This window comes from Pangasianodon hypophthalmus, chromosome 3, assembly GCF_027358585.1.
Source record: "Pangasianodon hypophthalmus isolate fPanHyp1 chromosome 3, fPanHyp1.pri, whole genome shotgun sequence".
Lineage (NCBI taxonomy): Eukaryota > Metazoa > Chordata > Actinopteri > Siluriformes > Pangasiidae > Pangasianodon > Pangasianodon hypophthalmus.
The window spans coordinates 17,087,196-17,229,657 of record NC_069712.1 but is presented as its reverse complement, the minus strand read 5'-3'; the positions used below and the strand labels follow the sequence as shown (position 1 = coordinate 17,229,657).

Below are 142,462 nucleotides of genomic sequence, written 5' to 3'. Positions count from 1 at the left end.
GTCTGGGCCCAACCCCCCTCCACACGTACACACCCACACTCTCTCACACACAAACACGTGCACACACACAATCCAGTGGCTTCGGGGAATTGCAGTAGCACTGACTAACCTAGCTAGCATCAGCTGGCGGAGCACAAGATACACTGCATCCCTCCCTCAGGCTCTCTCTCACTCTAATTCTGATGATGCATACATTAACGCCTTATAGCCCGTCAATATTGCTAAAGGCAATGGGAAAAATATTTCTGTGAAGCCATCTCTCCCATGCACTCTCAGTAAAGATTGTAAGCAATGGCTGAAGAATATATAAAGTTGATATAAGAATATAGTGTTTATAAAGAAATGTTCAGAATGAGTATATAAGAAATACAAAGATTTACAAATATAGTATATGAGAACTATATAAGATGATATTGTGGTACAATGAAAATGACAACTTTTTTAAATAAATAAATTTGACTTGCATTTGTTGGTGTCGTTTTCCCTGGGTTGGCAATGCAAAAAAAAGTATGTGTATATCTATATATATATATATAAAAAAGAGGTGAACATTCACCAAAAGGGATAAGAGATAAGCACAACGGTCTAGTTAAACATTGTCATTTATTTTAAACTATGATAAGCAATCTTAATTAGGTTTGCTTTTTATCTTCTGTGTAGGTCTAGAAGCATTAACTACACATTACAACTGTATGCTCATTCAAGGCCTATGCTGTTAGCTAAGGTCACATGACCTATTGGCTATTCTGCTATGATAACCAGATGTTCTGAACAAGAGAACACATTCCAGGTATTTCTGCACCAAGGACTTAGTTCAAATAAGCACACACACACACACAAATAAAACAAAAAAAAAAAACAGGACAGATGGTGTTCTGTAATTTCATCCTATTTATTTCAAGAGGCTTGATCAGTTTGTCCTATTTATTATATTTTGTGCATGTGTATTTAACATTCTGAGAGATTATGTAAATGTTTAACATTTAGGCATTTAAGCAACATAAGCCAAAGCTTACTTGTGCTAATATGTTAATATATTTGACAAAGTTACCGTGACACTGCACTTACCCTAAACACACATGCACAGCCTTTACGGGGGCACAAAAACAACAGTTGCGAAAGACTTAGCATAAAGTGCAAAATGTTTCTAAGAACCGTCAACACTAAATATACATTGTTTTTACTTTGGAGTATGGTGATAGTCACTGTGGTTCAGTGTGGTATCTGAAATGCAAATGGTAAGATCTAGATGATGCAGCCACAACGGAAGGTCAGGATGTTGGTGCAGGTTATAAGCAAGGTAGTTTAAAGTTAGGGGTAAAAATTTATGTAAATCACGTTCCTTTGTGGCCATCAGCTAGAAACGAGACAGTATCATATTCAAATAAAGCCTTGTACAAGTCGTGCAAATAATTTTTTGTTCATATTTTATAGAAGCAAAGACATTTTTAAACACTCCCTTATGACAAATGTACCCTTGGACATGAAGGGGGGGTGCTACAGATTTCAATTCTTTATTCAGCTTCAAAGAATCATCTCATCTACCCTGACTCACCAATACAACATAGTAAGTACATATTGTACACTATATTGTTGTCATTTTGAAAAACGGTTTAAGCCTTAAAAACCAATCAAGCTGAACCTGTTAACATCAATTCAGTCACAACTTCGTGGTACTGATTCATCACTTCATAATTATACAAGAAAGTGCTTTTTTAAGTAATGCCATGAAACTCCATGGTGCACCACTACAAGGGGAACAGACTCACTAAATACAGATTTATGTTCTAATCCAGGACGAGTACAAGTGAGACAAACACCACACAAAACTATCTCTCTTGAACAACTACATGACCTTAAAGGATAATTTAGTTTACAGTTTATATTTGATCATATAGCCAGCAAATGACGCTGGAGTGCTGCAGACAGGTGAATAAGGAGAAAATGGGGGTGGGGTGTGAGAGGACATCGCCACATTAATAACGCCCTTTGTTTCACACACAAATGGAAAGATGGCATGAGAAACATGGTTATTGGACCCTGGTGACAGCTTCATGAATGGACTCAGCGACGTAGTCAATATTCTTAGTGGTCAGGCCACACATGTTGATGCGGCCACTGGCCATCAAATAGATGTGCTTCTCCTTCACCAGGTACTGCACTTGTTTGGCTGTGAAATACAAGCAATAATGAATAGTCTGGAACATGTGTAAACATGCGTGTTATCATTTAAATGTTTTCAGTCATATTTTGTCTATTCCACAGAGCTGATACAGCTTTCACGAAAATGTCAGTGCTTAACTGGTTCTAATTCATAAGCCAGGTTTGAATCCCTAAACCTATCCTTGATTTATTTTTAGATTGAACCCTAAAGAGATATTTATATATACACAAGTTTATCACAAGGTTATCTGGTCAACCAAGTTGGTCCTGTATAGTTACAATGCATACAAAATAAAATCCTGTATGCCAGCTTTTTCAAACTCATCCTAGAGACCCTGCTTTGTTTGACAGACTGTGTGCTGTGTAGGGATGATGCTTACGGTTAAGGCCTGTGAAGCTGAACATGCCGATTTGCTCAGTGATGTGCTCCCAGGTGCCTGGGGTGCCGAGAGCCTGCAGTTTGGCCTTCAATTCAGCGCGCATCAGCAAAACCCTGTCAGCCATTGTCTTCACGTTATCCTTCCTATACAAGGCAACAACAGAAAATCAATTCATTAAGATTTTCTTTTCTTTTTTTTTTTTCAAAAAACTTGATAAAATTGATAATGTGAGAGGAGCTTTATGTACATATAGGCACTAGGGCTGCCAAAACAACTTTCCCTGATTAGACAGACAGACAGACAGATATATTTCATTTATGGAATACTGTATCGTCACATTTTTTAATTCAATTTTCCAATCAAACAAAGACAATGTATGTATGTATGTGAAAAGTAAATAGACAGATAAATAAATCTGATGAAAGTATGAGTGCCTTCTTATGAATTTAAAGGTGTAATTATAGGCTCATTAATGTTTGAATGTAACTTTATAGGAACATGATGGTGCTAATACATACCACTCAGCAAAGAGCTCTGGGGTGTTGAGTGTTATCCCAACCACACGAGCTCCCTGTGACGGAGGATTGGACCAGGTGATACGGACGATCATCTCCATTTGAGAGAGAACACGGCTCAGGCTGTCTGCATCTTTAGTAACAACTGTCAGGTTGCCCACCCTTTCATCTGTGTAAAACATTTAGCATTAAACAGGCCTTCATAATTTTAAGATGACATTCTACTGGTACGCTTACTTTGTCACGGTTATTGTGAGTTAATGATTCTGTCTGATTTCAAGGTTTTTAGTTAGCAGCAGAACAAGATGCAGGTTATGTGTCCAAAAGCAGTAAAGACTAACTTACTGTACAGTCCAAAGTTCTTCGAGAAAGACTGGGCACAGAATATTTCAAAACCCTGAGACACGAAATAACGAACTGCCCAAGCATCCTTCTCTAAATTTCCAGAGGCAAAGCCTTGATATGCTGAGTCAAAGAAGGCAAAGAGATTCTTCCTCTGCAAATTGCAAATACAATTTTGTAAACAGAGGTGATATTTGTACAGTAATTAGTCACTGCATGGTGCTCTATTTCTCATGCTGTAGCATGACTGAAGCGAGTTAAACCGAATCTCTCACCTTCATTACTTCAGCAATCTTCTTCCACTCGTCTTGAGTGGGATCTGTGCCTGTGGGGTTATGGGCGCAGGCGTGCAGCACAAAGATAGAGTGTTCAGGTGCACTCTGAAAGACATAACATCACTATTAGATTATCATTAAATGGTCTATTAGGGCATAGTTATGATAAACCCCAGATTTATTTGGCACCCTTCAGGACAACGGGCAAAAATTAATAACACATACACTATAAGATATTTTGAGTTTAACTATACAAGAGAATTTTATCACAAAAGCACATGCTGATGGATGGAGCGGCTCGATGCTGACAGCATGAATGATAAAACATAGTGGTCGAAGTGATTTAAGGTGTAAAACCTTATTTTATACAAATGTATACATAAACCTATACATACTAAAAAAAAAAATTGGCAGCGCACACATCCTACCATGTGCATTTATCAATGAAAGTCCTGTTTGTCTGCACAGAAATGCAAAATACATGTTTTTGCATTCTACCTTTTTGCATACAGTTAACTGACTTCAGTTTTCTCACTTACATCCAGACTTTTTTGGTAGACTAAACTGATCATGTGATCATGCAACCATCAAGCTGCAGTTAGTTAGTTCTGATGGGTATCATACCAGATTTTCCCCTTTGCTATTTACCTTGCTGGTGATATGAAATCAGGCAGACTGGATGGCATGTGATTTTAGAGAGAATGTAAAGGTAACGTCAACTAGCTAGATATTTATTTATTTTTTTTCCCAAATGTGCACCAAGCAACATTAAGAACAGCAAGGCAAAGTCTGATGTGACTGCTACTTAGAATGAGAAGCTCTCCAATTTTTAACTGACCAAAGTGATCACAGTCCCACCCATTCTGTTTGAGTGCTACATTATCAGAGAATGTAGGAAAGCATAATTTTCAGGTGTGTCTCCCTAATTACCTTAGCAACAGGTCAAAAATCATAAAAGCTATGGCTAAACTGTAGACGTTTGCACTTCTGTACATGTACATGCTGTTTAGTTTTAACAATTTTTTTTTCAAATCTTTGTTTTCCAAATCGGTAAGTTAGCAAATAGCATCAATTCATCACTAACAAATTTTACAGTGGGTATCAAGCTCTTGTTCATGTACACAGTCTCCTTTTTTCACTAAACATGCAGAGGGTGTCCATGGAAACAAAGTTTCATTTGGACTCATTCAATTATAAAATGTGATTCCAATTATATTTCCAATGTGGCTTGGTGAAGTTCATGTGTTTTATGTTTATGTTAATAGTTTAAGAGTTTAATAGTCATTAATAAGTAATTTAACAACAGTTAAATAGCAATGTTACATTCATGCATCCTTTTCCTGATTAAAATTTCCAGACATTTGAAACCTTATTATTATGGTAACGATATGTTTCTTTGGTATTAAAAGTTCTTTGATTTTAAACCACAAATGGATTTTAATTATGCAAACTTATATTTATAGCTCATTGTTTTGGGGATGCCAATTTTGCCACAATTGTTTTTCAGAGGAGAAAAAAAGTTTATGTGAGAATAATTCCCTTGAAGGGTGCCAGTAAAAGTGATCAGTGTTTGGTAAGTAAATAAGTTGTTGCAGTCTAGAGTTGAAAGTTTATACAGCATTGCTAGGTTTACACCTCACCTCTAAATCACCCAGGAAACCAGACAGGTTCAGTCCACGCTTCTCTGCATCCCAATATTTGTATGAACGAATATCTTCAAACCCAGCATTAGCAAAAACACCATTGTGGTTCTCTAGAGAGAGAAACAAACAACCACAAAAGAGTGCTTAGTCAATTGAAGATAAAGCCTTATCTTAGAAAGGTTAGGACCAGCACCTCTGGACTTTAATTCATATCACAGGCCCACTAATAAGGTGTACTGAACTATGCTCCCGGAAAGCATAAACTCAGCATTTACTGTTGAAAAATCCTACTCATTTATTTTCACTTTTCAATTAGTATGGTACTAACTCTGAAGCGCGTAGCATTCCTAAGCCCCACAATTTTCTGTCTTACCCCATGTGGGTGAAGAGACATAAACAGGTGTTTTTGTGTTTTTGTTCCCATTGTGAAATCTGCGCAGAAACTCAGCACCAATCTTCAAAGCACCAGTTCCTCCTAGGCACTGAACAGCTCCTACCTGCAAGACATGTGAAGAACATACTGAAACAAAGCATCCCCTCTGACACCTCTGACTGAAATGACCTTCAAAATGAGACCAGAACACTTCTTCAGTATTCGAAATTTTGAATGCAGTGTGCATGATGAATACAGTAATGTGTCGAACTGAAATGTTAGCCACAATGTCTCCCATTACACTGTCACATGCTGTAATGACCAGACTAGTGTTTGATGTGAAAGCTGTGCTTACCCTCTTCTCCAGAACGGCAGGACTGTCCTCACCCAAAGCAATCTTTGATGCACTAGAACGAAACTCAGGTAGACCTAGGATGGGCAGGTACTCATGGTTTAGACTGTCGTCCTCAGCAATCAGCTTCTCCACCTTCCTCACAACAGGCAGCACCCATGGCTGACACTCATCTGTCCTGTATGCTATAAAAGACAAAAAAAAAAAAGCATGAGAAAAAATAAAAACAATAAAAAGACAACAATTCACATGTTCAATTACGTGAAGATGTACAGTATTTAAATTGTCTCTGATGAGTCTATATGAGCTTTGCACTTTTTAATTTTGATATTTTCTTCCATTTATCAATGCAAATTTTCTCCAACTCTGCCAAATTAGATGGAGAATGTTGGTGGATAGCAGATTTTCAGCTCATCCCACATTTTTTCAATGGGGATTTAAGCCTGGGCTTTGACTCGGCCATTCTGAAACACAAACTTTCTTCTTTTCAAGCCATTCCTATGTAGGTTTTGGCCTGTGCTTTGGCTCATAGTCCTGCTGGAACATATATTTTTGCCTTAAATCCAGATGTCTGGCTGACTAGAACAGGTTCTCCTCAACAATTTGTTTATATTTGGCTCCATCCATTTTCCCTGTGATTGCAACAAGCTTTTCAGTTCCTCCTGCTAAACAGCAACCCCAGAGCATCATGCCGCCACCACCACCATGGTGGATCATAGGAATAGGTGTTACCGGGATGTTGGGCTGTATTCGGTTTGCGCCAAACATATGCTTTAAACCAAATAGTTTAACTATAGTCTTATCAGTCCACAAAATCTTTTTCTAAAAGTTCTCAGATTTTCTAACATGGCCTTTCTCAAAAGTGGCTTCTTTCTAGCCACTCTCCCATAGAGGCTGGATGTGAAGAGCTGATGACATTGCTGAGGTGTGGACAGGTTTTCCTATTTCAGCGAGTGAGCCCTGTAACTCCTTCAGTGGCGTAGCTGGCCTCTTGGATACTGCTATGACAACTGCCCTTCTTACCCAAGCATTCAGTCTTGTGCCTTATTTTTTCCTCTTTGTTATAAAGGATTTCACATGTGCTCCTAAGAATTTTGAAAGCTCTGCTGAAGTTTCATGGGCAGTTCCTTGGTCTTCATGAGAGCAGGACTGATCGGATCTGTCGTTTTAGCTATTAGACCTCCCAGAGTCAGTGATTTATTTATTGTGCAGGCTTACAATTGGACACGGTGGATTTAAAATGAACACAGGTGAACCCCGTTAAACTTTTTTAGTGCGAGTGCTCCAAAATTAAATTCTAGTTCTAATTTAGATTGCTAAAAGTAAGGGAGTAAATACTTATCAATTATGCAGTCTTTAGAATTTTTATTTTTTAAATAATTTTAAGAACATCTACATACTTTATTCAATTTTATTTCTGTAGAGAGTCACTTCAAAATGAGCACAAAACATCCCAATTTAATGTAATACATTTGATGGTGCAACACAGCAAAAAGAGAAATGATCACTGGGGGAGTGAATACTTTCTGGAGGCACAGTATGTGCAAATGGTCTTTGGTCTTTTTTTCCTGTATTCTGATGGTTTTCAGACTATACAGAATTGCACCAACATCAGGAAAATGGGAAATGTAACAAACCTCTTCCTATTTTTGCACACTTTAAGGATGTCATGAGAAATACTCTATCGTGATGAGACCAGAGCTATGATCATCATACAGCATAAGGCTGACACACACTACAGCCCAAAAACCACATACTATCATACTAAATAAGACGCCACTGTATGACATGACATACTATTTATTGAGGTGGTATACGATGTGAAGCGTGACCACAGAATTCCAGGGAGGAAATGTTTGCTAGCAAACTGTGACAACATCCATTCGTGCTACAATGCAATAAACAAATTATTTGGTCACACACATCCATGTCCATAGCCAGAGGGTAAAGGTTGTGTTCAACTATTTATCATTTCTCTCAGCATCGAGAACACAGGTCAGTACAACTGCAAATAATTTACTTATCTTGGGGCTTCATGACGTCAGCATGAGACATCAATCAGCATTTTCCTCCTTGGGTTTGGGACCACAACAGGTTACACAGCACTGAACTTACTGAAAATACTGATAAACTCACCATTCCTGCAGCTTTCACAGTTTAATATTTTACACCCCTTCGTACTCATATTCTGCAGCATCAGAATCAGGCTAGCTGTATTTCACAACTTAACTACTGAATAGTAATGAATACTGAGGGTCTGTTTATAAATATTCATAACTCATTGTGGTTCAGTGATAACAGGCTGAGAGTGGGAGATGCAGAAAAAAGCCACTCTACAACAATTCGTTAAAGATTCATAGATTAAACATCACTTGAGGCGTGTTTATTAAACATTCTGGTTAAACACAAAATAATAAGATACAGTGCCTTTAACTAGAAATAAAAAAAGAACTGTGAACTCTGTTTATCAAAGAGGTATGCAAGACTTATCTATGGCCTTTTACCTAGCGTCTCAAATCACCATTTCATCTCTTGAGGTCACTTCACTGCAGCTAAACTGGCTAAAGGCAATATGGCATTCCTAAACAAGGCCCCATAAACAAGACTGCTATCACAAAGACAATGTGAAACACAATCCCACTTCATTTTTCTCATCTTTAAATGCTATACTTTAATTGTCCATGTTTTATTTAAGGGTGTGTGCTTTCTTTGACGGGAACATTGCAGGTTACATCACAATGAAACGATAAAAAGGCAATTACTGTACAAAACAGAAATAAATACCCTCTTGGCCTGCTAGTTTGGAAAATTATATTACGCAAACAAAGCTAAAACTGTCAAGCCCTACATGATTACATGGTCACATTAAACCCCACACAACCTGTGCATTAAAAATATATCTTGATTATGGTGAAACAAACCTGACCAATGGAATTAAGAGGAGTATCAGGAAAACTGCAATCTTATCAAGGAGGAGGGTGCTTACACACCCGACCCAAGCTTGACTGTAGAGTAGGGCTGCATGGTATTGAAGAAAAAATGCGATATACGATAACTTGTTAAATAATGCGATATGCAGTATGATAATGTTACAAGTGTTTAAAATCAACTTAAAATTTATATATATATATATATATATATATATATATATATATATATATATATATATATATATATATATATATATAAACTGAAAATGACATAACCAACATACATTTCATGTTGTTTTGAGGAAAAGAAAGCATTATCTGTGTCACCCTAAAACCTTGACTTTTCCTAACTTTTTGAAGTATTAAAAACATTCAGTTATTGCAAGCCCTTGTTGACATGCATATCATGATATTTACATCTGCAATATTTCAATAATTTCAATATACTGTGCAGCCCTATTGTAGAGTCATTTTACTTAAATTGCGTATCAAACCTCTTTTCTATAAAACAGGGATTTGTGTGATGCAACGTTCTTTGCCTTATTTCTTTCTTTTTTTATCCAACCACAAGTCTCAAGGATTAAGCATTTTCGTCATTACATGTGTCATGTTCATAATTAGTCATGTTCCTGCTTTAGCACCCAAATTTATCTAACCTTTATGTATGCTGTATGGCAAATCCTTTGCTGTAAAAGCCACCAGATAGAATGAAATACTAATCCGGCAGCACAGCAAGGAATATCATTTTAAAATGTCACAATATCCTCAACCCTATTGACATTATAGGATGCCGTGTTCTATTCTCTCTTCATCTATTTTGCATGCACCTGGCTGGCTTCCAGCACTTTGACTTAAAACATGCATGGCTGAACTGGTAGGGTTGGGTTGTGTATCATCATGTCTCCTCTTAACCGTTGCCAACAGGGGCAGAAAATATAGCCTAGCATTCGGCTGAGAAATGTGGCGTAAACTGAAACCTTTTTCAGCTTTATCGGTGAGTGAGCTGACTGTCCTCCTGCAGGTCTGAGAGCAGAATCATTACAGCAAGGACAAAGTGTCGCAGTCACACCTACTCAAAACTCAAAATAACTGCCCTGCAAGCTTGCTTCATTTTTTAATGGTTTGGGTTAACAAGATCTTAAACATGGGATCTTAACTTAACCCATCTTAACAAGATCTTAACATGGGATCTTAACAAACCACCAGTTACTGACAGATCCATAAATGACTTTGTGAAAGATGTCTAAAACTTGCTTTGATTTGAATAACACTCAAGGTCAATGGAGAATCAGGAAGAGTGTTATTAAGCACAGGTGCTATATGATCTCTGATCAGGTCCCTGGTGTGCAGTACACAGAGCAGCAGGCCAGACCTTCTCTGAAAGGGCAGAAAACATGTGATCTATTCCAGTTCAACTCTGCGTGCATGATGTCAGGGCAAAGCTGGCAGCACAGAGCCTAACTGTTAACAGTCACTAAAGGTATCTCTGGTAACTTAGCTCAGCATTCATTCATTCATTCATTAGCTAGCTAGCTAGCAACTTGTGTCCATGGTTCTGAGCTGAATAAAGCCGTAAAGCAGTGTAGACCCAGTGACGCGGCTGCATGTACACAGGGCGTGCTGTGTTCCTGTGTTCAGTGTGAGCGAGCATCATGCACAGCATCTCACCTCCCACTCCGAGGTTCACCTTGTTAGGACTCGGGTCTTCACGAAAATCCGCCGTCAGTTTGAAAACGGCGACGGGAGCGGCTTGAGGAACCTCGCTGAATATCGACGACATGCTGGGCTGAGTAAATGTCCTGGACCTTTTTTTTTTTTTTTAAAGAATCGAGAGCCACTGAGCGCAAAACTGCAGAGCTTGTCGCTTGAGCCGCCGGACAGGAATTTCACCTTCAAGCTAGCTTGAGCAATGGAGAATGGGCGGAGGGAAATGAACCAATAGAAATGCTCGCTCAACTTGCTGACCTCCAAAAAGTAGCCAATCATGTTGCAATGTGAGAAAGGTCGCGAGGTAAAAGGGCGACCGCGACAAATTACCAACCAGTGACCAATTACAAGCGTTATGGAGTGATTGACACAAACGTTTACAAATAGTGATAGGAAGGGGGCGGGATTTGTCTCACTCGGTAGGAAATGGTAGTTCAGCGCACACTCTCAGTAACTTGAGCCAAACCTTTATAGAATTGTATAACCCTTATCTATAAATAAGAATCGACTTTTATTAATTATTCAAAGGAGATCTGTAACTGGGACCTAAATATAATAAATATGCGTATATGAGAAAATATAATAAACATAGTATATATAAATATATTATTATTATTATTATTATTATTATTATCATCTTATTCAAAGAGAAAAGTGCTCCTATGATACCAGAGGCATTCAGCGGCATTCTCTCTGAGTTCTGTTGACCTCCACCAATAATAAATTCACTTGTTATGAGTGCCTTTACCACAAGATGGCGCTGCTGCTCTTTACTGCAGGGCCCCATAACAAGCAGGTCTAAGCTCAAGATTTTCTCACCACGGAGCAATGTCAGTGCAGCGGTCTATATCAGATTTGATTTGCAAGTTACAATAGAGCATGAAGATTTAAACTGTGTGCACTCATTCTTATCATAAATGAACATCGTCCTTCAGTTTCCTATGTCCATGTGTAAACATAAGAGGCCTGGTGGTAGACACTCACTTTACAGGAATGGTACAAGGAGAAATCAGATTAATAGTTTTTCCACTTCCTTCAAATGTAGTTAATCATTTTTTTTGTAAGTCTTCAGTTTTTAACAATAAAACATCACAGACCACAAAGACAAGTCCATCTGAGTTTACCTAAAAAGTGACTTGGGTGTAGGTAGGTTTTTGCCATTTTTAGTAGGTAGAGTGTCTATTTAGGGCAAGTGAAGAATCAGTGAAAATGTTAACCATTTCTGCTGTCTGAGTGATGTTACCTTCTCAACATCATAACGGAATTAGACATTTAACTTCTAAACACTTAGCTTCAGTATTATTTAGCAAGAAAAACAAGTTATTATTTTTTTATTGTGATATATTAACTATTCTCTAGTCTGTGTAAGTTTTACATAAGTACATAAGTCTTTCTTAAAGAACAATCAAAACTTGTTTTTTTGCCCAGAACTCAGGTTTATTAATGAGTTTTCTCCTGAGTAATACCTGGCCACCTATACTGAACTCAATTTTAATAAAACTACAGGGCAAAGTAAAATTAAAGACCTAAACTGGAACTTTACTGACTGTTGAAAGAAAAGTATATTGGCAATTTATCTTATAGTGATTATTACTACCTTCTGATTCTCTCCTTTTTTACTGAAAGATAGTTTACTTTACTGTAGTAGCATTTTACTTATTGTTCTGCACACAAAAAATTAAACAAATACTATAATATGACAGCTTGTCTGGCAAACATGGATCAGTTAGAATATAATTAAATAAATAACCTTGTCTGTGGGAGAAATGTGTTTGAGTCTGTTTTTCTGTTTGGCTGAACATTTGCGTATGCCAATGATAGAGGGCTTTCAGCTGCACTTGTAACATCTCCTCCTTTCTCTCCATCTCCCAGCCTCCTACAGGACATATTTGCATTCCTTCCTAGGCAGTTAGGCTATCTTACCTCTGTGTCACCTGTCAGCTTGGTAATTATGGGATTTTGAAGCGCGGGGGGTGGGGGGGTGGGGGGTTTGGGGGAAGAGAGAGAGACAGAGAGAGAGAGAGAGACAGAGACAGAGAGAGAGACAGAGAGAGAGAGGGGGGGAGTGCAGAGATAGTTTGAATGCAGAAGAAGCTTGACATATGTGCCTTCTGGTCAAATGCTTGCTTCTTCAGTCACACTAGCACACTAGCACTATGAGATCGAAGGAGAATGCACAAACTACTCAACATTGAATAAAAATGAATTGATAAATCAATACAAAATGAAGATGTTATAAAGCACCATATAAACAATTTTTATTTTACACCATTTAACATTCAGATGTTTAGATTTTCTTTCTTTTTTTACTGAATATTTTACCAATAATGTCTACATGTTTACTATAAGATGTCTACTTATTACTCAAATCACCAGAAAACAAATGCTTTTTTTTTTTATTAAGTCCATTTTTGATTCATGCCTCATTCAGATACACCAATATTTACTCTTAGGGTAGAATTTCAGAAGCCTTCTTTGCTTCATGGACCATGAAGGAAGTGAGCCATTCATACCAAACATGAACACAAAACTACATTCCAGACTGGGACCTTCTCGTGTTGTTCACGTGTTACATTAGCCTTTCGTCCACGGGTCACTGAGTCTTAAGGCCTTTTCAAATCCATGTTGGTTTGTTCAGCTTTCCACTGCTTTAGAGACGGAACCGAGCAAAAAACAAGAGTGAAAAGGGTTTGTAACTTATATGGGCATATAACTTCTAGGGCATGTGCCTTGGTGCAATGTCATTAACAAAACCAAATGAGGACAGCTCAGAGCATCGATCAATGTTCCAAAGACTTTTGAGATAATTTATTCTGTTTATGGAAAAAAGATAAGAAAAAAGCCAAAAAAAAATTCATTAAGATGATACTAGAATAATGGACAGCCATGGTAAAACTCTTGGCTCTCACAAATATGAAAGATGAATGTTTAGAAAATGGTATACATTAAGGAAGTAGTGTGTTTTATTAATTAATATGTGCTCAACTTGGAGAAGTGCATTTGAAACAGTATGTCCTTTAATACAAACATTTGCTTAACCATTAGTTAAGTCGGCTGAGGTGTAGTCAGGCTGTTTCTAAAAGAAGGAATAAGGAGAACCATACATTTAGCCCTATTCTATACAAGCTTGATTGATACTGTGTTTGGTTGGACCATGACATCGGAGACCTGCACTACATTTAGATAGGGCCTTTTTAAACAATAGTAGGAAGCGTAGCCTCATGTCTACCAGTCTACTCCTAGCAATTGGTTTATATCTTATTGAAAAGAATAAATAAACAGACAAGAACTTCCACATAAACATTGTATTAATTAGCAAATGTCACAGCATCAACAGAGACAGGGTTAAAATATATCAATATATGTTCTTCTAATTATTTCACCTGATTGAATAAATGTGGTATTGAGCTGTGGTTATATGTCATCAAAATTACACAATGCTCATTAAAATTTGCTTCCATTTTGCATATTATCTATATTATCTACGAGTAATTACCTAGAATATGAATAATTAGATATCAGATCAAAATCTAAGTATGATTGCTGAAATGTCATTGGCATTATCATTGGAAATAATGTAATTAATATTATAAGAGTATTTATTTATTTATATATAGCCATGCATTCAGCTTTGTGTTAATAAAAAAACAACAGGGTTCTTTAGGATTTTTTAAGTTTATTGGATAATTAAGGGTTCTTAGCCTCCTAAAAGGGTTCTACTCAGAACCTCTTCTGATAGGGACAGACTCTGTTGTTAGGTTCTACTGTGGAACCTTTAATGGTTCCCCCAGAGGGACAACTCTAAGGGTTCTAAGTTTTCTAAGAGCGTAGCTACAAAACTGTATAGTCACATATCTTGACGCATTTGTAATATTAGCTTCACAACAGGGTACATCTTTCATACAGCATTTTCTTAGAAAAGGGGTTGTTCGAGGGTTCTTAATTTGCCTCTTTGTAAAGTGAAGTGTTCTAAGCTTTCTAAAAGTGATCTACTTTTAAAACGCTTTCTGATAGGAAAACACTGTTATAGGGTTCTGCATAGAACCTTTAACGGTTCGCCCCAGACGTACAGATGAAGGACCTTAATGGTTGTAGATTTCACTTTGTCTTTTAGGAGTGTGTGATTATAAAGTAGCGCTTAGCACAGTCGTGCCAGTGAAAGAAATTTGTTCGATTCACAGTGCCTGACAAGTTCCTCAGTGGGATATTGCAAGTCCCTACACGCATGCTATGAATACCCTTGAGTGCTCCTATTTTTGTTCGAAACACTGACAAAGTGTTGGTTTAATTCCTTTTTTCTCTTTTCTTTCAGTTTTCTTTTGGTTTTCTTTTCTTTTATTTTCCTTTTCTTTCTGGTCTTAATGAGCAATAAGAAGAGGCCAAACATACAAAATCATTATTTTACAAAAGCAAAATAACCTGATTATATAGAAAAAATAAATATATATAAAAATAAATTTTACTGTCATATTTATAAATGTGCAGCCATTAGAATAAACAGTATACATCTAGTAGTACATAGTCATATTAATCTTTTCAGTTTTCTCCACATTACTAGAAAGTGAATGATTCCCAGGGCTTACTCTGTGCTTTAAGAGGTTGATCGATATTCTGCATTTCCCAAGCTTGCACACGCCTACAGAGAAAGGAGCGAATTGCCCTGCCAAATTCAAATCGCTAAGGAAATGTTCAAGCAGAAATATGGTCACTTTTATTTACAGATATGACGACACATGAATGGGAACTCATGGCTTAAAGAAAACAAATTGTCATTTTGATGGGAGACGCCACACTGGCTGCTTAGAGCAACACAGGCTTGCTGCCCGCAACATGTTTACCCTGTGGGAGGTCATGTGGTGTGTATGCACAAGTGAACACCATATAAATCCAAATGAAATTAATTATATTATTGTTTCAGAGACAAACTTAGTAAACGATGGACATTCCAGTGGTCAGATGAACTCAATACAACCTTTCCTTTTTATTTTTGCAACTTTAGTGAAGCCCAAGGGACATTTTAAATGATACAAGAGGAAATGTAGCCTTTCACTGGCCTACTGGATGAACGGTAGCTACTATTTACACTGGTATATCTTTATCACTCCTCATCCCTGGCAATAGAAAGGATGAGAATATTTAGGTTACATGCTTCCTCTTGTACCACATTCCCTGAGACATAGGTCACACACATTATAGTCTTAACAGTCGCTAATTTGCACTCATATATACAAACACACACCTGCAAGGCTAAGGCCGTCTGGGCAGAAATACAGCCGTCTAATTTATTGGTCCCATGAGGAGGAGCAGGAGGTGGGGATCTAAACTAGCCTAACTTCCGTCAGTGGTCTTTGAGAGCAGACCTCCCCAGCTTGGTGCTGCAGTGTGACAGAAAATGTCTGGTGTTTCAGTAGGGTCCACTCCCAGGCCTTTGGCTCACCTCTTCCTTTCCTCCCAGTCTGAGGCCAAGGCAGGCAAGGCCATCAGTCACCTGACTCAATCAGCGGCACAATGGTGCTGCCGAGGTCTCAAAGCCCAGCCGAAACAAACAGCCTTCCATCTAGCAGCTGATAAGGCTCACCTTCCGGGACCCGGGGGGTCTGCAGCTCTTCAGATATGCATACTGTATATATAGTGGGCTTTGTGCCTGGCCTGGAAACCTGGCTCAGCAACTAGTGTGCCAAGTGGACTGCACAGACACATTTCTGGATCAATGTGCTTTTTAAAGTGAAGAAAAGCTGATGATCTGAGAGGGCTGTGTAGTCTACAGTATTGTTTCCGAAAATTCCAAAAAAATCATTTTATGATAATTGATTTCTGTATAGCTGCTTTGTTAAAGTGTTTATTGTTAAAAGTAATATACAAGTAAAATTGAACTGAAACAAACTGGTAAAAGTGTTTCCTTTTCACATAGAAAGAATATTGAAACTTTATATTCCCTTTCATTAGGTTATGACTGAAAATCCCTAACTTGATTCACATACACTTTATTAGATAAATCAACTGTTATCATTTATAGACGTTCGTATAATAATTGCAGGTAAAGCATTTTTTAAAGTGGTAGAGAAATTTTCACTAAACTTATTCACATATCCTATATGTAGGACATGAAAAAACAAGTTTACTCCCATGCTCCTGATCTTTTCTCTGGGTGTATTTTTGTGTCATTCACAAAATCCCACCACAAAGGCCATGTTTTTTTATAGCCATCTATCTCTTACTCTGGACAGCCCACATGCCAATCTGTACACACCTGGGACTTCTGTGTAACTGTGAAGCCTTGTCATGTTGTGCTTACCTACCTCTGTCTTTTGTCATTGTTTTTTTGCACTTTCGGCTGTTATCTCTTAGGTTTTACTGTATTGTGTAAACCCTAAGAATCATGTCTTCTGGTGCATGACTATCTCTACACTTTTACAATTACTTACTATGGACTTTTGCACTCCAGTTCCCACTTGCACATATTAGACATGACGATGCTTGCATAGATGCTTGTATATTGTACAGTTTATTTATATTGCTCTGTACATAGATCCTGAATAGCCTTGACCTTGTTGTTATTGTCTGTAAGCACAGCCCTGGAACTTTGCTACCAAGCATTTCAATGCAATGAATACATCTCCTTGTATGTGAAAAATAAACCTTGAGACTTCACAATCTTTCCATCACAGCAGTACTGTTTAAAAAATTAACAACTGTAAGCAGTAAGATATTTTAAACTGTTTTAAAAAGGCATGTTTGGTACTATCTCAGAAACCTTTTCTGACTGTGTCTGTTCATCTGCTGAAAATTCTAAAATGCTCTAGGTACAATCAATTTCAGCGTACCACTTCAGCTTGGCACTGTAGACCTATCATTTTTACGGTCCTTGTAGACCCACCTAAAGTGTTTTTGGTATACCAAAAAACCATTAGGTGGGTCTACAAGGACCATCAAGCAGGGGCGTTCGTTTGCAGTACAGCAGGTTCTAAACCCTTGTGTCAACAAATCACAACTAAAGCTATGAAGTCTGGATTCAGTGTGATTTTACTGTGGAATTTACTAAGGTGATTCTGATTGGTTGCATTCCGGGTGTGCGAAGGAAGAAGGCAGTAAATCCCCCCTTGTCATACATCTGCAATTATTCAGTTTACTAAGAAAAAAGTGATTGGATCATGTCTGAACCACACACACCAATCTTCCACAAATTCCACTGCATTGTCTGGGTGATTTATTGACATGAAAATCAAGACATCCTAATTGAGATTAATATGTTGACATGCCTTTGTGAGTGCAAGGGCAAAATATAGTTTTAATTAGTTTTAATACCACAGTTATATAGCAACTATATTATTGTCCTATCCTGGAGTCATTTTTTGGAATTAAATAGCTATATTTGTGAACTACTGTTGTGTTATGTTACACATGGGCCTATTATTGTCTGTGAATATATTATTACTTGCACTCCTATTTCTGCTTAAAGAAATGGTTGCATGCTTTTTTTTTTATTATTATTATTTCTCTTAAAAAATAGTCTAAATAGATGCTTTAAGGGTTTTTCAAGGGTGGTATCTAAAGGGTTCTGTTTAGAAGTTTTAAAAGGCTTTTAATGGTCCCTCCAGACAAATAAACCAAATAAACTATTAGGGTTCTAGATTGTTCTTTTTCTCAGAAAGTCAACCAGCTAGCTCTGAGTCTCTAACCTTCACTTCACACCTCTGCAGTCAAACTTCAGTGCAGGTCCTGATGAAGATGATCTATTGGCCTCTCCCTCCCTCTGCTGACCAGCTCACTGTCATGGCGCTCAGGCCTGGGTTTTGTTAGGTTCAGGAAACAGACTCTTCCTTCACGTAAACATGGATTTAAAGTCTGTTTGTGTCCAGACTGGTACTGGCACGCAAACATTGCTGTCATTTCTCTCAGATTCATTGAGGAAGGAGATGAAGCTGAAGGTAAAGTGATTCACTGGGTATGCGGCATTGTTTGGTTTATTTTATTACAGAGAATTGGCATTTGACATAAAGCTTTGGCAACAAAATCACAGTTGTGAACAATGCCAGGTAAGTGAGACAATTCCCAAAAAGTTTATTTAAGACATGGGATTGTGGTAGTTTATATGGTATAAACATTTACAGCATTTTAGTGGATTAGTGCAGGGCTATAATGAAATATCACAATAAAGAGAGTGCGTGTGGTACAGCTGATATCCGTCCATGTTAAGGACACGGCTGTCAGGGAGGCCCGTTTCCATAAACGCGAATAAATGGTTTTAGCGCTCAGATAAACCACAGGCCATTACATGGGGACTTTTTCCATACTGTAAAAAAAAAAAAATTCATATATATATATATATATATATATATATATATATATATATATATATATATATATATATATGTATACACACACACACACACACACACACACATATATGTATATATATATATATATATATATATATATATATATATACATATACATATATATATATATATATATATATATATATATATATATATATATATATATATATATATAAAACAACTCTGGAAATTATTTAAAGTCACTAGGAATACATTAAGGTAAGACAGAAGATTAGGTGTAAATATTTTTATAATAAAATATACATGTCCTATTAAAGAAATTATGATAGTTTTCTGGAAAAAAAGAAGCAAGAAAAATCTAATTTGAGTGAGTGACATGAGCTACGAGGTAATAAAAGTAAGCTGCTCGTAGTTAAGCAATAATGACGGAGGCGTTTCGCTCTAATGAAAATATACGACGTTTATGTTAAACTCTTAAAACGACTTAAACAAGCGGACAGCGCATGCGCGTCCTACACACAGACCCCCAAAAAAAAGAAAAAAACCCACTGGACTGTATAAAGCTGACAAAACCTAATTGTAGTGATGGGGCTGGGCTCAGGGCTGCTGCGCATCAGTCTTATCTTACTTTACACTTTTATCAGTTTGCACAGACACATGGATGACAGCGAGGAAGTGTTAACATTATACAAGCAGCAATCTGCGTAAAAATATATAGGAGAATATGAGTTATAAATGCGTCTCCTAGATAATATAACAGTTTGTTTCAGCCTAAAACATTTATGTTAGGTGTATTTTTGTTGAGGCAAGATAATGGAAACGATTGTTATGGTGCGTGTGTGTGTGTGTGTGCGTGCGTGCGTGTGTGTGTGTGTGTGTTGGGGGGTGTATTTGGGGGGTGTAGATGAGCATGCGCCCTTCACGCTCAGCTGAATTTCTTGCTTGAGTGGGACGCACGGATCCTAATGGAGCTATTAGTGACCTCTTCGCCAACACACAACACATATTAATACCTCTAATACAAGGCAGAAAGGCAGACAACATCTCTGGTTACTCTGGTTTTATATATATATATATATATATATATATATATATATATATATATATATATGCATGTTACAGCTTCACAAAAGTATGAAAAGCTTTATATATGTGTGTATATGCATGAGGCTGTAATATGCATATATATATATATATATCATATATAAGCATATATATATGCTTCACAAAAGGGTGAAAAGCTTAGGTGAGGGTTAACGACAGTCTAATAGCAGGCAACATCTGATCTATTTACCTCTAGCAAATAATGCCAATTAAGCACATTTCATCCCAAATAGATCCTGTCAGACTCCTCACCACGTTTGTCCCTTTTCCCACTGTGTCAGCACATGTGGATTTATCATGATGGATGGTGGTATTTTATAGAGCCCGTGACTCTTAGACCTGATAAAACGTTCAGAAAAACCCTGAGATAACGCATAGACCTTTTCTAAGGATGCTGTGCAGTCGGATCTCTGCATGAAGCGCTGACAAACAATTGGCCTAAAATTTTCGGCTGCACCTAATAAAATGAAATGCATGTGTGTTACTGGAGTTAATTCAGCATGCTGATGCTGGGCAAGTGTTTAATAAAAACTGCGCCTGTAACTCGGAACCTCTGCAGCGCTAATAGCCTCCATGGGCCATTTTGAGACATTTATCTTGAGACGGGAAGACATCAGGCTAATCTAAACAGCAGTGATGATTGCTAACGGATGAGATTATCTCGTTTTACTCTCCTCTGTCTTTCCTCCACTTTTTAGCAGCGACCAGCTTTTGTCACTGGCGCCGGTGCTGGACTCAGATGACACAGGACAAGAGACAAGAGACAGCAGAGAGCATCACTCAGTGGCCAGAAAGCTTGTCCATCTCCCACCAAGCCGACATACAACACATCTACTACTGATTGATTGAGCAATACTTGTAAGATGTAAGCACTTGTAGCACACGATCCCAACTGCGCGAATAATAATAATAATAATGATAATAATAATAATAATAATAATAATAATAATAATAATAATAATGTAAAAAAAAAAAACGCGTTTTCAGCTTGTACATGAAAATACTAAAATCAGGTCTGTGTTTTAAAATTATGACATATGACGTATTTCCGTGGCTACAAAATTTAATTTTGACTTATTACATAAATTCATTCGTTAGACAAATGGTCCAACATCTTTGCACCAAAGAAAGAAGAATCGTCTTTAAATCCGTCGTGTAATTTAATATCGTTTCATTTTTGCATTACATTTAAAGTAAAGATATGATTTTTTTATACACTGTAGTAATTATGGTTAACGGTACATACAGACATAGAGCAGGTATATCAGAGAAATAAATGTATGCTGTACAAACGTCAGGTCCTTGTGTATGAAAGTGAATAAACGCCAAGATTATTTAACGCACTGTATTTCGATGTTATCATATTTCATCTTTAAGTCTTTCCAGTAATATTAACGCGTAATTAAGTTAGCAAACGACCAGTTCTCGTTTATTTCTCCTGAAATCAATTATGATTATGTAATATGCCTAAATATATTATAGATTTTTCACCATCACATATATCAATATATTGCATTTAGGCATATTCATAATTTCACCATCACATATATCAATATATTGCATATTTCACTATCACACATATCAATATATTGCATTTAGGCATATTCATAATTCTAATTTATTTCAGGAGAAGTGACTGAGAATTGATCGTTTGCTAGCTTATACATATATATATATATATATATATATATATATATATATATATATATATATATATATATATATATATATATATATATATATGTGTGTGTTTTTTTTCACACACACACACACACACACAATTTTACCACTGAAAGTCAGACATCCACGGTTTGGATTAGGCTAAACAAAATGTCTTCTAACCTTCCTCGATATCAGTTTGAATGAGAGTTGATGTTTGTTTTATAAAAGATTTTTTATACACACTATTCAACTGGAAATTGCAAAATAATTTACGCAAAAACTTCTAGTATCTAAACTGTGCGACTGAGTCAGCACTGCGGTTGGTCATCTCTAAAGGTCATGTGTAAGCGTCCACTTCAGCAGCACTGCTCATCTCACGCATCTGATTTGTTTCTGTGGCACAAAATTCAGGCTCTGTACTGATCGCGAGCACTCCTACGTTCAAAATGCCAGGAAACTGAAATCTAGTTTGTCCTTCTGAGAAATGAGCTAGAACTTTGATCAGCTACAGCTCTCGTGCATTGATTCAGCGAAAACAGCTCCAAAATTTGTTTCTGAAGCAATCAGAGAAAAATTATTAATAATTCATTCAAGGGCGTCTGGACAGCGTGTGTGACTTGGCCACATATAAATAGGACTAAAAAACTTTCTGCTCCTACCGTTGTTCATCTGTGTAGAGCCATGAATGTAGGCTACTCAAAAATAATAATAATTAAAAAAAAAAATCTAATCACAGCCAACACTGCACCTTACTTTAGTCTAACATCTGCGGTCAAATAGGAACCCCTTTTACTCAGACAGAGTAAGAAACAGTGAGCTAGTTGGTTTGGTTCTGAGGGCAAGTTGCTCGTCACTCGTTCAGCCTTCATCCCGCCCCGGGAGCATGACATCACCAGCAAGAAGCAATGCCACAACTTCAAGAAACTGCTGCAAAACACACAGCAGCGTCTCGAAGCTCAATGCTTTGACGAGGGGACTGGCCCTGCTCGTCCCTCTGCGCGCGCCTCTGTCGCTCTTCCCCGAAAATGGAAGATTAGTTCACATATCGGGTATGTTTCCATGAAATCTCTGCCTATCTAAAGTAAATATTTTTAGTAAGACTCAGTGCTTCAGGACGCCAGTTCAGCAGAGCTCATATTCTAGATGTCGCTGAACAGAGCCCGATGATGCTTCCCAGCCCAGTAACGTCAACCCCGTTTTCTGTCAAGGACATACTAAAGCTGGAGCAGCAGTCTCACCACCACCACGGCCAGCCTCTGCACGCGCCCTTACCGGATTTACAGCAACAACAGCAGCAGCAGCAGCAGCAGCAGCGCTTTCACACTCCACCATCTTGCCTGCTTGGAGGCGCAGAGAGCCCCGGATTCTCGGACAGCGAGGACAGGATGGCTTTCCTCAACGCCCTCTCCGTACAGGACAACCTGGTGGAAAGCAGCCTTTCTCCGCCCATGTTTGGCCATCCTGCTCTGGGGCACGTCGTAGACGCAAAGTTAGAGGATGACCTCGAAGATCAGGAAACTAGTGAGTGCTTTGCACTTTAAAACTCTGATTTAAATTATTATTATTATTATTATTATTATTATTATTATTATTTAAAAAAGACCACCTAATTAAAGAAAGCTGCTGTACCAACACTGACCTAAATCAAGGGTACAAGTGGGATTGGATCTCTTAAGGATAACAGAGGAAGTTAATCTTTAGATGTCTGTAGTCTAATTTTATTCTAACCACAATCTGATGTACTGGCTGTATTTATCCTTAATGTTTTGGCTTCTAATATGTGAAAATTATCGTCTTTTCTGTTGACTTACTCTATTCATTTCTTTTAAAGATTAGATTAGATTTTTAGATGCAATAAAAACAAATAGGCTGAGATCCACAAATGTAAACATTAGCCTAAATTACAGATAAAAATTAAATGAACTCTTTTGAAAAAATTAAATGAACCTGCGACTATTCACTTTTGTTCCAGGATTTATAGTAAAACTGAATAAAATAATAATAACTATATATATATATATATATATATATATATATATATATATAGTTATTATTATTTTATTCAGTTTATATATATATATGTGTGTGTGTGTGTGTGTGTGTGTGTGTGTGTGTTTTCAGTATATTATGAAAATAAGTAAATTCACTACAGTGGCCTATTATTATTATTATTATTATTATTATTATTATTATTATTATTATTATGCCTAGCTGCCCCTGTGTGTGTGTGTGTGTGTGTGTGTGTGTGTGTGTGCTGCAGAGAGCTGTGGTGCTGCAGTGAGGTCCCCGGACTGTGAGCTGAACTCGGACCCGGACAGAGCTCAGAGGCAGAGAGCCAGGCGGAAGCCGCGCGTGCTCTTCTCCCAGGCGCAGGTTTTCGAGCTGGAGCGGCGCTTCAAGCAGCAGCGCTATCTCTCGGCTCCTGAGCGAGAACATTTGGCGAACACTCTGAAACTCACGTCCACCCAGGTCAAAATCTGGTTTCAGAACCGAAGATACAAATGCAAGCGCCAGCGTCAAGACAAAAGCCTGGAGATGGCTGGCCATCATCACCACCATCCGCCGCCTCCGAGGCGCGTGGCGGTACCGGTTTTAGTCCGGGACGGCAAGCCTTGTCTTTCTGGATCACAGAATTATAACGCTACCTACGCGGTGGGGTCCAACCCGTACGGGTATAATGGTTACTCAACCTATAATAATGCCGCATATACAAACGCCTACAACTGCTCATATCCCAGTCTGCCAACACTCCCAGCAAACACAGGCGCCAACCCGTTAATGTCCATGAGTTTGAATAATCTCGGAGCGCACTCCCAGCCCCAGTCATCACAAGGGACTTCCGTTTCATCGTGCCAAGGACCTCTGCAGGGCATCCGGGCGTGGTAATGCCACAACAACCACATGCCTTCTGTACAGCCTTGAATACGAAGCTTCACGCCAATAGCAATTCATTACATATATTGTATTGTGACTATAGCAGCACGCTCCAGATCAGCAGGGACACTTTACATTTGAGAATGTAGTCTAAAATACGTAATGACGCCAAACCTGTTGATTGCATGTAAATTAAGTTGTTTCTGTGCTGAAAATAATTTTTTGGATTTACATGAAGTATTAGTTTTTAATGGGTTGACATCTCATGGTATTGCAATATTTCTATACCTTGCGTTGGACCAAATGTTAAATAAAAGTTTGGACGCTGGGGGATGCATGCACATGCACATCAAAACAGACAACTTCTTTATCAATCTTTACTGCTAGTAAATAACTTGGAATTACAGTACCGACTGCATTAAACTACACTTATGTGGACATCTAGATGCAATGGCTCGGAGTTTACGACCAGACTTTCACCTAGAAAAGGTGCAGATTTGCTTTTAAATAATTATCCTGTTGATCCTGAGAATAATATTGTATGCAGCTCAATTCTTTTGGGCTCTTTTGTTATTGCCTTAAAGTAGGCAAAGTAAGTGTTAAAATCAGCTCGACGTTATCATCTGATGCTCAGTGAAACATATTTGTGAAAATATCTTTGTGAAAACAGAAGATGGAATAAATGAAGGAACACCAGGCTCCTCACTGGGGTCAATGCATAAAGTTTGCTATAGGCCTGCCTAAGGTTTTCAGTCATTTTAAAAGAAAGAAAGAAAGAAAGAAAGAAAGATGTTTCCTGCCCCGCCTGTGCATGAGAGGAGTTATAAAATAAAGCCAGTCAGTATATTCGCTCCGATTGGTGATTAAATGAAATGCACTTTGTTTCCAAGCTTCCCAGAGCTTCCCACTGATTCATTTGCGTTTTCGCCGATCGAGCATGAAGACAGTTGTTGTATGGGCTATTTATGTTGAGACAGGCCAGGCGCACACGAGGCCTGCTGACGAAAAGCAGAAGCTCGACGGGGAACTTAAACAGACATAAAGAGTGGACATTAATATCAGCGTTTTGGTAATTCAGCTGGACTCGATTGCAGCTTTGCGATGAATGTGACCTAATGTGCAGTCGATTCATTATAGATGGAGCCTACAGAGTGACTCAGTATTAGCATTGTTCAAATAGAATTATTATCTCTAAAAGAATTCTAGAATAATATGCTGTTGTTACAAGCAAAATATTTTGGAGATAGATAGATAAATAGATAGATAGATAGATGCCTGTCTAGTATTTTCCTTTTATTGCAGTTTCACTCCTGACAGTTTGTTTTAACTATAACGACAAACTTTACTTTAACAGCTCAGTTAAAACGAGCTCCAGGAGAAAACGTGCTACTTGCTTGTTGGGCCATTACAGGCGCGCTGCGTTTATCCTGCAGAGGCTAGCCGTTGCCGAAGCTTTTAATGGAGATTAATAGAAATGTAAACAAAGCGTCGAAAAGACCTTGTCTGCGCCGAAAGCAAGGATGACCACTTCTTCTGACTAGTGCACTACCGGTAGGACATACCTGGTGTCAGGATAAGTGGCCTAGGCCCTTGAGTGTAAATAGCGCTGGCGACAGAGCGGCGATGCCTCGGGACGCCAGGGCGCGTTCACACACACACACACACACACACACACACACACTCATGATTTGTATCTATGACCAGATAGGAGCCCTTCCATCAGGCTTAGGCTGCATGGAGTTTCCCTAAACACTGGCTTTCTCAGCAGAGTAGTAAAGTGCCAGATAACATTTGACCACACTGTTTCTAAGCCATGCTAAAACTGGAAGACTCTCATTACATATAACATTTGCCATTAATAGTTCAGCCAAGTAAGATTAAAATAACGAATCCATCCATCCAATGAAGTTTTTCTCTCTCTCTTTTTTTTGACATTTTATGGTTTTGCGGAAAAAAAGAGGATAGGAGTGAAATGATAGACATAGCAGAGTAACAGATTTGTTTCATTTAGCATTTTACGCACATGTTAAAGTCGCTGTTAGCTTATACACCTGATGGCCACACTTCAAGGCCTTGTTTTTTCAATGAGTAAACAGGAGCAGCAGATTGCAACCCCCTATATGGTGATAAGGCTTTACTCGATATAAACATGCACAGATCAGTGTTTATTTAGTAGTCGGTTCTGCTGTAACTGCAAACAGGAGACAAACATCTCCTTGAAATCACAGTGTTTAAACTAAGATGGAGAGATCTTGTAATGGGGCTGGCCTGTGTGGGCCACTTGCTGTTCCCACATGTGAATAATCTCACTAGATAAACTCATAGGAGTGTATTACACAGTCAAGGGCGGCATGTTGCCACCTCACAGGGTCCAGGGTCCGAGCGGGTTCCCTCGCTTTGCCTTGCGATGGACTGGAGTTCCGGCCACTGCCTACGGAGAACAAGAGCATCCACCGCGATCCTGATCAGGAAGTAATGAAGTCCAACTCATGTTCTGGATCTCTCTTTTAATGGACTACCAAAGAGCAAATGAATAGTGCATATGAAGGGGAAATTTTAAGAACATGCACGAGCGTAGAAAATAGAATGAGTGTGCAAAAAAAAAAATAAATAAAATTAAGGGCAGATGTTAACTATAAATGCATAGAAAACTATGCATAGAAAATGCATAGAAAAATTATTTTAATAATAATAATAATAATAATAATAATAATAATAATAATAATATAGGCTATGGAATAAATTGTAAAATTGTTAAACATTTTAAATTGTAAAAATAAAGTGTATGTGTGCATATGTGTTTCAGTACTGTGTGTGTGTGTGTACGCGCGCACTCTAAAACATTATCCTGATGATTAGTAAATAATTTATATATATATATATATATATATATATATATATATATATATATATATATATATATATATATATATATATATATATATACAGTACTGTGCATAAGACTTAGGCACATGCAAAGAAGTGCTGTAGAGTAAAGATGCCTTCAAAAATAATGAAATTAAATGTTTCTACATAAAAAAATACTATAAAGAGCAGTAAACAGTAATAAATTAAACAAAGTCAATATTTGGTGTGACGATCCTTCGCTTTAAAAAAAAATAGTAGTCTCAGGTACAATACGTGCAGTTTTATAAGGAAATGAGCTGTAAGTGTTACTGAGCATCTTGCAGAAGCAGACACAGTTCTTCTGGAGACTTTGACTGTCGCACTCACTTCTTATTTTTGCAGCAAAACCCAGAAGCCTTCATTATGTTTTTTGTCTGAAAATGTCTCTTATGTAATATGCTGCTTTCTTTACTGACATACAAACATTTTTCTGTAACATTTAATTTTGTGCTAATGTTTGGAATCTAAAATGTTTTTGTACTGAATCAATAACGTAGAAGTCATAAAATAAAAATCTATAAGAAAGTTTGTACTAAAAAAATAGGGTGTTCTAAAACTTTTGCACAGTACTATATATGTATAGCCAAATAAATTCCCCATAAAAATCTTGCCTTTATTTGGAAAAGATTTATTTCTGGATGTATTTTTATCCACTTTCAGTGCACGGTTTTCTGGGCGCTTTGCTGCAGCTACATGTTCAGTTGGCTCAACTCAGTATTTACGCAAGTCAAGAAAAAAGAAGAAGAAAATCTCTCTTGTTATATCTGTTCATTAGGCGCTCAATCACGAAGGCAAATTATTCAACGAAGATTTTATTTCCATCAGACCTGCTGACATAAATACACTAACTGGGTTTACATAGTGTTTTATTCTTAGAAGAATATATATATATATATATTAGGCGACAGAAGTATAAACTGGACACACCAAGTCATAGCCATAGTCAGTTTAGTGCAGCTAGTTACAATGCACAAAGATGAACCATACAATGTTTTTTTTTTATTATTTAAAAAAAAAAAAAATTTATAGTAGTTTCTAAAACAATAGACAATACTGAAACCTAAGATAATACATTGCTTGGTCATTCTGGGGAGGAACAGGAGAGTAGTAGCAGCAGCTGTTGAGTGGTGAGGTGGTCACGTGTTTGCCTTCTCGTCAGATGAGGGTTAGAGGATGAGGGTTTAAAAAAATCATGCTGTTAGTACATAGTCTATTTGTGTTCATTTACCAGCAGTCTCGATAAAAATAATGTTATAATGTTTTATTATAAGGACTATACAAAAATGGATAACTTTGTTGTTATCGTTTTGTTTGTTTATTTGTTTGTTTTCAACAGAGAGAAATTAAAGCGCTGTCCTGTTGGCTATTTGTACCTAGCGGCCCACTGAATTCAAGGAGAAGAGAGATGTTGTATGTACAGAGTCTGAGCTAGTTGGGTTGAAAATGTAAAAGTGTGCGCCCTCTAACGACTAAATCTGGCTTCTCCAGAGGCCACGCAACCTTTAAATGCCATTAATAACCACGAGGTGGCGCTATGAGCTTATTTCCTACAAGTCAACACTCAACTGACGTATATTGGTAGCTAGCTTATGTTTTTCCAAATATATTTATAAAAATAAATAAATAAAAATCGACATTTTAAATGAATTGAACGAACGAATGAATGAATGAATGAAGCAATTAATTGATAATAATAATAATAATAATAATAATAATAATAATAATAATAATAATATAATAAAAAGTCACTGAAAAGGCATAAGGAAGGAATCTTAAGAGGAACAGACTCAAAACAGAATCCATCTTCTTCTGGGTGACATCAGATAGAGGGATTAGACAGTTGTATGGAGGAATGTATTGAAGAGGTACAGAATGTTCAGTATAGGAGTCCTGGGATAAGCATGCTATATGATTTACAGAAGGTGCAACACTGTGGTGTTGATGGTGTTGATGGTGGTGGTCCAGTGGGTAACATTGCCACCTCACAGCTCCCGGGTTCCCACCTCAATCCTGAGCTCAGGTTACTGTGTGGAGTTTTTGTGCATGTTCTCCTCGTGTCCATGGGTTTCCCCTGCTTCCCCTGTTTCCTCCCACCTCCAAAAACAGAACACATGCTGGTAGGTGCATTGGCTAAGATAAATAGATAAGACAGTTAAAGTCAGCAAGCAAGACTATGGTATCCAGGTAATATTATCCCACTGAAACAGGAAAGTAGGTCTTAGCCATAAGCTGTTTTTGGGAAGTGCAAATCTTCAGGGTATCCATGTAAGATTATCCAAAGCTACAGGAGATGAGTAACAAGTTGAGAAAGCTCCAGATGCAGAAGCAGGAGAGAGCAAAACCGAAGTAGAGTATCAGGATCAATCAGGCAGGTCCAGAAGGTGAGAGGAGTCACAGCAGGAGAAGTATATCAGGATCTGACACACAGGATCACAGAGGAGTGCACCTACAGCTCCAGACTGAGAGGACAGATTACTAGGATAATATGAGAATAGAGTGGTTGCTAAAAGGTGCAGTCTATCTTGTGATCAGAGTGCAGACAGGGACTCCGGAACGTGTGTGTGTGTGTGTCTTTTAGTTGCTTAGTTTAGTGTTGGATGCCAGTAACTGCAGCTACGCGTAAATAGCTAGTCTATCAAGCTACACATTTGCCCGATTATTCCTTTGAGTGTGCTTTTAGAGTTATACGTTTAGAAAATACAGATGTGAATTGTTGTTTTGACGTATTTCATCGTCGAGAACGGCATCAGAACTGACATATCAGACCTGACAATATGCAATATTACATGTAGCCGAAAGAATCGCGAATTTCTAATCACTATATTATATTCTATATTCTATACTATAGTATGTACACTACACTATATTCCTCATGCAATGAATAAGAAACTATCTCTCCATTTTAACGATTAGATGTCCAAAATAGTCTCCCTCTACGTCATCAAACTGCGTCTCTTGTAAGTCGTGACCCTTTGACTCTTTTGGGTGGGTGGTTTTATTTATTTATTTATTTATTTATTTATTTGGTAGAGACAGGCAATACCATGTAATTTAATCAGTTAAAGTTGACATGGTCCACCGCTACTTCTTGAAGATGTAGACTAGTGCATGAGCAAGTGGTAGTGAAGGCCATCTAGGCTACACAGGGATATTTTCATCATGAATGGGAATTCGTGTTCTTATTGAAGAACTGACACAGCAGGAAAACATGAATGCAGAAATGTTTACTGTGTTTGTCAGTGCACGTCTGAAGTGCTTTACTGATTTTGCAATTATTTTAAAAGATTCTGTATATGCAGTGCAACGTAGGCTGTTATAGCCTATTGTTATTGAAAAAAAAAAAGAGTAAAATGTCAGTGATGTCATCTATAGTTAGGCAAAGAAGAACCATCACTGGTCGAAGTATCGCAAAGCTTGTGCGGGTTTGGAAAAGAAAATGGCAATGAGCCGAGTAGGAGCCGAAAGACTCGGTTCTTCTTGGTGAGCTGAACCAAATGATGTGACTCACTAAAAAGAACCGAAATTCTGATCACCACTATAGAGCACGTGACAGCGTGAATTTGACCAATAGAATACCCTTTCCTGCTCACGGATACGTCACTAGCATAATGTTAATTGTTCTAGCAATTGTTTTCAAGAGGTTCTTCATAAAATAGATTAATCAAAAAAATAAAACAAATTAAAACAGGTAGCCCTATACAAACCAGAAACAATTTCTAAATTGTTCAGTTTATGACACACACCTTAGCTGTGCTTTTGGACAGTAAAAATGAGCGAGATAATAAAGAGAGATGAGGAAATGAGTATAGGGATGAGGAAAGGTGCTGACTGCAGACGGTAGGAGACGCTGATGCTTCTAACATCCAGGATAGGTCAGCTCCTATATACACTATACAGTTCTGTATAACATTATAGTGCTGTATCAAATTATATAACCTACATTATAACGTATACTGTACAATTACACTATACTGCCTTACAAATGTTGTACTTTTCTGTTTCATGATGGTTCTGTATTTGTGAGCTCTTCTACCTAAATCATTAAATAAGGACTGAAATGACGCAGAAATGATTTTTCTCCAGTTGCTGTTGAGTTTAGAGGGTTTGTTTTTAGAAGCAATCACTGAGGACAAAATCCAGTACAGGTCAAGATTCATGGAATTACAGGGCTAATAATTTTTCCTTTTACAGCCTATACACAGATATGAAAATTTTACACTGAATGACAATATTTCTTTATGCTTTCAACTTAAGAGTATGGAAAGAAATTATCTTAGGAACTAATGAATTTTTCAAAGTCTTAGATGTTCGCTGTTTTATTTGTTTATTTCTGTTTGTTACTTTATTTATTTATTTATTTATTTATTTATATTTTTTTCCCCAAGACAACCATGCGTTAAATAAAAAATCTGCCAACGTTCAACATTGATAGCTTTTGCTACACATATGAACTGACAGTTGCCTTCCTGAAAGCCACTCCGTGCTCCAGTGAGTTTGCAGTTTACAGTAAGAGTAAAATTGCATTCTCAAAATGAAGTAGGGTTAAATGGCATTGATCTTTAATTAAGTAGGCCTACTTCTGCACGCTCTCAACGGAAGAGGCTGAGTGGGCGGGGCTACGCGGCCCAGCCTGCGCATTGGCGCACTGTTTCTATAGAAGTGGAGAAAGTGTTGATGCAGGCATGACTTTTTCTGACACATTGCTTGTTGATTGGCCCAGAAGGAGTTTCACCACAATTAAACCAAAGTAAAAGTGGAAGACAGCGTCAATCTTTCCTGTGAAAGCCAGGGTTTTGCGTCTTTGGGGGGGAAAAAAATAAAAAATAAATAAAAATAAAAACAAGTGGACCATCTAGCCCACGCAGCATCTGCGTTTTTGGAGCATTTCTGAGGAACTACACAGCTATTTCTGTCCCGAAGCTTATATAAATGTTGTAAATGGCGAGCGACAACTCTTTCTCAATACACAGCATTTTAAATCGAGGGCTTGATTCTCAGAGAAATACTCGACTCTCCCGGGAATACAGCGACGAGCTTGTGAAGGCAGAGCTTCTCGGAAGGGTAGAAGGAATAAGCTGTCCCGGATCCGCTCAGTGTCGCAGCGGCCATGAGGATGGAAGCAGACAGGAAAGCATCGTGTATGGACACAGCAGGGTCGCTCCCTGTGCGCTCGACCTCGACACATCATCAGACAGACAGTCCTGTGGAGAGGAGTCTACAGGAGAGGAGACAATGCACACAGAAAACAGACAAAGTAAGTCTACAGTTCAGAAAAAAAATCAATCAAAGAAATAAGCGTTTATGTCTCAGTGTGTTGCTGCGTCTTTATCAGTGCGCACGCTGTAGCCTATAAACTCCACTAATCTATCCAGTTTAGTCTTGTTTAACCTTGGCTTCTAGGCTGACATACAGGACATAAGCGTGCTGAGAGATGCGCTTCAGAAAGCGCTAAGCTTTTTCCATTAACAGCACAACAACACAACAAAGTGCTCAGATTTAGCGCGCTTAATCACTTTATCCGTTCTTACACAGATCTTGATGTGCAAGTTCCAGATCTGGAGCGAGAGAAGAGAGAGAGCTGTGCTTTTACTTCGGATCATCACCCGAAAGCCAGTAAGAAGCGGTGCCGAGCCGCTTTCTCGCACGCGCAGGTGTGTGAGCTGGAGCGCCGCTTTAACCTGCAGCGCTACCTGTCCGGCCCGGAGCGCGCGCACTTGGCAGGAGCGCTCAAGCTCACCGAGACGCAGGTGAAGATCTGGTTCCAGAACCGCAGGTACAAAACGAAACGGCGACAGATGGCGGCTGAGCTCGCAGCTACCTCGGCGTCCACGCTGGCCAAGCGAGTGGCAGTGAGAGTGCTAGTGAAGGACGACCAGAGGCAGTACGGAGCGGATGATTTCCTCCCGCCTCACTATCTGCGCCTGTACCAGTCGTATCAGTGCTGCCCTTACATGTACTGCGTTCAGCCCTGGATCTCGAACAGCGCGCTCAATGGAAACCTGTACTGACACCTTCCCATGCTTTCACACACACACACACACACACACTCATACACACACACACACGCACGCACACAGCAAGCGAGACGGGTTTTTATTTTCAGTGATTTAGGACATGGAAGAGCGCGTGCACCGTTCATTTTTCTAAGCTACATGGGTGATAAGACTCCAAAGATATAACGATCTGCTTGAACGATGGCTTTTGATTTTTGTTCTGAGAAATGAAACCATATTATTACTATGTATTTAAGAGATGCAAGTAAGTGCCTAAATTTTTTGTCTGACAGCGAAAATAATTGCTAAAATGTTTTATTATGCCTTCTGTGATTTATTTCTATTCCCCTTGTGAACTAATGAGCCGCTGTCATATAAAAAGTTTACTCTGCACACACTGAATGAACTGAGTTTTCCATCCAGGCTGGTTTATTGGAAGTTTGACATAGTTAACCAATAAATAAACCTAAATCACAGTGGAAGTCTATGTCAAATGTCCCTTTGGCTTGTAGAGAAGCTGAAAAACAAGGCAATGAGTGTTCTTTAAAGAGAAATGAGAGTATGATGAGAGTATAGGAAAATAAACAGTGGACAGTTTCAGTCCTGATATGCTGTTGTGCTTTAGGCAAATATTAAACCTCACTAGCTTACATCTCTCAGCCGTGCTAAAACAAATCAAGGAAGATGATGTTTAAGTCGTGGAGCAATACCGAGTTAGCTCGTGGATTTAGCATATCCACTGAATAAATAAAATGTCATTACAGTAAATATTGCATACACAAGCGCGAGAACGCCACTCATTTGCTTAGACAGCAATAATAAAATGGAGGCTAATTTGCATTTATCATGCACCATAGACAAGAGATCATTTCTGAACTCTGTCTGCATTAAACGCACACTGATAAATCATTTACTCACAGAGATATATTCTTAATTTAACTAAAGAAAATTCACAAATATATTTGTATTTTTATATCTACTTAGATGGGCCAATATGTAGAGTTATTAGACATGCCTGTATATGCCAAAGATGTCAAAAGATGTTAGACTTCTTTAGAAAATGGGGAATGTAACGAACTCACAACACCACAAAATTACAATAACCACCATATTTTAATAATATTCAATAAAATAATAATAAACAAAATATTAAACAGATTTAATAGTTCCCCACAGTTATGAGTTACAGGTCTAATCTCATCGCCTCTTTGATTGGACAACTAATTTAAGAAACGTGTTTCTTTAGAACAATATCCAAATGGTTTTGGTGTATTCAAAAATAAAAAAATACATAATTTCTGTAATAAATTTTCATTAAAAAAATACTCCATATCGGTTTTACAGTTAAAATGTCGACTAGATGCCTTAAAATTAAGTGAAACTCAAAAAGTGTCACTTGATTCAGTTCACATTATCACAAGAGAAACATTCACTGAAAACACAACACGGGCTAATTTCATATGAGCAATTTTTTTTTATTAAAATATGATGATTATGTAAATTAACTTAGTAAAATTACAACAGTAACATCATCATAACAACAACGACAATACTAATACTAATTTTCCTAAATAGATGTATGACAGCAAAGTGGTCACATAGCGTCTTTAAATGACAGTAATAAACCAAACCCTCTTATTATTAAGAGAATTATGTCTTTATACTTATATATACTTATATATATATATATATATATATATATATATATATATATATATATATATATATATATGTGTGTATATATATATATGAGTGTATATATGTAAGTGTGTATACACACACACGTATATATATATGTTATATATACGTATATATGTTATATATACTTATTACTTACTTATATATATATATATATATATATATATATATATATATATATATATATATATATATATATATAAGTAAGTAATAAGTATATATAAGTATATAAGTATAAAGACATAATTCTCTTTTTATATTTCTTGGCATTTGAGGGACAGATATATTCAGTAGTGATTGCTCTCGTGTAGGCCTAGCTGAGGCACAAGCATAGAAAACATTTTAATCTTGATGCTATTCATAGCACGTTTATAAATTATATCGTGTTAAACTGCAAAATCATCTGATCATGTTTTGAATATAATAAGTTTTGAAATATTTCCTGAAATATATCCTAATAGTAATGTTGTCAGCCTGTCTAATAAATAGTTATAAATAATAGTTATTAAGATTTAATAAACAATAGTCACACTTTTATGCATTTGATAAGACAGCTATCTTTTATACAAAAATACAAAAGGATTTTAAAACAAACAAGCAACATATTCATAAAAATAAGTGTGATGTAGTTTTTATTATTATTCGTGTTAAGTATATCCGAATTCATGGAGATGAGCTCAAGAGGCCTTTGCACACAGCTGCATGATTCAGATACCGTCAATAGACCATGGCAGTGTTTCAAAACACAGTTTGGCAGAGTTTGGAGAGAATACATTAATAATGTGCTGTTGAAAGGCCAACACCTCCATAATGAAGTGAGACCAAGGCATGAAATGAAAACTCTGCGTATGTAGTTCAGCAAGACACACAGTGATCAATGCCTTCACATTCAACAAAATATTCTCAGCATTCACCAGCAGTAAGACGCAATTTAAAGATAACAAAAAAAGCATAAATAAAAACTGTTGATTAAAAAAAAAAACTAGTGATTCAGCAGCTCAGTTTACGCATGTATAAAAAGAGAAAAAAAACACACCAAGCTGAGTGTGTGGCTGAACAGGGTTTGGTGAGGTCTGACATTTAAGTTATAAACTGACATTTAGTTATCTGAAAAACTATACAAAATACGACTGCATTTAAATTCGCAAAATCAATAAATCTATAAATAAAATGATGCAATTGCTTTAATTATTTTGTGGAAAAGTTTTGAAGTTTTCTTGTTAACAGTGTGTGTCTTTTCAGTCGTGGAAATCAAAATAACCATCAACATAACCTCATCGTAATCATAAGACTTTCTAATTTTGATTATTAAAATTAAAATGTTTTTCAAAATAGGACCTGCTTTTCCCTTTGAACCGTTTTGTTCAACTCTAACATAGGCTATATATACACACCGATCAGCCATAACATTAAAACCACCGGCCTAATATTGTGTAGTTCCCCCTTGTGCCGCCAAAACAGCTCTGACCCATCGAGGCATGGACCACAAGACCTCTGAAGGTGTGCTGTGGTATCTGGCACCAAGATGTTAGCAGAAAATCCTTTAAGTTCTGTAAGTTGTGAGGTGGGGCCTGTATGGATCGGACTTGTTTGTCCAGCACATCCCGCAGATGCTCGATTGGATTGAGATCTAGAGAGTTTGGAGGCCAAGGCTTGCCTTCTTGCCGTAGTGCATACTGGTGCCATCTCTTCCCCAGGTAAGCGATGCACACACACCTGGCTGTCCACATGATGTAAAAAAAAAACAACATGATTTTTCGGACAAAGCCACCTTCTTCCATTGCTCCATGGTCCAGTTCTGATGCTCAATTGCCCATTGTAGGTGCTTTCGGCAGTGAACAGGGGTCAGCATGGGCACTCTGACTGGTCTGCGGCTGCGCAGCCCCATATACAGCAAGCTGCGTTACACTGTGTGTTCTGTCACCTTTCTATCATAGCCAGACTTAACTTTTTCAGCAATTTGTGCTACAGTAGCTCTTCTGAGGGATAAGATCAGACTTGGCTTGGGACTTGGCTCCCCATGCGGATCAATGAACCTTGGGCACCCATGACCCTGTAGCCAGTTCACCAGTTGTCCTTCCTTGGATCACTTTTGGTAGATACTAACCACTGCATACCAGGAACACCCCACAAGACCTGGCGTTTTGGAGATGGTCTGACCCAGCCGTCTAGCCATCACAATTTGGCCCTTGTCAAAGTCGCTCAGATCTTTACGCTTGCCCATTTTTCCTGCTTCTAATAGATCAACTTTGAGAGCTGACTGTTCACTTGCTGCCTAATTTATCACACCCCTTGAGAACTGCCATTGTAAAGATATAATCAGTGTTATTCACTTCACCTGTCAGTGATTTTAATGTTATGGCTAATCGGTGTATATCATCTGATTATGCTGTAAAGTTTGAATATTTACTTGTAGTGTCCATTATAGCCACAAATATAATATATGTAATCCATACCATAATTGGTTACAGGTCAAAAGTGTTGTAAATTCCTACACCGTTAAACCAACGGTGTAGGAATTAAATACAAGGATGTGTGTGTGTGTGTGCATATACACAGATAAATATATAATGTGTGTGTGTGTGTGTGTATGTGTGTGTGTATGTGTGTGTACATACATATACACATATATGAAATGCCCTATACACATGTCTGCATTTATGCAAAAATGCATAGCAGAGAAGTATGCAAACACTTCATTTCAATGTGAAGGGCATTGCTTTCTGGTTTTGTGTAGACCAGTGTGAGCAAGCCTTAGGCCACCACCCCCTATGCGCACTTCACACGCACATGTACACATGCAAACGCACACAGACACAAATGCACGACTGACAAATTGGAAAAAGTCTAGAGTTGTCTAGATCACTTTTACCTACTTTAAACTTAATCCCTGCAATTATACCACACACAAGAGAGACCATAATCCCTTGGGATTTAAAATAGGTGTGACAAAAAGGCAATGTGAAACGCACAATCCAGGGGTTTGGCTTTCTCAGTCAATTCTGTTTCGGTAGACTGCATCAAAAAGCTTCGTACAGAGGGATTGTTCATCAGTGATAGAGACATTTCACACAAGGTGCAATTAGCTTCATTTCTCATTGTTAATATTGTTGACTAACCTCTTTTTGTAAGGGTTCTTAGATATGAAAAAACAACATTGCCCAAACCTCATTATTTCCGGGGTGTGCCAATGTTCTTCAAAGATTTTCACTGCACAATGAAAGACAGCACAAAAACCAGACTTTTTCACTTAAATGAAATGTCTAGCACATAATGAATATCCATCCACTGAAATAATATTCTTTGGTGTGAGATCTGCTAAGCCACCGAGCTTTCAGGTGAGAACATATGGACTGGAAGAGGAAGCTCACAGCACTTTTCACAGCACCATTGTGGTAAAGGAATTAATGCGGTCACCTAGGCTCAGCAAAGGGCAAGAGAGAGGAAGGAAATGGGCTGCAGTTAATACCTTTGTTTGGAGAGAGTACAGCTTCTCAGTGACCCTGTCTTCTAAGCCACATAAGTTCCTCCATACTGCATACACCCCCACCTCTGTCAAAAATCTATCCCACAGGGCTGTTCAGACCATTCCAGAAACTATTAGCTGATAACATCACCGTATGGTGGAATGTAAACATTTACAGTAGAAACCATAAGAGATGAACTCCCCTCAGCTATACTGAATCCATCACCCATCTGTGGTTTTTTTTTTCTTCTATCAAAAACTGAACTAAGATTCTTCTGTTTAGTTCTACATAATATAAAGTTATATTTTTTAGTGACCAAAATTACAATGCAAGTGGTATTTAAGATTTACATAATATAAATCTTAAGAATTTAGATTTACAAAGTTAATTAATAATGGTATGTAGTTTTTCTCTTTGTTCACAGTTAATCCCCAGCAGCCTTGTAGTGTCATCAGGATTTAATTCCATGGAAAAAGGTGATGAGGATCTGAGCCCTCCTCTTTACCTTCTTGTGGATGTTTCCATAGTATGGGACGCCACTGAAACTGAAAACTGAAAATCTCTTTCACTAATGTTTCCTAAAGCACTGGAGAAGGTCACAGACAAGGTCAGTGAGTGACTGCTTAACAAATTGGCCCACCCAGGACATGCATACTTACTGATGTGTGTACCTCACATTTGCCTAAATGAAACGTAAGCATTCCGAATCACATGCTCAGAAAAGTGGCCTATTAAAAAGAGCAAGTGAATTATATGTCACATTATGGAGGTTAGAATAATATATTGACATAAAAATGACATTGCTTTGCTATGCCTAAAAGGTTCAGGAAAAGAAATTTCCCTCTTTGGCTGTGCAATACGTTTGTGAGTGTGGGAACATGGTGTTTCTTGGCACTGTGCTGTGAATATTTCTTCACTCCGCTGGCCATAGATGGCCTGCCGAGAAGGCTGATATCCTCCAACCTGTTACATTTCCTCAAGATACTTCCCAACAGGCTGATCTTTCACTCCCTGAGCTCTGTGTAAGGAATTTAAATGTTTTAATTACCACAGATAAGAGAAAACAAGGAGTGCATTTAGAAGCATTGACACTAGGCAGCATCTCCTATCAGTGCTCAGATAGGTCATCCACTTAGAAGCTCTTAGAGCTTCTTACCAGCTCAGACCTGGCATGAATCCCTGTGTCCTTGTGCTCTTTATGGAATACTGGCTTTGTGGTTAGCCAGGTAACATGCATGACTGAACTATAGACAAGCCAATTGAAAATTAGCAAGAATTTTCTGAACAAAGACTGTCTGGCCTTGAACTGGTTCTGTCTTTTGGGAGTGTAGATAAAGTTCTCTGAGATAAAGGTCGTTGTTTTTCACACAGACTATGTGTGTGATTATCTATTACTTTGAAATATGTCTTAACTGCATGAGTATTAGCCAATTAAAGCCACAATCCACAACAGGGTGTGTGTTATAGGTGTTATGGGTGTAACTAAAATGTTGTGACATAAAAAAAAGATGTGACATAAAAAGCACAAAACATTCTCTAGCTCCAGTTATTTCATTAGGTGCAAAAAAACACCACCTGCAAGTACATCACTCTCAGGAATTGTGCCAAAATGAAATAATACAAAATATAACCAACCATGACCTTATTTCTTAGAATAACTAGACTATTCATTGGTGTTCAGTTAATATTATTTATAGCCACACAAGTCAATCTAAAGTATGAATAAAATCAGTCTTAAGCATGGATATTAGTGGTATGTTTTTGAAAGCATGCCTTAACCTTTTCCTTAAATTCTGTGAATTAATTATTATTAAATAAAATATTAATGTCCTCAAGGTATAGCATGATATTCATAAAATCAGTTTTGGAGGTTATTTGTTGTAACGATTTTTTTTTTTTTTAGATAAATGATCGCAGTTTGCAGCACTATAAGGTTATATGAAATTGTGACCTCTGTCTTTATATCTGAGAGCCCAGTGGTTTATTATTGCTTTATGGTGATTTGTATAGATGTCAGAACATTCTCCAAGAAAAAACCATCAAGCACAGACATGCGCGCACACACACACACACACACACACTTATAGTATTGTTGTGACAAATGTCTCTAAGAAAGTAAACAGTGATTAAATCTCCAGTTGTGCTGTCAAGTACCTTTAGGGAATCTTTGGGTCATTTCCTCTCCGAAGAAATGGGTAGGATTGAGATTGTGAGGTCTCAACTTGTTTAGCTGTACTTCACAGGTGCAGACCAGACACCGCGCGACAATGGAACGTTCTTTCTGAACTTTGAACCTGACCATCAAAAGACATGCTGTCACCTAGAATTATATGTACTTGTCAGACTGGTTGCTTTTACATATAATCTGGCAAAGGACAAATGTCCTGAATTTCAATTTCCTTCCTTCAATCTATATAGTGCACTTTATTTAAAACACAACTGTGGGGGAAAAAAAACCCCCAAAAATTATACTAGTTTTGCATGAGCTTTAAAATAATAAGTTAGAAAGTAAATAAATAAAATTCTTTTTATATGCATAAAAATCCACATTCTGGATGTCACCCTTGAAATGTGTGATGTAAAGTCTTAAAAATCCTTATAGCCCAAATTCTGCATACTTTTCCCATTATCATATTCCTATAAATCGGCCCCATCATTCTTGCTATATGCAAGTTAACTTTTCAAGCTATGGAAAAAGAGTTGACGGTCGAGTTTATTGTTTGCGCTAACTAATGCATGAAACCTCAGTAAATGTCCAGGTGAATACAGCTTTATGCTCTGTAGGAAGCATAGAAAAGTAAATAAGTGGGACACAAAACAGCTTCTTTGGAACATCCATTTTGTTAGTCTGGTTAACCTCTGCAGGGATCCACCAGCCTGGTGGAAAGAAATATCAACTGGAAGGGCATACATGTTTAAATCTGCAGGTTGCAGATTATTTTATTTGGGTAAATTTGAATTCATTTTTTGCTGTTGTACTAATGTCATTGCTATGCTTTTCCTCAAACAGTCATTCCACACCATATTATTCCCAACCTGATCTACCTTCTATAGCCAGCATATGATCATTTTTAAATCCACAGATAATAGGCTAAAAGGTAACACATACATACCTGATATTTTTCTTGTTGCATATATATACAGCATTTATGAATGAAGCTTAAAAAAAGTGGAACAAGACATACTAAAGGAGGCTTGCCTTACCAAACCATTTCTCCTTTGTGTCCATGCCCAGATGCCAACAGTTTTCCTGCTGCTACAAGACCAGTTATTATGCATTCAATACTGGAGACCATTAACAGTCACAGCACTACAAAAAGCTGAATTTATTAAGGGAAGTGCTCTTTTCATATCAAGCCTTGCATGAGTTTCTTTTATGTAACGCTAAGTGTGGTGTATCCTTTTACCCTTTAATCACTCACACACACACACACACACACACACAATGTTATACTCTTAAAAGAAACAGATCTAAATAGAATAGAACAACATAAGGCTGTCATTGTATGGATCTAGTTTTGGATATATGTGCAAAAGTCTTGTAAAGAACCGTTGCATAGCAAAGATGCCTTCAGAAATAACAAAGTTAAACATTTTCTTAAATAATGAAATTAAAAATAATTTTAAAAAAAAGCTACTATAAAGAGCAGTAAACAGCATTAACTAAACTAAGTCAATATTTGGCATGATGACCATTTGTCTTTTAAAATGCAGTAGCTACAGGTACATTTTATGCAATTTTATAAGGAAATTGGCTGGTAAGCTTTTCTAAGCATCCAAGAATCTGCCACAGTTCTGCTGGAAACTTGCTTCTGTTTTTGCGGGTAATAACTGACAGCCAGCATTAATTTTTTTGTCTAAAAAGTGGTCTGTTACCTAACATGTTACCTTCTTTACTGACAAACAAAATTTGATTTTGGTTAGAAAAGCAATGCTTGAATTTTTTGAACTGACCCAGTAATCCAGAAGTCATAAAACATCTGAGACATAATTAATTAAAAAAAAACAAAAAAAAAAAAACAATAGGGTGCCTAAGACTTTTGCACTATACTGTATAACAGTAAGTTGATATATATATATATATATATATATATATATATATATATATATATATATATATATATATCTGATATAGCATGGCATAATAAATAAGTAATTTGGAAATAAATTAGTAATGAAGCATTATATGTTTCTACTCTGACCTCAGTTCCTAATGCAGGATTTTGAATATTCTAAACACAAGAGTAATAACATGAACATAAATATGTTGATAAAAGAACTAAGAAATACTGCAAGAAATAGAAAAATGAGAAAATATCGGAATCAATGCAAAACGTTACTGCTCTGTGGTCTATAATGCTCAACTGCAATTGAGCATATAGTCAGAATTATGGGGTCATTCTTCAGATTATGCTAATGAGGTTCATTTTTGTTAGGTAATTTATAATCTACAGTGTATTGTAAAAGCAGCCTTACCCTTCATGGCTTCATGCCACATCTTCACACACAAACGTACCAGCTGTTTCCCATCCCTCTGCAGTTCTGCCTCATAGGAACTAGTCTGCGTGTGAACATCATCTTTAGCTTCAGCTGGAAGAAATTCCATAAGCCCACATGGTGCAGGCCCTCTATCCTACCTTACCAAAGCCTCCCCAAACAACCGAACAGTGTTGACATGTGCACTCTCCCCAGTGTAACCCAGTTCTCTGAGACAAAAATACACATTTATCTGCCTAAGCTACACAGAACAGTATTTTTATGTAGTACCTCACACTGAGATATCTCATGGTTCATTTATGTCCCTGCACCACGCAGTGTGAAACTGAGAAGGAAAAAAAAGATCCATCATCTTTTGAGTATAGCAGCAGACCATGACAATGTTTCTTTCATTGCTTGGTGATGAATTTACTTTAAATGAACATTTACAGCTAAGCAAAGTTACAGAACAAGAGATTAATTACAAAGATAGAGAAAGTGTAAAGAGAGAGAGAGAGAGAGACTGTGAATGTCTGCTTGCATCTGTCTGAAAATTCACGGTATCTTTATTCAAGGAAAATATATAATATTATGAGTTTTGTGTAACTTTACATATACTGCTGTATGTTTTGCTGTTTGCATTCTTTGCATAATTTGTAGTAAGAAAGGTATACAATTGAAGATACCATCAGATCCACCCCTAGTTACAGTGCACACAGTAGCAAAAATAAAACAAAACAAAACAAAAAAACCACAAATAGCACTAGTGAGAAAAACAAAATTCAATAAATTAACTTACTAGATTAATGAACATTTTATTGTCTAAACAACTCTTGTGGTCAGTAATGAACAAGCATACACAGACATTATTGTAACACCAGGTACTGCCTCTGACAGCACATTTAACATGTAATGAAGTGATACCAGACTTGTCTAAACGTAACATGAGCTCACTAAGGGGACATATTTAAATATGACGGGTGCATATTTAAAGCAGAGTTCCTGGATTTCTTTGTATTGTTTTCTTTTTATACAATTAAACTCGACTAATCGGTTACTCGGTGGAGAGCGATATATTGTTTCAAAGTGGGTGGAAATGTGAAAGAGACAGAGACAGACAAAGAGAGAGAAAAGTTGATGCATGCTACATAGATCAAGTTGAATCAGTACATCTCACTCCCACATACTTTCCCTGCCCAGCCCTCTTACAAAGAGTGAGAGGGTGATAGCAAAGTCAAGGGCAAAGCGTTCTGTCATGTAAAACAGAGACTCTGAGCCAAGAAAACCAGGCACAGTGGAGAGCAGCCAGCAACAGAAAGACGGCCCTGTTTTTCCCAGACAGGCAATCGGGCAGGTGGGTTAAACACAGATCCTCCATCAACACACATTCCACTCAGCAAACGTGAGATCAACACAGTGAGAAAAAGCATTTCACCTCCAGGCTTTACACATTCACTACCTTCCTTTATTGTGCAACTAATCTAGTTTTATCCCCAAAGGCCTTCAGTCTTTAGGAAGTTTTGTAGAAGGTTTGGTTATTTTTTTCTTCCCTCAACACATATGCTTCTGTTCCATCTTTAATCTTGTGTGTGTAGCAAACTGATGCTGCTGACTGAAGGAAACTGGGCTGCATATTAGCACAGATACTGAAAGGGTAGCAGTCAGAGGCAGTACTTGAACAAAAGGGTTTGTGGAACATTTAGGCAGCACTTTTTCACAATTCTGTTTCACAAATCACCTGGTGGAGAGACCCAGACTCGAGGTTGGGGTTTCCTAAAGACCGACTTCACAGAGCATAAACAAAGTATGTGTGTACGTGTGTGTGGTTTCATTACAAATGGAGGATTCTCACACAGTGTGAAGTAAGGAATAAAACAGCAATTAATTAACTATTACAAATTTTAGTTTATTAATGAATAATACATCATACCTTTAACCAGTTACAGTGACATTTATTGTTATGGAACATCTGCAAGACACGTTACTTCCTGTTATCACCTATGTTATAGCAGCAGTAAACAGTCACTCACTCGCCACCCTCTCTTGTTGACAATTACAGCTTTGAGTCATCTATAGTAAGAAGTAATTAGCTTTCTGCAGCATTGTGGTTCAATTTTAACCCCTTACTCTTGGCAAACTGTCTTCAAGTTTGTGAAAAGTCCAAAAGTATGTGGACACCTGGCCATCACACCCATATGAGGGTCTTCCCCAAACTGTTCCCACAAAGTTGAAAGCACACAATTGTCTAGAATGTCTTTGTATGCTGTAGCATTAAGATTTCTCTTCACTGAAAGTACATGGCCTAGTCCAAGTCTCTTCCAGTATGACAATGCCCCGTGCACAGTGAGATCCATGAAGACATGGTTCGCCAAGGTTGATGTGGTAGAATTCGAGAGGCCTGCACAGAGCCCTTACCTCAACCCCACTGAACACCTGTGGGATGAACTGGAACACCGACTGCACCCCAGGGTTTCTCACCCGACATCAGTGTCAGGCTTCACTAATGCTCTTATGGCTGAATGGGAAAAAAATTCCACAGGCACATTCCAAAATCTAGTGGAAAGCCTACAGTGGAGTCTGTATAATGGTTAGGTGTCCACATACTTTTGTATAGTGTATACTTTTGCCATATAGTGTATATACACACAGCACTGCCAGTCAGCCAATCAGTGTTACTGTATCTAGAGAGCTGAAGGACCTATTTTTGCTCCCTGACTTTTTAATTAAAATTTTCACACAGACTGCACAGACTGTCCACCAAAAACAGTTTGTGTTAATGCACAAACAGAGCAATATTTCAATGAGATATTTGGTAATATGTTTTCCTAAAATTTGAATATCACCAAGAATGATGAATAACATAGACACTTTGGTAAACATTTCGTTGACACATTTTAATGAAATTTTAGGGGAAGCCAGGCTTTTAGCCATTTTGTCTGACAGCAATTGCCTATGCTGTCCACGTATTATAGAACCAGTTGTGACAGGGATGTTTAAGGTCATTGTGATGGCTCTGTAGCTTTTTCCATTTGAGTGTTGTTTAACAGGATTGTCCGTGAGAAATTTAGGAAGCTCCTTCACCTTCACCATGATGCTACTTGTTGTGTGAAATCTTTTCAACCAATGGCAACAATATGCATGAGAATTTATTTATTTATTTAATCATTTATTTATTTATTTATTGCAGCATTTATATCTAGAATTTGATTAATTTATATAAAAATAAATAAAAAATATATTTATTTATAGTGTCTGAACACTTTCTTCCCTAACAATTTAGGGAAGCATAGTTTTATTGCAATTGTTTATGCTTGTGAATACATATTTTTTCTTCATATTTATAAGTACAGTCAAAAGACATTATGTGCATAAATTTGAAGTGCATATATGCACTGGAAGTATATTAAATTATAAAAACAATAGTTTCTGTATACTTATTTCCCCTCACTGTATGTTGTCATGATAGAATTCGAGAGTATTGTGGTATAATTTGTATTAGCATTTAACATAATGCACTCTATAAACTATAATCTGTCAAACACTGATGACTGTAGTGCATACAGAGAGTACTTTACTAGATATCTATAAAAGAGAATGATGGCAAGAGTGTGATAGGACAACTGACAGTTCAGTTCAGCACTTGAAGCTAATTCCTCTGGTGTTGTATGGTCAGATGACAAGACTTTTGCTCCAAATCCATTTTAGGATTATCACACTATTTAGCAAAGTGATGGCAGGTTTTTACAGGGAGCCCCAGTATTTCTGTGCACTTTGGCATTAGGTGACGTTTTGGCTCTTGTTTTGTGTTGAGGCTGAGTTTGTAGTAGATAAGTGAGTCGGGGCGCCTAATGCAGTAAGGGAGCTCACTCAGTCATTGCTTATTTAGACAAGACAGCCCTGGGAGCTTCTCTCCACTCAGACATCGGGATTCCTCAGCACCACAGTGAGGAGCATAGGGCACCCAGATCCACCAAACTCCCTGTTCAGCCTCCTCCCAGCATGGAGAGCTTTGTGTCTGCTTTTAACGTACACACAGGGAACAGGGCGCCATGCTGTCTCCCCTAAGCTGCCTTTCTGAGAGGGCAAGAAGACCTGATCAAATGCCTTGTCAAAGCCCAGACAGTTTCACACACATCATATTCACCATGAGAACCTCAGCATTCCTAACAGTTACTGTAGCCCTGTTACAGTGGATGAGTTAAGAGCCTCACTGACAGTGATGTGTAGTGTTGAGTAGGCATCTATAGAGACACTCCTTCACCTCTACTTTGTGGTGTCTGAGGTATAGTTGTTATTAGTGAGTGCTCTTGACAAATAGATTCTCTGCCAAATGAAATGACACATACAAACTTTCAGCATTCTAAGAGGGAGTATTCTCAATCTCGCCAGGAGCATCGAAAACACACAGTCACTGAACACTTTATTAGGAACACTATACTAATACTGGCTAGGGCCTCCCTTTGCTCTCGAAACAGCCTCAATTCTTCATGGCATGGATTCCACAAGATGTTGGAAACATTCTGTAGAGAATCTGGTCCATGTTGACATGACTGCGTCACGCAATTCCTGCAGATTTCTCAGGTGCAGTTTCATGCACCCTAGGAAGCTCCCATTCTATCACGTCCCAAAAGTGTTCTATTGGATTCAGATCTGGTGACTGGGAAGGCCATTAAAGAACACCGAACTCTGTCATGTTCATGAAACCAGTTTGAGATGACTTTTGCTTTGTGACATGGTGCACTGTCATGCTGAAAGTAGCCATTAGAAGATGGGTAAATTATGGTCATGAAAGGATGCACATGGTCAGCAACAATACTCAAAAAGGCTGTGGGTACAAACGACACACAAACACACACATCTGTTCCTGGCCCCAGAGTTTGTTGAACGTATCTAAACAAACATGACCATGAAGACCAAAGAGCTATCACAATAACTCCAGGACAAAGTGTATCAGTCAGAGTTTGGTTATAAAAAGCATCCTAAACTTTCCAAGTGGTGCAACAGAAAAGTGTTCCCTATAGTTGGAAGATCACGTGTTTGAATCCCAGTGATGCCATCGCCCGAAAAATATCCCGAACCTTGAACATCCTAATGAACATTATTAAATCCATTATTAAAAAATGGAAATGAAATGAAATCCCATGTTGGAGAGTCAGCAAACATGTGGAAAAAGATTCTATGGTCTGAACAAAATAGATCTTTTGGTCCCTGGCACAAACCCAACATAGCACATTAGCCTGAGAATACTATTAACACAGTGAAGCATGATGGTGGTAGAATCATGTTGTGAGGACACATGCAAGGACTTTTTTTTTCATTTTGTGTAAACTCCCAGGAGATCATCAGTTTCTGAAATACTCAGCCCGTCTGGCAGCAACAATCATGCCACGGTCAGAGTCAGATCACATTTTTGCCCCATTCTGATGTTTGATGTGAGCACAATTTTATGCACTGTGCTGCTGCTGCCACATGATTGGCTGACTGGCTAACTAAAATGATGAGCAGGTGTTCCCAAAAAAACAGCTGTAATAAAGCAAAGTAAAGGGTGTGTGTATATACACAAACTATATTTCATCAACTACAAAAAAAAAAAAAAGAAAAGAAAATAAGCAAGTGCTTGGGAGACATCCACTGACATCCTGCCAATTAACTAGAAGAGGTGTCAGAAAGTGAAAGTGGATCTGCTGTGGAAATCTGGGTAAAAACCAGATGTTGGTTTCTATTCAGGGCTGCCTGTTATTTCTGACATACAATAGATTGCAGCTCCTCTGATTAATTGACACTCCATGTACATGTAGAGTGCTGTCATGTCACCAAAGGGGGGAAAAAGAAAAAAGAAAAAAAAAAAAAAAAAAGATTATCGCAGAATTGCCTGCCTGTCATGCCATGATAGACATCATATGTTCTATGATTGTATCAAACATAAGAAAGACTAGCCCTAATGACCTAAAGACTGGTCTTTTCAACATGCTGATAATGAAAATCCTGACATCCTTCACGTAAAATAAATCCCTTGGCTGAAAATGCTGTATGCATTGTTTTAAAATCATGATGCATTTTCCTGCATTAAAAGCTTCCAGTACACCAAGCCCCGTCAGCGTTTCACTACAGCAACAGGGCTGAGAGAATTGCTCAACTAGACTAAATAGTTTAGATTAGCAGAGGCTGTGTGCATTTACTATGAGAAGGAGAATGGGTCATCATAGCACCCAACCTCAGAGTTCATAGTCAAGTGGTCTCCATATCACAACTGGGGACATTAGGGGGTCAGAGATCAGCGGATGAACAAACACAGGCATTAAATGCACAGCAGTAGAGTGGGAAGAGCACAACCCCTCTCTGAAAACACTAAGCCCAGAAGAGTGGAGTCAAACTCTGGTCAAAGCTGTGGTTTGAGGGGATTCGGTTCAGTAAGTTATCAGACAGAAAGTGGTTAGAATGTATTAACATAAAAAAAGGGTTTTTTTGTGTTAGGCTGGAGACTAAAACAAGCAGCTGTCAGTTCAGAATGTATGACTGAGACCTCGTCTACTGCCTCAGGGATGTCTGGCTGGCAGAATGGGCTGTCTCGTGTGAATAAAAAAACCTTTCACCTTCACTTAGTCTTCAATAGTAAAAAAAAATCAAATATTTAAATATATCAATATAGCTGCAATAAAAAATAATCCCTGACTATATTTAAAGACAGTGATAGAAAATCACTGAGTAGGCTCGCTGAGAGACACCCATCCTCTTAAGCAATAAGGGCTCCTTATTAAAGTGAGAAAAAAAAACAAACACAAGGCTGTCTGTCAGCGAATCTATTACTGAACCAACACATAGATATGAACACACCTATATGGACACTTTCACTTTCTCACTTTGTCCCACTTATGGGACTTCAAATTGTTTATGGATCAGGTAATCATGATCAACCCAGACACTAGCTCTGCAAATCAATCAGTTTCCTCATAAAGAATCTAGACACTTTGTAGCTCAGTTACTTAAAAACCCTCCACATAATCCTCTGCAGCCTCTTGTAAGGAAGCTCATCAGCGTGCATTGTGGGCAAGCTCATGCTGGCCAGCCGTGCCATGGATGGGAGGACGGAGATAAACGAATGCTGAGGCAGGGCGGGGCGATACACACCGTCACACACACTCAGACACACAAAGACTGCTCATTAACACTCCCTGTTTGAACAGGTGCCTGACTGACATGAGTGTGTGCATGTGTGTTGGATGGGTGGCAAAATATCATCTCGTGCCTGGAGAAGGGTTTTGAAAAGCAACTAGCTGTTAGACATTTAATCCTGGATGACCACACTGTCTGCTCTGTGTTTGCATTGCACATGGGAAACGGGGGCTACCACATTCAAAAAACATTATAATGACATGACTCAGGGCACTAAATCAAGTGTCAAAGTATTCGTTTGTAACAAAAGAAAATGAAAGGGAACCGAGGCCAACAGGCAACGTTTTTCTTGGTGGGCGGTCTATACTCTCGTCGAAGGTTATTGAGCTGGAGATGTCCTTCAGGATTCGTTTAGAGGACTCTCAGGTGACAAAAAAAGACACTGCAGAGCTTGTGTCGGACTTCTGTGTTTAATGTAGCATTAAGGGATCTGAAGGGTAAAGCCTTGTCCTGATTTCCATGTTAAAATAGTATTCAAATCATCTAAGTGGAAATGAGCATCTGACAACCAGCACCTTCTCATTCTTTTCTGACTCAGGTTATGGCTTGCTTCTCAGACGAAGGGTAAACATACCTCTCAAGTGCAAAGGTGAAGTAAAATCTCCAGACAAACGGTTGACGACCCAAAAGGAGACGGCAGTCTGTCATACCGGCTCACAGTAACGCGGTGATAGCATGCCTGATTTGTTTGCATAATTTCTTGCTCACTGTTAAAACATTTCTTGACAAGGACTAACACCTCCTGCACTCATATGGTCGGGGAAAGACCATGATCCTGCCAGTCAAGTTCACGTTCAGCTGGTCTGAGTTTCGGGTTCCTTCCCATTCCTCATATGTCGTCTCATTTCTCTCCGAGCTTCAGCCCTTCTGGGGGCGATTGCTCAACAGGATTGAGGAGGCAGGTAAAGTGAAAGCTCACACAACCTTGCCTCGAGTCAGGACACATATGGTCAAAGGCCACGTCTGCACCTGTGATTTAACCCAAACATTGGACATACCACCAACAGAGCTCCCTTTCAACTCTCGTGGCTCAGAGTTGCTGCAGCTGAAACGTGCATACCATGAACATGAGAGGTGGAAGCTGTCACAATACCATCACAAACTCAGGCTTCTACTCTTTTGGGGCTTTAAATTATAATTAATCACTGTATCAAATATATGCGAATTTAGCTGCATCAGAGAAATTGCATTATTATAAAATTAATAAGTGGATGTTTTGGACAGAAAAGGCAAAAATTACTCCATGTTATGCAGGCAGTACTTACTGCGCTGCTACTTTATTGAAAGCTGGGAACAGGGTAGAGCATAGACAGATGCCAGCAGGACAGACTCCATAACTTATCAACATTAAGGTGTAGTCAAGCAACACAGAGGGCAATAAAATAGACTTCAGTCAAAAACCAGCTATGATGTTTCACAGAGGCCATTATATCCTTCTGCCTACAACCACTCACGTTACTGTAAAGGCATATTACAGTAACCACAATTACATCTCTTAAATGGCCTTCAGTTTTAATCAGTGCAAGTAAGAACAACTGGAGAAATTAGAACAATATTCCAATTACTAAACACTGTTATTGCTGTCCATGCAGCTTACAGATAATGCAGTAATGTTGTAAAGATCAGAAGGGAATGGCAATTCCTTCAACTGCATTTATTCCCAGCTATGTTTTCTCAAATGCTTGGGAGACTCAAACCACATGATGGTAAATTCCCAGGTCCCAGGATTCTTTCAGAATATAACTTGGATCTAATACAGTGATTTAAACTTAAGTAAGCAAAACCAATTCTTATGAAAAGTCCATCGTGTAATTTTTTTTTCCATCCCTGACCACTATTCATCTTTCATATGTTATTTGGTCTAAACACTTTCACTTTTGTTAAAATTTTGATGTGTTGAATTTTCAAAAATATATTCTCAAATACATTACTATATCTCTGCTTGGAGAAGGCTACATTACACAGTTTCATATTCTATATCACTGAATTTCAAAAACCTTCCTCTCGTAGCAACTTTTTTAATTTATCTTAGCAGAGGCTTCTGATGCCCTCTGGTGGGACCAAGAGTAATCACATTTGGGCTGCCTGAAATGCTAGTGCAATGCAAGTGTGGGTATAAATATTGGTTCTAATGTCCAATCAGTGTGTCCCTGTGCAGTATGGAGCCCTGGTTGGTGGTGGTGTAGTGGTGTAGATTGTGCGAGAGAAAAAGAGACAGAGACAGAGAGGAGTCCAGGGTATCTTCTGAGCGAGAACTGGCCCAGACGAGTGTGCGTATTAGCGGCTACTTCTCTCTGTCTCTCTGCAGCATGCATGTCTCATTGGTGGTGCAGCAAACAGAAGAGACGGTAAGAGAGAGAGAAAGTCAAGGCCAGGGGAGTTGCTGATCAAGGGCAGGGTTAGACAATGAACAAGCGAGCATCTACTTCTCTCCGTCCCTCTGCATCCTCAGGCGCTCGAGCCGATGCTTAGTGATGATGTACTTGAAGAACTCGTAAACAGACCAGCTAATGGCTGTAGAGGGCATCTGGTAGATGACTCGAGCCTGCACACCTTTGAAGTAGGCAGGCAGGCCACCCAGCCTGTACACTGTCCTGAAGGCATGGGCCAGGCCTGAGATGTGTGCGCGGCCGGGGCTCACTGAGTGCAGTGCCAGCGTCTCCTGTGTGTTCAGCAGAGTCTTACACACGTCCAGAGGCGTGGTGGCGGCAGCAGCCACTGCCCCAGCTAGAGCTCCCGAAATCATATGAGATGAGGGGTTGTACAGTCTGTGGGGGTTCAGCATCTCCTGGAGGTACTCGTAGGTGATGAAGTGCAGCGCCTGGAATGGCACGTTCATGGTGAGCTGTGTAGTATAGCTGCGGTAAAACGCCCCAGTGCCTTCATGACGCCAAATGCAGCGGATGCACTCCAGCACACTCCGATACGGCGAGTTATACATTTGCATCCTTTGCTTCACCACTGCAAAGCAGGCGGAGCCACAGGAACAGGCAGAGAGAAACAGAAAAAAAAAAGGAGAGAAAGAGAGAGGTCATTAAGCAGCTAACAAACACCCAGTCAAAATATAAAGGTCATGACTGAAATACAGTATTGCCATCAAAAGAGCAGTGTGTAGACTCATTATACACTGTGGCCTGCTCCATCCGGACATGAGTGGATCAAATAAAGTCGCCTTTTCAGCACAGTCGAGGCCGTTTACTGAGAACGGAAGAGCTAAGCTGCATGTGTGGTTCAAGGAAGCAGAGCAGGTGTGTACTGCCACCTGGATGTGTAAGCCTGAACTAGAGTAATGCCAGCACATGAGCACTGCTGTCAAACTCAGGCCACAGATGAGAGCATTCCGGTGCGGTGCAGCTGTTAATTACAGTGAAGGCTATGTTCTCCCATAGGACATCCCTTTACGAGCCTTTTATGAGCCTACAGACCTCTTTCCTGGTTTACTCATGTTGCCAGTCAGTTAAACAGCTCTTTGATGCCACCTACTGGTAAGAAATGCAAAGTGTAAAGGAACTACTCTAATGATCTTACAGACAAGACAAGGGATCTCCAATCTTAACTGCAAAGAACCTGCATAGCTGTAGGTTTTATATTGCAACCAAGCACTTACAGCTCAACTAGTGTCTCAGGGATGTCTGGATGACAGAATTAAATTGTTATAATACACTTTTTTGAGATTGCTTGGATACTATGATATTTAAAGTTTTGTTTTTTTTAATAATTTGAAACTGACTAGAAACAGCTAATTTTTTTGTTAAAATTTTGTTCTTAGACTTCAAAACTGTATATATTTTTTCCCATTTTGAATATTCTTCATGAACGAAAATTATGTTCTTAAATATATATATATATAAAAAATGTTTTTACACATTGAATCATTATCAATCATTATCAAACAGTTTTCTTAAGCACCACACTGCTGTTTTTCATTGGTAGTTTGTGAGCAAACCATACTGTGGTACATACTGTGTATCACAGAAATGCCTTTAAGAATCCAGCTATGGTATTTTTGTCATATCGCCCATCCTTATCTTGGTGTTCAAACAACTATTACGTGTGGCTCCTGTTTGTCTAGTATTAAAAACCTGCAGCTAGACTGGACTCTTGTGGATAAGAAGAGAGCCCCCTGTAATAGACTGATCAGATGTGAATGTGGGTGCTTGAGAATTAGCATCAAGAGTAAGTACCTTCAGCCGGGTTCATGGCGGCGTCGTGAAGCAGTGTGGCCACGCATCCTGCAGCTCCTGCCAAAATAAACCCTTAACAGTGAGCATCAAGGAGACAGGTAGGAGACAGAGCGGAGAGGAATCGCAGGTACATTTTGCAATCTGATCCCTGCAGACCACTTATAAAGGCAGCCACAAAGAGCCTCAGCTTATTTGGAAGAGATTAAAGATTTGCTGAGTGTTGTATTAGGAATGTGACTGTAACACAGGACAGAATGCACCTTCTGTTCTCTTTTATTCCAATTTACACTCCGTACCAGCTCATAACACAAACTTCCTTTAACCCAGTAACTCATTTACCTGATTTACCTTAATATCATACACATATAAACACTTTTTAAAAAAAAAAATGTAACTGCTTTGAAGAATAACAATAATAATAATAATAATAATAATAATAATAATGGAGCATAAATGAGGAACTGCAATAAGTGCATTTAATGCATATCTTTAAAAAAAATATTTGAGAAACTTCGCAAAAAGGTGGAAATGTGGTAGTAAATAACAGGTTTATCCACACAAAGCAAAGTCGCTCCTTTTGAAATAACCAAAGGTCTTCCCCTTTGATGTTGCAGGGAATTTTAACCTGATGAGCACTCCAGAGGCTACTCACCCACTCTGCCCCTCACCTAGGCATAAAGAGAAACAGAAAAAGAGAAAAGGCAAAGTAACACCAGGCATCAGTGTTGTGTTAACCGACGTTGCTCTAAGAGCTTCGTAGGCCTCTTTGCTGTTACATACAATGTAGATTTCAGATCACTCAGAGGGAAAATAGCAATTGAGGGAAAAAAAAACAGAAAAAAGAGTGAAGGTAAGAGTAGAGGTTGAAGGGCATATAACTGATAGTGTAGAGAGGTATATTTAATAAACACTTCATGGTTTAAGCAGTTGTGGTTTTTCCTCCTCCAGCATCTCATTAGTATGACAAAATCATCTTGTTGCTATAAGAAAACATCTCGTTATTACGAGAAAAGCATGTTGTTACTGCAACAAAACATCTCATAATAATGAAGAAAGCAGTACAAGACATCTCATTATTACTAGAAAACATCACGATGTTATGAGGAAAGCATTTGTTTAGTGTTGTCACTACTGATTATTTTGATAATCGATTAGTTGACTCTTTCTTTTGAATAATAATGCTCAAGTAATTGATATCATATGGCACATTAAAATCTACTTGTACAGATAAATGTACTTATTTGTTTTTTTTCCAGATAAATACTACATCTAAGTGCTATATAAATTTAAATCATTTTATTCTAAAATTCTGACTTATTAATGAAAAATAAATCCCCAACAGTTACTGTATTTTTTTATAATGTATATAAAATTTTTTTTAAAATATAATGCATGGCTTTTCCAAACAAAAATTTCTGTAGCATTACTGTTTCTTACTGACATTGAGACAAGGAAGAAAAATAAAAATAAAATAATTTTTGTTAAATATTTACTAAATAATTTAACTGATTTGTTAGTGCTAAGTTAAAGTCATTCATTAATGAAAACAAAATATAGTTCTTAATGTTGCAATGTTATAAAAAAAAAAAGTTTGCACTTTCATCATAATAACAAGTTCATGTTATTGTCAGGTGGCTAGAGCATCAAATAGTTATCCAAGTAAAACCACAAGTAAAAATGAAAGTTATTATTAAAAGTTATAACCTAAATATCTACTTGACTAAGAAAGTATCCAGTTAAAAAAATTCCTAAAGTGGCTGTTCCTCGCTACACAGGAAGCGTCACATAAAACAGACTGAATGTAAATAAATGTAGATGCATCTGATTTAAATCCTATATTATCCTATACTGATCCTATATTAAGATGAAAATATTAAGATTCTGAGTGAAAGCTTCTGCTTGCTGTGACAGGCCTTTAGCATGGGATCAGGGTGTCAGATCCAATCGCTAGTCATTTAAAAGTAGTTTAAAGCTGGTCAACTGAACATAATTATATATTCGCACAGACACAGTGCTTATCATTTAATCAAAAACAATAACATTTTCATTTTGTTTTATTCACCTTCTGTTATCTTCCGTCGGCTACACACCTGCATGCAGCAGTATTTATAAACATGTGAATATTAAACATGCTGTAATGGAGTAACTGTATATTTCTCTTTACTAATTTACCACGCCTTTTCTTGCTTAGACCTAGCCTTTTGCACATTGTTTCTGCCATGAAGCTGAATGTTCTTCCTTGCTGTTTGTTGTAAAGCCGACTTTGAGTCGCAGTATCGCCAACTTCTGAAGCATCTTTTGGCAAATATTTGATTATGTGAAATTTTCACTGAGGATTTCTGTAAATAATTGAGTATTCTATTATAATTGAGTAGCTGTGACAGCCCTAAACTTGTTATTACACTAAAAGCATTTTTTAACTATTAAAGAGCATCTTGTTTATCTATATCATTTCTGATTCTGTGTTTATTTATTTGGTCTGAAGTGTGGCGAGTGAGGTGTACCGTTCGCCAAATGACTGTTGGCTCCTGGGTAGATGACATCGCCAAGACTCTTTTTTAGCTTCTCGTAGCAGGCAAAGTAGAGTGCATGGGCGGGCCCTGCCCCCACTGCTGTGACATTCAGGCCTCTCATTGGCCTCCAGATGCCCTCAGTCCTCATGATTCGCCACAGAGCATCCATTACATTACGGTAACGGGCAGCTGGATCAGGTTGCAAGCTCTGCATGCGGGTCTGAAGGACAACAGAGTAAACAGTAATATTGCAAATTAGGACAATTCAATTTGCTGAGAATGAAAAGAACATCTGCACCAGAGATTAAGCATGCATTAGCTATGCAAATGTTTTGACTAATAGTACCTAATCCCTGAAATCAGCTTAATTCTCTAACACATCTTTAGCACGAGTAGTTTTCATGGGAGACAAGTAAAGAGCAAAGGGATAGGATCACATCCTTTACCTAAATCATATTTAATTTACAGACATGGGGTGAAAAAAAAATAAATAAAAAAATAGGACATACGGGAAATCGCACTTTTCAATAAAAAGAGCCAATTGCCTTGCTGATAAGTGTCCAGGCCTATCAGATTCTCACAGCCAGTTATCCTCTCCATGCCAACAGGAGCAGGCCAAGCTTTGTGACTCTTAAGACCTGGTGTATACTTCTGCATTCATGTATTTGTGAACATGTGCAGGCAATAGTATAGGTCTCAGCCTGGTAGGATTTTAGAGTGCCCACAGTACACCTCTGCACACCTTATATTTACTACATATTGCTAGTAAATCAAGATGTTGGGTAAATACAAAATGGCTTTCTACTGTCCACATAGTGAAATACATAGAAGCCATTATATTGTACCCATACATGAGATAATCCAGGAACAGCCATATGACCTGATGAACATTTTATTTTATTGAATAAAACTTCCTCCATTATAATTAGTAATAACAGTTAGTTAGTGATTATTAAGTATTACTCACTGTTGAAGATGCGCATATACAATAGCCAGAACAATTGTATTTTGGTATTATTCAAGCCAAAGACCACAAATCGTTCATGATATTTTTGGCAGATTTTAACAGTAATGATACACCTGGTTTTGAAATGTCAGCCTGACTATCAGTTTTTTGATAAATGATACAACTAGGGCCTTAATAAAATGGCCACTAATCAAACAGACATGCCTGTAAGGACTCTGACCATACTTTTCTTGACCTTTTGCTCTTACGTCAATCACGGAAAGAAGACAAATACAAGCAAACATACATGAAACAAATCAAACAAAGCATTCGAGACAAGACACAATGTCCCATTATAACATGGTCCAAAAGTCTGTGCATGTCTGGCGCTGCCCTTCCTCCACTAAGCTTTTTATAAACACATTAAGGTCACACACATGGCAGCAAGACTGAAGCTTGGCCTTGCATTGTATAGGTTCGTCCCATTAAAGGCAGTCTGCAGCTGGGTGTTCAGAGGAATTATCTAACAGCTTCCTTAGCATCCTTTCCCTTGAGCATTTTGTGTCCTGTACATACAACAACAACAATACAGCATGCTTCAGAAAGCAACACCTGCAGCCCAACAATCACTGAGGGGAAAAAAAGGGGGTTGGGGGTTATCTATATAGAAGGAATTAAGGGCTGCTTTTTCAGTTGTCTTGCATTTGATCTAATATTGGTTTTACACTTTGAAATTTTTACAGTATGATAACCTAGCCTAATAATATCACGCTTTCACAGTATTAATCGACCATTTAAAAACACACAAGCCAGTGGTGAAGATTAAAGGAAATATATTACACACATCCTATTGTGTGTGTGTGTGTGTGTGTGTGTGTGTCTTTTTGCAGGACAAGATTTCCAGACATATGTCGGTTATGTAATGTTGAGGGAGGACTGTAATCTGTACTAATTATAATCGATTCACATGGGATGAGTGATCCCTTGCATAAATCACTCATCTCTGTATAGAGTGTGTGAGTGTGTGCTTCACAATGTACACATGGTTGTCACACTAAACATTTCACGCATGTTAACTTTTAACTTATTTTAATACTATATTTGACTGTATTTGCTTGCTGTAGTGCATATGGCCATGCATGTTGCACTTGATCATTATGGTCACAGGACCATAAAATATTATTTAGGCTATACCTGTGCTAGGAATTCAAAAACTTAACTAACATCCCCCCCCTAAAATGCCTGAGATACTCCTGTAATAATTACTGTTAGTTAACTACATTGGTTTCATAAGAACACTAATAAATTTGTTATATGTACATGGCAGGCATGAAGTAAGCTGTTTTACTAACAAGATAGTTCAACTCCGAATGCTGAATACTGCTTTATGCTCAATGAATACCAACGTCATATTATGCCATATTAAATCAAAGCATATCACATACAGCAGTCTTGTGGCAACACTTGGACCTGTAGAGTGCTGTTCTCATCTCAGCCTAGCTCTCGTGCAATAGTCTTGCTGTGGAATGCAGAACCTGTAAGGACACGGCCTCCCTGTATAACGACTAAGGTCTGGGCATGATCTAACAGAATGCACTCTCTGTCTGCAGAAAGAGCTGCACGTGAGACAAACGAGGAAATCAGCAGTCAAACAGGAAGAGATTTATAAGAATCTTCATGATACAAATGAGAAATGCAAATTACCTACATAACTATGGTTGGCATATCATAGGCACTAGGAGTCACTACAAAACACACTGAGCATTCCAAAACACCTCTTTCTACTTCCTCTGCAGTCCTTTGGCTTTGCCTTATTTAATATGAATCATTACTAACATGTGCAAAGAAATGTGCAAGGAAATCAGTGTGATGGTGTTTGCCTGGAAAACCCTGAGCCTGAATGATAACCTCTGATTGGATTGCAAACAAAACCTCTTGCCTGTGTTTGCGTAATCGTCTCTCTGTGACTGTGGTGTCCCAAGCAATACTGAGTAAGGCTTCCCAAATGTGCTCAGCAATGTCTGCCATGGCTCCAGTGCTGACAGATATGCACATGTGGGACTCATCCCAATTTTAAAATAGCAAGAAAGAAGTACCTTGGTGATGGTCCAATGAGTCAACTGAGAAATACAACATTGTAAATAACCATAAATATAAAAAAAGGAAATAGTACAGCATTTGATAGACCATAATGTACATATAAATCCTTAAACAGAACAATGTAATACTAAATGATTCACATTTCAGGTCATATTTACTCCTGGAAAAGGTCTGCTATTCAATGTAGTTATTTTTAATGTTGCAGGTGATACTTTAGTGCTGAACCCAGGTATACTGACGACCGCTGAAATACATTTCTTCCCATAAAAAAACTGCATTATATTTATTAATCCATTTTGTGCAATCAATATGACATAAAATAAACATTACACAGAATATTTAAAATTTTCTACATAAACATTTGGAAAAACTTAAAATAAAAACAATACCCTTATTATACCATAATAATAAAAATACCCTAATAATAATAATAATAATAATAATAATAATAATCTCTCAGTCTCAGGTCAACAAATCTTGTAATAAACAGTTATATATAGTAATAGTACAGTAATACCATTTGTCAGAAATTATGGACATAAATGTTCAAATGTCCGAAATAGCTGAAGGATTGTGCAGGAGGGGAAAAAGCCAAACATCTCAATTTTAGAACTGCACAAGTTAGTTTATTTTTTTGGTTGTCATGTTTCAAAATGGTCATGTGCAAACTCTTTGGAAGTGTTGCAAGAAAGATGCCCTTCCTGTTAGCACTTCAGAAAATACAGCTCCTGAACTTGACCAAGTATTCATCTTTATTGAAAACTAAAAACATGATCCAAAAAAGTCACGATCTTTATATATATAAAAAAAAAAAAAAAAAAAAAAAAAAAAAAAGTGTGTCTGCTGTAGAATTATTGGCGCCCTGGGTAAAGACGCAAGAATCATTAGAAATAAAAGAAATTAGAAATCTAATCTTTAATTGAATTTATCATAAATAAACACTTATCAAAAACAAAAAGTTTAAAAACTACATACGTGTCACAATTATTGATACCCCGGGAAATCCTTATGAACAAGATGTAACTGAAGCATGTTCCTTTTTTATTTTTCTTTAAGATCAGACGTAAAGTGTTCCTTGACGGTTTCACACAGGTATAAATATAAGGTAAGTCAGAGGCCAAATTCCCTTACTTGTTCATCATGATAAGGAAGATTACACAAATGAAATGAGACAATCGGCTATTAAAAAAAAAAATCGAACTAGCTGAAAATGCCCATATCCACTGTAGAGTAATAACTAAGAATTTTAAAACAAGAGCTGTAATGAACCTGTCTGGAGGGGAACACAAGTGTATTTTGCCCACACGCATAGTAAGGGGGATGTCTAGAAAGGCAACGATTTCTCCAAGAATCATAGTTGGAGATTTGCCAGAGTAGTATTTTGCAGTCTCCAATCTCCAAATCTACAATAACATGCCACCAATCTGTTTGGTTGGTCTGGTGTAACAAGAGGTGCTTTTTACACCTCATAATAACCATCAGTTACTGAACACGATGATTGTATTTAATGAGATGTAAAAAGCAGGTTACAGAAAAGAACCTAATCCCCACTGTTAAGTATGGTGGAGGATCTGTGATGATGTGTGTCCTTCCAAAAGCCCTGTGAACCTTGTAAGGATACATGGGGTCATGGACTCCATGAAGTAAAAGGTGATTTTAAATGTAAATCTGGCTGTCTCTACTAAGAAGTGGCAAATGGGTCATGGTTCAATGACGACAGAATCACAATATTGACACAGCCATCCCAGTCCCCTGAACTAAACACCACTTAAACCCTGTGGGGTAAGCTGAAGAAGAGAGTCCACAAGAGAAAACTGTTGCATCGAGGAGTGGTCTGCTATGCATTTTCCAAACTTTACAGGAGTATTATAGGAGAAGACAGAGATGTTATGTTGGGAAACGGGAGGTTGCACATATACATTTTACATACATACATGGCCAGAAGTTTGTGGACACTTGATCATCACACCTATATGTGGGTCTTCCCAAAACCGTTGCGACAAAGTTGGTAGCACACAATAGTATAGGATATCTTTGTATTATGTAGTATTACAATTAGGAACTAAATGGCCCAAACATGTTCCAGCACGACAATGCCCCTGTGCACAAAGCGTGCTCCATGAAGACATGGTTTCCAAGTTTGGTGTGGAAGAACTCGAGCGACCTGCCCAGATCCCTGACCTCAACCCCACTAATGTTCTTGTGGCTGAATGAGCACAAATCCCCACAGCCACACTCCACAATCTAGTGGAAAGCCTTCCCAGAAGAGTGGAGCTTATTATAACAGCAAAGTGGGACTACATCGGGAACCCACTACATGGTCAGGTGTCCACAAACATTTGGCCATATAATTTATTAACTCATCGTGGTTTTTCTTTTCTTAGAATGATTTCACTTCAATTAGGTTCGATTTCACATTTTCAGTGAGAATAATTCAAATAACCACAGTCATTTTTCAAAAGACCTTTTAACAAGGGTGCTAATAATTCTGAAGCTGACTTTAAATAAGCAGTTTTACATGGAGATTAAAAATCTTTCTAAAATACAGTAGAAGGAATGCATAGGTAATAATCTGGATCAGTCAGATGTGTGTAGTGCAGCAGGCGGTGCGATTCGGTACGATTAGTGCATGGGGCATCATGAAGCAATTTAAGTTTAAACAGCTTACACACTTAATAAAAATTTTTGTTTTGCAAAAGTCAATAGGGAGTGGAGTTTTTCTCTTTTTCTTGTTGCTGAACTTACTTGTCTGTCAGGCAACGGCCACTAAAAATTAATATCCTGGACATGAAATCTGCTTAACCACAAGGCACTCAGGCTAGGCGTGTGAGATTGTGTGTCTATCGTGCCCCTTAACTAGCACTGATTGACGATAGTAGCGCCTGTGCCTTAAAGGGGGAAAAGAAGGGGGCGTGGTCAGACATACGTAACATGTGTCGTATACACGTTATGGCATTACTGCAGAAAAAAAATCTGAATCGGCCGTAGCTGTAATTGCTAGCATTATTTTGTAGTCAGTTTTGGATTTATTACTCGTTAATAAGGTCAGGAATCCTGCAAATCTGATGTCTGGGATTGTAAATAAATGTAACTAGTTATTAGTCGTAACTAAGCTCATTATGGAATTTAAATACAATTATATAAACTAGGTTTACACGTGCTCTGTGGGGAACAGCAGTGGAGATACTTAGTGAAGTCACCCTGCTAAACAATACGCTGTTTCATATTCTCAATGAAGACCTCTGCTCGTGTTTTGAGAGCAAAGACATTTGCTGCTTTATCTGTTCGACAGGGCGGACAAGAGCAGCTAAGATGCGTCAGAAAAAGTTTTTCTGTTGCTCTGCTCCGAAGTCGGACAGCAGGATATTAAGCTTCATATAAGGAGGCAAAATAGATGAAAAGAATACAGAACAACTTACTTTTGTTAATCTTAAAAATACCGACACATCATTTTCTGACAGACATTTAAATCGTCCAGCTTGGAATCTATTCTATATGCTAATCTAAATGCCGATTCTCAATACTATAATCAATTGTCCTAAGCCTAGCGGAGTTTCTCTTCTCTCTGGGTGTTTCCAAGATGATGACTTAGATTTGGATGGGGAAAGTCAGAAGTCTCTCTTTTGCGCTGGATTGGCGAAACAAAACACAAGGCATGTGAGAAAGGTTTCGCCACACCACCATCATTATTGTGTGTGTGAATGCAGCAGATTTCTCCATTGAAATGAACAGCATGCAATGAAGCTGCAAGTGGACACATGCTCTTCGCCTTTGTAATCTCTAATATTGGCGCATCAAGTGGTAGGATTTCATTCTGACTAACCTCACAGACAGACAAACAGCAACACAGTGCATAAGGAAATTAACGTACAACTTCAAATAACAGGGCTTACAAGAAAAAAAGCACTCAAGCATTTCAAGTCACCTTGTTAAAACATTTTTTTTTTACTTTTTAAAATAGTGAGCAATTTTGTTGCAGTTCAAAACACAAGTATTTTTGCTCACCACTCATGAACTCATGACGACTCCTCCAAAAGCTACACTTTTACTAAAGAGAAGCTCCACATCTGATAATGACACGAAATGAAAAAGTGCATTGTCTTATAAGACCTCTTCAAGTCATTCTGCCAAGTCCAGACACACTGCTCCTCTCACACACTATTTTTTTTATCCCTCAGGCATAAGGGTTATCAGTTCAATCGTCTACCATGAACAGAAAAGTTTTTATCCGCTCTGATCCACTGACTGGATCTTGTCTGATTCAAATGAATGTATACATATTTTCACTAAGCTGAGCACTGACACAAAAAAAAGAATCACTGCTGTAAATAGTGTTGAAAATTCATTTATATATATGTATGTATGCTTTATATACTGTATACTTTATATTTATATATATATATATATATATATATATATATATATATATATATATATATATATAAATATAAAGTTCAATCAAGTTTTGCCTACATAACAGGGCTGGCTGCAGTTTCATCCGTCTCTGTACACGAATCACTCAAAAGTGTTTGTCTATGTTACCGTGTCCGGTGCTTCAGTAAGTTACTTGTGCTTCGGAGAGAAGCCGATAGGGTTTTTTTTCCCCATCACATAACTTACGTTTTACTGTGATGTTCTTGTATACATATGTGTCAAAAAATTGAAGTAATGGGAATATTTCCATTTAGCAAAACAGCCACTCATTTCTGGTGACTTGAACTTGAGCGACTTCACAGCCACCTGACGCGAACTCACACACTAGCCTACAGCTAACTAATTTAAAGGGGCTGAGTTAAATTAGAAAACAAATCTTATCTTTAGATGATAAATTTAAATAATAAAATTTATTTAAAATAATAAATTTAAATAATAAATTCAATATTGTTTTACACAGGATAGTTGAAAGTCTATACAGTATGTAATGCAAGTACATCATAAGTAACTGCAATTAAATAAAAATGAAGAGTAATCCTGTATTTTACTTACTGGCTGTAATACAGATAAGTTAAACGTACGAGTATATGATCATTATCCTTGTCTAAGTTTCTAATGTATCACATCATATTTATTCCCTCAACAAAAAGGGGCTGGCCAATATTCTGCCTATGAGATTACATGTGAGCATTATTTACTTATAGCAGGAGAGTTATATGACAGCTATGTACTGAACTTTATTTTGCTCAGTTTTGTTAATGTTTCCGCATATCAGCATGTTCCTGATTCTGAAAAGCTCGTCTTAAAAAAAAGAAGAAATGATCATCCTACCATCCACTGTAACGTGCCTCCACTTGTGTGTGGTGCAGCAGTGGCACTGAACTAGTAGCACATGCTATATTTACAGCATCAACATGAGATGCATTCTCGTGAAGTGCATTGCATTTAAACATAACTAAATATAAATGAACATGTTTTGTTTTGCAAGTGAACAAGGAGAAGGGATTTGGGTTTTGTTTTTGGTTTTTTTTGGTCTTTTTCTGATGGTAGACTTTACTTGTCCCAGGTGCCCGGCCTAGAGGTTTGTCGACCCCTGATTAAAGAACAAAGCATCTTGCATTTTATCCATTTAAAGTTACCTTTAATGTTGTGAAAGATCTGTGAAACAAATGAGTTCCTGTTATCACATACATTATAACAGCTATAAACACTCGTTCCCTCATTTCCTCTTTACAGTAAAGAGACAGAGATAGCAGACTGTCATGCTACTGAGAAACTTCAAAGCACAAAGCCCTCCGTCCTGAAAACTTTCCTTTAGTGGAAAACTTCAAGGACAGTTACAAAACACTGCTTTCATTAATGTTAAATAAACATCTCCTTACAAAAAAGCTTCACAAAGATCCTGTGAGTTATCAGAACAAGTGCGTTAATATAACCCTGTGATTTGCCTTACAGACAGCAGTACTCTCAGAGCTGCTGCGAAAACAGAAAATTAAATCAACACCTTCTGGGCAATTTGAGTCTTCAACAGATTTTCCACTCTGCCAGCATGCCAACTTATTTTATAAGTAGTTTTTTCAGTAAATTAAACATATTTTAGTATTGCTGAACATTTTGACGACACTTCAATACCGCAATGTATATGGGATACGTGGTAGCTCAGTGGTTAAGACGGTGGACTACTGATCAGAAGGTCAAGAGTTCAATCCCCAGCACCACCAAGCTGCCACGGCTGGGCCCTAGAGCAAGGCCCTTAAGCCTGGATAAAAGCGTAATGCCATAAATGTAAATGTACATTGTAAAAGAAGACAGCAGATATAGTTATATGAAGTTTTGCTATTATTATTTAGATCATCCAACGCTAATACAGCCAGACCCTCTGGAGGCCATGGAAACAAAAACTGCAAGCTGAATGAAGGTGCAGTGGTGTACTTTATGCTGTGAAGGTGTGTGATGTTGATAGACTTGACCCAGATCTTGCACATGAACACTGTGCACAACTCCATAACACACCTGTGAGCTTCCACATAGAAGTCTACAGAGTAGCACAGCAGCTAATGTCTGAATATATCTCGTTCTCTGAGCTCTGATATCGGTATAATATCGAAAATGGGACATGGTATCGTGTATGCTGTGACCTGTTTGCGCCCAGGATTGTGTGACCTTGTGTGTGTATGTGTGTGTGTGTGTGTGTGAGCGCGAACACTGTGGAGCTGCAAACTAAAGCATAGTTTTACAACATAACAATTACACCTTAAACAACAACAACAAAGGCAACAATTCTCGTATTAGCAAAGTGACACTTTATATTACACGTAATATAGCTATAACTACACAGACACAGCAGCGAGGTGATTAGCCTGCTAGCACAGGAGACGGAGGGAGGCGTGGACTGGAGCAGAAGTTAGTTACTGAGTTAGCTAATGGTGGCTAATTCAGCGCTCAGTGTTAAAGGTTAGTTTGTGTAAGAATTGCAACACCGAGCAAATACAGCCCCAAACTAAGCCTTTAAGTTAAGCCCTGTTTGTGCGTAAGTCAGGCCAAGTGAAACTTTATAACGTTCTCGTGCTGAAAAAGATATCTGTAATAAGCTAAAAATGTTTAGTTCAATTAAGACTAGTGCTAGTCACTTAACTAACAGAATAACTTTGACACATCTAGTTAACTGGAAGAATTTGAACATAGCTGAAATAACTTGACTGACTGGTCGAAGCTAATGGCTAACTCACCTTCACGCAGTCGATGGGGAACATGAGGCAGTGCTCCATGATCCCCGCCACGGCCCCGGCTAACATGTACGTGCTGGTTGAAGCTCCTTGAGGAAGACCTTCGTAGTCTGGTTCCGAAATCTCTGTCACCTCCTGGGACCCATGCAGCTGCACCGTGCTAAGCTCCGACTCGCCTCCTATTCGCGGTGACAGAGTGCCCATTATGCCCTCGGACAGAGCCCAGATCCTGCCTCCGAGCCAGCGCACTTCTGCTCCGGCGGAAGCTCCTGCCACCGCGCCATCTCCACCGGGCGGCTCCGCGCTCATCCGCCTCCTGCGAACCAAACCATCGGCTTCCATTTGCAACCAGACACACAGTCCTCTGGTTAACAAAGTGTTTGCTGCAATTATTCTAAAAACATCCGTCGGCTTTACTCGCTACTGTCCAGGCGTTTACACTCCGGACACCTCCATGACTGGGCTGGAAAGGGCAAACTGTGACCCACGCGTGGGGAAGTGCGCAGCGCGGGATGACAGGACGTGCAGGCCTCAGGCGGAAGTGCCGCTGCCCAGCTATGTTTCTGCTCTGTGATTGGATGAAAACGGTGTCAATCAAAAAACGTCAGCGACAGCAGTGTCCACACATATACGAAACCTAGACATGAAGTTTGCAAAAGAAGACAAGTATTACTCCCAGAATGAATTTATTTTAGGAATGCACACGTTAACCATATAAATTGTAAAAGAGCCTGGCTGTTAACTTTTAAATTTACCTTTTTTAACTTTAACTTTATTATTAACAAGGCCAAAGAAATACATTTTAATCTTCTTCATACTATGTGCCCTGTAAACTCATTACTCAGTAATTACATACTGATGAGATTTTTTTTAATGCAACATTTCTTTCTGTAAACATTTAGCCTGCCATACATTTAATTTTTCATCTACTAATTACTCATTCACCCTTATATTATCTTATGGAAAAAAATGTTGTAACTGTGTTGTGCAAAATATTTTATGCAAAATATCATATTCATAAACAAAAATGTAATAAACCCACCCCTAAGTTGTCATGTTCTTTTATAAAAAATAGATCACATTATTAACTCCTATAAATAATTTATATACCAAAAATAGCGAAAAAAAAAAAGCATCTTAAATAGATATGAAAAGCTATATCTATAAATGATGTTAGGTGGATAATTTTTTTCTATTCATGGACACTCAGTGAGCATTTTATTAGGAACACCTGTACACCTATGCATTTATGCAATTATCTAATCAGCCAATCATGTGGCAGCAGTGCAATGCATAACATAAGGAATAAGGGCCCACAGCTTCGGGTGATGTTCACATCAACCATCAGAATGGGGAAAAAAATGTGATCTCAGTGATTTTGACTGTGGCGTGATCGTGCAGGCAGGCTGGTTTGAGTATTTCTATAACTGCTGATCTCCCTTTCATGCACAACAGTCTCTAGAGTTTACTCAGAATTGTGCAATTAAGAAAAATCATCCAGTGAGTCGCAGTTATGCGGGCGAAAATGCCTTGTTGATGAGAGAGGTCAGTGGAGAATGGCCACTGACAGAAAGGCTACAGTAACTCAGCTGACAGAAAGGCTACAGTAACTCAAATAACCACTCTGTAAAATTGTGGTGAGCAGAAAAGTATCTCAGAATGCAGAGGTGGATGGGCTACTACAGCAGAAGACCACGTCAGGTTCCACTTCTGTCAGCCAAGAAGAAAATCTGAGGCCTCAGTGGGCACAAACTCACCAAAACTGGACAGTTGAAGACTGGAAAAATGTAGCCTGGTCTGATGAATCTCAATTTCTGCTGAGGCACACAGATGGTAGGGTCAGAATTTGGTGCCAACAGCATGAATCCATGGACCCAACCTGCCTTGTGTCAACAGTCCAGGCTGGTGAAGGTGGTGTAATGGTGTGAGGAATGTTTTCTTGGTACACTTTGGGCCCATTAATACCAATCAATCATCTCTTGAATGCCACAGCCTATTTGAGTACTGTTGATGACCATGTGCATCCCTTCATACAATACACCATGTCACAAAGCAAAAGTCTTCTCAAACTGGTTTCCTGAACATTACAATGAGTTCAGTGTTCTTCAATGGCCTTCCCACTCACCGAATCTGAATCCAGTAGAACACCTTTGGGATGTGGTATCATGGGAGATTCGCAGCATGAAAGTGCACCTGAAAAATCTGCAGGAATTGCATGATGCAGTCATGTCAACATGAATCTCGACAGAATGTTTCCAATACATTGTGGAATCCATGCCACGAAAAATTGAGGCTGTTTTGAGAGCAAAGGGAGGCCCTAGCCAGTATTGGTATAGTGTTCCTAATAAAGTGCTATGTGAGTGTATGTAGCGTATAAGTAAAAAAAAGAAAAATCTAGATGCCGCTTTGACTTTGATGAGAACAATGGTGATAAGTGATAATGGTGATGTGAAGAGCGCAACTGAGTCAGGCTTTACACACAGGATTGGCCAAACCTGCTCTCGCAACTCCTGTAATCAGCACCAGTGTTCTCGAAGGGCAGGACAGTCGCTAATGTCTGCTGAGAAAGTCCCTAGATTTGCTGCTTGGTGAGGCACTGCTGGCTTGTGGCCATATTAGATTTCACCTACATTATGTTATTATCAATTTATAATGAGTATGTTGTTGTAAAGGTATTTTTTTAAATGAAGCTTATACTTTATGATTTTATGTAATCCAGTTATTGATTCCAGTTATAATTGGGCTCTCTAGCCTCCTTTATTATTATTAGGCTGTTACTATAGCTGTTTTTATTAAGTGGTAGTAGATTTAAAAATATCATTAGCAGTAAAACACTTGCTCAAGGCATGCAGGTCTTGGTTTTTGATCATTTCTGTCCTACTGTATGTTTACATTAGCCAACATCTCACTGCTTTAAATTTACAGTGCACATAAATTTACATTTACATCATCTGCTATAAACAGCAGACATGTATGACGTCTGTAACAAAGAAAACTGATCCAGTGGACCATAAAGCAGTGGAATCAGTGGACCATAAAGCAAGTTACAGACGATTTTATCACGGTACAGCTGCATCTTTTCATCGACTTGCATTGGTTTATGAGTGACTCTCTCCCCTGCTAATGTGACAGAGGAGTCTATGTATTAAAGAAGTTAACAACAGTGACTAATGTGGAAGCTAGGATTTCTATAGGCTATTGTATAATGCAATGCAGCTGCAGTTGCAAAACATAAATGGTACAAACTTTATTCTGGTATCACCACTGTGCTGGAGGCTTAAATGAAAGCTAAAGAGAATCAGGAAGTGAATCTAGTTCTGTTTTATTGCAAACAGATAACAACAAAAAGAAGTGGTAAAAAAACTAAGATAACCCAGGAAGAAAACCCATTAGAGGAATGTTCCATTTATTATTAATTAATTAATTAATTAAGTTTTTTTTTTACTAATACAAATCCTCATCATCGCCTGTGGCCCCTGCTGGGTCATAGGTCACCGGCAAGTGCTCTCCATGCATCCTGATCCTGGGCCAGTTGCTCCAGCTGTCTCCAGGTGTGGCCTGTTCTCTTCAAATCTGCATCTATGGCATGGCACCAGGTGTTTCTTGGCCAGCCCCTTCTCCTTTTTCCCTGCAGGTTCCAGGTGAGCACTTGCCTTGTAATGCTGTGAGCGGACATCTGGAGAGTGTGGCCGATCCATCTCCAGCATCTCTGGAAGATATTATCTTCTGCAGGCTGCCGTTGGGTTCGCTGCCATAATTCTTGGTTGTTGATTGTGACAGGCCAGCGAATCTGAAAAATCCTTCGGAGAGAGCTGCTGTTAAAAGACTCATACAAATAACCCGGAAAATAGATTCGTGCATTTCTACCCACACAGGCCACTCAGATGCTTGTTCAGTCCTTTGTCATTTTGAGACTGGACTGCTGCAACTCGCTCCTGGCAGGTCTGCCTCTGAGTGCCATTCGACCTCTGCAGCTGATCCCGAATGCAGCTGCACTTCTTTTCTACCTGCCTAAGTTCTCCCACACACTACACTCCCTTCACTGGCATTCTTTAAGCTGCTGCATCAGATTTAAAACACTGATGCTTGCCTACAAAGCCAAAAATGGACAGCGCCCACCTACCTTAAAGCACTTATCACACCCCGCAGTGCACCACATTCCCTCCGTTCCTCTAGAACTGCTCGACTGGTCCCACCATTTCTCAGTGTACAAGGAAAGCCTGCATCAAGACACTTCTCTGTTCTGGCACCTAGGTGGTGGACTGAAATTACCCTAGATGTCCGAACAGCTGAGTCACTGGCAGTCATCAAACAGCGTCTAAAGACTTACCTCTTCCTGAAGTACTTAAATTAGCACTTTACTTAAAAGATGTGTTGCCTGTGTGCTTTTCCTGCTGTATTACCTCCCAACAGGGTTTTTAGACTTAGTCCATGACCTAGTGAACCAGTATCAGGATGTATTTATTGATAGAGACTTCAAAGCACTTCTGTAAGTCACTCTGGATAATGGAGTCTGTCAAATGCCGTAAATGATACATAGAAAATGACAAAAAATAAATACTTAAGCAATATCATCAGCACAAGTGTATTACATGGCTGAGAAAACCAGTTTGGAAAACTGCAGTTTGGTCCAGACTGCTTGTCTGCTTTTACATGGGCCTCCTGTCTATCATTTTAAAGACATGCCACCAACGCCCCTTCACTCCGCTCCCAACTCAGTCTGTTCAGAAGAAAACATGGTCAGATACCTTTACATTGAGCAAAAAACACACTGTGCTTCCAAAAACAAGAAATGTAGTAAAACTAGAATAAACATTGGTAGTACTTTTCCATGATGTAGAAATTAATTACTAGAGAAGGGGATAAAGTTGGAAGCAGAATTAGCAGTTTTGCTCCTGGACAGGTATGTAAATGCATCCGGTTTAAATGGTCAGCTTTACATAACGGATCACAGCAATGGTGTTCAGCTGAAAATTGTCTCAGAACAGATTCTATATAGTTTATAGTGTTATAACATGGTTATTAAACCGTTGAATGGCCTAGGGGCAACAGGTCAGTCTAAAATGCTAACACCACACTCTAAAAAAACAAAAGGTGCTGCTGTATCAAGAAGAGTACTTGAGTACCATGATTAGACTCTAACTTGCTCTGGATAAGGGAAATGTAATGGTATATCATAAATGGCCAAGTTCAATGACTGGACACCTGCTGAGGCGAGAGCAGTACTGCTGATGCTTATTTTTTAGCTTGGTTTCTAAAGGCATGCACAAAAATTACCATCTAACCACAGTTTTCCTGTTAACAGCTTGGCTATACTGTGACAATGCGCCACATAATAACATCACCATATTGGCTTCATACATGCTCTAAGATGCTGAATGGATTTGATCAAACTACCTAGAACACAACAATATTTAAATCAGCATGGGCTAGATATGATTTATTAAGTCCCTATAAATTGCATCAATATAATAAACTCTCAGAGTTTTGAGGTCAGAGTTGGGATGAAAAGTTTTAATTCTGTGGTAGTCGTATGGACATGTCTTTGGTTATAAAAACAGACTAAAAAAATAACAAAAACAAAAAACTAAACATATTATCAATAATTACTATAGCATTGTGTTTAACAAGCAAGTAATTTGAAGAAAAAAAATAACAGATATGCAATATAATGTGTGTGGACATGGTGAAAAATAATGGAACATAAATACTGCATGTGAACATAATGACAAAGGATTTGTACCAAAACTAAAATATAGCCACAGATTAACCACTGGATGAAAAATGTCCCATAATTTTGCATTATAATACTCACACTCATTACCAAGCTCTGGTTACACACTGAACAGGTATTAAGAAGTTCTTATAAGATCACTAGCTGATCGCCAGTAGCCTAAAAATCCATAATTAGTGTTTCTTCTCTGTTGTTTCAGCTGGAAATTATCTGAATTGCTCAGTAATGAGCTACACTAATCTGGTTTGAAGTGGGGTCATTTTCAAATGATGTAAGTTTTGATTTACTCTTGCTGTTAAAGCTGGAGTGTTGAATTTCTGCCGACCAAGGGAATGAAGTGTTAATTTTTGCTTACAAGAAGAAAATTTCCCAGACTTGATCTAATTAATGTTGATTATGTGTTGGCCAGATGCATTCCTTTAAGGAAAGATAAGCCAGGAGGTATGGAGGGTGATCTTTCTTCCATGTCCCTAATTCCCTTATTATGTACACTGATAGAGGTGTTGCGAAACTCAATATGGTTAATTGAGGTCTGCTTCATTCTTCTCCCTGGGAGCATCAGAATCAATAAAAAAAAAAATTGGAGTTGTTTTTCACAGCATAAGCAAAACAAGTGGAAGTTAAAGGATATTGTATTCTGTTTCAGAGCAATTTATATGATGTAGATTAAAGCCAAACTTAATTGATTTACTCCTCTCCACCACCACTTCCAATGTTTGATTATTTTCTGTTACTTGAGCGAAATGCTGCAGACCACTAATATCCTGTTTTAAGGTGCTGCTTCTAAAAGCTGTATACAGTCACATCAGTATGGCTTTGATATATTACCTCTTATCTCATTTAACACAGATGTGGAAGCACTTATGGACTCTTACGGCCGGCTCTTCAGACAAGATGATTTCCGTTGGCAGAGTGGACCCTCTCACAAGCACTCTTCTCATGGAATATATTGAAAGTCATTACAACACTGCTTCACTTTCTACTAATGTAACAAGAAGTTATTAATGTGATTTAGTTTGAAATAATTCAAAATGAAGTATGAGCCATTGTTAATGTTTTAACTAGCTACATCTCAGACATCAGGTCATTAAGATTTGATTTCCAATACTACATCACTCACAACAACAACAACAGCAACAACAACAACAACAACAACAACAATAATAATAATAATAATAATAATAATAATAATAATAATAATAAATAGTTACTATAGCACTTTCTACACATAAAATGTAGTTTGACAGTGTATGTAGATAAATCAAACAGTGTAAACAGTAAACAGAACCATACAGATGCATGGGAAAAAAAGTCAATTTAAGAAAAAACAATACAAATAAAAATAATAAAATATGTAGAATTAAAATACATAAGAACAACAGAGAGTTCCATGTTTTTGTGCATTTTCTGCTGAAATCTTCATTCCTGTGAATATTTAAGCCTTATAATAATGTCCTGAAAATATAGAGCTGCAGTGTGTCCAGAGGTTAAGACCTCTTCTTGTTTATCTCTTTTTTAAACCGCACTGCCACCTAGTGGACACACTGCAGAAGGACACCTTAACGTCCAATAATAATGATTATTGGCTGGACACTTTAAAGCATAAGTTTTTTTTTTTGTTTGTTTGGTTTTTTTTTTGGAATACAATTCTTGTACTATCTTTATAAACACTGTGAATGCAAATTATTTGAGTGTTAATGAAATTAATAATTACAAATGAATGTACTGTACAAATTACTGCACGTTTATTTTTCAGCTTTTTAAAACTTCATATTATGTTCTTTTTTTCTTCTTTGTGTATAGAATTTGTGTATGGATTCTATTCTATTCTGTTCTATTCTGTTCTATTCTATTCTGTTCTATTCTGTTCTATTCTGTTCTATTAAAAAAAAACTCTCTGCAACCCCTTTAAGTGTAAACCCCCTCAGTACAGTTTTATGAACACAATCCCATTATACAAGCATTATTTAAATGTGCCCAATAAGAATTTGGCTATTTATTGGAGCCAAAGAACATTTTATTCCTCAACTTTCCATTTAACAGAACTCATTAAGTAGGTCATTAATTGACATTATTTATAGGCCTTATATTTCCAAATAACATTTATTGCAAGGTTAGGATAATTTAGGAGTAACAGTAAATGTAATTCAGTTTGAAGATTAAGTTGTTTATATATAGTGGTTTCTTTCATCTGACAGGTGTAAGTATCTCAGGGGGCACTGAGTCCAAGGTTGAGGCAGTGGTGAAGATTGAGGAGATATTTCCGGGAGGAGCTGCCTCCACCAGTGACATGCTGAAGAGCCTGTGCCTAATTGATTTAATGCCCATTTCTCAGTTTAATATATATAGCTATTTGAGTTATTGAGGTTTGGATTTAACCTATTGGATTCATGTGATCAGTCAAACAGGCTAATGACTAGAGGCGGACTTAGCACTAAGCAAAGGTAGGCCCCCAGAAGCCAAGAGCCCCAGAAAAATTCAAATTATATACATTTTAACTATTACTGCTAAATAATGTATGCTAAAAGTATAAATATCGATATTAAAACATGGACTAGGGCCCCATACTTTCATACTTTTCCCCCAGGGCCTCCAAATCACTAAATTCACCCCTGCTAATGACTATAAGAGCTCAGTAATAAATATACCCAATCCCTTTGGTCATGGCGAGTTGTGATTTCCCAACGACTTTGACTACTACTGCTATAAAACTCCTTTAGGTGCCAGTATGCTTGGACAGCTGCTGTGCTCTCTCTCTCTCTCTCTCTCTCTCTCTCTATATATATATATATATATATATATATATACATGTACTCTCTCTCTCTCTCTATACATATACATACATACATATATATATATATATATATATATATATATATATATATATAACTTACATGGTATATTTTTAAAGCTTTAGAACGCTACTACAACAAATTATTACAAATTACAGCTTATTCTTATCATACATGTACATTATTAGCTCTAAATGATTTTGTAGTGGGTTAATACTGAGTTCTCTCCCTGCGTGGGGGTGGAGTCAGTGCAGTAAGTGTGCAGCTGAAGGTCAGTTTGAGAGATCTCTGGTTACGGCGATGGCTGTAGCTCTGCGAGCTTGTCACTTTCGGACAGCAGCGTTTAACACTGTGGGAACGGGGTGGAGGTCCAGCCACAGCACCGCGCTCAAGTCCCAGTACGACGCGCTTATAATCGGTGGAGGTAGGCAGTGTACTCCAGTGTAGCGCCTGGCTGCGGGTGCGAGCTCCATGCACTGAGCTCCATGCACTGAGCTCCATGCACTGATCATTGCATTTGTTTGGAAGAGCTGTAGGGGAAAGAAGGGCATATGTTAACTCTGAGTAGTGTCCCATTAACTGATGTATTCTGTGGGTGTGTTAATGGTTGATATTCCTGTTTCTCATTCTGAGGATCATGGGTTCGAGCCAGCGCTTAGGTAACTAGGTGGAGTTTAATTTTATTCCAGGGTTTTGCTGAATACACAGAACCACAACATGTTGGTTAACAAACCCAAACTGTGTTAATACAAATCAGTTCATTCGGGTGGAACCTGTGGACATATTTGAATTAAATAAATGTAATGATTTTTTTTTCAGTGTACAATACAATCAATAAATGGAGTACAAAAGCTAAGTTAAAAAAAGTTCAATGATTCAAATGTGTATAGCGCTTCATGAAATGTTACTGCAACATAAATTAATCTTTTTCGCTTTTATTCACTTTTTGGATTCATGTGAATTAATTTTCACGAACACAGTTTTAAATGGCGTTTGCTTCATTTGTTTTAGTAAAATGAGCTGAGGCTCGAACCTGAAACGCAAATACTGTAAAAATGCCGGACCATAGTATTAAACCACTACACCACGAAAACTGCTCACGCGCATGGGTTGTAACTGGCGCTTTTTAAAGAGTAATCAGTGCCAACAACGTATCGTACTATTGAATAACGAATACATCAGGTTACTCATTGTACATTAGTTACGAAGGGTTAGTAGTATTTATTTTTAAAATATTAATATATTATTTACTACGAATGAGATCATGAAGTACTTAGCATTTTGGGAAACCCACCCCTGAAAGCACAGCAAATGAATAAGCTGCTGATCAGAGGACTCATGCTGTCTCTAATCTGGTCTAATGCACTATCCCTAACTTTCTGTTCTTTACTTAGGGCACAATGGACTGATTGCTGTAAGTAGCTGTTGGTGAAAATGTAACTTATAAAACATGAGCTTTGCCTGCACTGTGGAGAAACATGACCCTTGTTCTACAGTCTGCATATTTGCAGAAGGGAGGCTTAAAAACAGCAGTTCTAGAGCGCAGAAGTGTACTTGGTGGAGCTGCAGTGACTGAAGAGATCATTCCAGGTGGGTACAAAGTTTCTGCAGTTTGTGAAAAGTCCAACAAAAATACCACTTCTTTTAACTATATGAAATGTAAGAGCACAAAATACAAAGCATATGGCACAAATCACACAAAATTACTGAACCTCTCCACTGACAATAACTATGTAAATATTCTATATTCTAACTGAGAATTTATTTTTATAGGCATTTATTGTTGCTTTTTAAAGTTTTGTGCTTCCCAATTCCTCCTACCAGACTTTTGTTAATGATGGTAAGAAAACTGTTGTGCATGCACTCTTCTGTACACACTCTGCAAGTACATTTTACATGTTTCTATACTAAATGCAGACTTAACAGTGGTTAAATGGTCAAAAAAGTTAAGCCTAAAATCCATTCTGCATACACCCTATCAGTTCTGCTGTACCCTCCCCATAGTTTCAATACTACTGCCCAGCAGTTTGGCCAAAGATAAAATACATACAATTTTCCCCTTACCCCAAATGTTGCTGATCACCTCCTAACCTCCAAAGAAGTTTACTTCTTTAGGTTTGCACTGGAGCTGCAAGTCTAATATTACTAACAAATAAGGGAAGTTTATTGCTACCAGTTTCACATCATGCAAGCTATGTCTAAATGACCACACACTCACCTCAACAGACATAATTTGTGTCAGTAATACCATCAGTACATGTACAGTGTTTGCTAAAAATAGCAAAATAAGTCAGTTTACAAAAATAGTATAACCTGAATTCTTTTTAATTTACAATTCCACCTTCAGACTTTGGGCCAGCCCTTCTTTATATACTGGCTTGCTACTCTGATTAATGTTGGTGGAAGGCCTCCTCTAGACAGAGCTGCGGTTGTGCCATATTCTTTCCATTTCCAGAGCTGTGTCCCACACTTGTTTTGACAGCTTCTTGGTTTTCCTGATGCTGTTTGTTTAGGTATGTTTTCTAACAAACTCTGTGGCATTGATGCTTATGAATCCACAGCTTCATGGGGCTTTTTAGCTTGCTGTGGTATACATACTTCCACCACTTTCATCTTTCACATAATTAGAGAATAACCTAGCATACCACTACACATAATTCACTACTTGTATGACAACATTTCAAGATGGATTAAAGTTGTTCTGAAGCCAGAGGGTGACTTTGTTTCTTATTTGGTATTTAATAGGGTGTGATATTAGCATACTGTTATGTTGTAACAGTTCACTGGGTAGGGAAAGTTCTTTCTACATGGCAGCCCAAAGTTTTATGTTTTGTAGATGGCCAGTAGCACAAAAAGAGGAATATGTATTTTGGACTTTTGTTTAGACATGTCACGATCAGCATTCGCAATACCTCAACGCATAGATTGTAAATTCTTTCTAAATTCATACATGAAGTGTTGCTCTACACTGATATTTATATTTTCTCAACACTTCCTAGGTTTCCATTTTTCCCGGGCCTCCTATCTCCTCAGTTTACTGCGTCCTCACATATATCAGGATCTGGAGCTGAAGGTGTAGTATTTGCTTAATATTTAATTTCAGATGTCTGACAGCCTCACTTTTTTAAAATTATCTATATAGTTCTGAAAACTGCAAGTTCCACTGTACTGTAATATGTTTCTCTTTTGTATGTATCTTAACCAGAAGTAAAATGATAGCGTTTTAATGTCTAGGTACCTCCAAAAGTGAAAAAGGTGATAAAAAAGCATTAAAAGATTCCATTCAAATTCCACTGAAAGACACCAAAATCCTGACTGTCTAACAGTAACTACTATGTATTGAATTCATTGCATTTAATATGTAATAAATAAGACATAGGCCTATGTATTATAAGAAGGAAACAATGAAATGAACCATGAAATCTATGTATATCTTTGTATCAGCCATAAGTTATGATTTAATAACAATAGAATATATTTTACATAAAAAGGGCACACAACACACAAAAACAACACTAACAGATTATTAGAAATCCTTATATTTAATTTATAAACAATTTTAACTGTCCTTAATAATTGTCATCTCTAAATTATGTCTAAATTATAAAATGATCCTGAGCTGACAGGTTATAGAAAGCAAATGCTTGCCTAACTCTCTAGATCTGTAATCTAGATTGCAACCTAATCTACATTATAACATACAATTACATTAGTTACAGTTGGGAAATGTGCAGTCACTTTATCACCATCATGCACATCATTCTCTGTAGTTTTATCACCTGAGACACACCTATTTCTACAACCACATTTGTTAAATTGTCTTCTTATCTAACATCATCTTTGCAGGAAGATAGCATAAGCAATATTAGGAAAAAAAACCCTACAGGTCATTTTGGTGAAAAATAGTTATGGGTTCCTAAAGAAGAGGGATCAAAGTACATTACAGCAAGCAAAACCCAATTTTGTAATTCTTGACTGTTTGAACACAGCAACATCTGACTCGTTTTCCCAGACCACCACACATATAAATATATCTCTTGTATTATTTGTGAATGCCAGTAAATAAATTTTCTCCACTGTGAAATCAACACTACGGTTTTTCTGGCCTGTCTGAACGTAGGATAGAACATAGAGGGAATTTTTTTTTAAATAAATGGTTTGATGTTAAAAGGTTAATTGTTAGAGAAATTCTAATATGGGTTTGGATGGACATTAAATGGATCTCCAGTCAATTATGTAGAAGGAAAACGGGTGAGAAAAATGTTGACTGATGCTTTTCTTCCCCTTCAAACTGTGCAGAAACATGGGCTGAAGGTGTACAAGAGGGATCCCCATGCGTTTACCCCCATGCTGGAGGAAGGGGTCAGGGGGCGGCCCCCTCGCTCTCTTTTACTAGGCAATAATCTGGCAAAGAATCAGAAAGAGATTGGAAAATTCTCAGAGAAAGATGCAAAGGTTTATACCCAGTGATCATTAATAATTTATCATGCATGCCTTTTGTGTGGTCTTGTGTTGTAATTCATACAACCATTATGATTTGCATATTCGATATTGAGTCTGAAAGTTATGCAGAATGTCTAAACATTATAAATGTCTTTTGCCAAAAGGCTTACCCTGAGTATGTTGCACATTTGGAGAAGCTGGCCTGTGCAATTCACCCACTCCTTGATGCACCACCTGTAGACGTCCCAGGAATTACTGAAGGGTCCTTGAGGAAAAGAATAGCAGCATTGAAGAGTTTGAAACCCTTAGTAAAATCTGGTATACCATCTGAATTTTTAATAAGTGAAACTGAAAGTAAATTCTATTAGGTATTTATAAGCCATAAATACAACTTACAGGTAACTTGTTGAAGCATCACATTACAAATTAGGATTCCAAATGTGTCATAAATCTAGCTTTCAATCATTTACACAACTATTGTTTTGCCTGATATAGATTAAAGATTTTCTATTATATATCTGTTTGTTAGGGCTGAAATTGGGAAAAAACATACCAGACTTCTATGAACTAATAACTGCTCCTGCAATGAAGGTCAGTCAATTCTTAAATGTGTTCATTGGTTCAAAAAGTGTATAGTTCATAAATATATATTTTTAATCAAGCAAGACAAAAGTCACCATAAATAGTGAAAGAAAGATCTGGATATATATATATATATATATAAAAAAAAGGGTGCATAGCCTCAAGTGCTTACGTGGTTATCTCCCAAAGCCAGTAGCTAATCTTCTGCCACCAGGAAGTGGTTATTCCTGGATCATAGCAATGGAGAACAAAGAGAAACAAAACAAAATATAATGGTTAAATGAAAAATAACCACTGAATACAGTCTGTAAAGTGCTACAGAAAATTATGCATGTATAGCCTATGTGTGTAAAAGGTGTACTTGCCAGAAAGATGCACTGATACAATCAGTATCAGGTAATAAGAGTTCTTCATCATTAGTATTAGTAGCTAGTATCTAGTGATAAATACAAAGTTTATTCATTATAACTACAATAAACCAACCATTTTTGCTTAAAGGAAATACTTTGCAGTACATCATTTATTTTAAAATAGTAAAGGTTCATCAAGATCTAAAAAACAATTATCAGTTTATGTTTTATATTTGTTATGATTTTAGGGAAAAAACCCTCCAAAACAAAAATACTCAAAAAGGCCTGCAGGAGGCACATATGATATTCCCTTGAAACAGAAGATCAGCTGATTAAACAGGTGGAATCAGGTGTGGCTCCTGCTGGGTTAGAATGAAAACATGCACCCATACTGGCCCATTACAGTGCTGGTTGTGAATATCTCAATCATTCTCTCTCTCTCTCTCTCTCTCTCTCTCTCTCACACACACACACACACACACACACACAGCCCTGACGGACCTTTGCACTAAAAAAAGAAGGGTCGTTTGACAGCCTTCTGTTGTAATGTAGTATTATTTAAATAACAAATCTCTCTTTTTGGACAAATTAATAGTCGTATATAGTTGTTTTTTTATTGTATGGTATTTCTTTCATGAATTACAAGTAAAGTCTATATATCTAACAGTCTAGGCATATAAAATTGAAGGTAAACGTTTGTTTAACACATGATGGTATTTCACCTTTACTTCTGAAGGTAAACAGTATTGTATACAACAAAATTGGTTTAGGTTTACAAATTGTTACAGTAAATATAACAGGACTGATTTCTATTACTATTTATGGTGTTTTGATGTTTTGGATACCTTTTTTTCCCCATTTACAGTTTTTTACAGTTGCTGTTTAACAGTATTTCACTGTAAATTACATGGACATTTTTTACAGAGTACAAAATGTGGAAATGTTCAAGGGGGTGAATACTTGCGCACGGCACTGTTTTATTTGTTAGGTATTATTATGTATAGGTTTGTAAATGGGATCAGGTAGAGGCCTGTTTTTCAGGATTTGGTACCAATCACTATTGCTAATTAATTAAACAAACTATACTGTTATCTACTTCATTGTTTTTCTGATCATCCACAGGTTTTAAATCACTGGTTTGAGTCTGAGCCACTGCAAGCAACGTTAGCCACTGACTCCGTGATAGGAGCTAATACGAGCCCTAACAACCCGGGTAGTGGGTAGGAGTATGCTGCTTTAAGGCCTTTCACTTTGTATCAAGGTTTGTTTGCTTTCTTCTAATGCACAATGTAATGCAGGTATGTCCTCTTGCACCACATAATGGGTGAGCTAGAAAAGGAGATGGGGGCCTGGGGTTATGTGGAAGGGGGCATGGGTGGTGTCTCCAAGTCCACTGCTAACTCTGCATGCTCCCTTGGAGCAGATATCTTTACTGAAAAGGTGAGGATTTGAAGTGAGTCTCTGTGCCCCTTTTTAGTGCTTTGTAGGCTGTTTTGTGGCTGGGTATTGGAGTTACATTTGTATTTTTAGGAGGTTAGTCAAGTTCTGATTGGACCAGGTCATATTGCCAATGGTGTTGTGCTAACAGATGGGACTGAAGTTCACAGTAAAGTGGTTTTGTCCAATGCTACCCCCTATGTAACCTTCAAACATCTTACTCCACAGGTAATAGCTTTAAAAAATACTGCTAGTTTCACTAGAAGTAAACTTTAACAAACATGCCTAACAAAGAACACTGTTTTTTTTTTTCATGTAATCCTTGTCTGCTTATAGGATGCACTTCCTTCGAAGTTTATTAGTGCTATTGATCAGATTGATTATACCTCTCCTGTCACCAAAATTAATGGTATGTTCCTCCTCGTCCAATCCTTGGACCCTCACAGTACAAGTATTCTCTTGCATTATCTGTCAATATAAGAAGACTTCAAAGCAAACTATTAAGTTACAGTGCTTTTGTCTGTCGTATTTGTAAATTTACAGTGGCTGTGGACAAATTGCCAAATTTCTTGGCTGCCCCTAATACAGCTGATGGAAAACCAGGGCCACATCACCAGTGTTCCATTCACCTGAACTGTGAGAGTGTGGAGATATTAGAGTCAGCATATAGGGAGGGCCAGCAAGGACGCCCATCCTCAAGGTTGGCAAATTGGAGCATGATAGCATTAAATTTGAATTATTTATTAAAAATAAAGTAAAGAATTAAGAGTGCAGCTGGGTTTAATTTAAACATAATGCAGCAAATGACTACAAATCTCAATCAGTAAATGAAATCCTCCTGTCCATTTCCTTATTTTCATAGTGCTTACGCACCATAGAATGATATTTGCATGTTATAGCCGCCGTGCTTAGCACACTCTGAACCACTGTAACCACAACTCTAATGAGCACCTGAAATGACAGTTTTCTGTACAATTGCTTGCCATCAGATGTTTTAGAAGTTGCAGTTAATTTGCATCCTTTGTAACATTCATATCATTTTAAGTCACTTTGAACCAGAATCACTTTCTGTGTTTTACACACTGCTGTAAAGAACAAAGCCTCAGCTTCCTGATGATACCAATATCTTTGTACTCCAAACATAAGACGAGATTTGATCTCATTTAAAATGTAAAAGATCTCATTTAAAATGTTGACTGTCATCAAGCCTTGATTTTTGAGAAAAAGGGCAATGCAAGGCAAAAGGCAACACAACAATGACAGATAATATCAATACACAGACACACACACACACACACACACACACACACACACATGCAAACTCTCTTTTACACATGAAGGGTTTTTGCCTCAACATGCTGTTATTATTAATGACATAATGCACAGCTTCTGCAGCTAAATGAAGCATTCTCTTGAAAGTGCCAAACATGTATATATGATTGCTCTTAAGACAGATTTACCATTTTAAGCATTTTAATTGCTCAGATACTTAGCTCCAAAACTAAACTTGGCTTAAAATATCACTGAAAAGTAGAATCTGCTCTCATAATATTGTGACTTGCTTCTCAACTTTATTCACAAAATCTTATCTACTATTTACTGGCCATAAAATGTTGTGGTATGTAAAAAGCCAGTATGCTACAGTTGATGGTGAATCAAATCATGCTCATTAAAATCAAATCATGCTTGTTAAAATGTCAAATGTATTCTGCCACTGAGCGGACCTGAGTTTTACTGCACAAATAGACCAAAGATAAAAATGTATTGAACAACAACACCATTGGAGAAATTGATGTATGCAGAATAGTTTTATCTGTGGGGATGATTTCATGTTATATATATCTGATGTAAAGTGATAATGAAATGCAGTATTCCTGTAATCTCAGACCTATGATCGAGATGACTATACCATCTGTGCTGGATCCCACTCTCGCCCCACCTGGCTGTCATGTGGTGTCTTTTTTCACACAGTATACACCTTACTGGCTGGAAGGGGGACGAGCATGGACAGATGAGGACAGAGAGAATTATGCAAATTCAGGTTAGAATTTAGTTTTCAGGTGGCTATATTTCACATTTTGTACATCACTACATACTACAAACGATGCTGTACATTTACTTTTTCTATGTTGACTACAATTTTGACTTGATGATTTGGGTTGATGATTTTATTCTCAATTTTTTGTCTTTGTAGTGTTTGATTGTGTTGAACGTTATGCACCTGGATTTAAGCAGTCAGTAGTTGGCAAGGATATTCTGGCCCCTCCTGATCTGGAGAGGGAATTCGGTCTCACTGGAGGGGTATTTCCATTTTACTACCACTAAAAACACTTGATGAGTTTTGTCCTGTCAGCAATGCTAAAAAGATGAATATCATCATGCTTTGCATGAGCTGCCCTTTGACAACAGTAAAATGATTTGCTTCAGTCAGAAGTCCTTGCCTTATTTTAACATTGTGCTGTGTAATATTGTGCTGTGTTATTTTACCACAGAACATTTTCCATGGTGCAATGTCATTGGATCAGCTTTACTTAGCAAGACCTTTGCCCTCGATTGCACACTACCGCACACCAGTCAAAGGCCTGTACCTGTGTGGCAGCGGCAGCCATCCTGGTCTGTAACTGAATATCTGAAATGCTTCAGTTTTGAATTTAACCTGCATTGGTTTTAAAGTATTCCATCACCTACAGTAGTATTCACCTTAATGTCAACAAGAACCTAAGACTGCAAAGAAGACATCATTAAAATCAATCTCACTGATGAATTATCTTGACTGCTCTTGTATATACATCCTGTGTACCCCTCATTGTGTACTGTTTGTTTTGTGCAGGTGGAGGTGTTATGGGTGCTGCTGGTTGGAATGCTGCCTTGACTGTCCTGGCTGACTTTAAACACAGATGAAGTGTCAGCTGGGTGTGACACACATGGAGTTCCACACAACAAAGAAGTTATAGCTGTCTGAGATCCGAAACTAAATAAGCCAAATTAAATTATTCCTTGAGTTAAATTAAAAAAATCATTTAAAAAAATCATTGGGAACCACTACTACAGTATTGCCTTATCTCTCAATAATAATGATGCCAGCATTTTCTCAAAGCACTTGGTCTGTTTCTGCCGTCTTATATTTTATATCACACATACACTCCTAAAAGTTCTGCTTTGACTAATTTCTACTGGATGATGGATTAACGTCTGATGATTAAATAATATTTAAAAAAATAATTTTTAAGTTCGGATTGTTAATTCTGATCATTCTGTCTAAAGAGGTGAATTTCTTTCTTAAGCACAGTGTTAACATATTGCCTATAAAAACAGCCATCTCTACTTTGTAAAATTAAAGACTGTTCAAAAATATGGAACATCATCTCCAAAGAATTTCTTTTGTGATAAAAATGCAGTGTTTTCTTGTTTTATCTCACACCCTGTCTTTGACACAGTATGTGATCTTTCTTAAGTGGGCTCTAATTTCTACAGTATTTCAACACAAATGATGGAAATTTAAAGGGAATCTTTTATGCCAATTTGATTCATTAGAAATTGACAACTTGTTTGGCAAGTCAGTAAAAATCCTTAAGTTTGAAGCACTCAAACAAGTGTAGTACAATTAAGTTAACCAAGAGGGTGTATCCTGTGTTTGCCTTCAACTTGAACTACTAGTCTATGAATGACATTGGAATTTAAAAACTTCTCAAGCTGTCTATCAGTTAAAATGATATAGTGCTCCTCTGAGGCTGTTTAGACTTGACATGGAAGAATTTGCTGTACAAAATACTTCATAGCACCTACTGTGTTTTTTTCTTCTTCTCTAATTGTGATAAAAGGAGAAATTTACATTTGTAAGAGGCAAAAAAAAAACACCCTAAATAACATGTTAAGCTTTATAATTAACATGTCAATTCAATTCAATTCAATTTTATTTGTATAGCACTTTTAAAAATTGTCACAAAGCAGCTTTATAGAAATAAATACATTAAAAATAAATTGTAATTGTGTGAATTTATCCCTAGTGAGCAAGCCAGAGGCGACAGTGGCAAGGAAAAACTCCCTGAGACAATATGCGGAAGAAACCTTGAGAGGAACCAGACTCATAAGGGAACCCATCCTCATCTGGGTGATAATGGATAGTGTAGTTGTAAATAAATCCCTTCTATAACTGTGTACTACATGGACAAATAGTGCAATTGTGCAACCAGTAAATTCATTAGTTTTCACAAGTAAATTCATTAGTTTTCACAAGTCTGGTTTGTTGAACCTATCCACTGTCCACTAATGGGCGGGGGTTGGGGGGGACAGCATCCAAACATCCCAGTTCACCACAACACTCTATGCCTGTGAACCCTCCAGATCTGCTACTTTACCTAAGAAAAAACTATTCACAAAAGGCTTGACTAAACAAATATGTTTTCAGCCTAGACTTAAACACTCAGACTGTGTCTGAACCACAAACACTAATTGGAAGGCTGTTCCATAACTGTGGGGCTTTGTAAGAGAAAGCTCTACCCCCTGCTATAGCCTTCATTATTTAAGGTACCAACAAATGGCCAGCACCTTTTGATCGAAGTAGGCATGGCAGATCATAAAAGACCAAAAGGTCACTCAGGTACTGAGGTACAAGACCATTCAGTGCTTTATAGGTCAATAGTAGTATTTTATAATCAATACAAAATCTGATTGGGAGCTAATGCAGTGTGGATAAGATTGTAGTGATGTGGTCATATTTTCTGGTTCTAGTAAGGACTCTTTCTGGACTAACTGGAGCTTGTTTATGCACCTACTGGAACATCCAGATAAGAAGGCATTACAATAATCCAACCTAGAGGTAACAAAAGTATGAACTAATATTTCTACATCGTGTAGTGAAATTATATTTCTTATCTTAGCAATCTTTCTGAGATGAAAGAAAACTTTCCTAGTAATCCTAGTCAAATGAAAGACTGGAGTCAATAATCACACCAAGGGCTTTTAATGCTGCACATGATGAAAGAGAAAGGCCATCCATAGTTATTATGTAATCAGAAAGCTTACTTCTAGCTGCATGTGATCCTAGTACAAGTACTTCTGTCTTGTCAGAATTAAGTAAAAGAAAGTTAATAAGCACCCAATGTCTAATGCCCTTTACACATTCCTCAACTTTATTAAGCTGGTGTCTGTCATCTGGTTTTGCTGAAACATACAACTCTGTGTCATCAGCATAACAGTGGAAGATAATACCATGTTTACAAATAATTTTGCCCAGAGGTAAAGAAAAGAGCAGTGGGCCTAAAACAGAACCTTGTGGAACACCAAAATTTACCTTAGTTTGCGTAGAGAAGTCATCACTTACATCTACAAACTGATAACAATCAGTCAAATAAGATCTGAGCCAGGAGAGGGCTGTTCCCTTAATGCCTACAACATTTTCTAGTCTATCGAGGAGAATAGTATGATCAATGGTATCAAAAGCTGCACTAAGGTCAAGCAACACAAGCAAGGAAACACAACCCTGATCAGAGGCCAGTAGTAGGTCATTTACCACTTTAACCTGTGCTGTCTCTGTGCTATGATGAGGCCTAAATCCTGACTGATACATTTCATAGATGTTATTCCTATGTAGATATGAGCATAACTGCTGTGCTACAAACTTTTCTAGGATCTTGGAGATAAAGGGTAGATTTGATATTGGCCTATAGTTGTACATTTGACAGGGGTTCAGGTCAAGTTTTTTAATCAGGGGTTTGATAACTGCTAGTTTAAAAGCTTTAGGTACATAGCCAGTGCTTAGGGAAGAACTGATTAATTTTTAGAAGAGGTTTGCTTGCTTCTGGAATTATCTGTTTGAAGAAACACGTAGGTAAGGGATCTAGTATACATGCTGATGATTTTGATGAGGAAATGAGTGAAATTAGTTCGGTCTCTCGAAGGGGAGTAAAGCATTTTAATCATTGATCTGATGTTATATAATTATCTACAGGGTTAGTTATAAAACTGTCATGTGATCTTCAACAGCCTCCAAGATTTATTTTGTAATGAAATTTTAAAATTTATTTTAAATGTGTGTTATGAGATTTGAGATTTCTTTTCCTATTAAACACCACCATAACTGTGCTAGCAAGGTCCCTCTGTGCTGTCAGCATGGCAGACAATCGATCATTTTTCATGGGAATAACTAAAATACGGCATCAAACAAATTAAAATTTAAAAAAATCTTCAAACAAATTCAAACAAATTCTTCAAACAAATTCAAATTCAGAAAAATTCAGCATCAAACAAAGCAACCAGAATCGCTAAGCACATCACAAATATTTCTGTATTAAACATATTTAATGTGTTTCAATGTGGAGGCTTTGTTTAAATAATCCCAATATATCTAGCAAGTTTATGACCACCAAGTAGCCACTTCTAAAAAAAAATCCACACAGGATTCCCACATAAAACTGTAAAGGTAATTCCTGCAGGACTTCTTTGCAAGTGGCACTCATATTGAAATCATCCTGGATGTCTAACATTTTCAGCATATAATTTGAATGATGCAAATATGGCTTCTGTTGCTTGCTGTCCACAAAGATGATTAGAATTCGGACACTAAATGTCTAAGCTGGTAATCTTCATTTCCCTATGTAGAAAGGCAGATCAAATTTGTGTACATTTCATTGTTAGTATCCAACCATTCATTTAAAAAAAGACAAGTTCAATAAAATAAAAAAAAAGTTATTGTTCGGCGTATTATTTGGTGTTCAGTATTTGTTTGTTTGTTTGTTTTTGTGTCAGAGCTACGAGGGTTAAACAAAATGTTGCCTTCCATTACTTTATTTTAGCCGAACCTTTCCTTTAAGCACAAGCTCACAGGCACTCACTCGCGATCCCTTTAAGACGCACAATGGGCGGAGCTTACGTGCGGGCCAAAGTGTGCCGATGCTCAGGAAGCAAAGCACCAACCATTACTACCTATAGAAGTTTTAGTGTGATACCGTATAGCTTGTTTTAAAGCTCGCGGCTACAGGCGGACGAATGTATAAATAGTTTCATTTAAATGAATAATGCTGGATGGTCGCGCTGATGAGGTTCAACATTTGCCGGTTGCTGGGGCTGGGGAGTGGTAAGTCTCACGCCTTTAGGAACTTTTCGCTTACTTTGTCAAACTTCTTTTTCACGCTGTGCTGAAGGCTGGTTTAGCTTCATCTGCCAGAACAACCGCTTTTATTTACTCTCCGCTTCTGTCATATGTGAGTGTAAAGCCTGGTGAAGTTCTCTCGCAGGCATCGAGTCACAACCGAAAGCGAGGCAGTAAGTTTGTACGGACGCCGAGTTGGCGCTTGTTTTCCGCCGTGTTGTGGATGTGCTGCGTTGTAATGCTAGATGGTGGAAAGCTGTGTGCTGCAGCTGGTGGAGAGGCGCTGGTCAGTGGCTGGCTGCTGGTGACTGGCTGCTGGCTGGCTGCTGGTGTGTTTGCGTTGTGGTGCGGTTGAGTTACACGCCACGCTCAGATCAATGAATTGCCCTCATCTAACACTGACACGATAAGCTCAGACCACAAACAACTTAGCCTCAATGGAGCCGTTTTAAATCTCGACTAATTAGTCTATGGTTAAACGGAGACCTCTGAGTGACAATGTTAGTGGAAATTCTTTCATTACAAACAAACAAACAAACAAACAAACAAACTACCCGGAGGTCAGTTTGCATTCTAGCTGCTACTTCTATACAGTTTAGCTTTGTGTCAGATTGACTATATGACAACTGGTCCATGTGTCTTCTTTATCCAATTAAAGTCATTTCACGTCTCTCAATTTCATAGTTTTTTTAAATTTAAGTGTTTTTTTTTCTAAGTCTATTAATAAAAAAAAAAGCTGACACAATTCTGGAACTGAAATTTGGTAAGTTATATGAAGATAGGAGATGCATTGGATAGTAATCCCCCTCTACAACTATTACCTGCTAACTATTACCTGCTCTTATATTATCTATAGGAATAGCAATGCTCTTCATGCACTATTATCTATAGCTGGGTTTCTAAAAGTCCACATGATCCAACTTTTCAAAGGTTGGCTCATTATTTAAATATCCAATAATATTTTGGGTATTTATTCCAGCCATGGAGCTTTTTATCCCTGTTCTTTCCACCAGCAGAACACATTCGGTCCTAGTTGACATTATTTATATGCATTTGTATGTATTAAGGTTTGGATTAAACCTGATCAGTTCAAGTGGAAAGTCAAACAAGCTAATAACTATAAGAACGTAATCATAAATGTAATAACTTTGATAATGGGGTTGTTATTTCATTCACTTTAGCAAATTGTAAAAAATTAAAGACCCCTGGGGTTCCCTGGTCCCCACACTGAGAATCTACTGATTTATAGGAATACCCATCCTCTCTATACCCTATTATCTACAGTAATACCCATCCCCTCTATACCCTATTATCTACAGTAATACCCATCCCCTCTATACCCTATTATCTACAGTAATACCCATCCCCTCTATACCCTATTATCTACAGTAATACCCATCCTCTCTATACCCTATTATCTACAGTAATACCCATCCCCTCTATACCCTATTATCTACAGTAATACCCATCCTCTCTATACCCTATTATCTACAGTAATACCCATCCCCTCTATACCCTATTATCTACAGTAATACCCATCCCCTCCATACCCTATTATCTACAGTAATACCCATCCCCTCTATACCCTATTATCTACAGTAATACCCATCCCCTCCATACCCTATTATCTACAGTAATACCCATCCCCTCCATACCCTGTTATCTACAGTAATACCCATCCTCTCTATACCCTATTATCTACAGTAATACCCATCCCCTCCATACCCTATTATCTACAGTAATACCCATCCCCTCTATACCCTATTATCTACAGTAATACCCATCCCCTCCATACCCTATTATCTACAGTAATACCCATCCCCTCTATACCCTATTATCTACAGTAATACCCATCCCCTCCATACCCTATTATCTACAGTAATACCCATCCCCTCCATACCCTATTATCTACAGTAATACCCATCCCCTCTATACTCTATTATCTACAGTAATACCCATCCCCTCCATACCCTATTATCTACAGTAATACCCATCCCCTCCATACCCTATTATCTACAGTAATACCCACCCCCTACATACCCTATTATCTACAGTAATACCCATCCTCTCTATACCCTATTATCTACAGTAATACCCATCCTCTCTATACCCTATTATCTACAGTAATACCCATCCTCTCTATACCCTATTATCTACAGTAATACCCATCCCCTCTATACTCTATTATCTACAGTAATACCCATCCCCTCCATACCCTGTTATCTACAGTAATACCCATCCCCTCCATACCCTATTATCTACAGTAATACCCATCCTCTCTATACCCTATTATCTACAGTAATACCCACCCCCTACATACCCTATTATCTACAGTAATACCCATCCTCTCTATACCCTATTAATCTATGGGAATACCCATCTCTCAATATCCTGGCCATAGAGCGTTTCTGAGATTGTATTCTGAACAAAAGAAATGTAAACCATTATTAGGAAATCTGCATTAAATAAAAGTGGAATAATATATTTCTTATTTACAGAGATGGCAAAAAAAGGAATAGTGGTCATATCACAATAATGCAAATTACACTTTTTTTTCCTGTGGACTTGCAATATGGTATCATGCATAATTTACTAAGCAAAAAATTTAGATTTTCCCCCCAAAAAATAACATTAAAACAATGCCAAAATGTTTACCTGATAAAAAAAAGGGACACTAAACAGCTAACCTTTTCCCTTTACTTACATTTAGAAGCATGAGTGTGATTTATTTCAGTGTGAAATAAGTTTTATAGGTGTTAAATAAAAGTATTATAGAAAAAGTGCAACACTGTCTTGAAGTAATGTAATATGATATTTGTCATATTGCCCACACCTAGTTAGGGCTATCTCTTATTTTGATTATATCTGAGTATAAATAAAATAAATGTTCCTTTACCTGTGTATTTTCCAAAAATATGAGCTGATTTTAGACCTGAGTTAAATGCTGTGTCATCACCAGCTAGGGGCACAGACACCAGCCAGACAGTACAGCTAATGACCAAGGCCTAGTAACCACAATTGTTTATATAATAGCTTAGAAATTCACTGTGAGAACAGAAACTCTTGGAATTCAGGAATTCAAGTGCTCATGTACAAGCATACTTTCTCTGTCTAGTATTTAGGCTGTCAGAACTACCAGAATGCATGTTTTTGTATTCTGCTAGCCAGATACTGCTGTATCTGATACTATCTGATAGTAACATTTTTGTGGTGTCCTATCCAGTGACACAAAAGGAGTGTGATGAAGGAAGGTAAAGAATAAAGCCCTTTGGAGTTACTCTATAGCAGGGCTTGTCAGCTGGCAGACCGTGGTCCAGATGCAGAGCCAGCAAAGTATTTCAGTAGGCCAAACTGGAAATATACTGCAACAGAGTGTTCGATGCATAAAAAAATGGCCGTAGTTCAATAGACTGTAGCATATCCTCTGTTGTGGTTTATCCAATCACATGCATTTTTGTAGTTTATTTATCTAATGACAGCTCAACGGAGCAGAGACTAGCTACAGGGTTATTAGACAGAAAGGGAAGGATTTTCATAGATTTTTCATTTCATTTACTCTCCTGTCTGATAAGTGAAGTGACAACATGGCATGTACAAAAAAAAACCCAAACTTTGATGGTGAAAACTGTTGACTGTTGAAAGACATTTAGACATAGAAGTAGCCTATGCATTTTATTCCCCTCTTCAAGTTCAGAATCGATATCTTTCATCTGTTCACAGTTCATTTCATTTGTCAAAAGTGGTGAAGACGAACACAAATCAAAACATAAACACTTGGAATTTACATGCCTTATTTATAGCCAACTAAACTTTAATGAGTAAGCAATAAAAGGTAACTGTATTCGGCATTCAGTCTTAGATCTTAGTTGCTTATCCGGACCTTTTCAGATAAGGAATTTTATGAAACTGGACCTTTCACAAATTTGAATTGAATACCACTGCTATATTGTTAGATGGGGTTAAAATAAGTGTTTTTACAGCAGAACATAGCTAGTACAGCATTGGATCTGGCGTAAAAGCTGTGCCAAATCAAATATGCGGGCCATCGATCTGCTGTGGTGACCCCTAAAAGGGACAGCCGAAAGAAGAAGAAGAACAACAACAACAACAGGATTAGGATTAGCTAGTACAGGATTGGGAAATATTGTCTCATGTTAGCAATATTTAAGTTAATGTATAGTATCAGTGAATAGTAGAGATGTCATCAGTGAATTGTGAAGGCAACTGTTGTATGAATCTGCGACAAGCACAACACAGTATCTGAACAAAAATATGTGGAGGTCTTAGTTATGGAAGTGTACTTCCTCCAGGCAAGCTTAAAAAGACTGATTGCACATGCATTTTGCATTTGTGTGATGAGCTAATATTGATTTGATGCCTTTTGGGGCCTGCTCACCAAATATATGAAATATTTGTTTGCCATACTTCTTTTTAGACCTTAGAACCAGTTTTCGTGGAACAGCTTGTATAATTGTAGTAAACAAAATGTATTTGTCTGGTCACTGGGATTGAAACTACCCCATCACACACCTATAGAGATCACTGCATTAGATGGTGCAGTTTGGTGTTTCACCAGATGACAATAAATGAAAAAACACAGTGTCTGAAATGTCTTCTACTGATTGTTCATTCATTCATTGTTTACTATATGGATTGTTGTATATAGAGCTTTATGTAGGACACCAGTAAAGGAAGACACTGTACCAAGTAAGGAGTAAAACATGATAGGGCATGCTGTTATAGGAAAATAATCAACGATTGGGGTGGTGCGATCTGACTTCCTTACCAGGCTGAAGTTGATTATTTTCTAAAACAGCATGTCCTGAACTGTTTTATTCCTTTTAATACCACAGCCAATAAATTTCCAATGATTAACATTTTGTAATGACACTTCATACTACATTTAATATTGTGAACTTGTGTGAAACAAGTTAGTTCCTGTTGTCACGTATGTGACAGCAGCTACAAACAGTCATTCCCTCACCAGTTTCTTTTTTTTATGCGTCAGTCTATCCATCTGTCCGAGATTCTCGTTGGTGGGATATGTCAAGAAAGAATGGCTTGAATGTTTGTAGGATTTATATGGAACTATCACTGTAACCAGCAGATGAACTGATAAGATTCTGGAACTGAAATATCTGAAATAGTTTTTCTTCAGTAGCCTGTTTCCTTTTTTAAGGGAATGTTTTAAGGGTATTTCTAGCATACGAATTAGTAACAAGACTACAACAACTAGACTTGTTGGAGGTAGAGTCATCCCTATTGATCCCGTTGGAGTCTGGTTCTGCTTGTTCTGTCTCCTGAAGTTAATAAAAACAAACAATCAAAAAAAAAAAAAAAAAAAAAAAAGAACACGCAGCTTGTCATTACTGAAAACCCCAAAGCTCAGAGTTTTCTGTTCTGAAGACGCTTCCATGGTGGAAAACTTAGAGACAGTTGTGTGGACACCTGACACTCCTTCCATTAATGTTAAATAAACATCTTCTTTCAGAAAGCTTTACTATATAAACAATTATACATTTTTCTTTCTTAAATAACACCACACCTTTTTACTCTGTTTATGTGGAGCATCCTCCATACAAGCTCCTGTGAATTATTGGTTACTATAATAATAATAATAACGTATTAGAACGAGCGCATTAATTTGCTTTGCTGCCGGCACTACTGTAAGAGCTGTGCTGTTATAGAAAATTAACGTAATTGAATCTGACCAGTCAAATTTGAGAATTCAACAGTGCTGTGGTACAAATTTTTGATAAAATTTACTTGAAATATGCATCATTGTGCCCTCCTGTTGCATAAACAGTTGGAACCTCAACAGTGCCACATAATGCCGAGTTCACACTGCACGATTTTCAAAGTCGTCGGATCCTCGTGGATTTCACACTGCACGACTATCTGGGGTAGCATTCAGTCGCTGCTGTGTTCACATTGCACTATGGATCGGCGACAGGAGGTTACACACTGCATGACTTTACAATAGAAAGAATCGCCGACAACTCTGTCTGGCTCGCAAACTACGTTTCACAACCAAACGCACGCGAGAAGTGATAAGGAAATAACGCAAGATCACACGTGAGATCGGAGTTCTCGTTTTTGAACCATACTATAGTGAAGTGTATTATACTGTATATATTATAATATTTACAACACTTTCTTAATGAATGCTACAGCATACTGTAGTATTAACTATAGTGAACTGATAAACTGTAATAAATACTGCAGTATACTTTAGTTTTTATTACAGTAAACTGTAGTGTATTGTAGTATAATATACCCTATAGATGTAGAAAACGTAGTACAGTATTGGGTAAAGTAATTTGTTTATATTACTATAGTTATATTACCACAGCAACTATAGAATTACCACAGAAAATTAATTCAAATACTTTTCTATAGTATGGCTCAAAAACACTAGTATTTACTATAAATTACTATAGTATTTTTTCATGAATGAATGAATGAATAAACAAAGAAAGAAGACAGAAAGCAAATTATTTAACCCTCCAGAATGTGTATACATATTTGTAAAGGTATCACGTAGTATATATTTGGTTATTAACTACAATATAATAACGTAGTCAGTACTGGAATAAAAAAAATCAATCAGTAAATAACGTTTTTTGCTCACCTGACTGTTGAAGGGAATTAGCAATTTCTCTCCAACTTTTTTCTTTCTCGACCCTGTTGTGGTACAGCTCAGACAAAACATCAAAAAGACATGGGTGCTCCTGCCAAAGTTCGATTAAGCTTTCCTCCATTTGTTTCCTCCATGAATCGATAATTCACACTGCGTGATTGTCACTCGCGTGAACGAGCACCGATTTGCCTCCGATTTCAGGCATTTGTCTGCGATTTCGCAAAACCTGTCGGCGAGTGAAAATCGGGCTAAAATCATGCAGTGTGAACTCCACATAAGTTGGCGCTACCATCATAAGATATATTGAAATAAGACAGTTATATTATTGAATATCTTTGTTATGATTGTACACTGGATTGATGGTGCAGTAAGGGTAATGATATTAATTAACCATGGAATAGGTTTGTACACTGAAAATTCAGACGACACTGCAAAATTAGCTAAAACCCAAATAGTACACTATATGTTAAATAGGCATCGGTTTCAGACAAGGTAAAAGTCTTTGATTTGAGGACAAAATTTCATCCTGCTTCTTAATAAGTCCATAGTTAAGCCTTAGATTTGGATTAGTTGAATGGTGTGTTTCCTTTTAGATGGGTTCTCTAATATTCAAACACTGAGTGTAACAAAGTAGATATTGGAATATGGAGGAATTTAAGTTTAGATTTTCTCAGAAATGTCTGCTACATTTGGTGGATTCAAGAAAATGGATTCAGCATTTTCCATTATCCAAAATAATTATACAAAATAGCTTTCTTCATCATGTGTTGCTTGTTTTCACAATGCTTCATATAAACAGGAATCAGACATTATCAGACATGAAAGAGGCATGGTACAATATAACAGTTCACTGATTAAGGTAATAGCATGGCATTTTACAATAATAATCTGAGAACACATGCTTACCAAAGCTACCATGTGGCTTCACAAAGTCCGCACACTGAAGTGGGAAGAAACTACACAATCAAACAGATGAAACAGCATATGTGTGGTGGTTTGGGGAAATCTGTCAGATACAGTGGTGGGAAAAAATCTGGCTTGGGCCAAAATTGGGCTTTTCTGCATATAACATATGTACTCTGGCACCTCAACTTTAAGAAAGCATGAATATGGAGTTTGTGGACACCTGATCATCACTCCCATATGTGCTTTTTGTATACACTCACCGAGCAGTTTATTAGGAACACGTGTACACCTACTCATTCGTACAATTATCTAATCAGCCAGTCAATTAGCAATGCAATGCATAAAATCTTACAGATATGGGCCAGCAGCATCGGGTAATGTATACATCGACCATCAGAATGGGGAAAAAATGTGATCTCAGTGATTTTCACAATGGCATGAGTTGTGGTGCAAGACGGGCTGGTTTGAGTATCTATAACTGCTGATCTCCTGGGATTTTCACATGTAGCAGTCTCTAGAGTTTACTCAGAATTGTGCAATAAAGAAAAAAGATCCAGGGAGCGGCAGTTCTGTGGACAGAAATGCCTTGTTGATGAGGGAGGTCAGTGGAGAATGGCCAGACTGGTTCGAGCTGACAGAAAGGCTACAGTAACTCAGATAACCACTCTGTACAATTTTGGTGATCAGAAAAGCATCTCAGAATGCACTTCGTTGAACCTTGAGGTGGATGGGCTACAACAGCAGAAGATCACATTGGGTTCCACTTCTGTCAGCCAAGAAGAAAATCCGAGGCTGCAGTAGGCAGAAGTTCATCAAAACTGGACAGGTGAAGACTGGAAAAATGTAGCCTGGTCTGATGAATCTCGATTTCTGCTGAGGCACACAGATGGTAGGGTCAGCAGCATGAATCCATGGACCCAACCTGCTTCATGTCAACAGTCCAGGCTGGTGAAGGTGGTGTAATGGTGTGAGGAATGTTTTCTTGGTACACTTCGGGCCTGTTAATACCAATTAATCATCGTTTGAATGCCACAGCCTATTTGAGTATTGTTGCTGACCATGTGCATCCACAAGGCCACATCTTTTACCCTATCTTCTAATGGCTACTTCCAGCATGACAATACACCATGTCACAAAGCAAAAGTCTTCTCAAACTGGTTTCCTGAACATTACAATGAGTTCAGTGTTCTTCAATGGCCTTCCCACTCACCGAATCTGAATCCAGTAGAACACCTTTGGGATGTGGTATCATGGGAGATTCGCAGCATGAAAGTGCACCTGAAAAATCTGCAGGAATTGCATGATGCAATCTTGTCAACATGGATCAGAATCTTGACGGAATGTTTCCAATACATTGTGGAATCCATGTCATGAAAAATTTAGGCTGTTTTGAGAGCAAAGGGATGCCCTAGCCAGTATTGGTATAGTGTTCCTAATAAAGTGCTTTGTGAGTGTATGTACATCCCATTCCAGATTTAATTCAACTCTCTTTCGCTATTATAATAACCTCCACTCATCTGGGGAAGGCTTTCCACTAGATTTTGGAGCGTGGCTTGGGGATTTGCCCATTCAGCCACAAGAGCATTAGTGAGGTCAGACAGTGATGTTGGGTGAGGAGGCCTGGGGTGAAGTTGGTATTCCAGTTCATCCCAGTGTTCAGTGGGGTTGAGGTCAGGGCTCTGTGCAGGCCACTCCACTTCTCCCATACCAACCTTGGCAAACCATGTATTCATGGAACTTACTTTGTGCACAGGAGCATTATCTTGCTGCAACAGATTTGGGCCTCTTAGTTCTAGTTAAAAGACCATTTAATTCTACAGCATACAAGGACATCCTATACATTTGTGTGCTTCTAACTTTGAGGCAACAGTTTGGGGAAGTCCCACACATGGGCGTGATGGTTAGCTGTCCACAAACTTTTGGCCATATAGTGTATATTTCTGTATATTTAGTGTATATATATTGGCTGTCTCCCTGCAATAATCTGCCTAAATATGTCCACAACCCTGTCAGCTAAGTGCTCTTTCTTCCCACAATGAATGTCACAATTTGATCAAATTGTTGGATAGTTATGTGCTGTAGCAAAATGGATATTAGCCTAATCAGTTCATTTTGCAATTAGACTGTCTCAGTGTCAGTGATGCTGCTGCATGGCATTTGGAATTAAATCATTAAAAGTGAATTTCTCCCTTTTCAATTTTGGAGCTAAGCGGATAAAACAGCAGAACTGTACTTGTGGTTGAGACACATGCAAAAGGGATACATATTACGGTTCAGGAAATCCTCAAAGTTTCAAAATTATATGTAGCAGAAAATGTCAAAATCCACCACATCAGTTTTTCACACAAGTATGATTAAGAGTATACACCTAACAAACCTACTGGTATATATCGGAAAATAATAGATTTTTAAATAAGTGGAAAAACAGCAGTGGCTTCAGTTATGATGCTGATGGCCAGTGAGAGGTGGACTGAAACATTACAGTGTGCTGAATCCACCGTGTGTACAACACACTGTTGCTAAGATCATACAGATGAAAACACACACAAAACACTGAGCAAACATTTGCTAGTGGAGAACACAGAATTCAAAGATGGTTCTAGCTCTACAGAGAGATATGTGACTGACAGAAGGCCTAACTAATTGCAGAATGGGAAAAGTCCCATGCTTCAGACACACCTCAGTGTGAGTCATGCCAGTGAAAGCTGGCCCTCTATAATTTTGTCACATTCTGATGCACAGCTTTTGTTGTGCTATATGGGGCTAAGTGTCAGAAGTGTCTGTGTGGATCACACAGACACTGTCATTATAAAGTTTCAGTTATTGTACTTATATAATGTTGAATGTTTCAATCAAATGAAATGGAAACCTAAGGCAAATATTCAGGTAATGCTTATTTGTGCTGTATCACATGTATCATATCGAGGTACCACCATATCTCATTGTATTGAATTTTATGCACTGTTAAACCTGAAGCTAATCATTTTTGCCAGTGACTTTAAAACATTGGTATTTCACAGGTTAAACACCACTGCTCTACTTGGTCATTTGAATTGCAGTGTAATGTTTTTTTTTCTGCTTGATTTTGTCTACCTGTCTTTGGCCAGTTTCTGTGTGGCTGCTTAAAATGTCTTTCAATGTCTCATATCATTTTATATGGAAATCCATGGAATGTAAGAAAAAAAAACCCAACACTTTCTGAGGAGCTTTGTGGTTTGTAGCCTTATTAGCCCATACCAGAAGAAGGGTTTTGGTATGCTATGCCTAAAATAATCATGTGACCTTTGGTTCTGCCTTCTTGTATGCCACATGCACAGTGTGTCAGACATGTTTCTAAAATGCTGCTGTTTCAAGTAAAAAGAATGCAGGTTAAAGATCAAGAAGCTGCCAGCTGTAGTCTGCATTCCTAATGACTGACCTCACAGCCAGTAGTTTATTTCTGTAATGAAGTGTTTGGTATTTTCTTGTTTAGTATTTTCATTTTCTGTTGTTGTGGATGTGGGAAGATCAGTGCGTGAGCATGTTGGTTTGGATCGGCTCTCATGTTAGAGTGGGATGAGACGATCCTTTCTGACTCACCTCTGTTATTTGAGAAGCTCATCATCTGGACCCTTGCATGTCTCCCTCTCTTTAGATGTCGCAATTGTAGCCAGTGAGATTAGTCCAATTTGTGTGGCTTGTCCCATGTCTCATCTGGCAGCTTTGTCAAGATCAAACATGTGCTCTATTTTATATACATTTGAAAGAGTGGTTTTAGATTCGATAAGACAAGTAGTGTTTGTTTTATGCTCAATACCAGTGTAATGCAGTGGTTTAGATTATTTGTGTGATAATTGAAGCTGTGCAAATTTATATGACTAGACAATTTTTGTTGAATGAAGCAGTCAGTGCTTTCCTCATGAACCCAAAATTTTATTGCCTAGTAAAAATAAAGGTGATGGTAAATAAGCAATTGTCATGGAAGGGACATCCTCTGGTTTTTAGATGACTCACTGTGGGAGTTTTCAGGAACGTGTTAAACTTTAAACAAATATAGTAGAAAGCACACGCCTCTCAGAAAGTTCGAGATGAATCTGTTTGTTTATGACAAATTGTGTCATCTCCTTAAATTATTAGCCCACTTGTAGTATTATCAGATGCCACTTGTTTTACTTGTTTTTTCCATACCTCCTGAACATTGCCAGTGGTTAGGTTTAAAGCCTTGTATGCAGGCTGGTTTTCACCACATTTATGAGCAGAAATGTCTTCATGCCAATCCCTGAAACACAAGAAACTGAACTTAAGTGTTAGAGTCTAGGGCAGATTAACAGTAATTGTACCCTGGGCCATTATTTTGTTTGGCCTTTCTATAGACTGCGATAGTTCTGTTTATTCTCCTAATCGCTTATATACTAGACCTTTGTGCTAAAGAATCCTAAAGACATAGGAATGGCACAATAATAAAGGGGCCTTAAAGTTTCCATAGAATCACAGGGGAAAAAAAAGACAGAACATCCTTTTGGACATGATGACGTGTTTCACACCAAATACGTTCAGCCTGGTTCCCACTTCTGCTTTTGTGAAAGTGGATTTTCTTCCCTTTTGTTGTCACATGACCTCTTGCTTAAAATGTTAAAGCTCTAAATTCAAGCCCACATCAGTTTTTTTTTCTCTGCTTTGGCTCTCTCTAATGAACTGTTATTGTTGGCTAGAGCTGGACTTGTGTTCGGATGTTTAAATATGCTAAAAATGTCTTCTGCAACTCCTCCGCAGGCTCCAGTGACCAGACGCCGGAGAAGATGGAGACTGGTGCTATGTCCGACCACAGTCAGGACGCACTCTCTCAGGTGCAGGAAGTGCTGTTTTTCATTTGATGAGCACAGTTTTCTTTGGGTGGACAAGTTAATTTAGTTTGACTGATTCTTTTTGCAAAGGCAAAGTGTGTGTGTTTGTGTGCTTGTTGGTGTTTCAGAATGGATTGAATGGAGAAGAGGGCCTCAGTGAAGAAGAGAAGGCCAGAAGGAGAGCTGAGAGACGAAGAGCTAAAAGGAAGGTTAGCTGGATGTTTACACACGAACTGAAAATACTATATCAGAGATTTTAATATCAAAAGACACATGATCATATTTCCCTATTGATATTAAGGGAGGAGAACTAGCAAGGTATTTTTCATTTTCTCTTCAGCGGCAAAGAGAGCGGAAGAAACTCGAGCGGGGTAAAAAAGATGAGCGCACTGTACAGGTACACAGCAATTTTGCCAGTTTTACACTCATTATACTGTCTGAAATGGCTTCAGGGCACGATTGTATTTCTGTATTACATTGTGCTTCTTCCTCTTTTCTCAGGAGGAGGAAGAGCATGCAGGTGTTGACTCCGAGCTGGATGACAGCAGCTCTGATGTTGATGAGGAGCAGATTGAGGAGGAGCAGATGGAATCGAGGGGAAAAGTGATGGAGAAAGAATGTCCTCCATGTACGGACAGTGCCACACCACCACTGGCATCAGGAAACAAAGGCAACCAACAGCCGTCAGCTTGCTCCTGTGAGGAGGTGCTGTACATTTCGCACTTCATAGGCGAATACTCAGAGTAGCTCTATGAAGCTGTCCAAAGCAAACTCATTGGAAGCAAGATTAGGAATGAACTTGAATTACAGAGTGGTTCAACAAGCCTTTATTAAACTCGGCACTTTCAATTTCTCTTCTTCAGGATCCAGAATGGGACGTAAGCAGTGCCTTTGTTGCCAATGCTGTTAGTCACATCAGGCCCAAAGCCAAGAGCAAATCAGGCCGTAAATCCAAAGAGAACAAAGAAAATGAGGCCAGAATCAGAGAAGTGAGTGTGACTCTGCAGCAATAAGCGTACTAACAAAATGTAACAGAAGCACACAAGAAAGCTGTAATTCCTACATATGAAAACTAGACAGCTGCATTTTATTGTAGCTGATGTTGTGTCATAATGCATAATCAGTCAAGAGAGTAACGAGCTCAATGGGTTTAAAGGTCACAGCAGAGGAGTTGTAACTAGTCTTGCAGTTCTTTAAATGACATTTATTGCATTTTAGAGATGTCCCTTAGGGCACAGGTTTCCAGTCCTTAGGGACACATAGTGACTATGAATATTTATCCTTTTCTAACTCTAAACACACTTTCATCACATAAAAAAATGATTATTTAGTTCAAAGATGTTAGAACCTGCAAAACAATAACACTGGAACACAGTGGCTTATTGTTTGAGTAGTTGGTAGGCTGTGGGACAAGGTCAACAATATCACAAAATATACCTTATGTAATACTCTTTGTGATATTATATTAAGGGAAATCGATTAAACAGGAACATAGCAATAGCATAGACATGTGAAATAATAGAAGTGGTATGTAATTAAAGGAGCACTTAACTTGCAGAATGCTTAACTTTTTTAGTTGCTTTAACCACGCGTGCTGAAAATGGAGCGTTTCTGATGGTCGTGACAGGAGCAGCATGTTCTGGCAGCTTTCTGCACCCAGCCTTTGGCCCTCTGGCTGTGGCATGCTTTTAAAAACTGCATTGTAAAGACTTGAAACCACAGTTTTTTGCACATTAACCACTGCTTTATTTCTGAATGAGACTACTGATTTTCCTTTCAGGTCAGTGGATCTGAGTCTGTGACTAAAAGAAGTGCCTCACTGACAGGTACGTTTTACAAACGCACACACACACACACACACACACACACACACACATTAAATAATCAAATAATCTGGCATGGGTACTTAAACTGGTTTGTTTATTAACATGGATGCTTATAGATATAAGAAACCTATGTGCTGCAGCATTAGCCACTGTTGCTAGCTACCTTCATATGTCAGCACCCTCACCATACCACATCTCTATTCTGATAAAATTGTTTGTAACTCACTTTATGTCCAACTAAGTTTTAAAAAATTTGCTTTGTTAATGATATATCCTTATATTATCATCAAATATATATAGTCATATATTTCTGCTTCAAACAGGTGATGTAAATGTAAATATGTAAATATACTTGCGCTGATGATTTGATTTAGCCTAACGCCCGGGAACTTGAGCAAAGCAGTAAGATGCTAATGTAAACATACAATGAGACAGATGTTATTATTAACCAAGTCCCGTCTGTCTTGTTTTACTGCTGCCGATACTTTTAGATCTACTACCACTTATTAAAACCAACTATAATAATAAATCAGGTTAGCGATCCCAAGAGTTATTTTCAAATTCATATAACTAGCAATAATACAACTGCATAAAATCACAGCGTATATGCTTCACATTACATTACTTTGGTAACATTTCTGATAACATTCTGAGGCAGCTGAAAGAGCATTCAAATTGTCACCCATATTATGTATTAGTTGCATTATGATACTTGAATATGTCTTGAATTAACAAGCTTCACGTGTTAATGGTAATGCAATGGTAATGCAGAATTATAATTATCTAATGATCAGTACAGATATTTGATGGTATATGGGTGAGAAAAGCCTAGATATGAATGCTATACTCTCTGCATAATTGACACATATGGTATAATGTCAGCGCTCCACTTCTGCTCCACTTCTGTACCCCGTGTGGAATTCCTGTAGTGTGGATCGAATGGACCGTCCGTGTGTGTGGACACCGGGTTAAAGGGGCGCATGTAGACAAACCATGCCAGCAAAATACCCATCTGTATGTTTATCTGGCTGTTTGTTTCTTATGGTAAGGCTTTGAGGTTTTCTTTTGCTCCATTGCAGAAAAGGGGATCAGACTGGTAAATGAGGGGCAGTACAGTGAGGCTGTTAATATGTTTACAGAAGCTATCAAATGTGACCCAAAGGACTACAGGTACTATCATTCCACCTAGACACTAAATATGTGTCATTTAACTTTTCGGATATTAAACTGTACCCTTTTATTTGTCCGTGTGTCATGGCAGGTTTTTTGGGAATCGCTCATACTGTTATTACTGTCTGGAGCAGTACTCTCTAGCACTTGCTGATGCTGAAAAATCTATTCAGATGGCCCAAGAGTGGCCTAAAGGCTACTACCGCAAGGGAAGTGCCCTCATGGGCCTTAAGGTAAGACAGCTATTGTCCTCATGATCAAAACTATGATGATTGGGTATTGGTAGTTATTGTCCGGTTTATGCTGTGTACTTATCTATTAGAGGTACAGTGAGGCTGAGAAAGCTATGGAGCAGGTCCTGAAGCTGGATAAGGACTGTGAGGAGGCAGCCAATGACCTTTTCTACTGCAGAGTGCTGCAGTTAATGGTTAGTGAAGGAGCAGAATCTGTCTTTAATGTTCACATGTTGCTTGTTATGCTAGCAAGAGAAACAGTACATATGACCTCCATAGATGATGTGACTGAGTGCAGAAGACTGTGTAAAAGAAAAATGCTATCTTGTTTGCCTCTTTTCAACAGGATCTTGGATATGAAGAGGAGCAAAGTGTGCTTCTGCTTGAGAAGTACTGCACAGTACAGGCTGTTCTAGCAGCCAGAGGTATGCTAGTAAATGAGACTGTGTGAATTATTGAACAGTGTGAATAGTGCAGTTACTAATTCAGCCACTTGAGGGCAATATTGCCATAGACTCATAGAAGTGGGCTTACCAGGAGGGAAATGGATAGTGGTGAAAAAAGGTAAAATGTCATTAATCATCAGATAAACTTCCTTTCACAGCATCAAACAATGACTCTACACTCCTTCAGCCAGGGTGAGTGAAAACAGCTGCCTTCAATATTTCATATACTTTGCTTTATTGCATGCATATTGCATGTGTCTCATGGGTTTGCTCATTATCTCTCTGTCTCTCCCTCCATCTCAGAAGTCCGTGCCCTTCTCTCTGGGTGGGTAACGTAACCACAGAACTGACGGAGAAGCACCTGTGGGACCTTTTCAAAATGTAAGACTGGAGCCCCGAGACTCTTAAGCTTTGCTGTATTACACTTGTTTATTTTCCATCATCCTGTTGCGTTGACTCACTCCTGCTTGATTTTCCAGCCATGGAGAAATTGAGAGCATCCGAGTGCTGCACGAACGTTTCTGTGCCTTTGTAAACTTCAAGAATGCCAGCATGGCTGCACGGGCGATGGAAAAGCTCAATGTGAGTTATCTTTTGTAGGTTTCTAAGATATTTGAGTATTAATAATATCACAAGATCTCTGACAGTGTTGCCTCATATGAAGCACTGTAAACATTTTTACTGTTGTCTGAAGAGATTTTTCCTCCCTCAATTGCTCCCTAAATTGGACACCTGCCAATTTCTACCCACCAGCCAGCTGTCTCCTATCACACAACACACCAGGGAGGGTGAAGGCTAACACACGCCTCCCCTGAAACATGTGAAACCATATCTTTTTTCAATCTGCTGCTCATGCTGTATCACAGAGCCACATAACACGCTCAGAGGAAAGCATTATCTCCCCTTTTCCGCATACATGAGCTCCCAGACGGCCACGATTGACTAGTGTCACTGTGATTGATGGGGAAGAGAGTAAAGACATCCCTCTTACCCAGACAGCTCTGCCAGTCTTGCTCCCTTGGCTCCCAGACACGGAAGGCTGTGGCATCATCTGGATTCGACCTCGCAATTTCCCAACAATAGTGAACAGATTTACTAATGGATTATTGCCATTAACCACAATGTCTCATGTGCAGCCTCTCAGCATGACTTCCGAAAGTGCTTTTACAACAGGACATGAGTAATAAAGATCTGTTATTTGAATGGAATTTGAGCATGGTTTGAAATTTCATTTTACATTTAACAGGGCCATTTGATAGAAAACACACGGTTAGTGGTCCGGTATCCAGACAGACGAATCCTGAAACCATTCCCTGTTTCTGCTGCACCACAGGCCGCAGGGACTGCTGGGTAATGAGCTTTACATTAACATAACTGGAATTTGTCTAAAGAACTGCGCCGTTTTATTCAGATTACTTTGTGTGTCTTCCTTTTGTGTGTACGTGTGTCCTCCAGAGCAAGGCGCAGGGGTCCTGTGAATGGAGACGAGTGCTACTTCTGGAGGACCACTGGCTGTCATTTTGGGGACAAATGTCACTATAAACACATTCCTGAACAGCGGGGCAAAGACAGAAAGCCTTGGCAGCCCTGAGTCAGTGCACTCTTCCTCCTCTCATCGCCCTCACCTCTGTTTCTAAATTATTTTCTATTCTCACTCTGAGCCAGAGCAAATGGAAAAAAAAAATTGCATGGACTGTGTGAGTTCGGAGACATTTACTCATTTGAATGGGACTCGGGCCTGTGTTGTCTTACTACGATGCTCTTGGCTCAGATCAGCAATGACCTTGGTGCTTGGAGTTAGTTCAGAGTGAGGTTATCACTTCTGGAGTCCTAGAGAATGAAGAAAACATGACTCAGAACAGTCAGAACAGTGAGCAGCCCCTTTAGCAAAGGTTTGGGTGTTTGGTTGAGGCTGGAGTTTGAGGCCAGACCTGGTGTCTCCTATCATCTCTGCTCTTCTTTCTTCTTTGCTGACACCACTGAGCCAAAGCACAGCCTCTGATCACTTATAACTTTTGAGTTCATCCCAAAAAAGAAAAAAAGCCTTTTATATAGATGAGGTGTTGTGGAGCCTTTCTCCCATGTTCTTTTATGCCTTAATAAGAAATCTTGCACAAAAAAGTGGTTGCTTAAAGCCTAGGGTTAAAGCCTGCTAAAACGTGTGAGGATTTTACCAAAGAATAACACTCTGTTTTCTATGGAGTACAAGTTAAGTTTAAAAAAAAAAAAAAAAAAGTTAGTGAGACGGAAACATCATTTTATATTTATGTATGGTTATCATGTGCCCTTTTTTTTTTTTTTTTTTTATATAAAGGTTAAGCTCAAAAATGTATGCACTTCAGTTCAGTGTATTTGTGACCAGGCTTAATTTGGTTTTTGACTAACATTGAGGAGGTATAATGTTTAGCTTGGGTAAACAAAAATTTTGTTCGTTTTCTCGAAGGGTCCTTGATATGTTACTTTTAAAAAACACCATCATCAAAATGGGTTAAAACCAGCATTTATATGCTGATTTTATCCGAACTGTTTTTCCCCCCCTTTGTATATTGCTGTGCACTTTATATTTCAGCACACACTATGTGGAATTTTCAAGTATTGGTAGATTGGGAGATGGTGCATGTTTTAATGTAAAGAATTGGTTTTATATTGAAATATGCATTAAGACTATATTTTCCAAAGGTATTGACTACAAATCTGGTTCTTTTATTTGCAGTTTTTTCTTGTCTTTCTTTTCAAGATAATAAGAATTGTACGTCTGCAATTCTGTTGCACATCTTAACAAAAGTCTCCTTGAATATTGTTTACGTATTGTGTTTAGGAAGTAATGCAAAAGTGTTCAGTGTTTGAATGTTTTTCTTCTTATTCCTCTGTTTCTCCTTGATTGTGAAACCCAGGAAGTTCTTACTCACGCATACTGGACCCGACCACTGTGGACTCTCTTCTTTAGCATTGTAGCAGCAGATAGTTACAAGGGGACTGGTTCTGGACGAGACCCCATTTTTTTCAAAACATTTGTGTTGATAAGCAGCATCATTTATAGCATGTGAGAAAAAAGTGTCTGATATTGGAGATTTTTTTTTTTTTATGTTTGGAAGAAGAAAATTTTTATGTGAGGTAAGCTGATTATGTTGCGCGCCTGATTTACTGTTTGACAGTCTTAACCTTAAAAAAAAAAAAAACAACACTAACAGCAAATGTGCAGAACTAGAAAACTGAAGCCCGAGAATGTTTGGTGTTTTCCCTGATACAGCAGGCTTTTTCTGACAGTTAGGTGTGTTCAGAAAAACCCGAAACTGTGTAGTGAAGTTTCTTTGCAGGTTTTGCGCTGTACTGCTACAGCACACAGTCATGTCCATGTCTTTGCCTTTTTGCTAGTATAGCACACTACTCATGACGGTTCAGTAATGCTTTCTCACACTGAACCCTGTGGTCAGTCGTATTAGGCTTTAATTGAATGCTGTAGCTTTAGCTTGAGGAATATCAGTTTGTTACATTAATTTGGGTTCTGTCTAATACCTTCCCGGAGAACATGGCATATCAGCCAGTATGGATATTACACTTCACATTAGTATGTTGATACATAACGGTTTAATAAGGTTTAATAATTGTTTTGGGTTCACCCTCTTCATATTAAGAATGTATGTTTTGCTCCAAAATGGGCTGACGGCTAAAATATGGTTTGCATTATGGTCCCAAACAAAAAAATCTCTGTATCTTATTATTTTGCAGAATAATGGAAAGTTTTTGCATTACAATTTTTCTCACTTCTGTAAACCATAACACTTATCTTCTTTTCCATTATTCATCAATGCAAACAATTCTGAAAAAAGGCTCATCTTGTTTTTTTTCCCCAGTTTTCTGTAGCCTTCATCAAATCATAAATCAAAATCTTCGATATTCCTGACACTCTTCACGTAGCAGCAAAAGACAATATATATTAACATTCTATGTTAAAAGTCTGGTTTTTGTGTGGCTTTAAGTGCTTCTTTCCCCTTCCCTTTCCTTTGGCATTGCCATAAATTTAACATACATCTCAATAGACAATCATGTCTCATTAAGTGTTATAATGCCCTGCACTGTACTGCCAAAGAATTCCTTGTAATAAATATACTGACTGTAACATTTTCTTCTTGGTTTCAATATTTGAACTTCCCATAGTTATGAAGCCCCTAAACAAATAAAGAAAGAAAGATAGATGTCCTGCCTTACATTTATAAAATGTATTTTATATTACATAACTGACTGAACATTGATGTTGAACTGGTCTTCAACTGGTAAAGATTAAAAATTTGGCACTTTATAAATATAAAATTCAGCCACATACATAAATGGTAAATGTGCTACTCACCGATTTTTTTTTTTTTTTTGGTCATATAAGGAGGTCAAGCTGGAGGTCAAGTTTTCAAATGTAAACAATTGGTACTGATCTTGTACAACAGACACCTCTGTTATGGGAAAATACTGAAGAAAATTATAGGGTTTAATTGTTAGGTTTTCACTGGTTTCTAACTGCTATTGCCATATTATAATTTTTTTTTAATTTAATTGTAAAAGGTTTCTTCCTGTGTTGTAGCTCATACCTCCAAAGCATTTTATATGACGAGCCATATAGTGCAATTACCTTATTTTTGGTAAATATACAAGGCTCTCTTTATGCGTTTTTATGATGAAATCTCATTAATTCAAGAAAATATAAAATGCAAAATATCATCTGTTTATGTTCATTGTAGTACTATACTACAAAGCATCTGTATTTTTGTACTTGGTCTCATTTCAGTTTTTCCACTTGAATGTCTATAAAGACAATGAGACATCTTTAATGAAACAGAGTTTTTTTTTTTATTATTTTTTTTTTGGTTGCCATTTTGGTTCAGTCACATGGCAAAAGTAATTTTTCTTGGACTCAGGATGATACTGATGTGGCCTTTTTTTAATCATCTCATTTTTGCTCTTTAGAATACAGAATGCCTAAATGCCAATAGTATATTCTTTATTCTTGAACATTAGATAAAACATCATATGCATTCTTTATTTCAGAGTGGATGCAGTAGAGGCTGGTTTTTGCCTGTGATGAATGAATGGAAAATTGTGTGGATGTTTGTGTCCCTGGTAGTCACAAGGGGGAGTAGTTGCTCAGCTGTAAGCATTGTAAGCCCTTTTTTTTGACGGAAAACAGACATCGTTGCATTAATGTTTAGTCTGTTTCTGCAGGCACAGCTATTTCGGCCTGAATGATTTCTGCTGCTCAGTCCTAATCACAGATGTTCATCATGTGGGGAAGATGCTCCTCTGTCATCAGTGATATATAAAAGGATGCTTTGGTAGGCCACTGGAATGTTTTTTTTTTTTTAAAAAAGGAACACTAGCAGCTCCACCGTGTGTGTGTGAGTGTGTGTGAGAAAAATGTATCTGTGGGCAAAAAGGCTGCTCTAACTAAAAGTCTGACTTGCCTCTAATTGGGGAAATAGATAGAGCCACCAACGAATCTATGTACATGTGTACATGTGTGCATGACCACCAGACTGCTATTATGGCTTGAGGCCAGTGGTTTGTGGCTCTGGTTTATTGTTTAAACCAAAAAAAAAGTCTATTGATAACAAAGTGGAAGATGTGAGGTAGGGTTGGCCTGGGATAAACCTCCAAAGTTCCACTGAAGTTCCTGCTGTTATGCGTGTGGTCTCTCAGTGGTCTGAGAGAAACTATAAAATGGCCTCCGGCCCCTTTTATATGCTAAATATGTACTCACTGTCCACTTTATTAGGAATACCTGTACACCAGCACATTCATGCAGTTATCTAATCAGCCAATAATGTGGCAGAAGCACGATGCAAAAAAAACCTGCAGATACAGGTCAAGAGCTTCAGGTAATGTTCACATCAAACATCAGAATGAAGAAAAAGTGTGATCACTGTGACTTCAACCGTGGCATGGATGTTCGTACCAGATGGGCTTGTTTGAGTATTTCAGAAACTGCTGATTTTCACAAACACAAGAGTCTCTTTACACAGAATGGTGCAAAAACAAAAAACACTGAGTGAGTGAGGGTTCTGTGGATGGAAATGCCTTGTTGATAAGAGAGGTCAGTGGAACATGGCCGGATTGGTTCAAGCTGCCAGGCAGGATGTAGTAACTCTTATAGTCACTCTTTACAACCGTGGTGAGCAGAAAATAGACAGTGGGAGAACACACCGAGAGGACCCTAGAGTGATGCTCATGTAAATTCATAGTACATCTAAGGGATATAGCCAGTTGGTTTGGTCATCTTACTGTATTAGAAATTTCTGAATCACCTTGTGGTGATCAGTAGCCTTTATTAATTGACTCAGTGTGTCAGTATGAGCCTACTCACTAGCAAGCGATCTATCTAGCTAATTATCATCAAGGCTTCTCAATATTACCATTACCAATATTACAAATGCTAGGGAATGCAAAATGCAATGTCTGAAATATGTAGTTAAGTTTTGTGATGTATGATATAGTCGACACTTTTCTTTATGTATTTCCACATTGATAATGTGATAATGTAGTACAGCAACCTACAGCTAGCAGCCACAAACACTGCTGGATTTTACTATGAGTTTGTTCCACAACCCAAACAAAAATGCTAAAAAAATCTCAGAGATTAAATGTTTAGAATTCTAGGAGGCGCTGTCCAATTCCTAAAGTCTCAAGGCCAGTCCTTGAGGGTTGACAAAGAGGTTTAAAAGCTAAGCATGTGATGTTTAAGTGTAGTGTTTTTTTTTTTTGTAAGTAAGAAGCAAGTACAAACAATGTCATAGTAGACAAATGTATTATATAGATTTTATTATATATGGCAAGGTTACAAATGTAATAGATAAATACAGGTGTGTGTTTGTGTGTGTGTTGCATACTGTGTTTCCTTTCCTCTCAGTGTGATGTAAATGTATCAAATACAGTTGCAATCATACTGTATTTATTAAATAATAAATTTTATGTCACAACATTATACAGAGCATTTTCTTAAACCCTTCTTTTAGATTAGGATTGCTGATTTAGGATCAGTCAAACAGAATTTGTCAGTGTAGTAACGTGGTCTACGTGACATCCGTGTGCTCATATGCATAAGCCACACTGAGGCCACATATATACTTTAAAGCTGTTCAAAATAGGAAAGCTCTGTAATTCATTTACATTGTAACTTAAAGAAACATTTATTTCATGAGGAAACCGCTAATGCATTATGACTGGATTAGTCTGATTAACTGTGTGTTTTGGGGATGTGGTGGAGAAAGCCCTTATATTTCTGGGCCCCCATCCCTTCCAACCACCACCACCACTTTCTCTTAACAACACCAACAACGTTCTGAGCCGAGAAATATAAGCAACTGTAGTGGCTTCAAATGTGAGTTATGACCATGTTAAGAAGATTGTTAATGTTACTAGAAGCGTAGCAGTATGTGGGGATAATGTGGGGATTATAAATGTTTTTTTTTAAAAAACCTTTTTCTGATATTACAGCTTGATATATTAGCTAAGAAGCATAAGCAGCAGTGTGGCTGGATTAGACTTGGATAGCTGGTTGTCAGCCTGTTTTTCTCTTCACTTTTTAGTTTATCAGCTGCAAATAAGTAACACTTCATCTTGTTAGGAGGAAGTTCAAGATCCTGTCCCATGAACACCTGTTCATCTGAAACTACTAAACTCTCTCTTGTGCCTTATTGCATGATGATGAAATTGTGTATTGTATATTGTTGAATTGGTACTTTGCATCATTTTTTTTTACTTACTTTACTTATTATAGATCTTGGCATTGGTCTGGTTTTCCTCTTTCACCCTAATTCAAACACGCAAGAGTTAAAACCACAAAACACAGTGTACTGACCACCAGAGAAAAACTAGGAAATACCAAGCATGGGACTAAACAATGAGACCACAGTCTTTGAATTATGGTACGTGCACACACACACAAGTGGTGCTGGGGACGGAAGGGTTGAAGAGGGTGGGGTGGGTGTTCCTGGAGAGCAGGAAGAAGGACCAAATAAGGAATGTACAAACCAAAAAGAGACAGGTGGACCACTGCTGCCAAAAATCCCCCATCAGCGTCTCATTATTGTGAAAAAAGAAAGAAAGCAGAAGAGTGGAGGTTATTATAACAGCAAAGGGGGGACTTACTCAGGAATGGGTTCAAAAAACACATATGGTTGTGATGGGCATGTGTCCGCAAACTTTTGGCCATAGTGTATATTACTTGGTAAGGTATAATTTTTTGCAGTGTAAAAAATGATAATACTGTGTACACTGCATAGTAACATTAAAATCTCATTGTGGTCAAGCCAAGCAATGAAGTAAAATTTAACTAATTCTTTCAACTGCACCATTTGTCATCCAGTTACCATCAGCTACTGTCAGCTGCTAACCAGAAAGTAGATTATATTGTAAAAACAAGATCATTTATGTTTTTTTTTTAAACATATATACTTCATAATAACAAAATGTTTTTCTCATAATTATGAGATGCTGAAGGGGATTTTTTTAATCTCCTGTGGTAGCAATATGCCTCCATATGCTAGTACTAGATCAGGATTAGGGCAGAAATTAAACTCTGAATATGACTGGGCACGTTGTCCATGCTTAACACTTTACTTATTAATGTTAAATCATCATTATATCACTGATTAATTTGTTAACCCATAACTGTCCATGTCAAATTATTCTACAACTACAATGTAATGGCCAAGAAATTTAAGACAAATAGAAGCCTCATGAGCAAGATCTTGTCTGTAACAGTAGTTTAAGTTGTCTTAAAACTGTCCATCCCATGGATTTTCAGATCTGTCTATAAACCATTTCACTGGGAAGTATGGCTAAACATAAATTTTAGCTGGGGGTCTTAAATTAGTGTTTTTTTTTTTTTTAAATGTAGTTAAAATCTTTTCAATCTTTCCATGTTACAAAAATTCCTGACTTCTGCTCAGAGTGGGGTGAACAGGAGGAGGTGCTATAATTTAAAAAGGCAGTTGTTTATTGTTGGAGAGCATGTATTTATTTCACAGCACCTCAAATTGTGGCTAGGGGTTGATCCAGGCTTTGGAGGGTAATTACAGAGGTGGAGGCTTCAGTGCACCACAGCAGCGCCTCTTAAGAGCTCAGTCTGTGGCTCTAGTTTATTTCACCCACCCCTCACACACATGTCCACACACTCAATCAGCAGTGAATGTACTCTTAATGCAACCCAATGCACCACATCATCAGTTTGAAGACTGCTCTCTTACCAATAGCTTTAGTCACTGTAATGTCTACTGTATTATTTGGACGCAAAACACATATCCTATAATCTGCTCAATGGATTATATATGGATGCAGAGTCAGATGATGTTTGCATGCGTATTCATCATAGTAACTGGATAACATGCTAATCTGGAGCTCCTGGTGGTTTATTTTTGCCTCTCACACCTCCCTGGTTATAAAAGAGGATTTCTCTTTGATTAGGGCCCTTTAATGGGAACCTGACTTCCTGTCTTGGTTTACAGAAAAAAAATGGGAGGGATATGTATTTAAGCATAGTCACACAAACTTTAGATCACAAACGTAGATTAGTAGATATAAGTTAACAGAACATGCCAAATTACAAATGGTGAAAAATTTTCACAGCTTGGTAGATTTGTTTTTTGTGCTCTCCCCATTGCCTGTTTGCCTCAGATTGGAACTGAGTCTTCATACACATGACCTTCTACACCCACCTTGCATGAGTTGATGGAATGTAATTGCTATGAATACATCTGTTTCTCTAAATGGGTTCCAGTGAGGTTTGTTGTAAACCTGAAATACACTTTAACAACAACAACAGTGGTCCTTATTCAGCCACAAACCTTTCACTTATACTGTACAAATATATATATATATATATATATATATACACACACACACATATATATATATATATATATATATATATATATATATCTGTGATGAGGACATTAAAATATTACTGGGATAAATTACAAGCAAAATTTTCTGGTATTAAGGCTGAATTTGATTTAATAATGTAGGATATTCCATTTCTATTAAAAAAGTGAAATGGGTAAATGAGAGAAAGTGTAAACAAGCACCAACTGATTAGAATTTCTTGTCATATAACACAAGCAAAAACAGCCCAAGCTCATGTTGAAGTTTTGATGACATGAGTAATATATTTATTCAGTTGCAGCGATTAGAAAAATGTCACCGCCTAAACTCTTCTTCCTAAACTTCAAATCATTTTTAAATGTAACATTCCATTAATTTATATGAGTAATAATTTTAATTAGAACTTAACACGGGGCGTTGATTTGGTTGTAATGAAATCAAGATAACTTGACCTGGATCAAGAAATCAATCTTGCTAATTTCACTTTGCTTCACTGTTCTCAATAAGTAGTAGTTACAAGAAATGGATGGTTGGGTTAATTGGTCAAAACCATGTGAGTTAGAGAAAGGGACATGTGTGGGAGGACCAAATAGTGATGGAGGGAAAGAGGGAGGGAGAGAAGGAAAGGGACAGAGTGAGTGAGGACCTCTTCTCAGTAGTGCACTCCTTCCTTCATTCACTTTCCCCTGATCAGGGACGCATGTGACTCAAGTGTAGCTTCCAGGTGAGTAAACCTTTGCCTTTACCACTGCATGCTTTTCTCACTAAAGAAATGTGAACAATATTTGTCAGACTGGAATTTGAGATTTTTGATATACTCTGTAATTTTCAGTGTTTATATATATATATATATATATATATATATATATATATATATATATATATATATATATATATATATATATACACACATAGTTACAAAGTTTAATAATACTGTTTGTTGATTGGCCTAGCACTTGGAATTTACTAGATCCACTTACAGCTCCTGGCTTTCCCTTTCTGGATTTGGCAAACCATGTTTTTCCCATTTTTAGTAGGGGCCAAAGAATGGTGTTTATGTTACTAATTATATTGTCTGCACCTGAGAGTCATGAAATGTATAGATAGTTATGTGGTTTTACTTCTCTGCATGTTTGTGGTGACTTTTTTTTTAATCCCCTGTGGTTCCCATTTTGTTTGGTGGACAAGAGACCCATATATACTGGGAGAGATTAATTAAAAAAATTAAATTAAATATAGTAAAAATGCACTTGTTTTCAGATTTGTATTTAATGTGATTTGGTGATCTTAAAGATCACCTGAAACTCCAGCAAAACCTGTAGGATAGTTAACAAGCAAAGACAATTTTTTTAATATTAATAAAGTGGTTTGTACAGAGTTTCCCATTTTCATGTGGGTTTCCTCAGGCTTCACAGTGTAAAACACATGTAGATAGGTGGATTGGGTTTGCAAAATTGTTCATAATTGTAAATGAGTGTGTTAATGGTGCCCAGCAGTGGACTGGTGTCCCATCCGGGATGAGTTCTTCTGCCTTGCACTCGGTGTTCCTGGGATTTACTCTGCATCCACCACAACCCTGATCAGGATAAAGTGCTTACTGTAGATGAATGAATGAATGATTGAATGAAGTGGTAATAAGCACTTGTTAAATGTTTAGGAATTAGGGCTTCACAGAATTCTGACAATTGTTATGTTGAACAATGATGAACTTAATAGGATAAACACCATAACTTGAGAAATCTTTTTTTTTTCAGGATTGCTGTGTCGACACTAATATGGCACTGGCTGTCTGTCTCTGCTGGAGCTCCCTGTTCCTTGTAGCTGCTCTTGCAGTCCCACGCTCTCCTGCTAACTCAGGGCGCACACCAGCTGCTAAAGTGCGTTTGGCAGGAATCAGGCTCAGAGACAATGAAGGCCGCATTGAAGTGCTTCACAACGGTACTTGGGGAACTGTGTGCGATGACGAGGTTGACATTAAACTGGCAAATGTGGTTTGTAAAGAACTGGGCTTCCGGGGGGCCATCACATGGGCACACAGTGCCAAATATGGAGAGGGAGATGGTGAGTAATGAGGACCAAAGCTAGCACACTGATTTTATTTTTTTTTTAAATATGACTTATCCTACCTGGCATTGCAATTGTCTTTGTAGAGGTGTAAGAAAACGTCAAACAGTAGTAAATCAAAGCATCTAAGATGGGTAGTGAAACATATTTAAGCTTATACCACAAGTCCAGATGCCTCGCCTTACCACTAACGGTTTTTCAGAATTACTGTCATAAATATAGTGTTAGAAGACATTTAAAGACAACTTTCCTCACAGCAGTGTGAAAGCCTAACTCTGCTGTTCTTTACATTGACCTGCCCTGCCCTATAATTTAAGTTTAAGGCAACCATAAAGATCCCCAGTAAACCAAAGCAAGTGTAACACCACTTGGCCAGGCAGCACCATCATTAAAATTAAACAAAGGCTTCAGTCTGCCCATCTAACAAATACTCTACATTCTCTCAGACAGCTTCATGAGAACCCTCCTCCATTGCTTTTAATGATGATTTTTATGGAGGCATGTCTCAGGTTTTTGAATTAGCACTGCACGATATCACGTCTTCAAACATTTTTTGTCCAGTCATGCCACTGATGCTATTTTTATATACATTCCTAACATGCTTTTACGGTCACAGGTCCTATTTGGATGGATAATGTGCGCTGCGATGGTTCAGAGAAATCACTGAAAGAGTGCAAGTCAAATGGATGGGGTATCCACGACTGCAAACACTCAGAGGACCTTGGGGTAGTGTGTAATCCTGAGAGAAGACTGGACCAAGTGGTTTCTGGTGGGCCTAGAAGAAGCCCTTCCACTAGAAGCAATGTGAGCACCTCAAACCGTTGGCATGACATCTACTCCAACTCAAGGGCCCCTTTGCAGGGTCAGTTATCCAGACAGCGGTTACATGATCCGGTAAGCAGTCAAAGAGAATGGCACATCCCTTCACGTCACATGACCTTTAATGCAAGTGTTATCTTAGGAGAAGTCAGAGCTGGAATGACAAGCATTCTGAGCTTCATCTTTCAGACATATTTTTGTAGAATGTTCGTGTTCAGACAGTTTTCACAGTCTTTATGAGACTGCTATCAAATTCTTTTCTGAAATATTGAAGGTTTATTTTCTCCAAATGACAGCAGAGTTCTGCATTAAGTTTCTGTGTTATGGCAGTCATTTATTCACTTGTGGAAGTAAATGATCATACCACAATTTTTTTTGCTAATTCTATTTAAAATATTTATAATATCACCATAATTAGCATCTCTAAGCACCCTGTCAATGTGTTCCAATTTTTCTCTCCTTTACTTTTCTTTAGTCTGGCAGTAAAGTGAGGATTCAGGAAGTCCGTTTGCGGCCAGTTTTGATGGCTACGAAGAAACGTGCCCTAGTGACGCAGGGTGTGGTGGAAGTGAAGCATGCTGGGAGATGGAGGCAGGTGTGTGACAAAGGCTGGAGTCTGAACAGCAGCAGGGTGGTGTGTGGCATGCTGGGATTCCCTGATGCAGTTCAGCCCAACATGAAGGCTTACAAGTAGGTCTTTCTTTTACATGTCTGAATTTTTGTGTGGTGGCGCTGATACAAAGCTGACACTAAAGACACTGTTGCTCAGTTGTTAATATGAGAACCTTGTTTTAAACTGTTACTAATTATGTTCAATTTTATTTCTCTAATAATTAACACTGACATTTTTGTCCAAACAATCCTGTGATAAAGTACTGATGATGCTTCTGTACTCTCAATGGAAAGGGGGAAAGAAGATGTATTGCGTAACATGCCCTTATGTCACCTCCTCTGTTTACTGGAGCAGATCTTTTGTTTGTCTTATCTCCTCCCTCTGGGCACCTCTTACAAACTTGAACACATAGGAAGTGATTTACAGATCGCTCAGAATTTACTGGTGTTATCTGTGCACCCAATTTTGGAGATAAAATGTCTAGCTTAAGCCTTTGGGTTTCTGTTAAAAGGCCTAATATCCCTCTTGATTGCTCTTGCAGGACAACATTAGTTTGAAACTACAAAAAGTCTTTTAGTGGATAGAGCATCTGTTTGTTATACTAATGGTTTTATTGGGTGTGACCCTCCTGACTTTCCTTCTAAAATACACAGTCGCACCCTATTTTTTACCTGTGTTTACTGTGTTAGCCATCTGGATGTTCAGGTATCACAGAACTGTGACATTATAGCATATTTACCGTACATATATATTTTTAAAATTAAATGATGGTAACACACATGTCCAACACAGTATTAATTAATTATTAGATATTAGATTGACTTTATGAACACACATCATATTTCACTCTGAATTCACATTTCAATCTGAATTCAATATAGCCTTCAATGTTGAATAAAAATTCTCAATACCCCCCACACAGGATGGTACTCTCAAGGGTATATCTTTTATACCTGTAGTATGCATCTTTTACCTAGATGTACATTTAGAGTATCTTCAAACTCTTAAAACTATGGTCCATTTATTTAGCTTAAATCATTTTAAAGGTACACCGTATCCACGTTTCCAGGTGAAAGATACATATTAACAGTACAAAAGATGTACCCTTGAAGGTATCACCCCAGCGACAAGGAAAGGTACAGTTTATTATCCGTTTTCCTGAGAGTGCAGACTTAATTCCACCAAACATGAGTTTTATAAGGACAACTAAACCTGCTACAATTTCACTGGAATCCTAAGTGGAATCCAATATGTTAAGATTCCACACCCCAGAAAACAATACCAAACTAATGATTTATGATTCACAGCAGTATCTGAGAACTACTATTTCAGCATGTTCAGCTTGGAGTTATTAGTCAAGCAGACAGAGCTATATTCTGGCAAATTGGAAATTGCTGAAGTTGTGTCATTCCTAAAGTATGCCACTGAAAAGAAAGTGACGGGACATACAGTATATTATCAAGCAGACTCAGCTACCGAACGGGATGGTTGATGACAATAGCGCTGTGGAAATATAAGTATTAGTTATGGTATTAGCTGTGTGCCTGAATCCGCATGTTTCTTTCTTTCTTCACAGTCTTTCTTGGTGTCAAGCTTTGAAGTTATCAGTAGATATACAGTATCCAGAGTGTGATATGTATCTGTGGTTAAATTTTGTCATAGGCCATTTAAAACCCTGTTATGTAATATAATACAAACGCTTCACATATTAGATTACAAGTTATGATTTGGCCTATCCTCTAAGGTATTCTCATTTTAGCAAGAGTTTCAAAAAGAAAGGCAACTGAAACATTAACTCTGTACCTGCTAAACACTGCACAACACCACTAAAGTCAGATTTGGTTAAATTTGGTATCTGAGCTCTAGTAAAAACCAATATGCTCATCTCACTGAGCAATGGTTTGTGTTTTAGGGTCCTTTAAGGATGTCTAATATGTGCATGAGCACATATGTGAAAGCTTAAGTGCCAATCTATGGCACTGTGTGGTGGCCTCAGAATCCTCTCACAGTGCCACATGGACAGGAAATGTATTTTTAGGTCTTTAGAATGATGCTTTTTCTAGAACATAAATACAGGATAGTAATGTGGCTGAGGAGGTCCAGGCCTTCTCTCTTTCTCAGAAAGATCTGCTCTTTTAATAGTATTAATTCATAGAATTCTCTATCATCTATCATACAATTAGAGAAGTTTTTATTTTTTTTTTTAAAGCAAGCAGGCTTCAGTTTCTTGGGCAAACTAGAAATAAAGCTACATCTCAGCTACATCTTCTGCTTCCAAAGGTATTAGTTAGTTAGAAATAATCTGACATACTGTCTACACTTGCTATTCCTTTGTGCAGTGTTGACTTATGTCTCTGCTTTTTATTATAAAATTTGTGGCTCAATAAAACTTTTGAGCAACCACACCTTGGTACAGCATATGAATCTGCTATCACCAAATAAGCTAAGCACTGCTACTTCTTTTTTTTTTTTTAAATTGCAACAATATATAGTGACGTGTGCTAGACTTGTATCTTTTGTGGTTAAATGACTACTTCAACTTCCTCTAGAAACTGTGGTGCTTTCCACTGTGCTTCAGACTTTGGTCATATTGGGTCTTAAGCTGGTTGTAGTGAATAGACTGAATTTGTCTTTAGGGCATGCTAAAGCATCCTTCCCATTCCCAAATTTTAAATATATTTTTAAATGTTCCCTTTTTACAAAGATTAAATAATGTAGAATAAATATTAAAAGAACTGTTGAGGTTGACTCATGTGGTTTTGATATTTTACTTATTTTACACCTGCTTCAATGCGATCCAAAGCTTGAGGTTTAAAGATTTTCTTTTAATAAATTTTATAGTAGACTTAAACACTAACTTTGGTGCTTTCAATGTGTTGTAAGATGGTATTGTTTTATCTAGAATTAGAGCTTATGGTGAGGTGAGTGAAATCTGTAGCTGACTTTCAAGACAATCTCCATTTATCCTGCTTGAACTTGAATCGTAAATTCACCCGCCTCCTGACCTCACCATGTTGTACGTGTCTGTACACCACGCAGCTCCAGACTTGACCAAGGCAGACAGGGCAAATTCTTTATTCGCCCACTCAGCGTCTAAGTCCAGGTAGCTCCACCCACCTTCTGTTGGGTGCTTTGCTGAAGATACTCTAATTACATGTTAAGAAGCTGAGGATTTCTGAGATTCTCATATACAGGGAAAACTGGGATTCAATTATAGCTGTGCTGTATGGACTGCTGTGTCAGCGCCAGACTCTGGGTTTCACCACGTAGAGCTTCAAAGACTTAGACCACTGTTTGCTTTAATTATCCTATTGCTTAAGTTCTTTTATAGTCAGGTATCAATTTACCTTTTTTTGTTGACCAGTACTGTCTGCCTGGCTCTTAGGTCTTAATGGACATTGTCATATCTTTAACTCATGATTTCAGGCCTGGGATAGCTAGTACAAATTAGGTGGATGTAGAATAATTATGCATCTGGTTTTATATTTGTACATTTAGATGACCTGAAAAGGAATCCCCTGGCAAAGTTACTTCACTTCCTAAAATCAGATTATTCTAGGGCTTTAAGCTGAGTTCTCAGCCTAAGTGTATATCCATTGTGTGCTGCTTTTCAGGCAAAGTAACTGTCAACTGTGGATTCTAAAGACTGCAATCAGCAAATTGTATAATACTTAGAGAGGCGAGTCAACAATTACTTAACTATAGGAGGCTTACTGAAACTAACCCTCATGACGTAATGATCCTGTAGTCTAACAGCTGATCAACAAAGCTACTACTGTTATGGCTACTGCAGTGGGTATTTCCATCACTGGAAGAACTTTGGCTTTAAATAGCTTGCCTATTATGACAATTCTGCAGATAAACGAGAACATGCTACACTAAAAAGTCCTTTTTACTACACATTTTTCCCCAGACAATATGATAAATGTTTTACATACAGATTTCCCTGCAGAACTGTCAGAACTTTGACAGAAATGTACGTTTGCAGAAATGTAAAAAATTAAATGATCAATTTATTTTATGTATATTTTTAAATATTTAAAGTAGGTTCTAAAGTAAAGTGGCTTTTCTCAGAATGGACATTCAGCAATATAAGCAATAACAGAGGACATGAGTGACATTCAGTAAGGAAGAGAGAGTGTGTGTGTCGAATGATGCCTAAAAACAGTAGCGTGATTGTTGCGTCGAAACAGACTAACCCTCCCTATCATTAAGCTTAGCTGGTTCAGTAGTAAAGTAAGGGTGTAACTCTGAGACTAATTACATGAGCAGGTGGGTATTTTCAGGCCCAAGACTGTCAGAACAAATTTAAAAACAATCCTGTGAGAAGAGATGTCTGGTGGACTGTAGACTGAATACTTCATTCATCTTCAGCTCTTCACGTTGCCTTCAAGCCTTAATGTTTAAGGAGGATGTAGATAGCTGTTCTGTGAAGAAAATAATTCAGGGAGAATCCTCATGTGTGTAGAAATGATTCATTTGGCTGAGTTGTACAGGGATCACAGATTTTCCTAAAAATTCTCTGCCAAAAACACTGGCAGCTGTGAACTTCATTTGTCTAGTCTGTGTTGGGTGGGAAAATATTTTATAGCGCTAATTAAACTAAAAGGTCTACTCAAAGCTAAACTCACAATAATGTCTTCTTTGTCATCAACCACAAATTTAGCATTAATGGGTTTTCTGTGGCTCTCTAATATTGATTGTAGCATTCTTATTATATCGTGAGCCACAGAAGGTGCTGCTTTAACCTGCATCTGATTAACGGGTTTTTGTGGCTTCTCCTACAAAACGTCAATAGACTATACATGATAAAATCATATAAACAATGACAGGGAACATTTACCTGACCAGAGGATACTAAATTTATTTATTTATTTATTACACACACTACATGTCTCTGATGTGGATTGCACAAGCAGTGGATGCTCTTGGAAGGAGTTTTCTCTAACACAGTCTTGTCTGTGATTTTTACTTTGAATCTGGTCAGCTGAAACTCCTTGAAGGTCAGTTTGTGGGCAGCCTTGCCTTTCCCATTCCAGGATACTCATGCTCCTGGAAATGTCTGTTTTTTGAATCAACAATTTTGAAAGCTTTCCCAGACCGAAAAATGTTGTAGAGTAAAATGTGTCTGTTTGGCTGTATATTGGTATTTCCGCACTGGTATTTCCTAGCAGTGACACCCATATTTGCAGCTGGATTTGCTGTGTTTGTTCTTTCAGGTGAATATAAACATAACTGAATTGCTTGATTTTATCCTCTGTAAGTGTTACCATTTGAACTACCATTTCCAGAAATAACAGTTATGTGGTTTACAGTTGTACGTTTGATAAGTACAGAGCCAATCAGGGAGCCTGAGGCAACTGAGAGTTCAACATTTTTCTAAGTATTACACGTATGTTGTGGTATGGACAATATTCCACATATGCACACAGATTTCACAGTTTGCATTTCTGACCTTTGGCATTGAACATTCCATTAAAACCCTTCCATGCATACACAGGACATTCTGGCTGTATCAAAAAATATCCTGTATAAAAGAGTGTAACTGGGATTGACTTGGTCCAGACACAAGAACAATATGTTTTTACTGAAACTGTCTACCACAAAACCACACATGCTCCCACATGCTTGTTTTGTTTTCTTAGATATTTACTTTGGGAGTATATTTATCCATATACTTCGTGTCAATCCCATTTTATTTATTTGATTCTAAATTGTTTGGTTGATTGTGAGCAGCATCATAAAAATAAAGACACCCTGACTTATACATTGTCTATATATTGTTCTGTACTTACAGAAAAATATGGGATGAAAAGGTTAAGGATCCATCTACCAGGTATGATTTCTTTATGACTTCTTAGGTTTCTCTCTTTTTAAGGTAGTAAAAATATGTATTAATGAGCTAAATGCAAATATAAATATAAGGTTTATCTTTATAGTGTTTCTCAGTATTAGGTCACGTCACACAGCACTAACCAACATCTGTGCTATAAAGTTCACGCCTCTGCACCTTTTTGGCATCGTAACCTGACTTGACCGCTCCTTCCCTCTTCCCACAGGCTGAGTTTTATGGCCAAAAAGAAGAGTTTCTGGGTGGAGAAACTGCATTGCCTTGGTACAGAGCCCAGCCTGGCAGAGTGTCATGCCCAGCTCTCCATTCCTCACAGTTCTACCCCATGTAAAAATGGACGCTATGCAGTGGCCCACTGCAAACCAGGACCGCAATTTTCACGCATGTCCTCAGGGAGGCCTCCAGCCCCACATCCGATCAAGGTATACATATTCTACTTTCATTCAAGTTAGAGGTAGAACGGTATGCAAAACTTAGGGTGTGCTAATCATAGAGATTTTAGTTTTTAAGACAAACTGAGAAAATTCTAGCATTTTCTGGATCAGAAAGCATTGTCTTCTTTCACTGAAGCGCAACGCCTGAGTAATTATAATTACTAATTAATTTTTTTTGTCCACTAATGATGACAGTAAGCAAATAATAACAATCATAATAATAACTTATCCTGTGTTGTGTATTTTGTCTTCCCCCAGCCGGCAGTGCGTTTGAAGTCAGGACCTCGCTTGGGAGAGGGCAGGGTGGAAGTTCTGTGTGAAGGAAAGTGGGGAACTGTGGTTGATCATCTTTGGAATCGTGTCGCTGCCAGTGTGGTGTGCAGAGAACTGGGTTTTGGTACTGCCAAAGAGGCCCCTACAGGAGCCTACATGGGCCAAGGTAAGATCTTTTGATATTGTATTGCTATTGGGCTGCACAGTGGTACAGCGAGTAGTGCTGTCACCTCACGGATCCAGGCTCCCTGATTCGATCCTGACAGTTTGGGTTACTGTCTGTGTAGAGTTTCACATGTTCTGCCCGCGTCTGAGTGGGTTTTCTCGGGTTCTCCGATTTCAACTATAGCAACACAGTAGTAGGATTGAAGTGTAATTAATTACTAATACCTCATTTTATTCCCTCCATGCAATGTCCATCCCTCCATGCATATTTTAATTTATGAAATAACCACATTGATTTATGTTTTAGCTTAGACACTGCATTTTTTTTATTCATCTTCAAGCTACAGTACCTAAACTGTAGATAACTTAACCTAACAGCCCTTCCTAGTATACTGTACCTAATATTTTCATCATATTTCATAATGTTTGTCTTTTCTCAAAACCAAAAATTAATAAACTATCCCACTATCCAGTGCCTCTGGGTTCCCTTTTAAGCCTGATTCCTGTCTAGATTTCTTCCCTGTGCTCTTTCAAGGAGCTTTTTTCTTGCCACTGTCACCTCTGTTTTGCTTGTTACGGTTTCTATGCTGCTTTGTGACAATATTGATTGTTGAAACAACAATGCAAATTAAATTAAATTAAATTAAACAGAAAAGACTAGATCACATAGACCAACCAAATATAAGAAACTGTAGCTACTCCAGTTTCCAAAAAAATTAGAAATTGGAATGACGTTTAGTGCTAGTAGTTAGGCTAAATATACACATAATTCAAATATCTTCTAAACACACAGTGCCAATTTTATTATATTTGGTGTGTCTGGTCAGCAGATCTTGCATGATGATTTCAAGCTGTTGTAAAAATATTAAACTAAAGCAGCCATGACTTTTAAATAACTCTTTCTCAGGAAACGTGGTCTAATCAAGGGGAAATGTTGTATGCTGCACATTTGGGCTAGTCTGTAGTCTAAGGATTACAGGATTATTTAAAATACATGGCCACCATTACTGTAATTAATGATCCAAAACATTGACTTTTTTCCACAGACAGGTTAAGATGTATTTCTATAACATATTAATTAGTCAGTTTGGTTGGGTTTGTCTGACTCGGCTGGCTAAAACTGAGTCAGAACTCAGACTGTGGTCATTATTGGGAAAAGTGGGCATGAGTGGTGTGTGTGGATGCATACACAGTGTGCCGTTGCCCAAACAAACAGGATTTTGAATGAAGCATACCACATTGTGAAGAGCAGCATGATTTGTAGAAAACTCCCTCCAAAGCTGTGTGTCTCAATAGGATGAATGTGAAACTTGGGAACACACTTGCATAACCGTGTTGTGATGACAGCAGACCATAGAAAGTCCTGACTGTGAAAAATAAGTGTTACACAGTAAAGTCTTTTAATATTACATTCACTCAAGGGAAACACAATTAATATAGAGATTATATACTCAGCTGTCATGTTATGAGGTACACCTACCATGTTTCTACACTCACTGGCCATTTTATCAGTGTACCAGCAATGCTGCTGTGCCTGATACACTTATAATAGCACCACACACACTACCATGCCAGTGTTGTGCTGAGACTGGTTCCCCACTCAAATAACATTTGGTTGATGTACAGCATAACAGCAGATTGGTGGAGCAACGTGGTGGAGCAGCAGGTAGTGCTGCCATCTCACAGTTCCAGGGACCCCAGTTTGATTCTGAGCCTGGGTTACTGTCTGTGGGTTACTGTCTCCCACCTCCACAAAACATGACAATAGGTGGATTGGCTAAGATCAAAATGCCCCTAGTTGTGAATGAGTATGTGTGTAGTGCCCTGCAAAGAACAGGTGTCCCATGTGGGGTGTATTCCCACCTCACACCCGGTGTTCCCAGCATAGGTTCCAGATCCATCATGATCCTAACCAGGATAAAGTGGTTATTGAATGTAAGTGAGAGTGAGTGAGTGAGCGAGCAGAGTGGTAAGTGATAAAATGACCAATTATTGTAGATAAAAGGTAAGTGTACCTAATAAATTGGAAGCTGAGTGCCTGTTGTTTACAGTTACAGACAGAAAAAAAAAAATCAAGTTTCCTAGAAAGTCATGTTTTCTTTTGGTTCACTTGTTAAAGCCACCCAAATCTGCCATTTGGACAATTTAGTAGTTTGTGATGTAGTGATTGAATCTACTCATCAACACTTGCTGTGATATTGCTTTTTTTCTTAATTATTTTAAAGGTAAAACTCAAATAAAGTGATGAGAGGAAACATTCTATATAAATTGCCTTTTCTTGATCAAATCATCAATTGCCAAAATTACAGGGACAATGGATGAGTATCTGTTTCCACTTCTAACCAATGGTGTATTTTTGTCCTTATATATAATTTTCTCAATGAGGTATACATCAACCTCAAGGCCAAAACCAGTTTCTCGTGATTCCTTCCATGGTCAAATGGTTTCCCAGAACTATGGAAAAATTGGGCACTGTGCAGTCTCCATTTAGATAGTGTGGTTTGTGTTTGTCTCAGTAAGTAAACAACTGGTGGAGATTTCATTGGCTGGGTTGAAAATGGTTTTTTGATGAGTTGTAGAATTTAACGATACACGCCATACTGGAATTAAAAACAACCACTTTTGTCCACAGCCGCTCCCCAAAGCTCCAAGCAGCATTTTCTTAAAACTCCCTCTGTGGCACTGAAAGATAAGGAAAACGTGATTACACCTCTCTCACATGAGTCTTATTCATACTCATGCCAAGTCCAGTTTGCACCATGTAACTTGTGTGATGATTTCTAGTCTCAGTCTCAGTGTTGAAAGCAAACAAATATACAAAATTATCTGTGAGTAGTTATCATCACAGAGCTGGCAGACAGATTGAGCTGATGCCAGCTGTCTATGTGGCGCAGTTGCAAAAGGCCAAACATGTTTAACGTAAGCAAGCAGACATTTGTTGTTTGTTTTATTTGTTTACCTTGATGATGCTAATTGTAAGAGATGTGGAGGAATGAAATTGCTGGCCTTCTCTGTCTTTGCCTGGCACATATTGAATTAGAAAACCTATCATCACTTTTCCTTAAGGTGCAATATACCCAAATAAAGACAATTTACATAAGTACTGAGAAGCTTTTTCTACAGAGTTATTTACAATTATGATCAGGTTATTTTATTGACAGAATATCATACTGAATTGGCAATGTTTCAAACCATATTTGAGGTTTTCTCTTCTGATATTTTACAGGAACCGGGCCGATCCATATGAGCTCAGTTCAATGTACAGGAAGAGAACGCTCCATCTTGAATTGCCATTTCCAACCAGTCCAGCCCTGGACATTCAAACACACCCAAGATGCATCTGTCCGATGTAACGTTCCTAAGACAGGCTTGGACACCACAGTGAGTACATTTTTTTCCAGAATTCTTCCAGAATTCTATGGCAAAAAATTGCATCTGTAAAATATCTGTACTAGAAACTACTACTAGAGTGCATTACTTCTTGGGTATCAAATTAAGTTTGTACTGGTGCTTGTAAAACAAGGGATCTATATCTTTATCATACAACCTTCATAAAAAAAATCCTAAGCACACAGAATGTAGAATTATGAAAGTGATTAAAACTGATAGCAAAAATGGCAGTTATGAAACTATGATCAATGTGTTAACATGCTGGTCAGCAACTGTTTTAATGTCTGTGTACTGCCTTTAAATTCATGTGTGGGATTTATGTATGTTTTTGCTTCGCTATTGAAAAGTTTTATAGAGTGTTAACAGATTCACTGAAGCATGGGCCATAACTGATGTGACACCCATACATAGCTGCAGTATGTATGTGTCAATAAGTATACATCAAATCTATGTCTGTATGTGTGTGTCAGGTGCGGTTAGCAGGGGGCAGAGATGTGGCAGAAGGCCGTGTGGAAGTGCTCATGGAGGTTGGGGGCAGGAAGCGCTGGGGAGCAGTGTGCAGTGAGAACTGGGGTATTAATGAGGCAATGGTAGTGTGCAGACAGCTGGGCTATGGCTTTGCTGCACGTGCCCATCAGGTGAGCCTGCACTTAGCACATGGCACTGATTAAGAATGCAACACTTTCCAGCATTCACTGAATGCATCACTTGTTCTTCTCTCTCTAAACACTGCCACAGTTACGTCTATGTGTGGATTGTGTTGCATATTTTCAAGGAAGAGTACTTTTAAATACGTAAGTTTATACAGTAGTTGTTCTGTCATGTTGAAAGGGTGGGACTGGAAGACACAGGTTTCTATTAAAGAGTGTATTTTATGATGTAAATTGTATTTTTGGTCATGCTTGTGGAAAGCCTATAGAACAAATGCCTCTCTCATTGTAAAGCATTTCTATCTAGAAAAACTTATTCCATGTAAAACCACTCACATCTGTGTCATAATGAAGTTTATACACAATTCAGTCATGCCAGCTTTTGTTCATCCTGAAAGTAGACTAGGACATTTAAGGAAACAGGAAATTTATACATAAATTACATAAATGCTTTACTGGACCTGAAACTACCTAAACAGGTCACCATAGCTGTTAGCCTTTCATGGAATATGTAGCATACAAAATATTCAATATTGACATAACACTAAAATTGTACCTAACAGGACACATATTACTGGCCCGGAGACCCTAACGCTCAGGACGTGCTGCTGAGTGGGACTCACTGTGTGGGCACTGAACTGTCCATTCAGCAATGTCGCCGAAACAGCAATGTATACTGTCCCCGTGGAGGAGGACCCAAAGCAGCCGGAGTCACCTGCTCAGAAAGTAAAGTGTCTTTCACTCAATATAAGTTTAACTAAAGATATAGTACCAGCAGCTTTTTATGATGACTTTATACTCCAGAGTCATTGTCACGTATTTATTAGTGAAATTTTAAGCTTAAACAGACTAGAACTCGGAGAGAATAACAGCATTGCGTCTTGTGCATTTGGGCTGCCCTCTTTAGATCTAGACATTTGAGATGGTCTTCCCAAAATACTGATTTTGTGTCCCTGCGACCATGTCTGTGTTGATTTGGATATATGTTTGGGATCAATACCTTTTTAAAAAAATTCATCTACAGCCAAGTTTTAACCTCCTGGCAGAGGCAACCAGGTTTAGTGATCAAATATCTACACAACCATGGCCAAATATATTTCAAATTTGGTCTCATCTGAGCACAGCACAATATTCCAACTGTAGTTCTAATGAAGCTTGGACAGGTAGTACATTCTGGAGTTTCTGGAGACCAAGAGCACTAAAAAAAAAGAATGCCTCAAAGATGAAAACTTGTTTGAATTTATTTAAAATATTAAAAATATTTAAAATATTCTCTACTTTTTAGCCACGTGCTAATGTGTAATTGTTTTATACAATATTTGCGAGTTTTGCTCAGGCCTTCCCATAATCCTGGATTATATGTAATCACCCATTTGCTATTAGTGTTATAGATTAGGTGTTGTAACCCTACTTGCCGTAACCTTGTCTGTTTTTGTACCTGCTCTAGCTGCCCCTGACCTGGTGCTGGATGCACAGCTGGTTCAGGAGTCAGCGTATCTGGAGGATCGACCACTTCACCTGCTCACCTGTGCTCATGAGGAGAACTGCCTGTCTTCTTCAGCTAGCCGCATGAACTGGCCTTATGGCCACCGGCGTCTGCTGCGTTTCTCCTCCCGCATCATGAACCTGGGGAGAGCTGACTTCAGGCCCAAAGCTTCACGAGAATCCTGGATATGGCACCAATGCCACAGGTAAGACTTAGGAACCAGGGCAAAAGTCTAATTAAAAAACAGGACTATGTTTTTGCTTTTATTATTTCAAGGATATTGAAAACTTTATTTTCAAGTGGAAGTCCCCTATATTTCAGTAGCAGTATTCTGATAGGAGTTAAACTGGGTCAGTGATGTTAGCTTATATTAATGCATACCGAACTCTTATAAGTGCTCGTTCTTTACAGGCTGACTCGTTTGGTGTATACCAGTCACCAGACAGACTTTTTCTACATTATATCTACATTTTAAAATATGTTTTAGCTGATCGAGAAATGAATGAAGCTCATCTCCCATTTCCATTCATTTTTAATACATACGTTTCAAGCCAGATATCAAAACTTTTTCACTTTGTTCATTTTAGATGAGCCTCTTTGTATAATATGGAAAGGTTCAACTAAACTAATAATAGTGTACACACAAGTGCACAATCAGATGTACAAGTAGCTATAGTATGTCACTAACATTGTCATATCAATAATCAGCCAATAAATTAATTACCCGTTTTTGCTAAATACACAGCTTTCTGAAAATAATAGCAACCCAGTCTGTGGAAACAAGGTAAGCCGTTCAGGACCAGGATAGCCTGCTCTATACTTTATTCATCAATCTCTTAAAGAAACACCACAGAGGTATGCATTTCAAAGCAGTCCATTCAGGCAACCTGAATAAACAGAGCTGCAAACACAACCCTGCCAGGACATCAACAGCATTCAGTAAGGGGTGTTACCCTGCAGCCAACACCTTCATGCTGCAGCAGTGAGGTCATTCAATAACACTCTGTAGTGGCTCAGTGTTCTGTACTTACTCACTACCTGAGTTTCCGTAAGATAAAGTGTTCCTAAAGACACAATCCTATTAAATTAATATAGCGAATAAACTTGATCACTTTGGCGGTCATTAGTGACAGATTGATTTGATGGTGTATTCACAGGCACTACCACAGCATTGAAGTGTTTACACACTATGACCTTCTCACAATCAATGGAACCAGAGTGGCAGAAGGGCACAAAGCCAGCTTCTGTCTGGAGGACACGTATTGTCCCGAAGGTAAAAACTGGTTCCATGTTCATCACGCAAAACAGATGAAAGAAAATGTTTTCAAAGGTTTAGCATAACTATGAGGTTCATCACCGTCTTTTCTTCAGGACTTCAGAAACGCTTTTCATGTTACAACTATGGAGATCAAGGAATTTCAGTGGGCTGTTGGGATACATATCGCCACGATATTGACTGCCAATGGGTAGATATCACAGATGTCAGGCCAGGAGATTATATCTTCCAGGTAGGTTTTATATACTATTGATAGTGTATTCTATATCTTATTGCTATATTGCACTGTAGACTCATGATGGACCAGCCTTTAAAACGTAGACGTAGAAAAAAAACCTAGACCTCCCCTCCCCTTCTCTCTTTCATTAACATAGTTACATGTTAATCAAGCAAATCTTTATGGGCTATTGCCACTGAAATCACCACCTCCGAGCTCGGGCCTGTTTTACCCCTAGCGTGCCTCATACCATAAACTACGAAATTTGCATGAGCCGCTTTAGGACCCATTTTTTATACATCCCATATTGCTGCGGTAAAAGGTGGGTTAACGGGGATCTGGGTTTTAATTACAGTCTACCTATGTGTGTATACCATTTAAAAGCTTTATTTACTCTAGATGATGATGGAGCATATATATTTTAAGCATGTTTTTCAGATCCTAATTATAAACCAGCATTTTGCTGTAGCTTTTTGTAGCAATAAACTGAGTTGTGGTAATGCTTAAAGTTTAAGAGGCCCATTTGATCATCACATAAAGGCCAACACTAACTAATCCAAACAGACCCTGAGATCCTGTATGTGGATACACTCTGTGGGTTCAAGCAAACTTAGAGAAAATGCAGATGATTTATGCTGCACTGTCTGATTTTCTAGGAATAGCCAGTGCCCTTCTTCCTCAAACTATTTCCCTTGATTACTCAGCTGAGTTCTAAAAATAGACAAAGAAAAAAAGCCCACCAAACCCCCTCCATTAGAAACAGTTAATTGGGGACGGAGAAATTTTCTGTTATTTTACAGGCACTTTATGTATTGATTTATTTATTTGTTTGTTTGTTTGTTTGTTTGTTTTGTTCTTTCCACATTCCATTGCAAGACAGGATCACAGATTCTGTACAGAAGGGAATAAGTTATAATTTGTCCAAAAAAAAGTGAGTTTAGTATTAGGTTTTTACTTATTTAAAATTAGAGTAGTTGTGTTTTTAGAATCTATCAGGAAAATACTATACTATTCTATGCATAAGTAAACAAGAGTTAAGTGAGTATTTAAACAAACAAACAAAAAAATATCAATCTCTGGATTGCTGTATTGATAGCTGTATGTGTATTGCATATGTTTTAATTTTTCTCATTTGGTACACTCTTTATCTAAAGTGACTTATAACTGAGAAAGGATACAAATGAGCAGTTGATGGTTAATATTCTTGCTCAAGGGCCTAACTGATCAGTAGCCCAAAGCCTTAACCAATGAGCTACCACTTCTCTGGCTTGCAGTCACAATCCCTAAATATACAGCTAATGCCTAATATTGTCACACTATTAATTTTTTTTTTTGTTGGGGTGGTGAGCTGAGTGTGTGATTGACCATTTTTGCATTCCCTACTTCTGTATAGAAAAGAGGTAAATGTTGTAGATCTAAGTTGTTTCTCGAGCCCTGTGTGCGCAGCCATAAAACAATCATGTTTACCTCTTTACTTGTCACTATAGGTGGAAGTAAATCCGTCACTGGATATGGCTGAGTCAGACTTCATGAATAATGTAATGCGCTGTAGGTGCAGATATGACGGTCACAGAGTCTTCATGTATGGCTGTCACGCAGGTAGGGTCATATTGTTGAACACACACCCTCAAACATACATTAATTATACTCTCAAACTATATGCATGCTTCATTGTTGTGAACTTGCCTGATTTTCTCGTGCACAGGGGATGCCTATAGTGCTGAGATTGAAGACTTGTTTGAACACCAGCGTCAGATCACTAATAACTTCCTCTGAGTCGTGTGTGGACAGCACACACTGTGACCTGTTACAGTATGGACTTTGAAAAAAACTATTTACAAACACATCTGCTGGGAAAAAAATCACAAAAGTCAAAATGCATTGATAAGTGGAGATGTAGTAACTGTTTAATTAGCACCTCAGTGCTAACCAGTTACTGAAAATGACTAAAAGAGAAGGAGATTTATTTATATTCACTGATAATTTTATTGAATGGTGGCGAATGGAATTCTAATATAGAGATATCTCTGGATTACTGGATTTAGGTGTAGACTTCTATTAACAATTTTGATCTGAATATATCAATTGGGTCGTATTTACTGGGTTCCAGTACAGTGAATTTAATACAGTACATTCAGTAATATTCTTTGAGTGTTGCACTTTATTTATTGACCATCAGTATTCTCGTAGATATTGCCCTATCGTCACCAGGGGGTCAGTTTAGTGGTCTTTGTTCATTTTTTTGTTGATTTGTTGTCTTATTCAGTATTTACCCCCTCCTCCCCCCATAGTTCTCCCTTTCTTTTCTTTCTTCCTTTCCATCAAGCTAATGAATTTGGGAAGTTCCTGAAGTGGTTATAACCTTATTATAGGCATTGTACAGTACAAACTGCAAATTAATTTATTTAATGCTTTGTTGAGCTCATTTTATATTTGAATGGAGAAAAGGTTATTTTATTAATCTTCACATTTAATAAACATGTATGATATGTAGTTATTGTTTTAATTCAGAAACATCTTGAACTTTGCCAAGCCTCAACCCATCAGAAGCCTGAAGCACAAGAACAAGTGCAAGTTGCATATTGTAAACAATGTAAAGCTTTACTTATCGGAATTGCATATGGTCATATGCATATGGTTTATAAAGCTTGATGTAAGAAAAGACCACTGGATGGGGAAAAACAAAATGTTTTTGCATTGTGCAGAGGCTCAGGCTCACAGCATTTCAATATGATATAAAATCTTTGGCCTTGGATGAAAATTTGGCAAAAATCAGCTTTAAAGTAAAACAACTTGCTTGATGGAAATGCAAATGTATTTATTGATGGGGAGAACATCTATATTGATGAGTATTGTATTATTGCCTCACGGCTATAAATCTTTGGCCTCTTTATTACCTCAGTAGCTTCCCTTTGTTGAAATTTACTAGCAGCCACTAACTGTATAAACATTTTAGACCATAAACTGTAATAGTACACCTCAATTTACAGTTTCTTTTTCCTTAAACACATTTAAGTGAGCTTTTCACCAGCTTATAAAAATGTCCTATGTGATATGCTTTTACCATATACTGTAGTTATCATAAGGTGCCAAATGACTTACTGTTATTTTCTTAATGTATTGAGTACTCTAGGATTCTGGAGGCATCATTTTCTACATGTTTACTTATACATGCTTTTATAATGTACTCTGAAACATTTTATTCTCCAGTTGATATTTATTTAGAAGCCCTCATCATCTGTGTGAATTGTTGCTAGGCAAGGTTTTATTTGATATTCAATGTACACTTTTCCTGAAACCCAAACCCTGTTCTCAGCTCAGTCTAAACTAATGCTCTGTTATCCCATTTGCTCTCAGGGATTAACTGTGTGTGTCATTGGTTTTGTTCAATATTCTTGACAAATATTTGGTCAGATTAAAGGTTCTGAAGCATCCTGAAACAATTAGAAATCAATAGTCAAAGCCATTTCAGATGCTGTGGATCCTGGGTGCTGATTTCTTTCTTTCTTTTTTTTTCTTTTTTTTTTTAATTACTATGTCATAAAGGTGGCTTCTCACTGGTTGGCAGTCATTGCAGTAATATTAAGGTTAATGCAAAGACTGTGTTCTAATGTGAATGGAAATAACTAATCAGGTGTAAGTCAGCTAAATGAATAAATTATCAATAAATAGGAATATGTTTTTGACCAAAATGTATGTTCCTATTTTGTACTGGTAAACACAAAGCAACAAAACACACATGAATATGTACTGTATGTATTCTCTTTACATACGTTCTGTGTATTATTTTTAATTTTGCATTCATTTTGAAAAAATGTGTTCATGTAAATATAATTGTTTAATTGTCTAAAAGATTGCTGCCTCCATTAATATAGTAGGACATGGAGTTATTTAAAGGGCACAGCTGAGAAAACGTTCTAATGAGTGGGTGGATTTGAGCACCCGGTTGACTCATTGCTGTGGTGCTTATCACCCAGCATCAGCACGCAGGACTGGTAGCAAACTGACAGCCACTGTGTTCTCATTTTACCCTTGCAGACCAAAATATGTCCTGTTTCCAAACATGTTTGCATATGGAATGCCAAAGTCTCTCCACCCTGCCCTCACTCGACAGATAAAAAACTTACAAGGACTGTGTGACCATAGGCAAAGCAAATACACAAATATGTGAACATAAATCATATTACAGGACTATTTTTTCACAAGCCCATGTACACTTAATTGCTCCTTACAAAACAGCACTCTTATCATATGAATATGAATACCAAGGTTTTCCACAAAAACACATTTTTCTAATTCCATCCTATGACACTATTGTAAGTTCAACCTCCAAATAAAGAATAATCTGTACCTTACATGTGAAATTCTACTTTAAAATATGACATACTTACATGGCAGTAAATTCATTTAATATACACTCCTCTGTTTCAATCACCAGTTGACTGACATATGCTGTTTGAGTAGAGGTGTGAAGTTTTATGGTGTCACACTGAGCACTGAGCAATAATTGTGTAATAAGTGCCATTATTAAAATGTAAGATTCATGAGTGCTGTAAACTTTAAAAAGAAACAGGAACGGAATCCAGCAACAGAAATGTGTGCATGTATTGAATATATACATGTGCATATACAGTGTGTGTGTGAGTGAGAGAGAGAGAGAATCTGACTTGCTTCTTATAGCCCCACTCTGCTCTGGGATGGTGTCCTGACAATTACAGCTATATATACTGAAGAAAATGAGAGCTGTTAAAAGTTCTGATTATAGGGTGGATTGGGGACGGAGCCGATGGCAAAGGGAAGGATTTAGCAGGGTCATGAGGCTCCCACTCAGTGAAGGGAACAGAGCCTGTACTCTTACACTGGAAATAAAAAAAAAAACATTGCTGGCATAAGGCATCAGAGATGTTCACTAAATGTGACTGATTTTGCAGTTTCATGAAGCCAGTATATCTGATTACTCAGAACAGATTTCTATAGTATGATTTACACTTTCTCCCTTTATAGATAAGTGGAGGCAGGACAGGAAAGTGGGATGAACCTTTTAAACAAGGTGTAGAGCCTGTGACAGACATATTTAAGCCATAATAAATTATTTTATTTCTTTCATTCATTCATTCGTTTAATATTCATGAATGCAGTAAGAGAAGGTATGGCCCGAGAACCAAGGTTGAAGTAAATCTCCTGGTCCTATTCTCAGTATATTTATTTTAGACATGTCTGAACAATATATGTAATTTGTAACATTTTATAAACAGCAAATTATATAGTCTCCTTCCAACTTTGCAGAAATATACAACATTTTAAAATTATCCCACAAAGGAAAAATCTTACAGAAACTGTTAGGTCTTTATAAATGTGTCTCCATCTAGTGGTGGTGTGTGAAAGCAGCCTCATTACTCACCATCATCAGGGTCATGATGGATCTGGAGCCTATCCCAGGAAGGTGGAAATACAACCCGGATGGGACAACAGTCCATCAGATGGCACCATGCACACACACATTCACACACTCATTGACATCTAGGACCAGTTTATCTTCAGCCAAGCCATCTACTGGCATATTTTTTGGAGGTGGTAGGAAACTAGAGTACATGGCGTAAACCCACATGGACACAGAGAGAACATACACAGAAACTCCACACATACAGTAACCCTAACTCAGGACTGAACCTGGGACCCTGGAGCTGCATCACAGCATCATTATCATTTATTAATTCATCTTTATTAACTGCTTCTTTATTCCTGGTCAGAATGATGGTGGAACTAACTGAGACACTGGGTACAAGACAGGAATACATAGGACACCAGTTTATCACATGGCATCTCTTTCTTTCTCTCTCTCTCTCTCTCTCTCTCTATCACACACACACACTCATTCACGCCCAGGGATAATATGGAAGTAGCCAAAATCCACTGACTGACATGTTTTTGCAGGGCAGGTGAAAAACTGGAGAAAATCCATACATGGAGAGAATACCAACACCAACATGACATCCACTGCAAATATAATTTGATTATTATAAACACAGCAAACAAACAATCTTACAATATGATAGATTACAATATTTTAAATAAAGGCAAATTTATCTCATATGTCTCATTATGATATTATTATTATACCATTATTAAGCCTATTTCTAGACAATTTTTAAAAACATTTTAAGGTTGAAATAGGCAGATAATGTTGCTTATTTCAGTTATCTGCCGATTGATTAAAACAGCTTCAAGCTTAAAATTGGTAAAAAAAAATTATATTTTCTCATAATAATAATAATAATCATCAAACCAGCCATCTGTTCATCTGGGTCTGCTTGTACTGAAATACAGGAGTCAGGACATGTTTAGGTCCATGAGCTCCAATGCAAACAGCAATCACACAGACATCTCACAACGCACCGGAGGTTCTTTAAGGTATCACTCCATCTTCACACATAGGCCTGTCTTTGCGCTCAGTGTAAAGTTAATGGAAACCAGGACAGTGGAGAGATTTCCTTTTAACCACCCTTCATGTGTAAAACTGTTCCCTGTGGCTAAGAGAAGTAGGAGGACATTAACTATTGGCTGGTCTTCCAGTCACCTATCACATATTTGTTCTCACTCCACTGGCTTGCATAATTGAAAGTACTTTTTCATGAAGACACAGCCAAGATGGCATATCAATGTCAAAATTATTTCAAAGTCATATTTGAAAAAGGTTGTCTTCCTTAACAGGTCATATTGATAAAATGTCCTTTGTCTTATATAAGGAGTTAAGATAAGACAAGCCTTGTTGAGAAGATTGGTTTTCAAGATTTGATACCAAAGGGTCTTTTAACCTAAATAGGCATCTGAAACATTGTTTAAAAGTTCACTTAAGGCTATTGACAAGTTCCTCTTGGCTTGTACTGCCACACATTTCCCACACAATGATCATTTGTATTTTGTATCACCTTCATAATACCTTCCAGTGGTGATTATATAATATTTCTGCTTCTACGGTGGCCTATCCTCCCACTTTCTGCCTGTATGTATGAGGGGAGAGGTCCTTGTGGCAGCACACACACATGACCCCCTACCTCTCCCTAATAAAACTGTACTGTACCAAGCAACATAAAAAAAACTGTATCCTTATCAGCCCTTACACTTTAAACATTTTATTATCTAAAACAACCTCCAACAACTCCACCTGTAATGCACGTTTATGAGGGTTTGTGCAGAACATTGCCCTAAGGCAACCAAACACTAGCTTGATTAGTTACTGAAAGCTTTATTTTTCAGTAAATTTCTGTTCTGCATTACAGCTGTTCATTCAGCATTACAGCTGTTTATTCAGCATTGCAGGTTTTCATTAATGGTGCATTTTAGTGCTGTAAAAAATTTAATTATATTATGTTTCCAAATTACCACTGGGCAAGAGTCACTTCTGTGTAGAAATAATTCCATAATTAATTTTACATATACATCTAATCTCAAAAAAAAAAAAAAAATCTAATATCAACATAAAAAAATATGTAGCTATTTACCAGTGTATAAATTATTCTTCCAAAGAAAAAAAAAAGAAAAAAAATGCAGTTTCTGGTTTCCACTCACTTGAATTCCACTTCCACTTTTACTATTGACAGTGTTTGTATCAATTATGAGACTAATACAGTATATGCTATAAGTGGTCAAGATAAGCCTTTTCCAGTTAGATCTAGATTTTTTCCCAATAAAATAAAAAGTCACAAACTCACTTATACCTATTTTTAAATTAGCCTTTATAATTATAGAGTTTTTAATTTGAAGCCATGTCATGAAGCTTAACCAAAAATGTCAACACATGGTGTTCAATATACACATTTTTCAAGGTTAACAATTTCCTGGCTATGAAGATAAAGCACAGTCCTGCGTCTCTTTTCACCCTCAGTGCAGATAAACCCTGAACTGTATATGCAAAACTGAACACAGTGACACATCACTAGGTGCTGCCAAGTTTTACTGCACAATAAATAAATCCTGAACAAGGCTTTTCAGAGCTCACTCACCATATAACTCTACCGTGCTAGAGAACAGAGCTCCAATGACATTTTAGTCCTCTGAGCACTGCTTTTTAACTTCACACCACTCAGCTCAGGTCCATTCTTGAGAAGAGTAAAATGGGCACATTCAAGTCACTGTCTAGCCTAACATTATTTTATGGTTAACAAAAGATTCACTCTATGCCTCAGTCTCTAGTGAAGTGAGCCTCATGCAGAGGGTGTTATATATCTTTTTGTCATCATGGCTTGCTGATACTCCATGTAATTACAAAAGCATTCTGATTTATTAGAGCTGAATTTCAATCTTCTAGTGACGTTCAACAAACAGAAGTCATAGAAGTTTACAAAAAGGGAATTTATAGGTGTTATGAGAAATCAATCAAGGTCAAGGAAATGTGTAATTAATACGGTGGTATGAAAGATTATCCCCAGCTCTCTCTGTGGCGTGCTCCCTCCCTGATGCTGCCTTGTTATTTATCTGCTCTGTCACACTGTTGTTGTGATTATGGATGTCATACAGCAATAAACCCCTCTGGGATCAATATTCCTTAAATTAAATCAAAAAAGTGAATTTCCTCAGCTCGCCACACTCATGGGTGGCAGGAGTTACCTAGCTGAATTATCATAAATTTAGCCTACAGACCTGAGACAGGCAGACATCAAATGTAATACAGTGAGGCTTACTTTTGACTCTTAATGCCTAACTTTGAGAGCTAAAATATAGAGGAAATGCTGGATTGATTTCATTCATACTGTGTAAAAAAAAAAAAAAACTCCTGCAATTACAGTTTAACAAAAGTTTAATAGGTCTGTTGATCATTATATTGAGCCCATTTACTCTGTACTTCATATAACTCATGATTTGATCAATTATGAGCTTACTTAGCTTACTTACAAAGCCTAGATGACCAAACAAATCATTTTACAGTCTGAAATACTTGAGGTGCAGAAAGTAGACCGTTGTACTGTGCTGAGGTTGAAGATCTGTTTGTGAGATCCTACTTGACCGCGTCCTTTAAATCAATAGTCCATTAGTTTGGGAATAGCACCAGCTTTATCCTTGCGTTTAGCTTCAGTGCAAAAAAAAATTCTTATCACGCGAGTTACTGTAGCTTTGCATTCAGCAAGACGTGTAATGATGCGTAGGTAGGCCTTTACAGATTAAATAAATTCCAGTGAAGCAGAAACAAATGCTAAAGTGGCTGAGTTGCTACATTCAAATTAGGAAGCCCAGATTCCTCACAAGGAAAATCAGCCTGCCATCCAACATGCATAGTAGATTTGATTGTACTGTGGGAAATGGAAAAGAGAATAGGAATGATAAAAGCAATTACACTTTCTGAGGAATATTGCAGAGATTAATTGCCAGGAATCTCGTTCTGCAAAACCTATCCATGCTGGCATCTGGTTCCTACCTCACACTCCCATCACCGGAGATAGACAGGTCCTCTCTAATCTCTTAGAAGAGTTCTCTAAATCGATTTGTAATTAATTTGAGAGAATGAGAAATATGAAAGAGGTGAGAGTTAAGCACCTTGTGCTGACATGCCTCTTTATCTCAGCAAAGCATTTTTTGTAAACTGTCAATTTAAATCTCAGAAGTAACTGTTTTGAATTATTTGTCCTACTCCTCCTCATTTTACACCCAGTA

The 142,462-nt window shown here is 37.8% G+C and overlaps 7 protein-coding genes across 7 annotated transcripts; 5 read left to right on the top strand and 2 right to left on the bottom strand.

Annotated features, from left to right (window-relative positions):
• Positions 1-873: 873 nt before the first annotated feature.
• Positions 874-10,889, bottom strand: got1 (glutamic-oxaloacetic transaminase 1, soluble). Its single transcript, XM_026943482.3, has 9 exons — positions 10,642-10,889; positions 6,047-6,228; positions 5,692-5,815; positions 5,316-5,428; positions 3,676-3,780; positions 3,404-3,554; positions 3,062-3,227; positions 2,544-2,686; positions 874-2,170 (listed from the first exon to the last, which is right to left on the bottom strand). Exons 1-9 carry the CDS (start codon positions 10,751-10,753, stop codon positions 2,031-2,033), a joined length of 1,236 nt encoding a protein of 411 aa, XP_026799283.1. The 5' UTR covers positions 10,754-10,889; the 3' UTR covers positions 874-2,030.
• An 11,777-nt stretch (positions 10,890-22,666) lies between these two features.
• nkx2.3 (NK2 homeobox 3) lies at positions 22,667-27,240 on the top strand. Its single transcript, XM_026933324.3, has 2 exons — positions 22,667-23,267; positions 24,007-27,240. The coding sequence occupies exons 1-2, from the start codon at positions 22,910-22,912 to the stop codon at positions 24,630-24,632; spliced, it is 984 nt and encodes a 327-aa protein (XP_026789125.3). The 5' UTR covers positions 22,667-22,909; the 3' UTR covers positions 24,633-27,240.
• A 4,900-nt stretch (positions 27,241-32,140) lies between these two features.
• nkx3.3 (NK3 homeobox 3) lies at positions 32,141-33,996 on the top strand. Its single transcript, XM_026942495.3, has 2 exons — positions 32,141-32,781; positions 33,060-33,996. Exons 1-2 carry the CDS (start codon positions 32,466-32,468, stop codon positions 33,533-33,535), a joined length of 792 nt encoding a protein of 263 aa, XP_026798296.1. The 5' UTR covers positions 32,141-32,465; the 3' UTR covers positions 33,536-33,996.
• A 17,578-nt stretch (positions 33,997-51,574) lies between these two features.
• Positions 51,575-67,774, bottom strand: slc25a28 (solute carrier family 25 member 28). The gene is made up of 4 exons (XM_026936821.3): positions 67,241-67,774; positions 57,023-57,251; positions 54,519-54,575; positions 51,575-53,295 (listed from the first exon to the last, which is right to left on the bottom strand). The coding sequence occupies exons 1-4, from the start codon at positions 67,577-67,579 to the stop codon at positions 52,757-52,759; spliced, it is 1,164 nt and encodes a 387-aa protein (XP_026792622.1). The 5' UTR covers positions 67,580-67,774; the 3' UTR covers positions 51,575-52,756.
• An 8,245-nt stretch (positions 67,775-76,019) lies between these two features.
• Positions 76,020-85,934, top strand: pyroxd2 (pyridine nucleotide-disulphide oxidoreductase domain 2). Its single transcript, XM_026944497.2, has 16 exons — positions 76,020-76,187; positions 77,158-77,177; positions 77,260-77,353; positions 78,763-78,836; positions 80,063-80,218; positions 80,371-80,524; positions 80,736-80,797; positions 82,261-82,358; positions 82,437-82,578; positions 82,669-82,803; positions 82,912-82,984; positions 83,119-83,275; positions 84,462-84,616; positions 84,770-84,876; positions 85,068-85,188; positions 85,406-85,934. The coding sequence occupies exons 1-16, from the start codon at positions 76,064-76,066 to the stop codon at positions 85,474-85,476; spliced, it is 1,743 nt and encodes a 580-aa protein (XP_026800298.1). The 5' UTR covers positions 76,020-76,063; the 3' UTR covers positions 85,477-85,934.
• A 3,497-nt stretch (positions 85,935-89,431) lies between these two features.
• On the top strand, positions 89,432-109,829 carry zgc:123010 (uncharacterized protein LOC641500 homolog). The gene is made up of 16 exons (XM_026942127.3): positions 89,432-89,650; positions 101,964-102,037; positions 102,163-102,243; positions 102,375-102,431; positions 102,536-102,739; positions 102,898-103,023; positions 103,815-103,860; positions 104,940-105,030; positions 105,122-105,263; positions 105,353-105,457; positions 105,610-105,688; positions 105,868-105,901; positions 106,013-106,090; positions 106,189-106,291; positions 106,956-107,059; positions 107,165-109,829. The coding sequence occupies exons 1-16, from the start codon at positions 89,599-89,601 to the stop codon at positions 107,298-107,300; spliced, it is 1,512 nt and encodes a 503-aa protein (XP_026797928.1). The 5' UTR covers positions 89,432-89,598; the 3' UTR covers positions 107,301-109,829.
• Positions 109,830-116,188: 6,359 nt separating this feature from the next.
• On the top strand, positions 116,189-136,388 carry loxl4 (lysyl oxidase-like 4). The gene is made up of 15 exons (XM_026932552.3): positions 116,189-116,300; positions 117,331-117,637; positions 118,257-118,534; positions 118,935-119,149; positions 124,870-124,908; positions 125,132-125,345; positions 125,616-125,796; positions 129,022-129,176; positions 129,656-129,823; positions 130,399-130,561; positions 131,283-131,526; positions 132,479-132,594; positions 132,693-132,829; positions 134,302-134,413; positions 134,520-136,388. The coding sequence occupies exons 2-15, from the start codon at positions 117,352-117,354 to the stop codon at positions 134,588-134,590; spliced, it is 2,379 nt and encodes a 792-aa protein (XP_026788353.2). The 5' UTR covers positions 116,189-116,300; positions 117,331-117,351; the 3' UTR covers positions 134,591-136,388.
• The last annotated feature ends 6,074 nt before the right edge of the window (positions 136,389-142,462 follow it).

Excerpts from the sequence above, each read along its gene's own strand:
- pyroxd2 (XM_026944497.2), top strand. The coding sequence starts at position 76,064 with ATGGCTGTAGCTCTGCGAGCTTGTCACTTTCGGACAGCAGCGTTTAAC. Across the intron at positions 82,985-83,118 it reads TCCTGTCACCAAAATTAATG|TGGCTGTGGACAAATTGCCA; the intron begins GTATGTTCCTCC and ends GTAAATTTACAG. Across the intron at positions 83,276-84,461 it reads CAAGGACGCCCATCCTCAAG|ACCTATGATCGAGATGACTA; the intron begins GTTGGCAAATTG and ends CTGTAATCTCAG.
- got1 (XM_026943482.3), bottom strand. The coding sequence starts at position 10,753 with ATGTCGTCGATATTCAGCGAGGTTCCTCAAGCCGCTCCCGTCGCCGTT. Across the intron at positions 5,429-5,691 it reads TGTCTCTTCACCCACATGGG|AGAACCACAATGGTGTTTTT; the intron begins GTAAGACAGAAA and ends TTCTCTCTCTAG. Across the intron at positions 2,171-2,543 it reads CAGCTTCACAGGCCTTAACC|CCAAACAAGTGCAGTACCTG; the intron begins GTAAGCATCATC and ends TGTATTTCACAG.
- slc25a28 (XM_026936821.3), bottom strand. The coding sequence starts at position 67,579 with ATGGAAGCCGATGGTTTGGTTCGCAGGAGGCGGATGAGCGCGGAGCCG. Across the intron at positions 54,576-57,022 it reads CAACAGTCATTTGGCGAACG|GAGCTGCAGGATGCGTGGCC; the intron begins GTACACCTCACT and ends TTATTTTGGCAG. Across the intron at positions 53,296-54,518 it reads CGCCATGAACCCGGCTGAAG|TGGTGAAGCAAAGGATGCAA; the intron begins GTACTTACTCTT and ends CCTGCTTTGCAG.
- loxl4 (XM_026932552.3), top strand. The coding sequence starts at position 117,352 with ATGGCACTGGCTGTCTGTCTCTGCTGGAGCTCCCTGTTCCTTGTAGCT. Across the intron at positions 117,638-118,256 it reads CAAATATGGAGAGGGAGATG|GTCCTATTTGGATGGATAAT; the intron begins GTGAGTAATGAG and ends TTACGGTCACAG. Across the intron at positions 134,414-134,519 it reads CATGTATGGCTGTCACGCAG|GGGATGCCTATAGTGCTGAG; the intron begins GTAGGGTCATAT and ends TCTCGTGCACAG.
- nkx3.3 (XM_026942495.3), top strand. The coding sequence starts at position 32,466 with ATGGCGAGCGACAACTCTTTCTCAATACACAGCATTTTAAATCGAGGG. Across the intron at positions 32,782-33,059 it reads GCACACAGAAAACAGACAAA|ATCTTGATGTGCAAGTTCCA; the intron begins GTAAGTCTACAG and ends GTTCTTACACAG.
- zgc:123010 (XM_026942127.3), top strand. The coding sequence starts at position 89,599 with ATGGTCGCGCTGATGAGGTTCAACATTTGCCGGTTGCTGGGGCTGGGG. Across the intron at positions 105,031-105,121 it reads TGTGACCCAAAGGACTACAG|GTTTTTTGGGAATCGCTCAT; the intron begins GTACTATCATTC and ends GTGTCATGGCAG. Across the intron at positions 105,264-105,352 it reads GTGCCCTCATGGGCCTTAAG|AGGTACAGTGAGGCTGAGAA; the intron begins GTAAGACAGCTA and ends CTTATCTATTAG.
- nkx2.3 (XM_026933324.3), top strand. The coding sequence starts at position 22,910 with ATGATGCTTCCCAGCCCAGTAACGTCAACCCCGTTTTCTGTCAAGGAC. Across the intron at positions 23,268-24,006 it reads CCTCGAAGATCAGGAAACTA|AGAGCTGTGGTGCTGCAGTG; the intron begins GTGAGTGCTTTG and ends TGTGTGCTGCAG.